Source organism: Trachurus trachurus (genome assembly GCF_905171665.1).
Source record: "Trachurus trachurus genome assembly, chromosome: 24".
In the NCBI taxonomy this organism is placed as follows: Eukaryota; Metazoa; Chordata; class Actinopteri; order Carangiformes; family Carangidae; genus Trachurus; species Trachurus trachurus.
In genome coordinates, this window is record NC_139910.1 from 8,268,069 (window position 1) to 8,387,963 (window position 119,895).

At 39.3% G+C, this 119,895-nt stretch overlaps 2 protein-coding genes across 18 annotated transcripts in view; both read right to left on the reverse strand.

The window, feature by feature from the left end:
* Positions 1–5,504: 5,504 nt before the first annotated feature.
* dnmt3aa (DNA (cytosine-5-)-methyltransferase 3 alpha a) lies at positions 5,505–84,392 on the reverse strand. Of its 12 annotated transcripts, none has more exons than XM_084001307.1 (23): positions 84,236–84,392; positions 76,697–76,969; positions 63,278–63,385; positions 48,463–48,589; positions 48,106–48,143; positions 47,182–47,298; positions 22,445–22,648; positions 20,325–20,483; positions 19,886–19,993; positions 19,254–19,401; positions 17,934–18,080; positions 17,786–17,830; positions 16,962–17,041; positions 15,518–15,630; positions 13,644–13,827; positions 12,485–12,569; positions 11,706–11,851; positions 10,868–10,958; positions 10,621–10,769; positions 9,595–9,680; positions 9,393–9,462; positions 8,798–8,916; positions 5,505–7,420 (listed from the first exon to the last, which is right to left on the reverse strand). In XM_084001307.1, exons 2-23 carry the CDS (start codon positions 76,763–76,765, stop codon positions 7,279–7,281), a joined length of 2,535 nt encoding a protein of 844 aa, XP_083857433.1. In that variant the 5' UTR covers positions 76,766–76,969; positions 84,236–84,392; the 3' UTR covers positions 5,505–7,278. The 12 variants fall into 12 exon arrangements, with proteins under 12 accessions (XP_083857433.1, XP_083857430.1, XP_083857427.1 ...); XM_084001304.1 differs by having other exon boundaries at positions 10,862–10,958; XM_084001301.1 differs by having other exon boundaries at positions 9,393–9,495; positions 10,862–10,958.
* Positions 84,393–93,312: 8,920 nt separating this feature from the next.
* Positions 93,313–119,895, reverse strand: part of dtnba (dystrobrevin, beta a) — a 46,466-nt gene continuing 19,883 nt past the window's right edge. For 2 of the 6 annotated variants that reach the window (XM_084001318.1, XM_084001317.1), the window contains exons 10-23: positions 116,441–116,565; positions 114,184–114,258; positions 111,259–111,336; positions 109,888–109,972; positions 108,742–108,821; positions 107,214–107,327; positions 104,322–104,418; positions 102,081–102,101; positions 101,755–101,914; positions 99,924–100,013; positions 98,497–98,544; positions 98,094–98,134; positions 96,365–96,397; positions 93,313–94,803 (exon numbers count right to left, since the gene is read on the reverse strand). In XM_084001318.1, coding sequence (XP_083857444.1) covers positions 98,124–98,134; positions 98,497–98,544; positions 99,924–100,013; positions 101,755–101,914; positions 102,081–102,101; positions 104,322–104,418; positions 107,214–107,327; positions 108,742–108,821; positions 109,888–109,972; positions 111,259–111,336; positions 114,184–114,258; positions 116,441–116,565 — 984 coding nt within the window. In that variant the 3' untranslated portion in view covers positions 93,313–94,803; positions 96,365–96,397; positions 98,094–98,123. The remainder of the gene's footprint in view (positions 94,804–96,364; positions 96,398–98,093; positions 98,135–98,496; positions 98,545–99,923; positions 100,014–101,754; positions 101,915–102,080; positions 102,102–104,321; positions 104,419–107,213; positions 107,328–108,741; positions 108,822–109,887; positions 109,973–111,258; positions 111,337–114,183; positions 114,259–116,440; positions 116,566–119,895) is intronic. The other 4 variants (XM_084001321.1, XM_084001319.1, XM_084001322.1 and 1 more) reach the window with 4 other exon arrangements.

Here is a 119,895-nt window from a genome sequence, read left to right on the forward strand (position 1 = left end):
TAATTTATTTCTTTTTTTCTTCCCTCTTAGCTTGTTTGTTTTGCACTGCAGCACATTTCCTCCTCAATGGGGTCAATCAAGTACCGCCTCCTCATTAATGACATTTAACAGTTATGATGAAAAACAAGAATATTCTCTCTAATAGCCTATTGAATTTGCACAGATGTAAAGGAATGAAAACACAAGTTATAAACATTTATATTTTCTCTCTCTTTCTCTATCACCTAATAAGTTTGGCTCTGACTCATGTCTAAGATGCACGAAGAAGAAATTATCTCAAGTGGCAGCCTGAGCTGAGCTTGGTTTAATTTCTGACCTGCAACACTTGAATTCAGCAACAAGTGTTTACAAGGAGCACTTGAAAGCAACAATATGGAGCTGAAGAGCCACAGTATGGAGACAGGACTCTCTCCTCCTTGGCAGTATGGCCGACTGCAGCTGTGGTATACGTGCACTGTGTACATCTACAAAAGCAGTGCCCTGTGAAAGATATGACTACTGTTATATAGAAGGTAGAAATACACCCAGAGACTCCCAATATTTAATTACACTTTTTTCTTAATCTCAGATGTTTATATATATATATTATAGTAATATTTTTTTTATATAAGGCAATTCATACCTTGACATAATCCATTAAGACAAAGAAGTACTAAGGCAGGGAGTGCATTGAGACTAATTCTAAAAAATAAAATACGTACATGTATGTACATAAACTGTTGATTTGGAGTCAGTTGGCAAGAATTGGAGCCCTGCAACTCTAAACTTTCCTTGGTACAGTGAAAATCTACAAAACCCCACATGAAGGCAAAGAGAAGCACAGACTCTTGTAGTTTTGTGAGTAAGAGTGAAACAATTTGGTACAAATTTAAAGTAATAATAGTAAGGGTTGGTCGCCAAAAAAGCTGTCACTGTCAAGAGTCTGCTCTGTCATAAGCACGGACGACAAAGGAAAATGTGTCATTGTGTTGATTTGGTGTCAGCAAACTCTGCTGAGCCGCACTGGGAAATGAAGAGGGAAAAAATACGCTGTTGAATAGGAAATAACAGAATCTGAAATTACATTTCCATCCCGTCGCTGATAAACAGTTGGATATCACTGAGCCTTTAGGCTGAATCACAAGAAACAGTCCTTTTTTATTCACGTTTCATTTCTTACATTGTTCAAGTACAAAGTTAAAATGCCTTTTTAATTAGTTCATATTCATACAAGAGTAAAATAATAATAGTGCCTTTTCATTACTACGACAAACTTAAATACAGTCATTGTAAAGACAAACTTGATTTATATTCCTAACAATATATTTTTCTTATTTTCAGATAAAATTTTAGCACCTTTTGAAACACCACCAGGTCCTCCTTTTCCTAAAAGCTCATCTTTCATTTAGTCCATGAGATGAGTGTCTGCATGCGCCACAGCATTGTATTTGTAGGTGTTGTGCATGTATCTCTGCTTTTGAGCGCTGGTTGGCTCTGTGTGTCAATAACAGTGTTTTGTGTGTATTTGTTTTGTGAGTGTATCAGTGTTTAAAACAGCGCATCACTCAGCCTAAAAGCTGTCGATAGGCGAACAGAAACATCATCACCGTGTCACCCATCGTTTAATAACCTCGACTTCTTCCCTCACGCTTCTTTCCCACTTCACTCTCAAACAGGGACACGCTGGAATAACAACCACCTCTGTTGTTAGTGAAAAGAAAAATGAATATATATATATGACCTATGTCAGGAAACTCAACCTCTTACATTCTGTGATATTATTTCGTATTTTTATATACAAAATAAACCTCAATGAGGGAAATCTGATCCTTTCATGTCTTATTTTCCAATGTATTGACTTAGAACAGGTCGATTTTAAAGCGAATTCTGCACAATTTATGTGGAACAAAAGCTATAAATCTCCTTTTATCTTCTCTGTATGTGTGATAACATAGTAATTCACCTTTCAGACAGGTAAAAATGGAGCCATATGAAACCAGTGGTGTGTGATTTGTCTCAATTAGGAGATTTTCTAACCTAAAAACACAAGAAAAATGAATAAAAGTAATAAAAACTAAACTGTTTTCTGAGACAGATTTGTCTCTTTTGTTTTTTTTTTAACCCTTTCATCATCTTGTGACCTTGGCCTGGTTGTAAACCACTGTCGTAGCTTATATAGTGTAATCATTAAGATCTTTTGGGCGTTTTTAAATTATCAGTGTTGTTTGTGCATCTTTTGTTTTGGTTTTAACATGTGCAAATTAACAAAACAAAGCCAAACACTTCAAACTAAAGAGTTTCCCTTTAGCAAATTGCAAAAAAAATCAATTAAATGTTTGGGAGCCAGTGGAAAATTGTGGATTTCGCTTCATTTTATGGGCTGGATTTCTGGTAATCTATAATATCATCCCAGGCTGTTTCACACAACTCTTGACTGAGTGTTATTCCAGCTGGTCTCCTGTTTGAGAGTGTCCTGTAGCTCATCACTTGAACAATTTCTTCTGGCATCCTCGGATACAAAGGAACAAGTCACTATACTAACTGTAATATATGCTTTCTCTAGCCTCTCTCTCTCTCCCCTCTAGGCTGAGACTGAACTGAACTGAGCACCAACCTGGAACAGTACACACACACAATAACAGATTATTATTGTAATATTATTACCATTATTTTTATTATCATTACTCCCTAATCTAACATGGATTTGGAGATTACACTGACTGACTGACATGCAGCACCTGGGTGGGGTGGGGTTAGGCGGTGGGGGTGGGGTGGGGGTTTTGGGAGCACCAAGCGACGCAGGGTGATGATGTCACACCGAGCAGCGCCATGGGAAGCCTGATGGCGACAACAGGCGGCCGGCAAAAACACAGTGTGTATGTTCGTATGCATGTGTGTACAGTATGTGTGTGTGTTAGTGAAGTCTTGTAGCGAAAAGGAGTTTAGAGAAGCATGAAAGTCTGCACCAAGTTTGTGTATATAGTATACTGTATGTATGCATGTGTGTGTGTGTGTGTGTGTGTGCGTGTGTGTGTGTGTGTGTGTGTGTGTTTGAATGACCTGCAAAGAGCACTGTAAAAAAGAGCAGAGTTTAAAAAGCACCTGAAGGTTGGTTGTATAAACGGAGAGTAAACATGATGGAAAAAACACGTTAACCTGCTGGTTTACTGTTGGTTTGGGTAGCTGTTTGTATGACTGCATGTGTGTGTGTGTAAGTGTGTGTATGCATGTGTGTGCATGTGTGTGTGTCCAGTTGTTAGCTGGTATCTGAGGAAGGTCAGGGGGTCGGAAGGCTTCCTGGAAATTGAAGGTCGTCTGAGGACCAAAAGCACCAGACTGCACGAGATGTTAGTTATTTTTTTGTCTCAAAGACGGCCCTGTGTAAACGAAAAAACACACAGTCGACACACGGAGGCGTTTAAATCTCCGATGGCATCCGTTTTCTTCCACCTGGCTATTCCCTTTTTTCTTTGTTTTTCCCCCCAGCATGCATTGGGCATCAAAAGGCAGAATAAAACACCTACATGTAATACGGATGTTGGTGGTGGTAGTCGTGTGAGGACTTGTGTGTGTTTGTGTGCGTCGTCTACACAGGGCGATCCGTTTCAGTCGTAGGAAGTAGAAAACCAGCATAGTGTCTACAGAGCACAGACCTGCCTCTGGTTTCAGTGGGCGTCGCTGCGATATACAAATAAACTGAGGATCCCTATGAAGCAAAGTACCGTACTGCACTGTACTGTACTGTACTGTAATGTACGTTGTAGTAGTAGTAGTAGTAGTAACGTAACCAAGAAGGCAGGTGGACTGTGACTAGTTTAGCTGGTTCACCGGGTTTTTTTAAAACCTCATCACCAGACACAACGCGGCAACACCGGAGCTGAGGCACGAGAGATGTTGTGGTAGTAACTGTAGTAAAGGTTCGGATGGAAAAAAGCTGCTCCAGAGGAAGAGATAATGATCTCACAGGAGGAGGCAAACTTCACTGGACCGAGCCAAAGACTCAAATGATGTGGATTATTTTTTTTAAAGAAATGTTTTATTGCATTTTTAGATTGTTGTCGGATTGTACAAGATGTTATTAGATGTTCATTACTCTATGTTGCCTGTAGGAGAGACTGGGAGCCTGGATGTTTTTGTTGAAGAGCCTGCGCTGCTGGTGGTGACGTCATATTCTGTTTGTTTTTTTTATTCTTACAAAATCAGAAACCAATGAAATACAAAAACAAATGACCCCCTAGCAAATGTTATTAATATACAGCTGGAAAACATTATCATTTTCTCTGGTTTTACTCTTGATAAGTATGTGTTTGAGTACAATGAACATTTTTGTTTTATTTTACATAAACTACTGACAACATTTCCTCCAAATTCGAAATCAAAATATTGTCATTCAGAGCATTTCCCACTCCTTTTGAACATAAATAAGTGTTAAGTCTCTTTGTTGATTTATTTTGCGTCGTGTTCAAATAATAATAATAATATGCATTCATTCATGCATTTATTTGTAGAAAATAATAACAAAAGAAAGTCAGTGTTTTCAGACCTTGAACGATGCAAAGAAAACAAGTTCATATTCATTTTTAAACAACACAACACTAACATTTGAAGACTTTAAGACTTCAGAAATCAATATTGGTGGAATAAATCTCAGTTTTTGTTTGGTTTTTATAGGCTACTCTTCCTTGTTAAACATGATTTGGTGCAGGTTGATCATCTAATCAATGCCTCAATTCAACAGGCACTGGGATGGAAAGGCTGCAATACATGTAGAGATATGGATTAAAGAAAAATTGGTCTCTTAACTTTTTCCAGAGCTGTAGATAATTAGTATTTGTCCAAGCCATTGATAGTAAATAAATGTTGAAGTTACAATCGCTGACCGCACACAATCATAAAAGCCAGAGACGGTGCATGAGGGGAAATTAAAGCTACACTCATGATGGGTAAAAACAAACACAGCCATATGATAAACATGCTACAAAGAAAGGCTACCTCATATTGTCAATTCACAGTAGCTATACAGTAACCGCTCAGCTGGTAACCGTAACATCCAAAGTGACCTGTCAGACTCCTCCTGACTTACAGTATTATCCCAAATGTTGCACCATTAATTCAAGATGAGGCGTACGTACGTCACAGTCGTTAGAGCAAAGAAACCGATGCCACACAACGGCACTTGTACAAAATGTTTCAGACACCACACACACGGACATGTACCCACTGTTTTCATGTTACTAGTGTATCATTATAGAGTATTTCACAGCATATTCCACCAAAGCTAAACTCGATTTACAGTCACTGCTTGAAATATTACTAAGAAGAGATAATCAATCAAAACAGTACAGTTATTAAGGTATTGAGCTAGATAGCGGGATCAGCTCCTGACACATGCAGCGATACGGTGACCTGTCACACACCAACACAACAGTAGGTTTCAACCCAACATGAGTGTGTTACTCCGTCATGCACTCTTTCTGTTTCTGTACGGCTTTTATGTTGTTATCGTTGTCAGATCTGAGTCTCTCCTTGGCTGTGATATAATAAGGCTCGTCTCTTTATCTTTTTCTAGATTGTGTATCAATCAGTCTTTAAAAAAAAACTATTAATAATGTTAGTTTTGATATTTTTCTTCTTGATAATGTTCCGTATATTCGAGTGTATTTATAAACCCCGGCTGCTGCCAACAAATAAAGGTTTTTCCTTCAAACTGGAATAAAGATCTTGATCCCACTAAGGGATTTTATTCTTTATTACAAGGTCAATGGAAAAAAAACATCTTGTGTGATCCTGTTTTTAGTTTTCATGATATTATTCTGCATCCACTTTGATTGGCACTTTGATTTAAATGCTCCGATATTGATAAATATGCATGAGTGTAGCCTATGTAACCAGTTGTTCTTATATTGCAAGTCTGTCTGAAACAGGCCTCTCTTGACGAGAAACCCTTTGTCTCAATGATATTATCTGTATATATAAAGATTATATAAAAACTAAAAACAGCAACAGCAACAGCAGGGATTCATACGTTGCAGATGTTGCATTACAGATGTGAATAAAGACTGAAATGCAGGAATGACTCACTGATAAAAGATGTCTTCCTATAGGGTGAAGGTGAAAGAATAATTTTGGTGTCATTTGGCTCCGCCCACTGAGGTTTAACTCATTTCGTGAGATTTTTTAACTTCCTGAGCAGAATTTACTCCAAGAAACAGAACAAATAACAATCTGATTTAAATCGTATTCACGTTTAAATTACGTCATAATAATCATATCTGCCTTGCGTTTGGGTTTTTCTGTCACACACCCATCCTCCTCTCTCCTCCTCTCTCCTCCTCTCTCCTCCTCTCTTGTGTGTTTATTTTGTGGTGTTGCCTCCACCTGCTTTGTATGATCGATCGGTTTTGATCCGACGGAAAACTGCAGCCGCGACCGCAAACCCACCAGAGACCGTTCAGTCTCGAAGAGCACCAAAAACTGTAAAAGTGTTGTACTAAAGTGGCACCATTTGGACTCTCGCCACTGCCTGACCAGCACCATGAGCATTAACTGGTGTGTTTGAATGTATGTGTGCAATGCATGTGTGTGTCTGTAAGTGTGTATGAAAATGAGTGTGTGTGTGTTCATTGCATTGTTATACACCAGGAGCACTGTCACTATGCATGAGTACATTTAAGTGTTAAACGCTTCAAAGGGAGTCATTGGTGTGTGTGTGTTTGCTTGTGTGTGTGTTGTTGATGCAGTTTGCAAGAGATTTTTTACAAACACAAAGTCAGGGCATCTTTGTCAGTCTAGCGCCCCCCGGAGGTTTGAGCTCCTCCAGCCGCCACGACACAGTAAAGCCAGAGGACATCAGATCAGTTTCAAGGTCGGACAGGAAGTTTGTCTGTGAAGAGTTACAGTACAGAAACGCACCAGTGTGTTGTGTGGTTGTGTGTCTGTGTGTGTGTGTGTGTGTGTGTGTGGTAATCTGCTAGGTAGCACCAGGGGACGATGGTCAGCCAGTGGTCTACATGGGATCTAGGGAAGCAGTCCTTTACAATGTGTGTTTATGTGTGTGTGTGTGTGTGTGTGTGTGTGTGACAGAGAGAGAGAGAGTTGGTGTGTGTCTGTGTGTGTGGTTGTATGTGTGTTTGTGTGTCCAGTCGTCTGTGTCAACCTGCTTCAGCCAACCTTCATGTACGAGCTGTATACTGTGTGTGTGTCTGTCTGTTGTTACATACTGTTTATGTATGTGTGTGTGCATGTGTGTGTGTGTGTGTGTGTGTGTGTGTGTGTGTGTGTGTGTGTGTGTGTGTGTGACTAGTAGCAGGCGAAGTACTCCTTGAGCGGGGCGAAGAGGTGCCTGATGACGGGGACGCTCCAGGAACGTCCCAGAAGCCTTTGCCTGGCGAGACGACTCATGTTGGACACGTCAGTGTAGTGGACGGGGAAACCAAACACCCTGAGGACACACACAGGAGATTATCATTATTATTGATTGATTATTATTATTATTATTACTGATAGATTGATTGATAGATTGATTGACTATCCGGCTTGTTTACGATACTATATGTTTTTTGTTCATGAACTTGCATTGTCCCACCCCAAATAAAATTGAATTGAACTGAATTTATTTGTCTGTCTCAAATAAAAACAGAAATTTGTCTTTAAAATGGCTCAATGAAGCATTAAAACACTATTATTATCATTATTACATTTGGTAACACTTTATAATAAGTACACACTATTAAGCATTAGTTACAGTAAGCATTAATAAATACTGAATTCTTCATTTATAACACATAAATACTCATTAGTTTGTAGTTTATGAATACAGTTAGTGCTCATCAATGATGAGTAAAACATATTTAACTGTGTTTATAAACTACATACTAATGAGTATTCATGTGTTATAAATGATGAATTCAGTATTTAAAGCTTAACTAATGTTTAATACTGTAGTGTGTACTTATTACATTTTACTCTAGATCACTGAAGGACAGAGTGACACAAAGCTCAAATAATGTGTCAGTGAATCAATAGTTGGTTAAATAGCTTTTAAACCAACGTTTAAAAATCAAGTTATCAATCACATGATCAAAAATTATATTCAAAATGATACAATTTAAAACACAATGAAGATATAAAACAGTTCAAGAGAACAGAAATTCAAAATGAGCTTTTAGAATAGAATATCTAAAAGCTAGAATATCTATCTCTTATAGACAAAACAATTGATTTTATTGGTTGAGTAAATGATTGTTAGAGCAGCTTGTTATGATTAGTGGCTGTTCTGTTCTAATCGGACTACTGTAATTTAGTTACAGAGTTTTTGTTTTACCACATGTGCAATATTTTTATAATGCAAGATAAGACAACAGTCACTAACTTGATGCTCACGTTCATCAAGTTATGAATGTTTAAATACGCCAAGATCAATATTTGATTATTTAATTTGGTTATTTTGTTAATGTCACAAATCTATATGTATATATCTATATATAAAGATATAGAGCATATATAGATAATCACTCTTGCGTATGGAGAAGCAACAGATGTAATATACAGTCCATTCAGAAAGTCTTCAGACCCCTTTACTGTTTCCATGTTTTCTTTTCTTTTCTTTCAAAAAAAGAAATATAGTCTTTTTTCTCTCATCAAACTTTATTAAATATCCCAAAGGGACAGTAGATAAAAACAATATGTTGAGTTCAGGCGCCTCCAGTTTCTCTCAAATGCACTGTAGATAGTTAAGAAGCAACAACTGATTTATAGTTGTGGTTATGTTTGTGAATCATTTATTAGTAACACACACACACACACACACACACTGTACCTTTCCATCTCGGTACACCAGAGGATGTCCTCCTTGCTGTCCATGTAGACGGGGAAATGTTCGTCTTTCCCCTGCTTCACAGAGTTGGAGCGTGTCGTTATCGTACGCAACTTCTCAAACTAGAATTAACATCCAGAACCAAACACACACACACACAGACAGACACACACAGACAGACACACACACATCTTTTTTTAATCCCTACAGCTGCCCCCCTTTTGTTCACCAGGTTTCTGTGATACATGCAGATTAAAAAAAAAAAAAAAAAAAAAGTAATACAAAAATGATGATTATCAAATAATTATTTCCTTAAAAACCGGCTGGAAGAAAAAAAAAGTTAAACAGCAACAGCAAGAAATTGAAATAAATATTCATATGATTGATTTCTGAGATATCAGATAATCTCTACACATGATTAAGGAAAGAAAATACAGATTATTTCACCAATTTCCAAACTTTTTTGCCAAAAATGTTCCGGTTTTTATTTTTCCATCAATCAAAAAAAACATTAAAGTAGTTCCTATGTTCAGCTATACTTGACCGCATCTTTGCTTGTTAAAAAAAAAACGTAGATGGCATAATAAATGTCATGTACCTTGGCTGTGCGCCCGTGTTCGAGGCACTCCTGTAGGTCGAGCTTGTCGTTGGCCATCGGTGACAGAGGTCTGCAGGTGGAGGGAGACGTTAGAACATGGAGGCTGTTAATGAAAAGGTTTGTTTTTTTAAATGCACTGATCGAAACAACAACATATTTGTGTGTGTGAATTTGTCTGTGTGTGTGTGTGCATATAAATCACCTGGACATGCCTGGCAGGTTCCCCCAGAAGTAGCGGGCGCGGTGGGCAGCGGAGACTTCCTTGGCGTCGATCATGACCGGATTACTCTGCAGAAAAAGACACACAGGGTCACTCCACTGAACATCAAACAGCTTTTTCACAGACTTCACCAAACGTGTTTTTATCAGCCTGAGAAGTCTTTTTTTTTCTTCTTTTGGAGTTTGTTAAGAGAGTTTTTCAGTATCTGCTGCAGCTGATAATTAATAATTGACAAATGGTAAATTACATATCTAAATGTTAATGTGTAATGTTGTATTCAGGCTTCTGCAGTGACTCAGCAGCTGTGATGGTCGTCTACAGATAAAATCTTATGAGCAGTGCTGGTGCAAAATTACGCACATTTACTCACTTTTCTGGTACTTGCAGTTAACTTTACTATTACTACTTAATATTTATTCACCACTTGATTTCAAAAAGAGAAACATTTATATTATTTTCCTCACTCCTACATAATTACATCAAGTTTCACATTGTAGCATACAGTACTTAAATATTTAACTTGTGAACAGTAAAGTACTATAAAAACATTAGTACATCAATAATAATGAATATTAATGACCAAATAAAATAGTAATATAACACTGACAGCAGCCTGCATAAACAGTTCTATTACAAGTTTTTGCTAATCATACTGTATATAAACTATTGTGATTGTGAGAAAATGAAATTTCTTGCCTTTAATGCCCTATTGATGTCTATATATTTTAATAATTAATTATCTTGTTATATTAAACATTAATGTTTTTATGTTCCTGTTATGTCCTGTTATGGTAGGTACAGTAATACTGTAGCTTGTTTTCTAATTGGATATTAATTAAATATGGAATCAATATATTTACTTCAGTAAATGATAAATGATAACTGTTTCTTTTTCTTCTAGTTATCATTATAAACATTATTATAACATTGATGCATTATTCTATATACACTTTTATATTATTATACTACATCATAAGTATCTGTAGTGGGTGTGTTTGCCGTTTATACCTCTAAAAAGCGAGAGATGTCCCGTTTGTCGCTGACTCCCATGGCAACCACGTTCTCAAACAGCCAGAAAAACGGCCGCTCGTCTCCTGGTTTGGGTCGAGCCTCGTGCAGCAGACGGTAAAACTCGAAAAACAACCGGCCGGTTCCCTCTGCAGGAGAACGGAGAGAGAGAGTTAAACCTCCACACCTGAACTCACTCGAATTAGATTTTAAATTCTTTAAGACTTTTTTAACCACTGACTCTGACCGTAAAGGCCTTTCCGTGCGGGGTTGACTATGGAGAGGTCGTTGCAGGGGCTTCCTCCGATCACCAGGTCAAATGGTCCCCAGTCTTCAATCTGACACACAGAAGACAACAAGAGTTCACTTTTCTGAGTTGAACAATCCAACCAATCAACATGCAAAAGAGAAACAATAGATCTCCTATTATTCCACATTAACACTTAAAGGGATAGTTCAACATTTTGGCAAATTGGCCCATTGCCATAATCCCTATAGTTTTAAGAGTAGGTTTGTTACCTTTAATTGTCGGTGCAAGCTATTTTTAGAATGGCAGAGCAGAGCCGCAAGCTGCTCAGAGCTACGCTACAGATACACAATCCGACAACTCACCACGCTATGAGATAATAACAGAACGTTATGAGACAGAGTTGTTTTTGAGGGAAATACAGAGACTAGTGCTTGCCCAAAAACTGCCCCCGACAGGAACGCGCATCAGTGGTTTTGCATGAATTTACCTTGTCTGGTAACGTTCTGTTATTATCTCATAGCGTGGTGAATGTGCAGGTCACAACTTGTCCACCAGAGCGTTTTGGAGTTGTTGGATTGTGTATTTGATGAGTTTGATGAGGGAAACCAAGAAATCCCATTAGCCTCCGTAGCATAGCTCTGAGCAGCTCACGGCTCTGCACCGACAATTAAAGGTAACGAACCTACTCCTAAAACTATAGGGATTATGGCAATGGGCCAATTTGCCAAAATGTTGAGCTATCCCTTTAAATGCATCGTAAGAGGTCTGACGTGTGGACGTCAACAGATCTCAGAGACGAGGATTCACTCAGAGTGAAGTTGTGAGCGTCACTTACATGTTTGCGGGTGACGTTGCGGACGTCTCCCACGTACATGATGCGTCCTTGGTGTCGCACCATGCCGACGGTGATGGAGTCTTCGCACACCTCCGACGCCACGTACTTGTCCACCTGGATGCCCAAATCCTTCAGCACCAGCAGACCTGAGCGCACACGAACGCAACATTAAAATCATACTGCAACTGCAAAAGCATTCTTCGAGCAACAAACAATAAAAAAATAGAATAAATAAAAAAGATGGAACATTAATCAGCAACAATTACACTTGCTAAAAATAAAACGGTTTCTATTCTGCCTCTTGTTTTTCATTTTTCATCACTGTGAATCGATTTGTTTTGGCTTTTCAATGGCCATAAACAGTTGAAAATGTCTCTTGTGGAGTGGAACAAGAAGGACGGAAATGTTTCTAAACCCTCTCTCTCTCTTTAAATGTACTCAAGTTGTCATTATGATTAATCTTCCCCCTGCTTTTTTTCTCTCGCCCATCTGTGCCTTTTTCTTGTGTTTTTTCTTTTTTTTTCTTCTTTCTTTCTTTGTATATTGTAAAATAAATGACTTTATAAAAATAAAGTTAAAAAAAAAGAAAAGAAAATGTCACTTTGGACTATATTGTTTGACATTTTATAGAGGAAACAAGACTAAGAGTTAACATGCTAGAAGTCACGATATTAAATGGTTGGACCAGTAAAATCACGATGATTCATCCTCTTTGGACCATGAATGTCTGAGCTAAACTTCACACCGGTCCGGTGACTTCCTGCTGATAGAGTACGTACCTGTGGCGATGCCGTCGAACAAAGAGAGCACTCTGATTGGTTGTCTCTTCTCTGCCGAGACTGGAGGATACAACTTGGCTGGCTCCTAAATCAGAGAGAGAGAGAAGCAAACGTCAACATCAATAAATTAATATAAATATGATCTGTTTAACGGTTTAACTGTGTCGTATTTCACCTCTTATTCACAGCAGAGTTATGATGGGGCATCACATTTACTACACAGTACTGTATGTGACTTATAGTGTGAGGCTGTGGTGTGGTGCACTGCCCCACGCAGGCAGACAGCAGCTACTACAGGACGAGTGCAGCTCAGACAATAACAAAAAAAAAGATGTTAAGCCAAAATGTATGACCTCTATGTTGTAAAACTGTAATTTTATGCTCTTTTTAGTGCAAATAATGACAAATACAGCGGGGAAAATAAGTGGGCTATTGAACGCGTCAACATTTTTCTCAAAAAATATATTTCTAATAGAGCTATTTACATGAAATGTTCACCAGATGTTGGCAACAACCCAAGTAATGCACATATAAAAAGAAATCCAAACATTTATGTCCATATATTACGGTAAGTAATGTGTAATAAAGTGAAATGACACAGGGAATAAGTATTGAACACATGAAGAAAAGGTTTGGAAAGCCTATGACTAAGACTCTATGCATGTTCACCGTGCAAGTCTATTGACGCGTTCAATACTTATTTTCCCCGCTGTATATTCATAAACAAGATCCAGTGTGGAGTGCAGTGAGTGCAGTTTGGTTTCTGCAAACTGTATGTTTCTTTTATTTGTGGAAAACCACACATTTCTTCAATATTAAATCATAAATATAAGTGAAATCTAATGTGAAGTCTTGGTGGTTGAGAGGTTAAGATGCAGTTACATAACTCTATTGTTCCTGGTTCACTGGGAAACATTTGAACCTGTTTCTCCTCTTTCTATTCTCCAACAACTGATAAACAATGGAAAAATGCCCAGATGAATAAATATACTTAATGTATGCTAGGCTCATTTAATCAATGTAATGTTACTAAAGTTAATCATTAATCTTTTCCAAGGCGAAAGGTACAAAGTGGATCAATAAATACGATAATTTCATCATCTTTAAATAGAAGAAAAGGTGAAATTGAAAGCGAACGGGGTCGCCGGGGGAGACGTACGAATTCCTGTTCGTGGTTGTTGGCGAAGAAGTGCTGTAGTCTGCAGGGCCAGTCGTCCCGTCGCCGCAGCAACCCGTAGCCGTTCCGGGGGCCGCACATGTAGCAGTTCCAGGGGTCTTCTTTGATGGCCGTCGCCGCCGAGCCGGCGCCCACCAGCAGGTCCACACACTCCACACAGAAACACCTGCACACACACACACACACACAGGGGAGGATTTAACATGAGATCACTGTATTATGGTCTGTATTATCCGTATTACACGGCTAATTAATGTGATTAGACTGCAAGTTTAACCAGGCGTCTTACACTTTTTTACTTTTACTGCATTCCCATTGGCTATTCATTGTCATCTATCTATCTATCTATCTATCTATCTATCTATCTATCTATCTATCTATCTATCTATCTATCTATCTATCCATGTTTCTTTCTTTCGTTCAATCTATCCTTCTTCTATCTATCTATCTATCTATCTATCTATCTATCTATCTATCTATCTATCTATCTATCTATCTATCTATCTATCTATCTATCTATCTATCTATCTATCTATCTATCTATCTATCTATCTATCCTTCTTTCTTTCTTTCTATCTATCCATCCATCCATCCATCCATCCATCCATCCATCCATCCATCCATCTATCTATCTATCTATCTATCTATCTATCTATCTATCTATCTATCTATCTATCCATGTTTCTTTCTTTCGTTCAATCTATCCTTCTTCTATCTATCTATCTATCTATCTATCTATCTATCTATCTATCTATCTATCTATCTATCTATCTATCTATCTATCCATCCACCTATCCATCTATCTATGTTCAGTATTTACTACTGTGCAAAATATGAAAAGACATCCAGTTTGGGTCATTTTTGCTTTTCATTTCCACTTAAACATATAAAATTGAAGTTTATTGGGTCTTTAACCAAAACAAAAATGTCCTTTCGCGTCTTGAGAACATGATTTGTGGGCCAGTGGCGTCTCTGCAGCAACACAACACTTAACTGTGGTTTCACCTTTATCGAGAATAGTGATTGTGTTGTCACTATTATTCACTTGTTAACTCCCTTTTTTTCTTATTAAGGAGCTGCCAAAATAAACACAGGAGGAGCCCAGAAGCAAGCAAAGCGTTTTACATAATAATAGGCTATAGATCATTTATATAGATCTGGAAATGATTCTTTAATAGTTTCAGAGATGGACTTAACGGTGTTTATCTTATCTCCCCTGTCACACATAATACTGTTCCTCTGGCTGCTCGCTTATCAGAGCCTCCTCCTCCATCCACACTAGTGTGTTGAACCAAATCAGACAGACACCTCATGGGTTTCACATCTACCTGAGCCTCTGGTTGAATTATTAATAAGGCTTATTAATGATTAATGGTCATATATAAATGGTTATCTGTTACACAGCGGACTTATCTTTGCCTGCTCCTGTAGCTAAAGCAGATTCTTCTCCGTTTTTTTAAATGGATGAAATATTTTAGTTGGAGGAAAAGGCCTCTTTCCACATTCCTGCGCATCTCAGGGTAGATTTTTTTTTTATTATTATTTTGACTCCCAGACCTCTCTGTCTGTCTCTCTCTCTCTCTGTGAGGAGTGAGGAGTGAGGAGATCAAGGCCCAGATGCCAAAATCAACAGTTTACTCTGCATTGATATAAATGAATCCGGTCCACGTGAGCTGGGGCTGACTCAGTGACCACTCAGGGAGCACATGCATCACGCTTTGACATTTATGGGTAAATTGTTTCTGTTGAGGTGAAATCCAAGACCTCGTCCTGGCCACACACACATAAAAAAAAAAAAAAAAAAAAAAAAAAGAGTCAACTGCAGTCTGCCAGGCGACGGGCGGCGTAGTACTGACCTACAGCAGTTGTTGTTGCCACACATGAGCACTTCCCTGCCTCCACAGCAGATGGTGCAGTAGGACTGGTAGCCGTCGTCGTCGTACTGGTAGGCACACTCCAGGAACGAGTTCTGGTTTTAACGGGAGGGAAACGACACAAAAAAAACACTAATGTCACGCTACTAATAGAGTATAGACACTACTAGTAGAGTATAAACCCAGTCAGAGCTCTGAGATCCACTGACTCAGGTCAGATAGTGGAGCACAGAGCTCAAACCAGACATGGTGAAGCAGCATTTAGCTGTTATGCTGCACACCAGAGTCTGTACTAATAAATGATCTATCTATCTATCTATCTATCTATCTATCTATCTATCTATCTATCTATCTATCTATCTATCTATCTATCTATCTATCTATCTATCTATCTATCTATCTATCTATCTATCTATCTATCTATCTAACTTTTCTATTCTTCTTTGCTCCTGCTTTTAACTGTGTTTTTTGTTTTTATGCTGTGTTATGCTTTTGCTTTTATGCGTTTTGTCTTTATGTAAAGCACATTGCCTTTGTATGAAATGTGCTATATAAATAAAGATGCCTTGCCTGCCTTGCCTTGCCTAATGTCAGAGGATGGATCAGCTCAGCATCTGTTCATGTTCATGTTCGTGTGTCTGTGTAACCATGGTTTCACTCAGGAGAGGAGGGGGCATGCACGCATACGGGTCAAAACCAGATGACAAGGTGAGTGGGCTCCACATGGCGCAGCAGCAGCGTTGTGTGTGATGTCTGCAGAGCCGGAGCTACTGTACTGACTGTTTATATCGTCTGTCAATCACTTTAATACTTCTTTAATTAAATGATTGACAATTTAGTTTGTAAGATGCCGGAAAATATCGAAAAAGAAGTCTGATGTCTTAAAATCACTTGTTTAGTCCGACCAAAATGAAAGAGATTACATTTTAAATAGATAGATTGGACATAATTGTCATTGTACTGACAAAACCATGACTGTATGGTGCATTAAAACCAATATGAACGATATACATGATATATATAAATGATATAAAGTAAAGAAAAGCAAAAAGGCCTAATATCTGAAGAGCTGCATGAAAGAACGTTTATCCTTTTTGCAAGATAAATGATCAAAATCACTGATTATTCATCATTTTAAAGCAACACATACCGATTTTCTCACATACAGCTACTGCAGTACTAGAATAATATGTGTAAGATTGATATCACAATACTGTATCAATGAAGCATCATGTTGTTTCACTGTAAAGCCTCATAATGCATCACACATGTAGACAAAAACCTCAGTAACTCATATTTTTTAGCTTGAAATCATTAATTTTGATCTTATATTATGATGATATGATTCTATTAAAAGCCCATAAACAATAATATTCAGTTTATTAAACACAATGAGAGAAAACAGAGTGTTGTTTGTTGTTCTTACTTTGCAGCCCTGGCACATCGCTCCTACGAAGAGAGGATGCTCCAGAGAGACGTTGAGGCTTCCACAGGAGATACAGATATCTGGGGAGAGGCAGACACACAAACTCAGGCAGATTCACAACAACAACTGAGTTTCACACTTAATAAACTATAATGTGCTTAAGATAAATAATAAGATTGAATCGCAGGACATTTGGCCGGTTGCTTTGTTTTTATTTCACTTTGCAGCTCATCGTCAGGTACAAACTCCTCTCAACCAGTAAATTATTCTGCTCATTGAATAAATCAAAGACTGAAATGCCAAAAATGTAAACTCTAATCTTCATTTAAGTCTGGACCAGAGTTAAACTCGACTTTAAATCTGATATATAGTGTTTGAAACTGGCCCTGACTCACTCTACTGACCCTGCAGACGAATTAACAAGGAATGAAATAATGCATAATGAAACAACGTCAGTAATAACGTGTCAAAATGTGATAAAAAATTACCTCTAAATGATGTTTTGGCTGTGAATGGTTAAGAAAAACCTTTGCATGTAATAGCTCTGTGTGTAATCTAACACATTTATAATATATCAAGCGGAAAAATTACTGTTTTATAAAAAGATAATGAATTTTTTAATGATGGTGTAAATTAAACATTGAAAGGCATGTTTCATTTCTAACCTATTCAAAGAATTATTCCTATTAAAATATGTTATTCACCAGTCATTACACTATTAATTAACACCACAAATACCACACAACACAACACAACACAACACAACACAACACAACACAACACAGTATAAACACATGTAAGAGGAAAGAAATTTGAGCTTTTACCTTCTATATTCCTGGTTTTCTTTTTGATTTCGAGTATGAGTCTCTCTGGAAAACACAACACATTAGAAAACATTATTATTTCACATTAATAAATATGTTTTTTTGTGCTTTTCTCTGCAGGAAATGTTAACGTCGGCGTGAAATTTACCTCTGGTCCCCTCGTCGATCACCTCTCTGATCTTTGCTTTCTCCGCGGCGTGGTTCTTACGTGGTTTCTTTGCAGGTGGAGGCGTGTACGCGGCCTCAGGCTCCGCCCACATCTCTGGGTAAACCTCCTTGTACGGGTTCTGCTCCTCTGTGTGGGTTAGGGTTACATGTGTTACATGTTCTGGACTTAATACAGCTTCTCTGTTGTTTTGCAGAGGCTGGTACCAGGTTGACATTTAGACAGATGAATCAGTTTTTGACCTATGCGATAAAAAAAACTCTTCCATCAGGTCGCCGCTATTTTCCTGAGGCCTGAACAGACGAACGCAGAACTTAAAGGTCTGTTTACCAGGTGACACAGTGGTGAAGAGTCCACAGAAGATGGACTGGTTGAAAGCATGAAGACGATGTAGAAAAACACGTCTGATTCACTGTGTAGCTACGACTTTAAACCAGACTGACGGGATAAGAAGCATCACTGAGCCAAGTCTTTATTTGACTTGAAAATGCTGATCCAATTGATTGATTGATGATTCTCTGGGGACAACATGTTTAAAAATGGGTCTGTTTTGGTGACATAATGGTGTTTTGCTGTAAAATGGTCTCACACTCTCTCTTTCTTGGCTGAAATGAGCATTTATTTCTTAGTATATCGATGCTTTAAAGAGGAACTATGCTACATTTTTACCTTAAAGGGATAGTTCAACATTTTGGCAAATTGGCCCATTGCCATAATCCCTATAGTCATACAGTAGGTTCGTTACCTTTGATTGTCGGTGCAAGCTATTTTTAGAACGGCGGAGCAGAGCCGTGAGCTGCTCAGAGCTACGCTACAGAGGGTAATGGGATTTCTTGGTTTCCCTCATCAAACTCATCAAATACACAATCCAACAACTCCACAACGCTCTGGTGGACAAGTTGTGACCTGCACATTCACCACACTATGAGATAATAACGAAACATTACCAGACAGAGTTGTTTTTGAGGTAAATTCAGAGACTGCTTTCTGCCCCCAATGGGAATGTGCATCAGCTGTTTTGCATGAATTTACCTCTAAAACAACTCTGTCTCGTAATGTTCTGTTATTATCTCATAGTGTGGTGAATGTGCAGGTCACAACTTGAGCGTTTTGGAGTTGTTGGATTGTGTATTTGATGAGTTTGATGAGGGAAACCAAGAAATAGCCTTTCTTCGTCATCTTTGTTTTTAAGAAAAGCATGAAATGACAGAGTAAAGAAACATTTCATCTGGCTTTATTTTGAATTAAAAAAAAACATTACTTCTCATTGTCGATAACAGTAAACATGTCATTAATACGCACCTTCTCCTGGGTCCAGCGACGTAGGGCCGTTGGGTAGGAAGCCGGTCATGGCCCACTCGATCATCTGTCTGGTCTGAATGTCCACGCCCTCTGATTCATCGCTCGCATCACAGGAAGGGACTGGCCTCCCCGCCCGCACACTGGCCACCTAAACAACACGTCAGCAAACGTCAACACAACGTTAATCATCTCTACAATCTGGATTTTCTTTATCTACAAGATCCAGATGCTCATTCACAAGCAAAAATCACACAGTGCACATGTTTATAAGAAGTTGATCTTAACCCAACCGGTGCCACAGAAGGTGTAAATGACTAATTGATCTCAACTGGTTAAAAGAAGAAAAAAATAATGTTAAAAATAGAGAGCATGAACTAATGCACCCACATGTTGCCATCTTATAAATTGTGGATGGAGCCAGATGAGAACGACACCTCCACAAATGCAAAACACCAACGTTACATAAGAGAGGAATGAGTAAAATACGACCTTTAGACATCAGTGCATTTGTATTTTGGTCTCATTGATGCTAACTCCATCCAATAATAATAATAAGTGCAGGCAGCAACAGAAAATACAGAAAACAGTCCCCGACCCTGAGGAGGTTTGAGTTTCGACGGTGTCTTTGTCACCTGCAGAGCCTCGAAGATGGCTTTCCTGTACATGGACTGTTTGTTGTAGGTGGGCTGGTGGAAGGCCGAGGAGAAGGAGCTCAGAGGCATCAACTTCTCCACACACACCTGTAATGAATAAAGAAAAGATAAATCATTCAATGTGAACAATATTTAAAAGAAAAGCTATAGATACAGAGAAAAAAGGTGAATATTTTAAGTTAAAGGTATACAATTCTTGTTTTTTCTCCTCTTGTATCTGTGGCTCCAAAAGAAAATGTGAGTAAAATCAAGGTCTTATTCACATACTGAAGTTTCTGAACCATATAAAAGGATAAAATAAGTGTAAAGACGACCATCTGCTGAACTGAAGTTACTGTAAATTACCTCCTGAACAGAACTGGTAGCAGCTGTTATTATTATTATTATTATATATCCTATTATTATTATTATTACTCACCACAGAGAACTTGCCGTCACCGAACCACATGACCCAGCGAGTGCCATCTGCAGCTCGACTCCGGCCGCTCATCCACCAGGAGACGATCCTGCCGGGCCACCACGAGAAGCCGCGCAGCTTCCCGAACACCAGCGTGCCGATACCGAAGCCCCGGCCATCCTGTCGGGAAGAGGGAGGAGGAAAGAAAAGGATAGAGACGTCAGGACGATCTGGTTATAGGATAAAAACTGGGAAAATCTGCTGGAAAACAAGGTCTATGTTGATAAATATAATGAAAGCTACACTATAAAACACTGTATACTCAATATTATTGAATGGAAGTGAGATATAAAGAGGTTTTCAAAGCCAAACTGCATTTCTGACACCTTGCGAAAGCTAGTTTTGTCTTGGTGAATAAGTAATATGTGCTGTGTCTAATTGGGCATCACCTCTGATAAAAGCTGCTTCCAGCTCAGAGGCCTTTTAAACATTACCAGTCATTCAATTTGCAGGAAGCAGCAGAGAATTAGCACAAGATGTTATTTCCCCAGCTATTTTGCATTGTTATTATCCAGCGAAGGCACAAGTCCTGTGTTGTCTCATTAGCTGCTGCTCTAAACATAAATGATGACTCAGGCTGTTTTCTGCCTTTATTAGATGGACTGTTGACAGGAAATGAGACAGAGAGAGAGAAAGAGAGATGCAGCTAATGTTAGCGTTAGCAGCAGCAGTCCTCGTTTTTTTTTCTCACGGAAAAACTCAGGAAAACATGAAGGATATTTTTCCTGCTCCAGTGTCCTGTTGTTTTCCTGAACCGCATCAACACTCGGAGCTTGGAGCCAAAACAACCTTCACATTATCAGACCATGTTTTTTTTAGACAATGCAGCTTCTATCCTGACTGTCTGTGTCTGGATGGAGCCGCCGCCGCTGCTGCTGCTGCTCTGAAGCCTCCTATCAATCAATCAATCTGTCTGTCAATCAATCAATCAAGCTTTATTTTTATCTCTCACCTTTTATCCACGTCAAAAATGTAATTCAAAGTGATTGGATGAAAAAGAAAAAAGATTAGACTTATTTATAGAGACGGTTATAATATGTGAGTAGCTGAAATGATAAAAGGTGTTAAAAATAAAAATAAATAAAGGGTTTATAATAAAAAGCACTGAAATAATCCTATGAATATAAGTAGTTGAAATAATTAAAGATAGAACGATGAGTCATAAGTAGCTAGTAGCAATAAGAAGGTAAAAGATGAATGATGAAACAATAAAATATAACAAAAATAAGTATAAACGCTAAAAATAATCACATTGTACAACACTACATAGGAGTCAGATTGAAAGATAAGTCTAAATCAATCATATCGAGCAATTATAGATTAGAAAGTAAAAGGAAAAGTATTTTTTTTAACCTCCATATACAGTACATTTATTTTCTCCATTTTCCTACCCTATCGTTAAATTTTTTAATCAATTTTCGATCAGTTGCTTCAGCTTTTAAAGCATAATGTCTATTTATTTATTGGTATTTCATTTATATTCTTATTTTCTCCTCATGTGAAACTCCCTGAGCTGCATTTATTGTTATGAAAGCTGCTAAATAAATAAATAAATGAATAAAACTACCATAATTATAATATCATTACTTTGATTAACGTGTTTACAGTCGATCCTGCGGAACAAGAAGTTTTATCTCAGAGAACTAAGACTAAAAATATGCTCCGGTAAAAATAAGCTGCTGTGAAACCTGTGTGTAGGCAGCAGCAGCAGAGCAGCATTGATTAGGATCCACTTATTGATCATATCATTGATCGATCGTCCTCTGCAGATAAAGTTCCTGTGGAGGTTCGTGTTTTTTTTCAATTTTTTTTTTCAGAGCGACGGTTCATCCTTCCTTCCTTCATGCCGAGGAAGAAGATGGTGTGATACAGTACGACTGAAAGCTCCAGAGCAGCTGCTAATGGACGGTTTCTCCCTGATAAGTTTATCTGCATCCTATTATTGGATAACCAAGAACATCTGTTGCTAACGGTAACGACACACTCCTCCTCCTCCTCCTCCTCCTTGTCACACATTCATGAACAGCTGTGTGTGTGTGTAATGTGGTGTCGTGTGTTGCTTGACTCACTGGATGTTGTACCTGGTACTCGATCTCGTTCGGCGTGGCTTGGTCCCCCCTGGCGACCGGCTCGGGCGTCACGGCGACCGTCGGGGAGGCGGGGTCTGTGTGCTGCTGCGAGGGAGGAGGGGCCGGGCTGGCGGGCTCCTCCTCCTTCTGGAAGTCGGCCTCCGATAGGTCGTCCATCATGCTGATCTCCGCCTCTCTGTACGCTCGCCGCTCGGCCTGCGACGACAGAACAGCAGAAACAGACAGAAACACAATATTTTTTTAGCTTTTTCCACTTGTTAAAATGTTAATTTGTGTCTTTCTGTTGCTCCATAGTGGTCAGACCTGCTCAGAAACATCTTATGATCCATGTTTTGTTTTAATAAATGTGGGAAAAATAAAGTTTGACAGCCCCCGAATGACTGAATACACATATTAAAAGCAGGAAAAGTAATGACACATCGACTCCGACTGGTGTTTTCCCTTTGATTTCAAGCGGTGAATATTTATTCTGCGCTGTGGGAACAGTCTTTTGGCATTTTTTCGACCTTATCTGTGCATAATTACAAGTTACAACTACTTGACTCCTACAGTTGTGTTAGATGTGCCAGCTCCACGTCGGCAGGATTCACCATTTATGGTCGACTTTCTGTCAAAGTTTCCTTTGGGGAAAAACGCCTCCGCACACACAACCTCCTCCACTGGAGCTCATGTGATTAGATAATGGATTACTCATGCAAAATGTTTTATCTCTTTATAAAAAAAAAACACACACACACACACGCATACATACACACACAACATGTACAGTGGCCCAATAATAATAAACAATATCCCAAAAAATGTCATCTTCATAAGTAACACTGCTTCTTCTACAACAGTATCTGAACCATAATAACAACAGTGAGAGCAGGTTTCAACTTGAAATGTTCCTTCTTGTCAAAATTAGTTGTTTTTAGTCTTGTATATGTCTAATTAGATGTTATATTATGCATCTATCTATCTATCTATCTATCTATCTATCTATCTATCTATCTATCTATCTATCTATCTATCTATCTATCTATCTATCTATCCATCTATCCATCCATCCATCCATCCATCCATCCATCCATCCATCCATCCATCCATCCATCCATCCATCCATCCATCCATCCATCCATCCATCCATCCATCTACTGTATCTATCTATCTATCTATCTATCTATCTATCTATCTATCTATCTATCTATCTATCTATCTATCTATCTATCTATCTATCTATCTATCTATCTATCTATCTTATCTATCTATCTATCGATCGTATCTATCTATCTATCTATCTATCTATCTATCTATCTATCTATCTATCTATCTATCTATCTATCTATCTATCTATCTATCTATCTTTCTTCTCCTCCTCCTTAACTCCCCTGTTATGTTTCCTGAAAAGCTGCTCGTCCGTCACAACCTCTCTGTTTCTGTTTGTGCTGCTGGTCTTACATACAAACACAGCCGTCCTTCGAGGAGGTCCTGTGTGTGATTGATGTTTTTTTTGTTTTTTTTCGTTAAACGTAGTTCTCTTTCCAGCTGATGTGGTGGCTGCTCTAGATCAAGGCCTTAGTGCCCCGGGGCTGTAGGAACAATCCTTTAATTGTTCCTCTAAACAGGAAGTAAGAGGGGAGTGGAGCGGTGGGGAGGCGGTTCAATGGGTTCAGCACAGGAAAGAGAGAGAGAGGGAGTGAGAGGGAGAGAGTGAGTAAATAGGATTATATTATAAAACTGAGCAATACAATACAGACGGAGGGAAAGTGGAGCGTGTTTGATGAACGACAGGAGGAAAGAAAAGGAGAGAGAAGAGAGGATACAGGAAGTTAGATTTTCAAACTAAACGTCACTTTTTCTACTTTGTCACTAATTGTTTGACAAATGTAATTGAATCTAATATCAATCAAGATGATGAAGCCACACACTCCAGTCTACAATAGGCTACATGTAGTATAAGTAACAGTAAGCAGGAAGTTTACATTAAAGCAATAGATCGTCTTGTACAGTGTTGCTTCTTTGTTTAGATGAGAAGATCAATACCACTCACTGTATCAATACCATATCCATCAGACGATTAGCTTAGCTTAGCATAAAGACAGTAATCAAGGGGAATCTTTAAAACGCACCACTTCATATGTGATGTTGTGTTTTTTTTAATTCTGTAAAACAGGGAAGTCGTGGTTTAACAGAGATTTTTGTGTGAATAATGATTTTTTCTCGGCCTGGAGCAGAGATTTCACACCAAAAAACCACTTTGTTTCATTTTTTTTCCCCCTTTTGCTTTATCTTGGGATTGAACAAACAAGATAAAGCGAGTTAATAGCTGAGGTTTAGAGATGTGTGTGTAAGCAGATGTTGTTATGATTTGGACAGAGCCTCTGTTTACAGCAGGGGTGTCAAACTCATTTTAGTTCAGGGGCCACAAACAGCGCAATTTGAGCTGAAGTAAAATAATAGCATGATAACCTGTAAATAAAAAGAAACTTTGAATTTTTCGCTTCGTTTTAGTACATTATTAAGATGTTTACAGTTAATGGATAGGCTTTATGCACAGCTCCACTCCACTACTTCCTGAACTTCAACAAGCTCCTTTATTTCCTGTCTTACATTTTTGGACAACAATTGATTAATCCAGGTGTGTCTGACCATTGTTGTTGTGACTACTGAGGTCAGAGTTAGAGACAGGAAATAAAGGAGCTTGTTTAAGTTCAGGAAGTAGAGGAGCTGTGCATAAAGCCTATTATTCCTTTTACAAAACAGATTATGAACAACCTGAATTTTCCTGAGACAAATATGTGCAATTTCAACAATATTATGCCTCTTCTGTCTACTATGTGATATTTACACTTGGCAAATTCATCCTGAGGGACGGATTGGACTCTCTGGACATTTGACACCCCTGGTTTACAGTCTTATTGCTGAGCTAACTTGTGGACACTTTGTGGACACTTTTCCTTTAGACTATAAAGTGTAAAATAACTCATTTGGCAGGAGAGTAATCCCTGTCAGTTTCATATTTTATTACAAGAGTATTATTGCTAATTAAGTCATTATTTTATCTGAAAGAATACATCATATTTTAAATATTTATTGCATGGTTTGTGTGTAAAATCTTGACCTTCAAAGTAAAAACGTTCCCATAGCTGCCTGTGGTATAGTCGTAGTGGAGAAAAAGGAAAGTATTTCCCTATTAAATGTGGAAAAACTAAGTAGAGTGACATTAAAGTGCTTCAGTTTGCCCTCCACATCTTTAAATACATCAGTGATACGAGTCCAAACACGCAAAATTAAAGAAAACTTTATCAAAACTACGAGATGTTCGTGTTCGGGGTGGATCTGACTGACTGACAAGAGATTTTCTGGGAAGTCCGGCGCAGAAACGCTGCTGCTTCAAAAGACCGAAATTAAAAATACTCATCATGACCTCACTCGTTACTACGCTGCATGCGAGAGTCTCACTGTGGCCCAGATGTAAAGTCCCACGACTCCTCCGCAGCGTTTCCATCATGACCTAAAAATACTGCTGCTGCTGCTCCTCTTTTGGGTTTTTTAACACTGGTGAGAACAATTTGGTTTCTGCTGTTTCGGCTGAGGCTGAAACCGTCACGTGATGTCATGACTGTGTGAAACAAGTTGACGAAAGACAGAGAGAGAGAGAAAAAAGAGAAGAAAAAAGCCGCCACTGCTGCCACTGGTGGACAGTAACGGAGTAAATTTACTTGAGTACTGTACTTAAGTACATATCTAGAGGATTTGTACAGTACTTTACTTGAGTATTAGATTTCTTTGGTACTTATTACTCTTACTTGAATTCATTTCCAAGACAAATATTTTTACTTTTACTCGAGTTAATTTCTAGGAAGGCTGAAAAGTACTCGTTACTTTCAGGTCTGCTCTTTTTTTTTTCTTTCTTTTTCTTTTCTAAAATCCTATTGGACACAAGCTGTGTTTGTCAAAGAAGGAAACCCTAACCCCTAAAAGCAGCACATTTCAAAGAGTTAATTCTCAGAAACAAGAGTTAAAAGGTCCTTAAATTCATTTAGAAAAAAATATAGTAATTCATTGATGTGAAAAATAAGAAATTTACTCTTACTCTTTCTTTTACTTAAAGTAAATTTAAAAGCAAGTACTTTTTTACTCTTACTCGAGTAACATGTCGACTGAGCTACTTTTACTTGTAACGGAGTAAATTTTGACCAGTAGCATACTCTGTACTCTGTCCATCTCTGACTGCTGCCACTGCTGCATTCCTCTAGGAAATAAAAAGAAAGGAGGATGTAAAGAGCGAGGAAGAGGAAGAGGAGGAGGAGGAGGAGGGAGGAGGTGGGATGACGACACGACATAAATTCAAGCGGAAGGGGGGAGAGAGACAGTAAAAAGTGAGGGGTGTCGGGTTGTGACAGCTCTCTCCTCAGTTCGACCCCGGGGTGAGGAGGTCGCTCTTCCCCCCGCTCCCGTTCACCTCCGACCTCATAAAATCCTAATCAGCCTGTTACACGGATCGTAGACGGACCACACACGCACATGCACACGTACACGCACATGCACATGCACCGTAAGGGAATCTCCACATGTCGTCACTGGTTTCTGAAAACATCTGGAACGCTTGAACCAAAAAAAAAAAGAAAAGAAAGAAAGAAAGAAAGAAAAACGCCTGGAAAAGTCAAAGTCCGATCATCATCATCATCATCGTCCATGTGACATAACTGCAGAGGTGACGGATGAAGTGTTGATTTCTGAGTGGGCTGATGATGGACGCTATAAAAAAAAAAAAAAAAACAGGAGCTGCTGCTGCTGCTGCTGCTGCTGCTGCTGCTGCTCACAGCTGGAAAATAAATAAAATGAGCAGCGGGTTGTGGTGGAGCAGCTCGGAGAAGATATTGGAAACCAGAAATAAGTATTAAACTCTAATAAAGACAAATTTAAGTGGCAGTGAAATCCAAAAATGGCAGTTTTATTGATTTCCTGTCAATATAAAACGCTTGTGTGCTGATTTTGTTGTATTGTAGAATTGATATTTCATTTTTTTATATTTCAAGTTTTATTCTATTTTTGTACATAACTTTTTATCCTCTTTTGTTTTATATTTGCATACTTTGCTACCTTTACCTTCCTGTTGCTACTGTAACAACCATGTATGAGATGAATAGACAGTCTTATGTCTTATTTCACGTAATATGCTTTAAAATGAGCAATTTATACTTGTTTAAAGTTTTGATGTTAGTGAATTTCCATTTTTGAACTTTTATTTCATGAATATTTATGTAAAAATTGAAGAGAGTTCACAATTTCTGATATTTTGTATTCATTTATGTCTCTGTTTTTTGCCTATATCTTTCTTTTGTGTTAGCGTTTATGTGGAAAATGTTGGCGGCTTGTGTTTATTAAAACATTCACAAAACAGCTGCTTTTGTGCGACTTCATTTCTACAGAGATTTACAACATGTTTCAATACATTTGTTCCCAATGTAGCCCTGTGTTTTAACTTTTACTCCTTTTTTTCTTACTTATGTTTTAGTCGATCATGGTGGCGAGCTGCAGCATACATCCTTATTATAATCTTATTCTCATTCAGTATAAATATTGGCTCTACATTTTAATGACTATACTACAATAAGCTTTATTTAACCCTTAATTCATCATTCATACAGTAAAGCACGTTTTTTATGTGATGCTGAAATGTAACTACTTCCTACACTTAAAGAGCCAATTTTCACACAGAGATAATTTGATTTTCGCCTCATCTCATCTCAACTTTTCTGCTGCTGTGAAGAAACTGTGATAATTTCTGTCGGCATCTGGACCGGATCATCTCATTAGAAGACTTGGACCCGGCTCCATGTTGCTGCTTCTGCTGCTGTAGTTGCTGCTGAGCGGTACCGGGGCCAAAGAAAAACCCTGCTCTCTGCTCGCTGGGATGAAACTGTGTCTGTTGCCTGGCAACGTTACTGTAGCTGATTGAAGAGTCCATCAGAAAAGCTTTCACCGCTCTCTCTCAGAAACCAGGATGAGTCACTGATGACAGACGAGTGTTGTGTCGACTCACGTTTCTGTGAAAGCAGCTGAACTGACATGAAAGAGACGAAGAGGAGTCGACCAATCTAAAGAAATAAGACTCTAACTGTGTTTATAATGACGCAGCTGATTGGTTAACTCTCATAAACGCACACAATACGTATTATTTCCATCGTCCTGCACAGATGAAGTCCGAAAACATCATTTTTTAGAAGATTTTTAGTCTTAAAAATATTGTTTCTATGGTGAATTGTGAGTCATGTTTCTTTTTGGTGTTTGGGATTTTTTTTTTTCATCACATTACCAGAATATGAGGGTGTAGTTTGGGCGGAAAATTGCTACCAGAGTTTCTGCAGCGCAAACAAAAGAAACTCATCAAGGTCTCCTCAACAGCTCGTTACAGGGTTCCTCTGTGGTTCACTAAGATAAAAGTATATAAAACCATATGTGGAATTAAACCACACATTATCACATAATATCCGTAAATGTAACACTATAATAATAAAACATGAAGAGATGTAAATGATATTTAACAGCTACAGTAAGCGCAGCGGTGTCTTTGAATGCACCACTGATGCCCACAGCATCACTACACCAGTCAGTAAGAGTCCAGTAGTAGGAGTTTGATCATCGTACAGTGTGTGGAGCGAGACTTTTTAATTACTCACTCACTAACCTATAAAAAGTTCAGTAATGAGGCCAATTAACAGGAGCACAAACTGGAAGACTTCCACTAGTCTGCAGCGCTGCGTTCAAGGCGCCCGGTCCAGGCAGCCTGTGCTGTGATGCAGAACAATTTTTCTGGGTTAAACAGCTGCAGATTTGAAAAACCAAAAGTTCAACAAACTATAACCATTTAACTATAAATAAGTTTGAGACGGAGGAACTGGAGCTGTCGACCGGTCAGGGTGCGGATAGACTTCTTCTTATATTACAGACTCTTATGTTGATCTATTGCTCCGTGTGCAGGGTGTGTCAGATTTGTGCACATGAAAAAGCTTTAATAAATTAAACAACGGTAAAACTTCCAGTATTATTTATGCCGTTTTCCTGAATCTTTGTGAAAAGTTTCCTCCTGTTTTCAACTGAATCCTCAAATTCTCTCAAAACACTAAAATTTACATGAGCACAGTTAAAACCACAACAGCTTTTAAAACAATTTAGAAGTCTGTACTGTATACTGATCTCCTAAAATGTGCAATATCAGGTTTATATGACACTATGACCTTGTATGATACTAAATACTCTCCTTCACTATCATGACTTAGCATAACATATGCTTAATATTTACATCTTATATACGTAAATGTATTTTTATGTGTATATTTAACTTATTTCAAGCACATATTGTTACTTTTCTTTTGTTATTTTTCCTGTGTGACATAAATTTTAAACAACCAGGCACATTTATTTCACTCAGGATTGATAAAGTTATATCATATCGTAGCTAAACTGGTCTAATAAGCTCTGAAATGCTTTTTAAATTTGCATTTGCAAAAAAAAACACCTCAATTATACATTTAATGTACAGTAATATGCAAAGGCTCTAATGAATTCAGATCAATTCAACAGGTGATACCTTCAGAAAGACCTGATACAATTTGTTTTTACTATTTTTTCTCTTTCCTGAACTCTGTATGACCTTAATAGAGAAATAAAAACCTATTTGTGTCATTATTTTGACGGTATCCTCACTTTGTTTCAGTTCCTATAACGTCTGCACGCTACAGTTTGTGCTATTTGGTTGTCAGGGACGACGACCACGTTGTTACGAAAAGGGATCATGCTTCGTATTGTACCAGATGCTACGAGGCAAAGAAAGAAGAACAAGAGTGTGTTTTCATGGGACAAATAAAAGGTTCGGAGGAGGGCGGAGGAGCAGCGAGAGGCCGTAATGTTGTGAGTTACGTCTCTGAACTTTATCGAACCCCGTGGCCTGGTCAGTGTTTTCACTCTCTTGACCTTTGACCCCTCACCCTCTGACCTAACCAATGAGCCATTTCTTAGGCCACGCCTCCTTTATGAGCGTGACTGACCCTGACCTCCAGATGAACCCAACATTGCTCAAACAGCACACACACACAGAGAGAGATTCACACACTACAATTAAGACAGCGGTTAATAGCCTTTCTCACATAATGTCAATAGGAAACGCACCAAGCAACCGCTCTTCTCTTTCATTAGCATCGATCGCTGCCGTGGGATAAAGTGTGTGAAGTGTGTTAAAGAAGTTTCCTCCTGAGATCTCCTGTAATGAAACGGGCCAAACAACAAACATCTGCCTCATTGCCGACTGTGGCACAATAGCCATTTAGTGACTTCACATTGTTTTCTAATCATAACCTTTCCAGATGTGCTTTAGTAAAACATTATAACAGCGACACACTATTAAGAATGAGTTAAACAAACACTTATAAAGCATTATTCCATGCACTGACACTGATTAGTTGCTAATTATCTCATCTATTATCTATCTAATGATTGGTCTTTTACTGGATTTAGCGTTTGTGAATCAATTTCTGTATTGATTTTAATGTCCATAACATCGTTTATAAGGTGTCAGTAACTGATGAATGAACTATTTAGATAAAAAAAACTGTGATTTAGACATGAGCTGATGGTTAGTGAGTTTGTTAAAAGATGGTTTATAATGTATTGAACAAGCACTAAGAATCTGAATAAACCACGAGTTGCGGTTCAAGTGTTTATAAAACATCTATGAACAAATCAACTGTGTATAAAAATGACATGCTGACTAGTATCAGTGTCAAATAATGCTTTATAGATGATGAATTAAGTATTTTATAATGATTAATAGTGTAAATGATTGAAAACATGACATTTAATGATCAAATTGATCATAATATGTCTGATTGAAGGCCAAAATAAACCAAACCTCATGTTCACCCTGATGCTGAGTTTTACACCTCAGGGACTTGTTTTCTCATCATGAACTTAATCAGTGACCGTTCATTGTTTTGTTTTGTTTTTTCTGAGCGGAAAAGACTCCAAACCATTAATTTGTCTCACGTCTGTTTCAAACAAGGCGGCTGATTTGTCGTCGTTTTAATTGTTAACATGTTTGGGAACCATGTGTGCACAAAAAAAAAAGAAAAGAAAAGAAGAATCTCTAAACTTCAAACATGTAACTTGAAGTAAAACTGACAAAAACATGGCAAAATGGACCAATCTGAATCTGACAGCTGTTAATAATATCAAAGCATACCAGGGCCTGATGTTAACACTTAAAACACAATACTTTAGCGGTCTGGCGTTGGTTTCCAGTCGTTAGGATAATTTGATAACTATTTGCACGTCTTTTTTGGCAGATATAAAAGAAAACTGTGAATCCCAATTTTCTAAAACACAAATAAAAGTAAACCAACATAATGACTTCCTGTTTTTTTTTTTTTTTTAACAAAACTGGTGTTAATCCTGCTTTGTGTTTTCTTTGGCGAGTTTAGTTTTGTTTTCCATTTATTCAAAGTTACACCATGCTCATGTGTACTTTTACACACTACTTTACTTTTTCATTAGTTGTGGCCTTAAAAAAACTTTAGCACAGAGTTATGAAACTTGAAATCACAGCAGATCAAACATAAAAAAAAAAGATTATTGATGCAAAACTACGGCTTAAAAACCAGAAACTGCCCTCAGTGAGACTTTAGTTTTGATACCATATTATTGTGAAGCAGTGTTGGTTCCCAGCCTCGAGGTCAAGACCCCGACTCAGACAAATTTTAAAGGTCTCAAGACGATTAGAAAGAGGGGGAAGCAGAAAAAAGTTATGGTTATTGTTCTACACTTCCCTCTAATCTCTCCTTCCTCCTTTTTTTTTTTTTTTTTTTTGACTTAACTTGCACAATAATGAAAGGGTGAGGCTTTTATTTTGAAATCATCCATTTAGTTTGATTATTAAATCCATTTAATTGAGATTTCTACACCAACTGTGCATGATTTCGTCTTGTTATATGAAGGAATTTGACAAATTTCTATTACATAATATTGTATCAGGTAATAAACGTCAGTAATAAACGACATGTTTGGTGAAGAGGCTACGTGGGAAAAGTGGACTTTAAACAGTTTAAGGGGGCAGAGTGTCTCCAGCTCTCTGCCCCCTTCAACAACACACAAGTAACAGAAAATAAACATGAAGTGACCTCCTTCAGATCTTTTTACTTTACTTGGCATGAAACCACGACCAGCAGCAGCAGCAGCAGCAGCATTAAACACCCGTTTACATCTGCTCAGGAAAATAATAATAACCCCTTTTAGTAAGTATAAAAACAAACTCGCCATGAAATAACTCTCTGGAAGCAGTTACACAACTTGTAACCCTTAGATTATGTTTCTCTCCACAGTCTCACATCATGCACACTCATACTAAAGGAAAAGAAAGAAAAAAAAAAAAAGTTAAATCACTTACAGGCCGGACATGGCAGCTCTGCAACTGCAACCCTTCCTCCCTGGCTCTCTTTCTCTCTGTCATTTTCCTCGTCTGCCTGTCTCTCACCTCCTCCTCCTCCTCCTCCTCTTCTTCTTCTTCCTCTCCTTCCTCCTACACTTTCCTCTCTGTGCGTCTCCTCCTCAGCTTCACTCGACTTCACCCTCTCTAAAGTCTTCTTCTTTACCCCTCTCCCTCTCTGCTGATTGGCCCGGGCAGTGAAGTGTGTGATTTACTGGCTCCTTCACCTAACAGATGTTTAGGTGAACTTCCACCACACACACACAAACACACACACACACACACATGAACACACACACAGTCATGTCTGGTCGCCTCAGGGGTTTAAGGGTGATGACACACACTCACATATGCACACACACATACAAATCTATGCTAGTAGTGTGTATATGAGGTGTGTACATGCACTCTGGTCAAAGGTTAGGTAAGCCTCAGGGTTGACAAGGCAATAGGATGTGTTAGGGTCACGACCTCACATTCACACACACACACACACGTACAAACTGCACTTATACACATGAGCCAGTTTAGAATTACTGAAAGGAAAACAAAATGACGCTGACATAACGTCTGTAAACTGAGTGTTTGGACTCGGAGGAACAACGTCTGTTTTCATGTTGAGCTGTGAGGAACTCGGTCCAGAGCTGCAAAGACGTCACTCCTCCTCGCGGCCACAAGGCGGCAGGAGAACGTCACACCGAGCGGAGCGATGTGGACGAAAGAAAGAAACTTAATCGATTTACAGTTTTAATCCAGTAAACTGGATTTCCCTTCTAGGGGTTTAAAGGGATAGTTCAACATTTTGGCAAATTGGCCCATTGCCATAATCCCTATAGTCATAGCAGTAGGTTCGTCACCTTTAATTGTTGGTGCAAGCTATTTTTAGAACGGCGGAGCAGAGCCGCAAGCTGGTTTCCCTCATCAAACTCATCACATACAGTACACAATCCAGCAACTCCAAAATGCTCTGGTGGACAAGTTGTGACCTGCACATTCACCACGCTATGAGATAATAACAGAACGTTATGAGACAAAGTTCTTTTAGAGGTAAATTCATGCAAAACCACTGATGCGTGTTCCGATCAGGGACAGTTTTGCGGCAAGCAGTCTCTGTATTTGCCTCGAAAACAACTCTGTCTGGTAATGTTCTGTTATTATCTCATAGCGTGGTGAATGTGCAGGTCACAACTTGTCCACCAGAGCGTTTTGGAGTTGTTGGATTGTGTATTTGATGAGTTTGATGAGGGAAACCAAGAAATCCCATTAGCATAGCTCTGAGCAGCTTGCACTGACAATTAAAGGTAACGAACCTGCTGCTAAAACTATAGGGATTATGGCAATGGGCCAATTTGCCGAAATGTTTAACTATCCCTTTAAGTTCAAGCTGTGATTTGGTGTTTCAAAATGCACTGTGTAGTTTCAGGGGTGGGGGAGTTGTTGCTTTCCCAATGGGCTCCATATCTTTACCATTAGTAAATCAGCAACAGTTTTCCATGAGTCTCTGTCTTGTCCTATGTGAAGGCCTCTGATTGAGATATATTGGTCGTGTTGGGGCTTTTGGTAACTACAGACTTTGAACCAAGTTTTTATAGTGGACTGTGGTGTGTTTGAGGTCTGACGCTGCAAAACTGAACCAGTTCCCAAGGACAGCGACTTTCTCTTGGGAACCGGAAGCCACTTTGTTGTCGATGGGAGAGAAGTTAAAGAGAGAATCTATCGTCCTAAATCACAAATATGAAAAATAATCTGTAAAACCAATTTATTGCCAACAATAAGTAGAACAATGCACAACTCTGATATAATACTGCAGCATCAAATCAGTCAGAGCAACTATGGACAACACCAAGTATCGATCTGATACTATGTTTAAAAAAGAAAGTGATCATCTGTATCCTAGCGATGAAGTGTGGATGTGATATGACTGATGGTTGAACACTTTGTAGTATATGAACAAATACATTCAATTTCTTGACTATTTGACTGATTTATTTGTCCAAACACACAGGTGCATGCTGGTCCTAAACCTGGTCTACCTGCATAAACCACCTGATCACTCTAAAACAAACAAAATTGAATGGGAGTCAATGAGAGGAAGGGAGGGAACTGGCTGCACTCAGAGGCTCACAGTTCAAATGTTGTTAGTCTCTCTGCGTTTGTGAGCACATTGTGAGAGACAGGCCAAGCTTGTCTACAAAAGTGGAGAAAATTATGTGTGTAGAGTGTAATTTGTGGCCGTGGCGACAGGTTAGAGAGCAGTGTGTCAGAGGATTTTCAGACCCTCTCTCACGGATGTCACCCACTAGGTCTGAACATTCCGTGCCATTGCTTCCCATTATAAACTTGAAATTTGTCAGAAATGATCATGAACTTTTAAAGGTTACTAATCAATAATGGTAGAAGATATGAAAAAGTTGAATGTAACATGAATACTATGAAGTTTAGTGAACGTTTTAATAGTGGAATGAAGTCTGTAGGTGAAAGTATGATGAAGCAGTTAAAGTTCAAAGAAGAAGAAGATTTGATGAGTTTGAAGACGGTTTCCATTAATTTCAATGGGAAAAAAATTCAAAAAAGTTTGAATATTTTGAACAAACTCTGCCAGAAAAGCAAACAATTCATCTTCATTTCTTATTAATGGCTACATAGATTTCCTGTTTTAGAGCAGAGAAGAAGAACTGACTTCCTGGTGTGAAGCTATAAAAGCTTATAGTCGTCCTTCATGTGACATCACGCGCTCACCTTTATCACAGGTGACCTGCTGAGTTTTCTACACAGCTGTGACTGTTTTGTGTTATGAGCAGGCCCTGTGTGCACACAATCATGCACGAGTGTGTGTGTGTGTGTGTGTGTGTGTGTGTGTGGGTGACGTGATGCCAACGAGTCGTCTAAAATAACACAATGAAGTGTTTTCTTTTCTGACACCTCCGCAGCGGTTAGAAGTAAAAACAAGGTCAAGGCTGAAGTGTGTGCGTGGTGTATGTGACTTGCTAAATTCAATTAGCACAAAATGACATTAAGTCACAGCAGGAGGGAGGAGGGGGGAAAGGAGTGTAATATATATACGGTTCCCTATAGTGTTTATTTTCTCTGCTGTAACTTTAAACGTGAAGGAGAGAGAGAGAGAGAGAGAGAGAGAGAGAAGATGCCAGATGTTTTTATCCTGAAGTGGAAAAGAGTTTTCTGAGTTACCAGGTTTCCTTCAGACAGAGGCAGAGCGATGGGATGTTAACAGCTGGCTGCAGTTCAACCGACCGACAGAGCAAACACACACACACACACACACACACACGTAGAGAGGCAGAAACCTGGAAATGGTTAACCTCTGTCTCCGACACTGATTTCTTCTCGCTCTCTCTTTCGCTGTATGTTTCAAACTTTCTCTGTTTTCCTTTCTCTCCTTTCACTCCATCGCTTTTCTTTCTTTCTTTCTTGCTTTACACCTCAATCCCCTTCCCCTTCCTCTCCCCTTCCTTTATTTTCTTGCTTGCTTTCATTCTTCTCTTTTTGTCCTTACATCCTCTTCTTTATTTGCCTCCACTCTCCTCTTTTTTTAATCTTTGCTTTCTTTCTTTCTTTCTCCTTATTCTGCAGAACTTCTTTTTCTCAGTTCCCTTCTTCTAATAGTGGAAAGCCACCAAGTTCATTCACTCGAGTACTCTGTTCAAGCAAGCAGTATTTACATTTATACTATTACTCACTTGATTGGGGGAACACTGCACTTCTTACTCCACTGGATTCATTCATATTACTCACAAGAGAATAAAATAAAATACAAAATCAAAGATTAAAACCAGTTTTTTTGCCTGATCTGTGTTAAAAGATCTTCCATCAAAGACAGGAAACGTCTAAAATGATTTCAGTCAAATAACTTTTCAAGGTCTGAGGAGGTGGAATTATTCATTATTATTTCACAAAGGAAAAAGGGATAAAGTCCAAACTATAAAAAGAAAAAAGCGAAGACACGTCGGGGCATCAGGGTTCATGGTTGGAGAGAAGACAAAGAGAGAAGCTCTGAGATCAAGCTTCACTCCAACTACAACTGCAGAGTGTTATAACGTCTTAAACATTAATGCATCAGCATGAACAATGTGATGACGAGACTTTTCATTTTGATACTGAACCATGAACTCTGACTCTTGATGCCATTTCTAGCATTGTTCTTTTATTATGTGTTCAAATAAACTTTCATTCATTCATTTATCATTTGTGAGCAACTTTTTTTTTTTTTTTTTACATGTTTGCTATTTTTTGTTCCATATCTTATGTACTTGCTCATGTCTGTACATATTCTATATCTATTATTTATGTATATACATGTAGTTCAAACAAGTGCAGATCGTGTTGTGGTGCCTTTTAGGAAACTTGCTTGTTTTGACTTCAGTTGAACACGACCACGACACAAACATGTGACCTACCCACTAATCAAGACAAAAACGTGAGGAAAACATGGATTTAGGAGGGAAAAAAAAAATTTGGATAGTAAAAAAAAAGCAGTTCCATTCATATTGATGCTTTTTTTCCCATCTAAAATCATTTTTTTACTCCTAAATCCACGTTTTTGTCTTTGTTGATCTGGAAACAGTCCCGAACTTGACAGTCGACTAGTAAGGTCTACCCAGGAAGCTAGAGTAAACAGAGCTACGTGATAAAAACACATGTTAACACTGCTCTCTCATATTAACAGAGTTATGCACACTCAGTGTTGTGTGGTAAGGAACTGGTGGATGTTGAAAGGGTTAGGGTTACATTACATTACTTTTTTTTTTACATGTTTGCTATTTTTTGTTTCATATTTTATGTACTTGCTCATGTCTGTGCATATTCTATATTCATCATTTGTATATACATGTAGTTCAAACAAGTGAAGATCCTGTAGTGGTGCCTTTTAGGAAACTTGCTTTAGTTCAGTTGAACACGACCACGACCCAAACATGTGTCCTACCCACTAATCAAGACAAAAATGTGAGGAAAATATGGATTTAGGAGGAAAAAAAGATTTTGGATGGGGAGAAGCAGTTATATTCATATAGATGCTTTTTTTCCCCATCCAAAATCTTTTTTTCCCTCCTAAATCCATGTTTTCCTCTGGCTTTTGTCTTTGTTGATATGGAAACACTCGACAGTCGACTAGTAAGGTCTACCCAGGAAGCTAGAGTAAACAGAGCTACGTGATAAAAACACATGTTAACACTGCTCTCTCATATTAACAGAGTTATGCACACTCAGTGTTGTGTGGTAAGGAACTGGTGGATGTTGAAAAGCATGTGTACTGTAGTGATATTTTGAGCATTATATAGAGGCCAAAGTCACGGTAAGAAGAACTGCCCCCATTACTTTGCTGGCTAACTGCAGTGTAGCGCCGCTAGCAGGAGGAGAGAGCTAGGTCTGGGCTGCACATATTTTTCTCTGATTTTTTCCTATGGTCGCACTCGGGGACCTAGAGCTGTAGAGCGTTACTTACTGTAGAAAATGACTGGACTTCTCCTTTAAGTTTAAAAAGGAATCATCACACCAATGAATAAAAATCATCCACCACTGGTCCAGGAGCCGTGTCCTCCCCCGTAACAGACTCACTATGACTAAGACTATGTGACCTTCTGCAGTCATCAGTGTACAGGATGTATGAAATGGATGAGAGGACACGGCCCCGGTGGAGAACCAGTGGAGGAAAAACAGGAAGTTGTTACCTTTCAAATGAGATCTGATGGATAACGCCTCTCGCTGTGGTTTGCTGGAGTCCCAAAGCTTTAGAAATGTCGTTTATAACACTTTCTAGTCTGATAGATGTCAGTGATTTAGTTTTTTTCCCCCTTGAATTTCTTTAGATCACAGCATGATGTCAGCCTACTTCACTTTGTCAAACAAGTTTTATTGAAGTGGTTTCTTGATTCTGGCAGTGACCAAGTCTGGGTGCGGATAGTGAAATTAAACTCAACTTTCCAAAAAAAAAAAAAAAAAAAAGGTTTCTCACAGTTAGTTCATGATTTAACAAGCGGGGGAAATTACTTTTTCACACAAAGCCAAGTACTGTACTGTAGGTTTGGATAGATTCTTTCTCTTAATAAATGAAATAATCATTTAAAAACTGCATTTTATACAGTATTTACTTGGATTATCTTCATCTAATATTAACATTTGTTTGATGATCTTAAACATCCAAGTGTGACAAATATGCAAAAAAGTAAGAAATCAGGAAGGGGGGGAAATACTTTTTCACGGCATTGTACCCACATCTTGACCTCACAGTTCTTCCGTTGTAATCTTTACACTCGAATCTGTCAAATAAGTGAGAATAACTTCAAGAGGTCCAGATTCTTAGAGCGTAACATTAATGAATTGGTGTTTTGTATAAATTAAGGAACTGAGCACTTCTTTCACCACTGCTCTGCTCTTTCCTCCTACTTCCTTCCTTTCTTTCTTTCTCTCATGACTCTTTGCTCTTACTTTCATTTCTGCTGAGACTTTTATTCTTTCTTTTCTTTTCTTTATGTCGAATTGATATAAAGTTATGAGAAAAACCTACATTTAAAGTTTCAATTTCTGTCCCGGCGACAGTGAGAGAACAAAAAAAAAGAAAACACAAAGTTGCTTCTGGCTTCAGTAGCTGATGAATCAGTGACAGGAAGTCACACATGCTCTACCTCTCTCTTTCTCTCTCCCTCTTTCTCTCCATCTGTCACAAGCAACAGACTGAAAACAACCTGGTATCAGTGTGAACAACTACAGTTTGTGTGTTTACATTCGCTTTAACACAACTTTATAATTTAATTCATTTAAAGCTCAAACAGATGTTCTTATAGATCGGACTTGTTTACTGTACTTCCACTTTTCTAAATTTAAGATTCATATTTGAGTAAAAAAATAAAAAATGTTGCTCTTTCTGCTCTTCTCAAGCGACTGTCAAGTTGTCAAACACTTTTCCTTCTCACATATTTTTAAAGGTTCGTGTCCATCACACGTCGACAGCAGTAGCAGCAGCAGCAGCAAGTTCAAACAGGAGTGAGAGGAAACTGCAGCCGCACTTTCACACACTCAGTCAATCAGCCTGAATGACTTTCTCTCCCCCTTTCATGACCACACACATCCTGTCTCTTTCAGTCATTCTGTCTTTTCGGTCTTAGGTCTTCCTCTCTTTCTCTCTCTCTCTCTCTCTAACACACATACACTTTCTTGCATCTACAAGCCACTTACTCACACACACACAGAGACACACAACTTCTTGGCAGCAGCACGGCAGCACAGTCTTTTATACTAGAGAGTGAGAGGAAACTGTTGAACACAATACACCTGACCTACAATATTATCACATTTGAAAAGTTGATTACACACGACAAAAACTCAAAATCTTTCCAAGAATATTATATTTGTCTTATTTCTTGTCAAAATGTCTCATTTCTAGTCAAAACTAATCTTTTTCCACTTAAAACAAGACTCATCACCTAAGAATGTACTTGTTTTTAGATCATTTTCACTTGTTTCAAACAAATTTTCACTTGAAATATGTAGAAAAATCTGCCAGTAAAAGCAAGTTTTTTGTGCTTGTAACAAGAAAGAAAAACTTGCTCCACTATCAGATTTTTCTACTCATTTCAAGTGAAAATAGGCTTGAAATAAGTAAAAAATGTCTAAAAACAAGTTACTTTTTTAATGTGATGAGTCTTATTCTAGGTAAAATGAGATTTGTTTTGACATTTTGACTAGAAATAAGACAAATATCCTTGGTAAGAGTTTGAGTTTTTGTCAGTGCACATCCAGTTCGTACTGATTCTTTTGAAGTTGTGGTTTTACGTTGTGGTCATCTGATCTGAATTTTCAAGTCTCTTTTTAATTTCTGTCTTTGGTTGTCGTCGTGTTGTAGTACTCGAGACCAAGACCGGTCTTAAGTTGAGACCACATTTTTTGCGGTCTTGGTCTTGTTTCGGTCTCGGTCGGGCTGCACTAGGGGTTTTTTCTCAAGACCAGTCGAGACCACAGCTGTACATCTTTTTTTTTTTTTTATGACAAGTGTCTCTCTCTGTCACTCGCTCACTTTATGCGATGTAGTTCAGTAACTTTAAGATACGCTTGTGTAACCATCTGTAAACTTGGTTGCACCATGACTCAGCAGTGAGAGGAGACTCTGTGCTGCTGTGTTCTTCTGTTCAATCTAAACTGTGTTTCAATTATAAAAAAATATGGTTTAAATTTTATATAAAATTATCTTTTCTTTTTAGCTGAGGAATAATGTAAATGGGCACTTTTCCACTGCAGGAGTTCAAGTAAAAGTTAGGGGGGTAGGAACTTCTACAGGAACCGTCCTCTCACTGTCTCCACTGCAGACCAGGACCCGCTCTTGGCTCTTGCAGCGACGTGCAACAGTTTCGATCATTGCGCAGCTTTGTTTTGTTTTGTTTTTTTACTGCTCTTGTTGTTGTTGTTTTCCAGCAGTATAGACGCTTTCTAATAAAGCTGGGTTTTTAATTACGATCGTCTCGTAGCCTAATCGCACGATCGCGTATATATCATCTTTTTTTTTTTATTACTATTACTACTTCTCTCATACCTCTTTTACCGGCTTATTCTCTCTTTTTTTCTCTCTGAAGACGCTTTTTTAATATTGCTGGGTTTTAAAAATGCCGCTTATTTCGGGGCTTTCTCTTGGCGTCATATCCCACAAGCCACACCCGGGAGTTCCTGCAGTGGAAATGCACCAATTGACCCTTCGCATAAGCCCCGCCCCCTTGGTTACTGTTGCTACGCCGGGCAAGCTTTCACTCCCAGCCATGCTCCTGGCAGTATTTGGTATCGATTTCAAAGGAAATATCAGTAAATTTCTGGATAAACTGTTCTGAGATAATAGAGAGAAGAAGTCACAAAGATCATTCATAGTTTTCAGTGACGTGACTCGCGCAGGAGGATAAAACATCTGTTCAACGACACGACTGGACATTGTACAGAGCAGCAGTAAGGGCCGGTAATTTTACCGTCTATCAACCCACGAAGACTTAGGTCATCTCACTGGTCATGAAACGATCAAACTGCAAGTTTTTGGGCGATTGTGAACCACATACAGCTTTCGCTGCTGTTTTTTTTCTCCCACCGCTGTATCAGTCAGTGAAAGCAGTCCCTGCCTGGAGTATCCCTCGCCTAGAAGCCCAGGTAAAAGCTGTAAAAGCCCAGGTAAACGCGGTAAAAGTACAGCTGTCATTTCGGAGGTGAACATATGGTTATCCCCATATTTACACTTGCTCAAGTCGAAAAAAAAAGTCTGCTCGTATCTGAACATCTCTATATTGCTGCTGCCGCCGCCGCCGTAGTAGCAGCAGCAACAACAACATCCTTCTCTACAAACAAATGTTTTTCGTCCTAGTCTCAAAATGTGTCCACAAAAGCAAACGTAATGACTCACTGCGGAAAGCTTGCCAGGCCTATAGTTACGGTTGCTAACGTAGGATTGGACAATAGCTGTTTGTGGGAGGAGTTGGCGAAGGGTCAATTGCCAAGCCACATGATTATTATCAGTACTGACACTGAATACAGTAAGTAAGTCTTGCATTGGTTTGACTCGGTCTCGGGGGTTCGATGGTCTTGACTACAAAACTAGTTTTTGGTCTCCACCACCTCCCGACTGCTCCACTATAAAACTGCAGCTGGTTTTTAACTGTGTCCGTGTGTAGTTCAGGGCTCAGCGGGGTCTTTTCTGTGCTATTTATTTATGATTAACGTTTATGTTGTTAACTTTTATTTTCATATACAGAGTCATTTCACTTATTCTCTGATCTTTACATTGTGCCTTCTCATGTTTTTATTGACTCAGTGACATTTTGAATCAGTTTGCGTTCGACTGACTGGTGACCTCTCGGTGAAAGCTAATGATGAGAATCCAAATAAAGAGCGAAGAATAAAGAATATATGCAGCGAGCACTTGTTTTTCCACAAAAAAAAAAAAAAATCAGCTGCAACAAAGTTAATGAGAGCAGTGAGACTGAAGCAAAAACTGTAAAGTTCAGGGCCATAAAACTAAAACAATGATACTATAAAACTCTTTAGAGCCGAGTGGAGCGAGCGATGAATATCTGTGGGTTTGTCACTGCGACTGACCTTTTTTGCACATTGAAGTATTCATTTGATCCATTGTCAGTAAAAAACAAAAAAAAAATCATTATGGTGACTTTAAATAATGATTTAAAAAGTTTGTTCGACCTCTGCAGCACTAGCAGCAGCTGTTGTCAGTGCAGAGGAGAGAGCGCACCGAGGATACGCAAACACTCAAACACCAAGAGTATAGTTCTGCAGGAAGAAAATAAAAAGCTTTAAAAAAACAGATGTGAGGCTGAACATTACCACAACGAGCCAGCTGCACAGGGCAAACCTCAGAGTCTCCTAACAACACCTGTTTAATTTATATCTGTGAAAACCTGTTACCAACAAAAACAGGATTTCAAAAATACTGAGATAATAGAGTTTGCATGTTCTCCAGCTTCTTGAACCTCCTCACACAGTCCGAAGTCATGAACACTACGTTGACCTCTCCTCCTGTTTGTCTCTACAGGATTATTCATATTTCTTTCTATCTATTTGTTTACTTCCTGTTTTATTTTGAAATTATTCAACATGTAAATCCCAAATGGACGACATAGCGACCACACAACTTGGAGGAAAAGATATTTTTGACGAGCTATAACCAGATTATGTCAAAATATATAAAGTATTTAGACAAAAAGTTATTTTTTATCTACATTAATTCCTAAAAGCAGAAGATTTCCCCCTGTAATAGCTCTTTAAAGGGGAACTATGCAAAATCTGGTCGCTTTTCCTCTGTTTTGCTAACCCTCCTCTCGGCCATGTGCATTTGTTTTCAACGAAGCCGGTGGAAAGGCAATTCATGAAGCAGTGGATAATGTTATTTATCATATACGATGTCGGGATGTGTATATTTGTGTAGTCTTATCTGTGATTAACAAGAGATTACGGGTTACAGGGTGCATTTGTGTTGCGGTGCCTGCAAGACGAGATCTGGGACACCAAAGCTGTTTAATTAAGGTAGAAAATGTAGCTTAGTTAAGATCAAAATCCTGCATAGTTCCTCTTTAAGAAGCTCAATAAAGTCTAATCAGAGACTCTTGAACATCAAATCAGCCTTTTAAAACAGCTACGTGTTTTATCTATGAATGTTAACTTTACTTAATGTCATTAAACCAACCACATTCCTAAAAACACGACTATTTATATGAGTGCATCATGACTTCTGTCTGTGTCCTCAGCTTTGCTAAGAAAACATCCAAGTACTATCGGTCAAATGACTGTAACACGAAGCGTCTTGTCACGTCATGTGGTATCGGCACCGACACAAAGCTGAACACACCCACTTAAAAAGAGATCAAAGCTGATTTCAGGATCAGTTTATTCGTAGAGTACCACATTAAAAACAAAGGTTTTGTGTTTTCTCTGCAGTTCAAACAGCCAATCAGAGGGCAAACGCCACGAAGAGGTACTCAGGGACATTTGATGAGGGGTTAGGGTTTTGAAATGTGCTTAAATTTGGGAAATGTGCGTCAAAAAAAAAAAGAAAAAGAAAAATCAACCGACAATCAAAACTCTCAGAGAGAGAGAGACAAATATTTTGCATGAGAGGCCTTGACAGCAGCAGAAAGGGAAAGCACCTTTTTCACTTTCAATGGCACTTCACTGTGTCAAGTGTTGAGTAAATGTCACTAAAAAAGGCCAATCACACAGTTCATCTTCCAGCGGCCAGTTGTGTGTGTGTGTGTGTGTATGTGTGTGTTTGTATGAGAGGGAAGTCCGCTCCCTCCCAGTGTAAATAAACACTGTGCAGCAGCAGCAGCAGCAGCAGCAGCAAAGGAGGAGGAGGAGGAAAGCAGGAAAGGCTGCAGAACAGCAGCGAGCCAACACCGAGCCCATGTTTAACCAAATATGAAGATGAAGTTGGGGGAATTAAAAAAAAAAAAAGCTATATTTTGGGATGATGTTGTGGTTGGTGGGGATGCTACAGTAAATATTTACATTTTGACCCCAAGTCTTCTTGTTAAATAAATAAACCGAAGATGCATTAAAGCACACACATCATCAGCGTCATCGTCTGTCTTCGGCTAAATGGACCAGAACTGAAAGGAAACTTCTAATCAATCTGAGAAATCTCTCCTCTGCCAAAGAAGATAGAAAAAAAGAAAAAGAAACCGTAAAACAAAAGCCCTGGCTCTGAAACTGTTGAGCTGAGCTGCAGGCCACGCCCTCTCTGCCTGGGTGCTTCAGGTCTGGGTGTGACTCCCAGCCCATTTGATTGCACCAGGTGAAGTTGATTGAGTGATCAGAGGAGTCAGAGAAGGCACTCTGAGGATGGTGAGCAGTGTGTGAGGATGTGTGGAGACATGGAAATGGACATGAAGAAGTGACGCAGGACTAAAAGCTTGTTTCAAGCAAGGAAGAAGGAGCCGGTGAGCTTTTGTTTATGTGGATTTTAGTAGTTTAGTGGATCATAGTTAAATTCATGTTAAAATGTGTGTATTTAAAAGTAGTAAATCATGGTATCAAACTCAGGTAAAAGGTCAATTAATAAATCATGTTAAAAATGTCATATATTTGAAATGTAGGTTTAAAAAGAGTTAAAAATGTAATGTATTTTAAAAGACTTTAAAAGGTTAAAAAGTTAAAAGTATGGATTGTGCGTGAAAAAAAGAAAAAAGAAAAAGAAACCGTAAAACAAAAGCTCTGGCTCTGAAACACTCAGCTCAATGTAATGACCTTCTCATTGTTTCATAATGAAGTGCATTAATTCACATTTCTCCAGGGTTCACCAAAGTTTAACACCGTATAGATACAGTTTAATACGCCGCTGCCGACGCTCTGACCTGCCAAAAGAACTGTACCATACAGTAGAAACCCATTAGCGACTTGACAAGGCCCAGAATTATTTACTGTCACATAGTCCCAGCAGTATATAACAATAACTCCTAATGATGTAATCAATTTAGTTATGACGACCTGGATAAGTGGCATAAAAGTGATGAATGGATTAAACCAATTTAAAATGATTCATTTAAGTTCTCTCAAGTGTGTGTGTGTGTGTGTGTGTGTGTGCAGGTCTGACTGAGCAGCACAGTCCAGTCAAAACAAGCCCCCTGTTGGTTTATAAGTGATATAATATTTCCTGTTATCTTGATTATGTGATGTGAAAACACCGCCGAGACTTTTATAAGCAGCATTTAAATCAACGTTTGACACAGTTGTTGAACAGTAAACTGAATGTACAGCATTTTCCAGCAATATAAAAAGGCATTATATCATGATTAACTTTCCATTTAAACACATTCGTTGTTTGCTGCAGGTCTGATTTGGTGCCTGAACTGAAACTGTGACAGTAAAACTGAGAAAGACCGAGCAGCACAGTCCAGTCAAAACAAGCCCACTGATAATATTTAGGTATATAATGTTGTTTCCTGTTATCGGATTATCTGATGTGAAGACAGAAGACTGTGAATTTAGCATTTACAAGCAGCAAAAGCACAAGTCTGCATAATGAAGTTGAAGAGTAAGCGGATATTTCTCAATGTGCAGTATTTTTCCAGCGATTAATACGTATTAGATTGTGATTGACTTTCCATTTAATCTCCATTTTTGAACTCCAGGTGTTGTACTTATCTTGTATCTTCACTTTATAAAGTGTAATTTGCACAAACCTTTGCACGTAACTGCTAGTTAAAAGCACAAACGATGTTCAGAAGTTAATGTTTTGTGACCGCTCCTTCATTTTATTTGAGTGAAAATGGACATTTGAACATAAAATGGCACATATCAAGTTCCCTATAACACATGTGATAGCGTTCACATTATCAGAGTCCGTTGTGAAGGTTGATTAAATTTGTCAAAGGGATTTCCTCTTTGGTCTGAACCTATTTCTTTTAAATGCTTTCCACTTCAAAGCCGTCGTCAGATCTGATGCAGATACTATGTCAGCCTCAGTAACTCTGGCAGAATATGAGACAAATATATCAAACAGTAAAACAATAAAGTCATCCAGAGGAGTGTTTAGGAGAAAGATGACGTCCTGTCTGTCAAAAGTGTTTTAAAAAAAAAGCTGATGTCATCTCCTTTTTTTTTTTACAAACAGGCCTGGTTTAGTCTTGACTGACGTGTTTACTTGCCTTTTTCACAGTTATCAGACTCTGGAAGTTTAAAAAACAAAAAAAAACAAAACTCGAGCCTCCGTGTTTTTGTTCCTCATCTATAAATTCACACAGACACAGAGACTTTGATTCTCTCCCACCTCCATCTTCCAGCGGCTCAGCCACTCTTCCCTCTGCCTCCTGCTGATGTAGTACGGGTCGCCAGCCTGGAAAGTCACTCTGGGGACCGGCCTCCTCCGCAGCCTCCCAGTCTCACCCTGCACACACACACACACATACAGACATAGACACACTTGTTATATGTACTCTTAATAATCAGCATGTACTGGTAAGTTAAAGGGATAGTACAACATTTTTGGAAAATTGTTCCCATTGCCATAATCCCTATAGTCATAGCAGTAGGTTCGTTACCTTTAATTGTCGGTGCAAGCTATTTTTAGAACGGCGGAGCAGAGCCGTGAGCTGCTCAGAGCTACGCTACGGAGGCTCATGGGATTTCTTGGTTTCCCTCATCAAACTCATCAAATACACAATCCAACAACTCCAAAACGCTCTGGTGGACAAGTTGTGACCTGCACATTCACCACGCTATGAGATAATAACAGAACGTTACCAGACAGAGTTGTTTTAGAGGCAAATACAGAGACTGCTTGATGAAATACTGCCTCCAACGGGAACGCGCATCAGCGGTTTTGCATGAATTTACCTCTAAAACAACTCTGTCTGGTAACGTTCTGTTATTATCTCATAGCGTGGTGAATGTGCAGGTCACAACTTGTCCACCAGAGCGTTTTGGAGTTGTTGGATTGTGTATTTGATGAGTTTGATGAGGGAAACCAAGAAATCCCATCAGCCTCCGTAGCGTAGCTCTGAGCAGCTCACGGCTCTGCTCCGCCGTTCTAAAAATAGCTTGCACCGACAATTAAAGGTAACAAACCTACTGCTATGACTACAGGGATTATGGCAATGGGCCAATTTGCCAAAATGTTGAACTATCCCTTTAAGAAAAAAAAAAAAAAAGAGAAGAAACATCACAGATTGAAGGTTACGACTGCTTTTCTCACCTCTCTGGGGGAGTCGCAGTTTCTGTCGTCTGGCTCGTCTGCAGGAAAAGAAAAGTTACAGGAAATGGCCCATTTGTTCAGATTTAACAGGAGAAGTAATGAGGAGGTTAAAGTCATGGTTTTCATCACTTTTCCCCCCGACATACTACATATTATTTATAGTGAAGAATGCCTTGAAACACTGCAGTCTGGAAGTTATTTGGTTGTTATAATATCAGGTAAAACTGACAACAAGTGCCCTTCAAGTCATGTGGGTGAAGTATTTCATCTAAATTACAAACATGGCTTCTGTTTAAACTTCTGTATAAATGACCAAAGTTCTTTAATATGATAAGAAACTCTGCATTAAAGCTTTACCTTTATTCTTCTCTGTTTGCTCGACGAGTTTCCGACGCCCGCGCTTCTTGCGAGGAGACGGGGACGCCTCCGGCTCCTCGGGCGGGGTTGGCGGGGCATTTGCGCAGGGGTCAGAGGTCGCCATCTCCTGGGAAACAAGACAGAGCAGAGAGTCTGGGTCTGAGAAAACGGCTGCTCGCCACCGCCTAGACCCATCAAAGCACTCGACGAACATACACACACACACACATACAGGCCCTACACACACACACAGAAGTACAGGCCCTACACACACACACACATACATACACATACACAAAGCTCATGCATACACACACACACACACATAATCAAAGAGCTACTGCAATATACGCACAAACCTATTAGTCTGGCCTTGTTAATACAACACAGAGCAGGTATGTTCAGCAGAGCGTGTCTGCATAGGCTCAGTAATACACACCCGCACCTCCCATTAACACACACACACCCATGAGAGGGGGAGGAGGGGGCAGGGTGGGGGGGTAAATACTTTAAATACCATTAACAGTGGTAATGATTAATGAGCCTGTTGTTAAATGATGCTAACACTCATAACATTAGCGTAAAATTACATACAATGTTAAAATAACCTCAATGAAAGTCAAAAAAAATCGTAAATTATAGCTCAGACCAGTGGTTTCCGAACTGGGCAGCAGCCTCCAATGGGAGGAGGGGGGAGGGGGGAGGGGGCTGAACCACTGCTGGGGGAGGAGGGGGGAGGGAGTGGATGTCCAGAGGGATAATAATATGGAGTGGAATAAATTTGATTTATAATGTGAAAATAAACAAACAAGAGCTTGCTGATGCTACAGTGCTGATGTTTATTTCCGCCAAATTCAAAATGGATTTTCCAATCGATAAATCATTGATTGATAAAATAAATAAAATAAATAAAAATAAAAAACAACAGTGGGGGAGGGAATACTTGATCAGAGTTGAGTTTAGTACAGTGGTTCTCAAACTTATTCATACGTTTGTTGAAGAAATACCCAAGGCACTCTCTGTCAACAGTTAAAAAGCCTTTATTGCTATGGCTTGGTCGTATTATTAACCTTTAAACAACTAAAGGGAGTCAAAAAAGTTGAGTTGGGTACAGTTGTTCTCAAACTTTTTCATATGTTTGTTGAAGAAATACCCAAGGCACTCTCTGTCAACAGTTAAAAAGCCTTTATTGCTATGGCTTGGTCGTATTATTAACCTTTAAACAACTAAAGGGAGTCAAAAAAGTTGAGTTGAATCCAATTGTTCTCAAACTTATTCATATGTTTGTTGAAGAAATACCCAAGGCACTCTCTGTCAACAGTTAAAAAGCCTTTACTGCTATGGCTTGGTCATATTATTAACCTTTAAACAACTAAAGGTAGTCAAAAAAGTTGAGTTGAGTTACAGTGGTTCTCAAACTTATTCAAGTTTTTTTGTATTTTTGTCTTTCTCCTTTGTTTTTACGAGTGTGTGTCGCTAACAGGCTAACAGATTTTATAGACGAGCAGTTAAAACATGGAGAGCAAGAGGTAAATGTCAAGCTCAAAGGCTACGCTAACACCAGCTAGCGCTAACAAGCCCACAAATGGCTGTAATGAGCAGGTGAGAAGGCCTGTAAAAAAAAAAAGAGGCAGTGAGCACTGAAGGCGAGTGAAAGAGCCCCGGGCCGGGACAGACTCAACACTCAATACTCAATACTGGATCATAAGCCATGAGTCTGATAGAGAAACTCATGAAAAGTAACAAAAACTTCATATTTTTTCATTAATGAGCTCTGTTGCCTCTTTAAAAAATGGTTGGAAACAGCTTATTTCAGAGTTAATGCACAGCTGTGACAATAAAAAATCAAAACTGGTGACTAATTTGATGCAAATAATAATAATTTCTGTGACTATCTGTCATTTCCAGCTTCTCTAATGTGCAAATTCTTATTCCTCTTTGTTTTTAAACGACAGTAATCTGAGTAAATATGTTGATTTTGGGCTGCTAGTCACATAAAAAGACGTTTTAAAACATAGAGGGGATGGGGGGTGGGGTCACTATTTTGTCACATTACACACAAGAATGAATGAATATTACAAATAAATCTGCAATAGCTCTTTATAGATATTAATAATTCAATCATGAGCACAGAGAGGCTGCCTTGGAGTTGGGCCAAATATTATGAAATAAACTCCTCCTAGAATGAAAGTGAACAAGATTTGGAGATATTTCTGTTTTTCTTTTTTCTTACAGACACACCACCACACACACGATATACAGGAAATGTGAAAGACACACAAAAACACGTTCGAACTAAACAAATCAAAGCACAAACTAAATTCAACCACTTTAGAGTCAAGTGGTTGAAATCAGTGTTAAAAAACTTGCTATGTATAAAAAAGCAAACAAACATCAGGCATCAGGTGTTTAGCAGAGGTATAATAACATTCAAATTACTGCAGTAAATTAGCTCGCGTGGAATTATTAAAGCTTGTGCTGCACAAAAACAATCAAAAAACATGGCATGAATTAACCCCGGTGAGAAATAATAACATGTTAAATCAATAGCGAGTGCACCGGCGGCGTCTTATCATGTGCAACATGGAATAAAAAGCACCGTGTGTGCTCCTGGTGAGAACACATGGCCTCTTTCTTTTAGCATTTCTTGTTCTCTAAACCCCCGACATGAAAGTATTATTAAAGCTGCATTAAGCTTCCGTTTGTTGTTGTTATTGCATATAAAAATAAAAAAATAAAAAGATTAGGAGCTAAAAAAGAGATATCAGCTCCTATTCTGCCTTTAACTTTTTCTTTTTTTTTTAAGTTAAAACAACTGCAACTACTTACACATTCAGCAGAAACAGAGGAATCTGGACTCGCAGTCATCTTTTTGGCCACATGTCGAATGTAAAATTCAAATCAGCCCTGGTTTGGTCCACAGACTCTTGAGAAAAAAAAATATATTTGGATGTCTTTTGCTTGCTATATGTTCGATGTCTTCAGTCACTTCGCCCCTCCCCGCCTTTTTTCTTTTTTTTTTACACCACTAAACAGGAAGTGTCCGTGGCCCTGTGTGAGCGCGGATGATACACTTCCTTGTTTGAGAGCAGGTGCATCGACGTTGTTGGTTGGTTTTCACACTTTTAAATAAAAAAATAAAAAAATAATGAGCTTAATGCAGCTTTAAAAGTTATACAGAGAGAATTAAAGTGAAGTCTGAGACATTTTAAGGTCGCTTTACTGTATAAGACACATGAAGTACCTCGTGTAGTTTCGTGTCACCCTGGTGGGTTTTTTCTTTCTTTCTTTTTTTTGTTGTTGTTGCTGTTGTTGAACGACTCCTCGCTGACCTGCACTTCTTCTCTACACACTCTTTTAAAAAATCCAACTTTGATCTCGAGTGACTGACAAGACAGCGTGGAAAGTACCTGACTTTTACTCCACAGCTGAGCTCACACACACTCTCTAAACCTGGGCTGTGTGTGTGTGTGTGTGTGTGTGTGTGCATGAGTAAAGCCTGCCAATGATGAAGTGGAGAGGAGGAGGAGGAGGGTTTTAAGGTTTTCAGGTTGGATGCAGCTTTTTGATGATACCCCAGAGGGGAGGAGGAGGGCAGAAGGAGGGGAGGGGTGGACAGGATGTGGCAACAATAAAACAATAGTGCACCGAAAACATTAATAATACTTTTTTTTCTTTTTTAAAGCAAAGCTAATGCAGCAAATACATGCATGCTAGTTGATTTATATACACACAGCTCTGTAAAAAAAAAAACAAGAGACCACTTTCACAAATGTTTCTTAAAAGCATCTCTACATGTATGACAGTCATTCTTTTCTTTTCTTTTTGAAATACCAACACAAACACAAACTCATTCTACTTAATGAGACACTGATGAGGCGATCGATCACCTGAACCACATCTGGTTTTATAGAGAAGATTATAAAAACCCCTGCTGGGATTAAACATTTATAAACTCTTCCTGAGTTGAAATATTCTTGCTGTGTTGTTTAGGAATACATATGAACATGTTTTCTTTGCATTATTACTATTATTCAAGGTCTGAAAAGACTTGATTTTTTTTGTTATTTAGACATTTTCAGCCAATAAAAGCTCTAAATGACAATATTTTTCAATTTTGGGAGAAATGTTGTCGGTAGTTGAACATTTTTTTTATTTAATTTTACTCAAACACATACCTATAAATAGTAAAACCAGATAAATTGATCATTTTGGAAGTGGTCTCTTAATTTTTTTCCAGAGCTGTACTGTATATCTATTGTTATTTACACTGCAGCCAGCAAACACAACAACCACAGTGTGTAAGTTTGTGTGTGTCCATGATGCTTTGTGTTACTGTAGCTCCTTCCAGTATCAGTGTCAGTATCAGACAGATGAAAATAACACTTAACGGTTGGAAATACATGCAGCAGCAGACGGTTGTTGTTATTATTAATCGTGCACGTCACAGTAGCTGTGAATGTTCATGTCTCATCCTGTGTCAGTCAGAAAAATAACTTCCTCTGCAGAAATAGTGACGATAAGAAACAGCATTTTTCATTACTCATCTTTAAACTCATGTGTTTTTGTCATATTTACTGTCCTTGCTTCAGTTTTTTTTTCTAGCTACGACTCAACACTAGAGATAGCTACTGTGATGTATAGAGGATGTTGTTGGTTAAAAAGGAGCTATCCCTAGTTGATATAGATTAGCTTTTAAAACCTTTAAACTACTGTAACTAACAAAGCTGCTTCCTTAAGCACTTACTTGCAGATTTCTATCTCAAATAACCCCCCCTCCCTCTTTTTTTTTAACCATGCCTTTGTGGAGTCTGCAGAGGTGTGATTATCTTCAAAGAGTAAAAGAGGGAAGTGGGACAGATGTACCAAATTTACACACTCAACTCGACTCAGCTCAACCACATTTACACTCAGCTGGAGGTGTATTAGGTGAACGCAGCAGCTAAAGGCTAATGCCGTCTAATACAACGGTGCTGCTGCCGTTCGCCAAGGTTACAGTCAGTGTCACTGCGTAATCTTACACTGACCATTGTTTCTGTTAAAGCTGCGACTAATTATTAAATAAATATCAATGTAAAAACTCATATTTGATAAAAATAAAACATACTTTTAAATGAGGAATAAGAAGAAATGAAAATGTTAGATCTATATTTATAGGACATGAACAGTGTAATCAGCTGTAGTGGACAAACACCACTGTCGACTTCTTTCTAGCACAGCTGCTTTAAATTAAAACACTAATTAAGAGTCCAATTAGGACCTGCAGCTGCAATAAATACAGAGTTTACATGCAAAGATGTTTAACCTCACTCACTCATTCACTTCATCTACAACAAGTCGGTTTATGACTAAACTAAAAGGTTCAGTCACCTATAAACACAGATGATTATATTTTATATCATAACTTATTTCTCAGTTCAATTAAATAAATGTAAACAACCAGGTTCGTGTTATGAATTAATTATAGTCTTCAGTCTGTTTCCAGTAATACATCCATCTATCTGGCCATAACTAACATAGTAGCTACTAGTACAAATAATATACACAACCACCATCACTATTAGTACTAGTAGTTGCCTACTATTCTGCTACTGCTACTATTGAAACCTCTTCTGCTATTGCAGGGCTCTGGACTAACTTTTTTTTTTTTTGCACACATTTTAGAAGCGCAAGCAGAAAACTACAGGGTGCACATTGTAAATCAACTTGCAAAGCAAATATTCACATTTCCTTTTCATTCATGATCCTCACACACATTAGTGGGGTTTCCATCCACCTATTCTTATTTGCATTTTCACAAAATTCGCTCAAAAATGTCAATACATTTGGATGGAAACCTGACTATTGTCCTGCCACCTGTACTGACGATGATTGACCCGATTCTTTGAGCCCCTTTCACGTTAAAAAAAAAAGAAAAAAAAGAAAGATTTTGCTGGTTGCACATGCAAAACTTTACTTGCATTGTCTCAAATTTTAAGGGTTAGGGTTAGGCAATCTGGAGCCCTGTAGTGGTGCTATAAATACCAGTATTACTCATTTTACTGCTATTGTTATTACTTTCACTGTGGCTGCGACTTTAAGTACTACTTTAACACTGCTCTGACAGCTACTATTCTCCTACTATCAATGCTACCACCACTACTGATGCTTCTACTTCTACTATCATGTTTATATCGCAAATGCACCATGTCTACCTCTTACTATTTGAACCATTTCATTACTGCAGTTACTGTTGCAACTAAAGCCTTTACTATATCTACACCTGCAATACTATTATTACTACTTCTACCTCATATAAAACAACTACTGCTGCTATTAGTTCTGTCATTATAGCACCATTACAGCTAACTATTACTACACCACCAATGCTTTTATACTACAACCACTGCTGCTGTACTACTACCATAAACTTTACTACCTTTTCTGCTCCTTTTACTTGAACTACCTCTAGTACAACTGTTACTTCTACATGGATCAGAAGTTGAACCCATTTAGTTACATATAAAGTAGTTAGTAGTTGTTAGTTTTAACATAAAAGTTTTTTTTTTAATCCAGTTGAAAGTTTTTTTGCTCGACAGCCGCGGCTTTCCCACAATCTCTGTGATCTTTTGTGGCTTCGGGCACGAAATGGAAACCCCAGAAAAAAAAGAAAAGGAAAAAATAAAAAAAATAGAGACTGAAGCTGCATAAGTGACGAGAGCAAACCCAAAATCTCCGGTTGCTAAGACGCGTGAAGTCTAAGTTAAGACCTCGCCGGTTAATAATTATAGTTTAGTGTTTGACTAGATAAAATCTAGTTATTAGTGTGCAGTGCACGTGAAAACTTCCTTTATTCAGACCCGATGACATCACAGCTGACTGTAGCTGCTTGCATGTGTGTGTGTGTGTGTGTGTGTGTGTGTGTGTGTGTGTGTGTGTGTGTGTGTGTGTGTGTGTGTGTGTGTGTGTGTGTGTGTGTGTGTGTGTGTGTGTTTAGGGGGGATTTCATGTAAAAGCCCTGCGTAAATGTTGGGAAATGGGCCAATTTATGTCTTTTCTCCTACTGTACTTCAAACTACTCTGAAGTGTTTAAGCAGAAGCCACAAGCACAACGCACACACACACACACACACACACACACACACACACACACACACACACACACACACACACACACACACACACACACACACACACACACACACACACACACACACACACACACACACACACACACATAAAACTCCCCACCAGCTGCTCCACACATGCTGCCAGTGGCAAAAAAAAGGAAAAAAAAAGAAAGAGAGAGAGTAAAGAGGAGAAACAAGGGGAAAGAGGAAGAGACTTACACCTTTCTTCAAAAAAAAATAAGAAGCATTGAAAGCGTGAAGGTAAAAAAAAAGAAAGAAAATGGAAGCTTGAAATAGTTAAAGGGATAGTTCAACATTTTTGGCAAATTGGCCCATTGCCATAATCCCTATAGTCATAGCAGTAGGTACGTTACCTTTAATTGTCGGTGCAAGCTGTTTTTAGAACGGCGGAGCAGAGCCGCGAGCTGCTCAGAGCTACGCTGCGGAGGCTAATGGGATTTCTTGGTTTCCCTCATCAAACTCATCAAATACACAATCCAACAACTCCAAAACACTCTGGTGGACAAGTTGTGACCTGCACATTCACCACGCTATGAGATAATAACAGAACGTTACCAGACAGAGTTGTTTTAGAGGTAAATTCAGAGACTGAATGCTGAAAAACTGGCCCCGACAGGAACACGCATCAGTGGTTTTGCATGAATTTACCTCTAAAACAACTCTGTCTGGTAACGTTCTGTTATTATCTCATAGCGTGGTGAATGTGCAGGTCACAACTTCTCCACCAGAGCGTTTTGTGGGAGTTGTTGGATTGTGTATTTGATGAGTTTGATGAGGGAAATCAAGAAATCCCATTAGCCTCCGTAGCGTAGCTCTGAGCAGCTCGCGGCTCTGCTCCGCCGTTCTAAAAACAGCTTGCACCGACAATTAAAGGTAACGAACCTACTGCTGCTATGACTACAGGGATTATGGCAATGGGCCAATTTGCCAAAATGTTGAACTATCCCTTTAAAGACCAAGTAGCTAATCTAATTATCCATTAAACCATCATCATTACTCTAATAATGTGTGCGTGGGTGCGTGTGTGTGCAGGCGAGTGAACCGGTGTGTACTTGTACTGTGTGATAGAGGTGAACAAGTGAGCGAAGGGGAGAGAGAGAGAGAGAGAGAGAGAGAGAGAGAGAGAGAGAGAGAGAGAGAGAGGAGGAAAAAGTGAGCCCCCCCCCCCCCCCCCCTCCCTCTCTGTTCTCTATAGTTAGTGTCACTGACGGCTCCACCCTGAGCCGAGCTCCAACAATGGCTCTATTCCTGGACACACTCCACTCTGTGTGTGTGTGTGTGTGTGTGTGTGTGTGTGTGTGTGTGTGTGTGTGTGTGTGTGTGTGTGTGTGTGTGTGTGTGTGTGTGTGTGTGTGTGTGTGTGTGTGTGTGTGTGTGTGTGTGTGTGTGTGTGTGTGTGGTGTGTGTGTGAGAGAGAGGGAGGGAGGGAGGGAGGGAGGGAGGGAGACACAGTAACAGCAGAGTTCTTGTTCACTGGGCGAGAAGCTTCTGCTACATACTGTATGTACAACCTCAGATAGTAATACTGCAAACTGTGTTCATGGTACTACAGCTACATCGTTACCATGCTACTACTACTGTACTACTACTACTACTACTATTACTACAGCCAATACTACTACTATTACTACTACTAGCCTACTACTCGACATATTGCTACAATTATAACTACTAGCCTACTGCTACTTGATGATTTATTCTGTGTTTTGGTGCTTGATGATTTTAACTGCTGTAAAGTGTCCTTGAGTGGCATGAAAGGCGCTTTCTAAATAAAATATATATTATTATTATTATTATTTTTACTACTAATACTACTACTACTAGTACTAGTACTACTACTACTCGACATATTGCTACAACTATAACTACTAGCCTACTGCTACTACACAACAGCACATACTACTTCAACTCCTACTACACTGTAATACTTCTACTGCTACAACACATACTGCTACAATTACAACGACCAGTACTGCTATTTTTATTCTTATTATTTTGTGTTATTTTGTTGTTTGTCATTTATCTAATTCTGTAAGTTATTGTATTATGTTTTTATTGTCGTATATGAGTGTCTGGACCCCAGGAAGAATAGTCCTTACCAAGGTGAGGACTAATGGGGATCCATAATAAAAACTAAAACTAAAAACAACACATACTGCTGGAGTTACTACTATTACTACTACTACTACTACTGCTGCTACAACACATACTACATCAGCTACTACTACCATTACCACTATGACAACACATACTGATGGAGTTAGTACTACTGCTATAACAATACATACTGCTAAAACTACTTCTACTACTGCTCCAACCATACTGTACATACTGTACTGCTACAACTACTACAGCTATAAAACCATTATCACTGCTTTTCCTTTTACTACTACAGCTACTATTCTGCTAACTGTAAGTACTAATCTTGCTTTTTTACTTGTACTACCTACAGTAATACCTGTGTGACTGTACTGTAGTACTGTGGGTGTCGATGCTACTGAAACTGCAGTAGTACTGAAACTGCAGTAGTACTGCTGCGACTGAAGCACAAACATCAGCTGCAGACACACTGAACCTTTTGTCATCGTGCACTTGTGTTTCATGTGCAGCTGTGTGTGTCGGTGTGTCAGTGTGTCAGTGTGTGTGTGTTACATGTGCTTTTGTGTGTATGACAGGACTGTAATAATCGCGCCCGTCTCGCTCCGACATCAAAGCATGATCAGACCTGTACGCACACGCACACACACACACACACACACACACACACACACACACACACACACACACACACACACACACACACACACACACACACACACACAGTGGGGTGGTTGTTTGATCAGCTATATTGACTTGCTGATTCCACTGCACAGAGTTCAGTCAGCACAAAAGGACACGCACACACACACACACACACACAGGGTGAGCGATGAGAGGATGAATGAAGAGAGAGATATGGAAGAAGAGGAGGAGGAGGAGGAGGAGGAGGAGGAGGAGGAGGAGGAGGAGGAGGAGGAGGAGGAGGAGGAGAAGAAAGAGGAGAGGTGCAGCCAAAGCCCCGACCTGTCAAGTCAGAGTGAATAAAGATACTGTACAGTGTCGTTATGGTAATAATACGGCACAGATTATTATTATTATCATTATTATAATCAGCGGCGTCGGCCTAAAGGTGACTGGACGGTTGCCAGTCCAAACCTCCAGAGGAGAAACACACACAGGGAGTTACACAGTCACCTTGTAAAAGTAAAAATTATACAGGTTAACGGGTTAATACAGCTACTACTGAACTGAACTGAACTGGGAGAAATTTGCATATTTTACTCAGGTCTCCTTAGAAACATGCAAACATGCAAAAATAAAAAAGTCCAGCATGAGCACATGTGAGTGTAGATTGCTTTTTATACCTATTATGGCCTAAAATTCACTTTATATCAGTGCTGATTGTTGTTTTAAAAGATTCAGTTTAGTTTAGTTTAGTTAAAGCAGAAGTAAGCGGAATATTTGGGTTAATATAAGTCTTAAATAGTTATATCTTCCGACGGCAATCACTTATATAGAGTGTTTGGTCTGAAACACGGGTCTGTCAGTCCCTCTGCTCTGCTGTAAGCAGAGGAGAAAACTTTCCGAGGGCGGGGACTGCTAACTCCTTCAGCTGACAAGAAGTTAGCCAAAACGACCAGATCGCTTACTTCTGCTTTAATTCGATTAGCAACAAATGAGATTTACTTTAAATATAAACAAAATACAATGAGGGATGAAGCTAATCGAAAAGGTGTAGGCTGAAGCTCGTGCTTACAATGCCTAGTCTTTTTACAAAAAAAGAAAAGAAAAGAAAAGAGAAAAACATATTCAACGAGGCAATTCTAAAACTACATGTTCTGAGTTAGTTACACCATAAGTTTTCAGAACAAGTTACAGTATTAGTTGATAATAAGCAGCTTAAGACAGACAGCTTCATTTGCCTGTTTTGTCCTGTGACAGTTGAGTTTACGTTTCTGGTTTTAATTCTGTTGTCAATATAATGGTGTAAATAATAATAATTCCCACATAAATCAGCTCTACACATAAAAAAAAGACCAATAACGCAACAGACACTTTAAAGAAACAAGAACAAGAGCCAGCTGAAAAACCTGATGTACTGTATGTCTGGACTGTGTGACCAATGGAAAGTAGAAGTTTAAATATTGAATGTGCTAATTAGCATATTGATGATGTCATTGCATTATATTTGCATTCAGCTCAGTGTCAGCTGGTTTCAGTCCTTTATCTCTTTGCTTCTCTCCCACACTCACAGTATTTTAATTCATTATGATTTCATATTTTAATCTCATTTACATGTCTTAGTTTTTTTGTTTTGTCTCTGTTGTCAGAAAACGGAAAATAAGTGTGAAATATTGATGGAAACGCAGCCCATTGTTACACACACAATGTTTTCCTGTCCTGCTGCTACTTAAAACTTGATGGAGAGCGCTGCTGTTTGACAGAACACGAGACAACAAAAGTGTTGTAATCTGATTTATATTACAGTTAGAGGCCGGTTCATTTGTTTATATCAGCTGCTGTGTGATAGTTGTTGAATGAATGAATGAATGAAAAGGCAAAAAGAGAGGTGTGTGTGTATGTGTGTGTGCGGAGGGAAAGCCCGATCTCGCGGCCGCGGGGCAGCGCTGGCATCGCTCTCTCTCTTCTACAGGAAACAGCTACAGGCACATTAGTCACAAGGTGCTTTATGGGAAAAAAATGTATTTCAAGGGCTCTTAAAAAAGTGAGTAAACCTGGTGACAGACAGGTGGGAAACGCCGTCTGCCTGTAAACGCCACCTGATGATGTAATGGAAGCCGTAAACGGGAATTCATTCTGAAAGAGCAGCAGCCAATAGGGAAACTCCGACACTCAGCCTCACGGGCCGAGCAGGTGAATACTGACTATGTACGTATTGTTTTGACATTTTAAATATCAAAGGTTCATTATTATAATTATATATATGTGAAATGTCTTCATATGTTATATTATTCTCTTCTATTTCCATATTTGACGTCCTGTGTTGAAGTCTGGGGAAATGTTTATAAAACAAACACAGATCCTATAATCAATCTTCAAATAAGAGTAATTAGAATAATAAACAAAGTGTGCTACTGTATTGTGAACCTACAGTACCAACCCACTATTTATAAGATCTTATGCTTTACAATTTTCAGATATCGTGTTCCTAAAGACAATGGAAATCCTTTTTCGAGTAAAGAATAACAGCCTTCCAGTTTGTATTCTTCACAGTTATTTAAATTAAGAAAAGGAAACTATAATTTAAGAGGGTTATATTGATTTTCGCAAATGTGTAAAGTGAGAACTAATATAAAATACAAATGTGTTTCAGTCTTGGGAGTTAAAATGTGGAAGAAGCTCAGTGATGAGTTGAAGTCATGTAGTTCTTTATTGAGTTTTAAGAAAGGCTAAACTGTTCACCCAAAATGGTTGATTTTGATATTGGTGTTGTGTTACCGAAATAAACAATTTCATTCATTCATTCATTCATTCATTCATTCATTCATTCATTCATTCATTCATTCATTCATACAATGTAATGTATGTTAGGATATGATGTAGTTTAACTAACTATTCTTCCCATTTTTCAGTGCAGTATAGTAATAATTGTGGATTATAATGATGCCATGTATGGATGTAACGGTTGTCGGTGCCCAGGGACTATAGCTAAATCTGGCACAATTTATGTATCAAGTGTTGTCCCTGTTAAATAGACTAAATAAACTAAACTACAAGATTGTGTTGAAGATTTTGACTGCAACTCCCAGGTTGCATCAACTGCTCTTGGTAATTCAGCTACGGCAAAGCGTTTTCTATTCACACACCAGCTACAAGTCTCATGGGTATTGTACAGTATTAGTTTTTTTGCAATAAAATAAATAACTTTAATATTATTTAGGCCAAGTTTAATAATCTTATCAAATCTATATCAATAATCTGTCTATGTCTGCTAGAATTTAGACTACTTGTAATCACACAGTAGCAGGCCTACTGTAGGTCTCCAGATTCAGAAATGTATGCACATTTTACACTTGTGCCACAACATCGACCATTTAAAGTTAAGTTCATGCTAATAAGATAAGTCAGGATCTTCCATCTGTACAGTTAAACGGGGCATTCTGCCAAGATATTGCAGGATTTAGAGCTCTCCATTAAAAATTAGAGACAAAAATAAGATTATAAAATCATACATGTATTGATATGAGCCCCATGTTTCTGTAGGAAGTAACACTGATGATATAATCCCATTAAAAACATTAAGAAATGTGTTATTTATTTGTGCTTTAAGGACAAAGTCAAGACAGTTTTGTGGCTTGAAGGCAGATGTCAGATCAGTTGTTCCAGTCAGACTGTTTCCCAGCTGTTAGCAGGTGTGTGTGTGTGTGTGTGTGTGTGTGTGTGTCTGTTGAAGGTGTGTGTTTCAAGAAGCTTGTTTACATTTCCAAAATAAAACTGTTCTTGTCATCTAGTTAATTCATCGTCCCTCCTCCTGATCTACTGTAACAAGAAGTGAGAGACAGAGAGACGTGTGGGTGGAGGCCAACAGTCATCTATGGCTCCTCACTCGCTGCTCTGAAACCGACTGACGGCGGCGGTGGTTCAGGTCGGAGGAGGATCTGATTAAAATTCCTCGGATTCGGTTTGAAATCATCATCTCCATCATCGTTGTAAATCGCTGATCGCTTTAGAAGATTCTGCTTTTGACTTTTCAAGCAAAGAGGGCGATAACGGCGTGGAGGAGCGTGGAAAAACGCGGGGGTTTGGAGTCATGTTGATAAGAGTGAGACTGATGATGACAAGGTTGAAAACGACGATGAGGAAATGAAGCTAACGGCTGCTGCTGCTGCTGCTGGAGAGCGCACGTACATGCATCAGGGGGGATGAATTTCTTTTTTACAGTACAAGGTGTATTAGTGTAACATGAAAGCACCAGCTCTGCAAAAACTCAAAACCTTTCCAAGAATATTTGTCTTATTTCTTGTCAAAATGTCTAATTTCTAGTCAAAACTAATCTCTTTCCACTTAAAACAAGACTCGTGACCTAAAAATTTACTTGTTTTTAGAAAATTTTCACTTGTTTCAAACTAATTTTCACTTGAAATAAGTAGAAAAATCTGCCAGTAAAAGGAAGTTTTTTGTGCTTGTACATAATAAGAAAGAAAAACTTGCTCCACTATCAGATTTTTCTACTTATTTCAAGTGAAAATAGGCTTGAAATAAGTAAAAAATGTCTAAAAACAAGCTACTTTTTTATGTGATGAGTCTTATTTTAGGTATAATGAGATTTGTTTCAACTAGAAATGACATTTTGACTAGAAATAAGACAAATATTCTTGGTAAGATTTTGAGTTTTTGCAGTGAGGAGCTGCTGCGAGGAGGTGAGACCTCACACTCAGGTGTGACACTTAATTACTGGAGCGTGTCCTCGGATATCCATTAATATAGACATTAAAAAAAACTGAGCTGAGTGTGATTGACAGCTGCATGAATGTGAGTTAAAGCGCTCCAGTAAAGCAGCAGCGCATGCACACGTCGTCAGGTAGGAATCAATCATTCATTCAATCAATCAGTCAGTCAGTCACTCACTCCACTGTGGGATTTCACAGCATCAAAAGCACTAGTGATAAATTACAAGAACTCACAGGAAGCAGCTGTTTGCGTTTCCTGCCCGGGCGGCCCACTCTGCGCTTGGCGCGGGGGCTCGCTGGCGTCCCCTCCTCCGGACTGTCCTGGTCCGCTCCATCTTCACTCTGAGAGAGAGAAAGAGACAGAAACAGAGAGAGGCCACATCAAAAACACACACAGAGACGATCAAACGACTGTATATGAAGTTATAATTGATGTCAGCAGCAGCAGCAGCGGCGAGGACCCGCATTAAAGCAAACAGGGATCCAAGGCCATGTGGTTTAGAAGTTCTCCCTGGGGGAGGATGGGGGGGAGGAGAGGGGAGGGGGGGGTGAAGACTGGGAAACACAGAGACTCAAATGAACTAAGAGGGAGCAACGTACTGGTGATAGTTTCCAATTGCAGTTTTGAGAAAAAGCCAAATTTCACAGTTTTTTTTTACGACCTTTTCCACCACAGATGAAGATGAAGTTAAACTTGAGACCAATTAAAAAACAAACTACTTTGAAAAGAAACGCCTGAAAAATCCTTAAACAAAAGCAACTTTCCCAAACTTAGAAATGGGCAAAATATGAAAGAGAGAAATAAAAAAACAGTAAATTATGTGTTTACAGATATGAAATCCAGCTGTGTTTAGTAAAACAGACAGGACACATGTTGTAGCAGCAGCAGCAGCAGCAGCAAACCTGAGCCTGCATCTGCAGAACAAAGAGAAACTAAAAATCTGTTTCACTCATTCAACTTAAATGGATAGTTCAACATTTTGGCAAATTGGCCCATTGCCATAATCCCTATAGTCATAGCAGTAGGTTTGTTACCTTTAATTGTTGGTGCAAGCTATTTCTAGAACGGCGGAGCAGAGCCGTGAGCTGCTCAGAACTAAGGAGGCTAATGGGATTTCTTGGTTTCCTTCATCAAACTCATCAAATACACAATCCAACAACTCCAAAACGCTCTGGTGGACAAGTTGTGACCTGCACATTCACCACGCTATGAGATAATAACACAACGTTACCAGACAGAGTTGTTTTAGAGGCAAATGCAGAGTCTGCTTGCTGAAAAGCTGCCCCCGATGGGAACACGCATCAGCGGTTTTGCATGAATTTACCTCTAAAACAACTCTGTCTCGTATCATTCTGTTATTATCTCATAGCGTGGTGAATGTGCAGGTCACAACTTGTCCACCAGAGCGTTTTGGAGTTGTTGGATTGTGTATTTGATGAGTTTGATGTTGGGAAACCAAGAAATCCCATTAGCCTCCGTAGCGTAGCTCTGAGCAGCTTGCGGCTCTGCTCCGCCGTTCTAAAAATAGCTTGCACCGACAATTAAAGGTAACAAACCTACTGCTAAGACTATAGGGATTATGGCAATGGGCCAATTTGCCAAAAATGTTGAACTATCCCTTTAAATAATTCACCAAGGTTATTTTTATGAAAACCTTGATAACATTATGCTCGTCTGTATGTGAAGCTTTGATCTCAGCAGTTTTTTTTTTTTTTTTTTTTTGTAAAAACAGCTTCCTCTGCTCGTCAGAGACAAAGTGGTGTGGGTGCAGCAGCAGCAGCAGCAGCAGCAGCAGCAGCAGCAGCAGGGGAGTGGAAGAACAGCAGTGGTGTAATTTTACAGCGAGATACGGCACCAAAATAGCTCATAGCTGCACCTGTGTGTGGTCAAGATCAATGTAAAAAAAAAAAAAAGAAAGAAAGAAAAGAAAAAACCCTGAGAGGAATCGACTGCCTGATGAGATTTACAGAACGAGCCGAGATAACATCTGCTGCCAACATTTCTGTCTTCCCTCATTTTTAATTTGTGTTCACAGACTTTACTTTTTTTTTATTCCAGACATGTGAAGTTGATCTCAATCGAAAGAGACTTTTTGACTTCAACTTCAACTTTCTGCCTCGTGACTTGTGGGGGATGATTTGATATCCTCCCTCTGGGCAAAACATTTATAATTATGTCATAAAAAGTCTTTCTTTCATTCATTCATTCATTTCCTCTGTGGCGATCTGACAGCAGCCAGTCATGTTAGGGAAAGTTTGACAGACGAAAAAGATGCTGATACCACATTTTACACAATGTTTCTGGATGTAGAAACTCCTCTGAGATAATAAAAAAAGAGTTAACACCATAATAACATGTTGATGCAAATTCCTTTTTTTAAACACACAGTATCTGATTGCAGCCGCCAGTGGTTTGTTAATCAAAACAATAGTGGAAGATGTACAGTATTTTGAATTTAATGATGTTGTGAAAGAGCGCGGCGGGATCGTGGGAGTTGCTCTCTTCATCATCATCATCATCATCATCACCACCGGCCAATAAAAATCGATCTCACTTGGCTGCAGTAATGTTCAGTAAATGTGTTAAACCACAAACACTGTGGCTACTTCTGCTGCAAAGGGGAAGTGATGCAACTGACAGGCGCCCGAAATGGAGACAGCAGCGCTTTAGTGTAATAAAATAAAGGATTTCTGTAGATTTGAAAGTAATTGCAAAATAAATTGGGATATTGCAATGATTGGTCTCTTAATTTATAGACATTTAAATGTGGAAAAGTTACACATTTTAACTTAAACTGTTGTTTTTTGATGCACAGTCTGTTATATTGACATTTGGCCCATACTGTAGTGTGAAACAGTTTGCTGGAAATGAATCAGCTCAGAGTTGCAACCAGTCAGATGGCGCCGCAATGGAGAATGGACTACAACGTCCTGACAGATTGATGTGTCAACAAAACAAGGTTATTTTTACAAGCTGTCGTTATGAAATGAGCTACCAGTGGAATACGTCCTTACTCCTTATTACACAATTGGGTAACATCCCTTTAAAGTAGGGGTGTCAAACTCATTTTACTGTAGTTCAGGGGCCACAAACAGCACAATTTGATCTTAAGTGGGTCGGACCAGTAAAACAATATAGCCTATAAATAAAAATAACTTTTCACTTATACATTATAAATATGTTTACAGTTAATGAACTATCCTTTTACAAAACATATTATGAACAACCTGAAATTTCTTGATTAAAATATGTGCACAAATTTTCACACTTGACGAATTCATCCTGAGGGCCGGATTGGACCCTCGGCCAGGTTCGCACTTTTGACGCCCCTGCTTTTAAGGTACAGTAGAGTAGGAGAATAGTAAGAAAAGTCCTGTAAAAGTGTTTTAACAGGATTGGTGATGCTTTGGTGAAAAAGCATTTAATAAATTGGTTGCAATGGGAGTGTGAAGAGGATTTTAAGCAATAAAGTAAAAAATAATGCTCCAGAAAAAGATCTAGGCTCAGACCATTTTACAACAAATACAAAATAAGTGATTATTTTGTGATTAATCAGCCATTACTGATAAAGTTGTTCTCAGGGCACTGACTCAGAAATTGGAGATTTTTCTCTGACGATCTTCATTCTGAAACTGATACCAACCAAGATAAATTTCCCATCGTATGATATAAATAGAAACTGTGTTAAAATATGTCACATCCTGAAAATGAGGCCTTTTTTACTTCTGATAATTCACTAAACACAAACTTTTAATCGGCCTAAACCAAAAAAAAAGGGATCAAAACGTATATCATGACCTTTTAGTTTTTACAGGTGTGTGAAACAACGACTCTGTTCCTCCTCTGCCTCTGTGTCTGTTGACGGCGACAGTGTTTTGTAGCTTTAATGACATAAGGATAAATAATTAATGTGAGCAAAAAGAGCCACTACATCAATGAAGAGACAGTGGTTTATAAAGGGGGAAGGAGAGGGTGTGAATCATGTTTGGTGCATGATACAAAAAAATCCACTCATTCACACTCAGATTAAATGTGAGTGGTGTTTTTTTTTTTGTTTTTTTTTATTGTGTGCGTGTATTTCTGTGTGAACACTGCAGTGCTGAACTGGAGTAGAAGGTGACTCCACTTGAGTGGTGTTTTTTTGTTTCTACTCTGAGCTGTAAATCTGCTGCACAGTATTATAGTCATAGCCATAATCTCTGCATTGATACAATCCCCCAGTAATGTGAAGGTCTGATCAAAACCCAGATCAGATCCACACTTTTCTATTTTTACATCGACTCTGAGCGATGTTTAAAGAAAGAAGCCAAAGAAAACGATCGACACCTGCTGCTCCTGAGTGAAGACGTCCAGACTTTAACCTCGTTTAATCGTCAGAGATTCGTCCTGTTGCTTTAAGAGCACCGAAGCCGGCTGCAGTGTTTTTTTTCTTTTTTACTCCAGGCCTTTTTATTCATATTTGAACGCTCTTCATGTGCAAGCGTACAGCCTCGGGGCAGAAAATAAATGAATGTCACTGTTAAAAAAAGGAGAAAACATTAAGACTCTTGTGTTGCGGAAGTGAACCGAGCAGCTTTAAAATCACCAGTCAGAGGGAATATTGTTTTTAATTGCTCGAGACGTTAAGAGCTTTAACAGTGGAAAGTGTTGTACTGTACATATACAGGAAGTCTGATGATTTCTACCAGAGAGGAAACAAAAATTGGAAACGAAGGGGTGTGACAAATTTCCCACAATACACCAGAGGCAATAGCAAAGATGGCTGCACAACCAATGACAGAAACACATAAATGTTGGTATTTCGCCATCAATTAGGATTTTAAAATCACTTTATACTGCTTTCAATCTTGTGTCTGTATATTATATTTTCAGTTTTTTAATTACTTTGTATGACATTTGTTTGTCACTGACGTTACACTGTTGTTGCTGATTTGAAATGATTGTGATAATGTGATTTATTCTTGATAGATGAAGTGTATATCTTCTAAAACCTTCCCAACATATACAATTAAACCACACTTAACCTTTACAAACTGTGTATTCAGGCTTAAACACAAACACATTGAGTGGTATTGAACAATATTGAGGGTTTTTGTTTCAAATTTTCAACCTTGGTCAGTTTAACAGAAACACATGTTCGAGGGGATTTCATGCATAAGAGCGTCCAATATATTACTCAGTCACTAATATTAGGTATGGTTGCCTCTGACACGGATCAATGCGTTAAGACACTGTTGCATACTTTCGTTGCACATTGGAAGACATAGAGGTTTTTAACTTGATATCCACTTTTATCTTTATTTTGTATGTTTGTATATAGCCTTGCCTCTTTTGCACACTCTTTTGGGCCGGTGTTGCCCACTGTTTGGCATTTATTGTCTTGCAAATGTCCGTTTCTGTCTCATGTCTGTGGGTATTTTAGGGAGCATTTGAATTGATTGAATAAAGATTTACAAACAATCAAACAAACAAACCAGCATGGATTCATTTCAGCTGGGTAACTGGGACTCAGTATGTGATTATTGCACCTGGTCAAAGGTCAAACGTGATTACTGATGTGTATGAATAGGAATAAAAAGAGGAATGCAGGGTTCGACAATAACGGTTGCCCGATTGCCCGGGGCAAGTAAAAATTACCGGCGGGCAGGTAGAACCTGCGCGGACTTGCCCGGTCGGGCAAGCACCGACTCAGATTTTATTATTTTTTATTTTCGGACTTTTTATGCATTTATTTTGAAAGGACAGCTGGAGAGAGACGGGGGGAGAGGGGGGGTTGACGCGGAGCAAAGGCACTGTCAGGTGGGATCGAACTGGGTCGCTGCAGCGGGTGCTCTACCAGGTGAGATAGGTACGTCGCTCGCGGCTCGCCGTAATCGGCGATTTCACCGAGCATTTCACTGACGGTGAGCGGCCTGACGCTGCTTCACCGCCGCTGTTTCAGACTCGGGGCAGACGCACCGTTTAGTTACCATACCGACGAGCTAACGTGCCCTTTTTAGGTTATAATCCTGTTGTCAATAAACACACGTGGAGACGGCGCTACAACCAGGGGTGTGAAACATGCGGCCCGCGGGCCAAAACCGGCCCAACAGTGGGTCCAATCCGGCCCTCAGCAAGTGTGAAAATTTTAAATTGCACATATTTTTATCAAGAAATTTCAGGTGGTTCATAATATGTTTTGTAAAAGGATAGTTCATTAACTGTAAACATCTTAATAATGTACTAAAACAGAGGAAAAATAGAAATTTTAAAATATATGTATAGGCTATCATGATATTGTTTTACTGGTTAGGCCTACTTGAGATCAAATTGTGCTGTTTGTTACCCCTGAACTAAATTGAGTTTGACACACATGATTGGCTGTTTGCCTGTCACTGTTGTTTCAATGTCCCACATCCTTGAGTTTTACAGGGGCAACTCAATAAACTAGAGTAACATGGAAAAGTCTAGGCTATTTCAAGTCAAATGGCCCCAACCAAGTATTGAGAGCATATAGATGGACATGAACATTTTCATATTCAAAATTATTTTTTAAATTGGTCTTTTCTAATATATATATATATATATATATATATATATATATATATATATATATATATATATATATATATATATATATATATATATATATATATATATATATTTTAGATACTGCATTAATACTGAAGCTAAATTGTCCACTGCAGCATGTGAATGCAATGAAAAGAATAAAATCTGATTGGAGGAGCCAGCTATCTGTTAAAATGTTGTCCAGGTTAATGTTTTAGCCATTAAAAGGCCCTTCAGTTCAAGATTTCAACTGTGATCGGGCATTAAACAGGTGGCTCACCTGTTCAGATAGGGCATGGAGGGTGTAACTGCTACTGGTCAAATAATGTGAAATAGCAGTTAATTTTACATGTCTGCAATGATTGCCATTTAAATGCAATTATAGATAATAATAAATACTGCTTTCTGAAGAAAGAAGTGTTGTGTAGTGTTGTGTATAGTCAACAGGAAGGATTTTAGTAAGATATAAGTCATGAGCGAAAGTATGCACCACACAACCAGAAAAAAAAAACCTAGGCAGGGCAAGTAAGAATTTAGATGGGGCAAGTAGATTTGAAAAGTACTTGCCCGACAGGGCAAGTACGAAAAAACCTTAACGTCGGACCCTGGAATGTGCCTGAAAACCAAATTATTCCTACTTTATGGACGATAGGTGTATTTTCATGACTGATATGGCAGCACACGATGACGATAATGACGTCCAAATGTATCTACAAGTCCAGCAGCAGTGAAATAGTTGAACTTTTTCAACACTTCAGGCCCGTATGACGGCGCATCACAGTGCAGCGGCGGTGGTGGTGTCTCGTTTCGCTGGGGGACAACTGAAGGGGGTCCGACTGAGGAACGGGATTGGGCAACACGTCACGCTTCATTCTTCCTCTTTCACCATCGCATACTTGAAAATATGAAAATATGAAATATGAAAGCTGCGGCTCTCGCTCCTGTGGTCTCTATATTATGGACCGACACAGGGGTTCATTTCTGTGGTTTTTGGCAGCAGCAGCGTGTGTGGTTTCTGAAACTATGCTGTAACCAACGTACAGTAATGTCAGACTGTCACCGTTGAACTTCGTCTACTCACTTTGCTGACTGTAACGTGCTGTGGTTCTGGTGATCACTGCAAAAACTCAAAATCTTACCAAGAATTTTTGTCTTATTTCTAGTCAAAATGTAATTTCTAGTCAAAACTAATCTCATTATACCTAAAATAAGACTCATCACATTAAAAAAGTAGCTTATTTTTAGACATTAACTTATTTCAAGCCTATTTTCACTTGAAATAAGTAGAAAAAATCTGATAGTGGAGCAAGTTTTGTCTTTCTTATTATGTACAAGCACAAAAAATGTCCTTTTACTGGCAGATTTTTCGGTAACGCTTAAGATCCTTGTAATAAGCGTTAGTTAATAGATAATAAGGCCCTTATAAGTCCTAATAAGATCCTTATTAACATTATTCTGCATTTATAAGATAATATAAGTGTTACTAATGCCAGACTATAAGAGATTAATAAGAACGTATGAGAAACTTGTTAACAGTTTGTAGATGCTTAAGAACATTAGCCTCACATTGACTTAACTAACCCACAATTATGTCTTTGTCACGTCTTTATTAATCATATTTTTTACTTATTTCAAGCCTATTTTCAGTTGAAAAAAGTAGAAAAATCTGATAGTGGAGCAAGTTTTTCTTTCTTATTATGTACAAGCACAAAAAAACTTCCTTTTTTTCTGGCAGATTTTTCTACTTATTTCAAGTGAAAATTTGTTTGAAACAAGTGAATCTATCTAAAAACAAGTTCATTTTTAGGTGATGAGTCTTGTTTTTAGTGGAAAGAGATTAGTTTTGACTAGAAATTAGATATTTTGACAAGAAATAAGACAAATGTAATATTCTTGGAAAGATTTTGAGTTTTTGCAGCGTGATGATTACTGCAGAAGCTACGTTCACTGTGTGTTTTGCTGCCTGTTCGATACTGTACATACTAGTGTGTTTGTGTGTGTGTCTCTAAGTGTGTGTGTGTGTGTGTGTGTCTCTAAGTGTGTGTGTGTGTGTGGCCTCCTCTCCTGCGCTCACACAGACAGTCTAACAGGTTTCACATCACACTGACTGAACCCTCTGAGGTTAATAACGAGACCTGCTCCCTCCTCCTCCTCCTCCTCCTCCTCCTCCTCCGCTGTCACAGCCGTGTTTCCATTAATGTCCTCTGTCCTCCTCCCTCTTGTCGCCGTGACAGTGGAGTGGTTACTAAGGTGCAGAAACTGCTTAGCAACTGTCTCCGACTGGGGGCCGACCGACGCTGTGCTGTGCTGACTAAACATTCTGATGTCACTTCCCTGACGATCAGCATAGCAACCAGCCAGAACGGGGACCAGCTAATGGGGCCTGGTGCTTGGTGGTGGTGTGTCGGCCATATGCCCGAGCAGGGTTTCTGCAGGTACCAGCAAATCTAATTTAATGCTTTTTAATGCCCTTTTTAATGCCATTTCAAACATTTTTAATGCCCGTGACTGCAAATACTATACGTGTGCATACATACACTTACCTATATACACATACACACCCAATTACTTGGTTCTGCATGTTTATCACACCAATAGGGGTGCACCGACTGCAATTTTCTGGCCAATCACCGATTTTTAAATAGCCTGACCTGCCGATTCCGATTAATTTAGAAAATTCTCCATTTCTTCAATCTCACTGTATTAATCAATCAATTTTTTAATGCCTTTGAGAATCGGATTTAATGCCTTTTAATGCCATTTAAGGCCTTAATTTTAGCAAAATATATTTAATGACTTTTCATGCTTTTTAATGACCTGCAGAAACCCTGCCGAGTCACGACGACGCACACACATGTTTTCACGCCGTCAACAACTGGGGCTCGGTCATGTGATCAAAGTGCAACAAAAAGGCGCAGAGGAGAGGAGAGAAGAGGAGAGCGCAGCGTGGCGGTGGCCGTGGCGATGATGATGGCGGCGGTGGCGGTGGCGGTGCTGGAAAACCACTCACATCTTTTCAAGAATATGTCAACACACACACACACACACACACACACAGATGCACAGAGAGAGAGAGACACACACACACACACTGGGGCCAATCTGTCCATATATCTTTGGTCTATTTCTGTCTCCCGGCAGGTTATTTTAGGCTGCTGCAGTTGCTAAGCGACCAGACTGCAAACCAGGCGGGCAGAGGAGGATCCCATCATCAGCAGACGGCTTGTCCCCTTTCTTTCTTTCTTTCCCTCTTTCTTTCTTTCCTTCCTTCGTTCCCCCATCCCCTCGTCCTCCTCCTCTTCCTCTCTGTATCTCTCTCCCTCTCTCCTTTCTTCTGCCTCCCTCGTCTCCGGCTTTTTCTCTGAATTTCACTTTGAATCCACCACTCGTCTGATCACGGCTTTATAAAGCTGTCAACAGAATTTTCTTTTAAAAAAAAAAGCCTCTTTTATCTGCATTCGGCCTCCAAACCGACTTTAAACACATCTGTATTACAGCTACAGATGTCTATGTTAATAATCAGTAATCCTCCTCCCTCTTCACCTTCACACACAGTTATACGAGCTGCTCCACACACACACACACACACACACACGCGCGCTCTCCGACATGACGAGGATGTTCTTCAAACTGTCTCAGGCGTTTACGACATTTACTGTACGCAGCATTAATGTTGGCACTTGACAGCCGCGGCCTCAGAGGGGAAAGATGACCTAAGTCCTCAGAGATGGTGCTTCGCTCTGCTTGGCGGCGGTAGTGCTGCTGGTGGTGGTGGTGGTGGTGGTGCGTTAAAAAGGAAAAGGAGCGGCGCTTAAAATAGGATCAATGTTCGAGTTATTAAAAAATGATAGACATGTATGGGCCTAAATAAAGAGGTCAATAAAGCCCCGAGCCCTGTGGCGTGATGTTTCAAAGCCTGCACACATGGAAATTCATGTTACAAATATGAGTTTAGAGCCAAAGGCAAATTATTTTATTCAAATATTCTTAATTTATCCGTCTTGTCTATTTTAGACTTTGAAATTATTTCTGAGCATTGCTTCTTAAAGGGATAGTTCAACATTTTGGCAAATTGACCCATTGCTATAATCCCTATACAGTAGTTTTAGCAGTATGTTCGTTACCTTTAATTGTCGGTGCAAGCTATTTTTAGAACGTCGGAGCAGAGCCGTGAGCTGCTCAGAGCTACGCTACGGAGGCTAATGAGATTTCTTGGTTTCCCTCATCAAACTCATCAAATACACAATCCAACAACTCCAAAACACTCTGGTGGACAAGTTGTGACCTGCACATTCACCACGCTATGAGATAATAACAGAACGTTACGAGACAGAGTTGTTTTAGAGGTAAATTCATGCAAAACAGCTGATGCGCGTTCCCGTCGGGAGCATTTTTTCTGCAAGCAGACTCTGCATTTGCCTCTAAAACAACTCTGTCTCTTAACGTTCCGTTATTATCTCATAGCGTGGTGAATGTGTGCCAAAATGTTGAACTATCCCTTTAAGCTCACACTCAAACCAAAACTGAATAAACCGAACAACAAACAGGGATTTTTCACTTTTTTCATTCTCCTTTCATTTTGTTTGTTTCGCGGGATTAAGACGTTATTTCGACGAGTGGGTGACACCGGTAAAGTGAGCCCACCTTATACCTTTTTTTTTTTTTTTTTAAAACAGCGGCTTCTGTCATATTTATTATGTCATTATAAGTGAAATAAGTCAAAAACCTCCACCTCCACCTTTTATTCTCCTACAGTAACTTGCCATGTCTTTTTTTCAAACACCGTGACTCACTCTGATTTCTTTCTTTGAGAAAAACACAGAAAGAGAGAGAGAAAGAGAGTTAAAGTCTCAGGAAGTTAAAAAATAAAAAGCACAACAAACTCTATATGAGGGAAACGTTGTGCGCTTTGGCCCGTTGCCACCGTGTGAATGTGGAAGTAAGAGAGTAACACGGCTCTTTATATCGCGGGCGGCGGCGGCGGCGCTGACTATAGAATGAACTTCAAACTTCTCGCAGATTTACGAGGGGCTGCCCTGGGGGGGCGGGGGGCAAATGAAAGGAGGCATTTTTCACCTTGTGTACGTCTGACTGTGTGGTAATGTGTGCATTTGTGTGTCTATATGTATGTGTGTGTGTGTGTGTGTGCACGCATGCTCATTTGTGTAAAGTAGACGAGAAAGAAAAAAAAGAAAAACAGTTTGAGAGTGGAAACCCTGCACTCGTCGTCTCACCTGCATGTGGTCGGATGAGTGCGAGGAATGCAGAGCAGCTTGTAGCGAATGTAAATAAATAACTTTAAGTTTAATTATTACAAACACACACACACACAGACACGGGGGTCCGGGTTGCCAGATCTTCTGTGTGTGTGTGTGTGTGTTTGTGTGTGTTTGTTGGCTAAAAACAGCTCTGGAGTGCACGCGGAGAAGCCAAAAGTAGTAGTGGTAATGATAGCCGTAGTAAAAGAGGCAGTGGTGGTGGTTGTAATAATATCTGTGGCTTCAAAAATAACGGTTGTAGTATTTCAATCTGTTAATAATAGAAGCAGCGATCATCACAGGAACAGCAGAGACAGTAGAAGTTGTAGTAGTAGTTGTAGTCGTTGTAGTACTGTAGTTGTAGTAGTGGTGATGCACTCTGTGGTGATACTGGCACTTAAATGTAGCTATTTCCTTTTTATAGGTATTTTCATTTCTACTTATTAAACTATTTACAGAGGGAAATAATGAATGTTTTATGTGAAAACATTTATGCGATGACTGAACTTCCTGCATAACAACCGAGGCTGCCAAAATAGCAGCTTTTGGTATTTCAATATGTTTAATAACTCAAGCAATAACTAATTAATAGCAGTGATAATACAGTACACTATCACTACCTTTTTATGGTTGTTTAAAGTTTAAATCTGCATTATTTACAGTGCCAGAGGGGAAACGTGTGCATGTACGGTATTTAATGACTCTACATCCTGCAAACAAACATTAGCTCCACACGGTAATGACCTCCATAAAACTAATGTTGAACCGTGATTTACACGACGCTGCAGTTCATTCATTAGTTAGTAAGATCTAGTTACTAAGTGCATGTGATGTACAACACTTAAATAGTGCTTATGCATTAATGCACCAGTAACTTAACACTCAAAAAAAAGGGACCAGTCATCAAAATAAGAGCCTGCTGTTATGAGTTGATCTGTTTGTATGGAGTGTAAAGAGTGACAATATGTTATGCCCCCCTTTCTCTGTATTGAATACACTGATATATTGATGAGTTCATTTGCAAAAGCAGATAAACGCCATTTTATTCTTTGCATAGTGTTGTTTTCAATAAAGCTTCTTTTTTTTTTGAGATACTTCTGTTTTGTTACGTCTCATCTCTTTGGTCAAAGCCACTCAACTTTGGTTTGACTTATATGACCTGGTGTAAATGATAATAAAAAAATCTTTGAAAAATCCCTGAAAATTAAAAAAAAAACGAAGTTATCTGCTTTTGAAAATGAACTATTCTATATTATCTTAAATACACCTATGTACTATATTTAACCTCACTTTATTAGTATGAGTTATTTTAATATTTACTTGTTGGAAATTTATCATATTTGGTTTTCAGCCTCTTTTTAATGTCTTCATTTTATCAATCTCGTTTTTTTTACGTGGGTTTTACGTGGGTGGTTTTGATCAAACTTTTTTTTTTACATCTTTCAAAGACACTTAATTGCATATTTTGTATGAAATGCACGCACCAACTTAGATCAAATACTGTATTTGCTAATAAGTCTTTTAATTTATTGTTTCTATTTTTGAACACTTTCATTTTGACACACAGTGTTGTTGATTGGGCACCTTCCTGACTCCATACATGTATCTTTAATCTTATATAGTATTTCCATAACATTTTGATTGCAGGACTTTTATGTATAATTTTTTGTCTCTTTTTCATTGTAACCCAGGAAAGTCTTCACTTTGAGGACGTTTTTCCACTGCTTGTGATATGTATTATTGATTATAGAGGGAGAGGTGTAACCAACAGAAATCATTTGGGTTTTTGATAATAAAAAAATAAAAAAATAAATGCAGTATTAAAAGTGATAATCTCTTTCTCACCACATCATGGGAGGCGTCGTTCTCTGGCGTCTGGGGCGGCTCGGTGGCGGCGGGACTGTTGGACGGCATGGCAAGGAGCGGCTCGGTGAAACCAAGAGTACAAAGTAAAAAAAAAAAAAAGGAAAAAAGGAACAAATCAAAACATGGGAAAGGTCCTCAGAAGCACCAGGTGCGGCTTCATTCAAGCTGTCTGTCTTCTCTGTCTTGTCTGTCTTCTCTGTCGGTTGGTTGGTTGGTCAAACGCTCACTGGTTCACTCTGTCCTCCCCCTCTCCTGGGAGAAAAAAAACACACACACAAACACACACAAACAGACACACAGAGGGACATGAGTGGATATACAGTGAGAGGAAATTCACCAAAGCTTAAGTAAGAAATCATTCACAGCATGAGGCCGACATCTTCCTATTCCCTCTTCCTCCTCCTTACTCCTCAGTCTATCCACTTTCTGCTCAACCTTTCTCTCACACACACACACACAGAAAGCCCCGGGGTCGTGGCTGTACAACAGGTGTGTGTATGTGTGTGTCTCTATGAAGTACAGTTGATGGATGGGATCGCTACATGCAGAGCAGAAAAATATTCAATTTCTGAGCAGTAACAGGTTAACACACACATTTATGCACACACATGAACACACACATGTGCAGGTGTCCTCAAAGGAATCTGCAGGAATCGGGGTTGCTTTCAACATGGCTGTCACACCATGATTGATGTGGCCCGTGTATGTGTGTGTGTGTGTGCATGTGTGTGCGTGCGTGCCCATTTCATTAGACAAAATGGCTGCAGGTTAAAAAAAAACAAAAAAAAAGGGATTTTCTCCCACGAGCATGACACAGACATGTTCGAATCATCATGGTTTAAAGAGGCAACACAAACGTCGCACAGACAGTGAAGCTGAAAATATCACAAATCTCAAAAAAACATCATTCATTCAAAACAGTCCAAGGCTGCATTGGATAATATTTGCAATATTGATTAATTGGGAAATCCCTTGGCATCCTTTTCTAACAATAGAAGGAAAAAGACACATTTAAAAAAAGAAAAGAAAGAATGACGTGCAAAAAAATGTGTTTTCAGGCTCTCAGCAACCAGGACTATGATTATATATAGTTTGTTTTTAAGCACTTATTCAATGTGACATCTTGTTAAACCTACCGGGATCTGATTTACAATCACTTACAGCAATGGAAAACAACAGGAATTCACATTTAAGAAGCTGTAGGAAGCTGTTTCTTTCCCCCCTCCTGCAGCATTAAATGTAACACTGGTGGTTTAGAGAAGCTTGCGATAGTGTAAAACGTCACTACTTTGGAAAAAAAAACACGAAAAAAAAAACGGACGTCTGTTTTGAAGGGCGTTCAGTGCAGAGCGAGGCAGCCATGTGTGACCTTGTGAGTACTTCATCTTGGCTCCCTATATTTGCCTCATCATCTACGGATCGGCTGTGGAAATGAGTTAGAGCGAGAACAAAAGGAAATTTAAAGTGTAATTGTTCTTCAAGAGGGGATGGGAGGAGGGGGAGGGAGGAGAGGGGTCGCAGGGGTCGGATTTAAAGGCTCAAGAACTAGTTTTGACTGTAAAACCGAGATTTCATAAACATTTTGGTTTGAAATGTGCTCTCTTTCTCACACACACACACACACACACACACATCAGTCGTCTCCATTTGTTTTGGCAGATTTTGGGCACTTGAGCACGTTTAAAGGCCGTTTACCAGCAGTTATTGGCAAACAAACTTGAGCAGAATGTGCCCATATCTGTCTATCGGGCTCGTTTCTGTTCACAGTTTAAGTCTTTTAGACACACGAAGGAGCTGATTGATCGTCACACTGGGAAAAAGACTCAGCTCATGTTGGTGGAGACGTAAAAAAACAGTGTGGTGCTGTTTCACTTCTCTCTGTTAAATCCAATGCAGTTGGCTTTGCTTAAACTTTTCTTTTGGGAAAAAAAAAGGCAATACAAGCAGATTGAAAGACAACCAGCCGAGGAAGCACTACCTTGATGATCAATAAAGCAAACGTGGTGTAGAAGATGTCTACATTTTTTCTGTTTTAGCCTCTTAAACCTGAGTGTTGCTGCTTTTCCTGATCATATATTGTGAAGTATCTGTGACTTTGATGTACTGATTAACATCTAACAACACTTTTTTTTTTACTACTTTAACTTGAACTCAGTTTTAGACAGTATATTTGTATTTCCAGCATTTCTCAAATTCTCACATATTAGTTTTGACATTAAACCTGCAATGACCGATTTTCGACCCCTTGGGGGCAGCATAATCAAATCATAGCCTAATCAAATTGTAAAGACACCATTGACAAATCGTGACCTTTTATGATAAAATGGTGACACAGTAATAGAATCTGGAGCTGTGTTTTATCGACCTGGTGAATCTCCCCTATTGACTCAAGGGATGCACGCTAACTATCGGTATAGATAACTATCGGCCCGATATTGGCTGATAATTATCGGCCAAAATACACAGTTTAGTCCGATAATGACTTATTTTTTGTACCGATTACCAGAGTCAATTATAGATGGCCAACAATGCCTAAATTTTAGCTAATTTTCAGTCCTTTGTTGCTCCCTAAGTTGGTTTGAAACAATTACTGTCATAACTGTTGTTGTTATATCATTTGGTTAAGTCAGAGGCAGAGCTATAATGTTAAATTCATCTTTACTCACTACATCTAAGCCTTTCTTAAAGCAGAAGTAAGCGATCCGGTCGTTTTGGCTAATGCTGCGTTCCAGGTAGGCTTTTGAAACCGTAAATTACAGCTTCAAGTCACAACTTACGACTTTGTAGCGTTTCAGGCAACCCACTCGTGTTTTTCCGACCTGTTTTACCGGTGAAAGTCACTATAACGGCCACTCGTAACTTCCGACCCGTGAACTCGTACCAGATCGAACTGGTACCACTTCACAGGTCGGAAAAACACGACTTACGAGTTTCCTTGAACGCACCATAACAGTCCTCGTCCCTACGTCACCACATTCACGGCGTCCCTTGGCTGCACACACAGCCCTGCATGCCGTTCTCTCTCCTCATTGGATAAAAACTGTAGGATACGATAAATGTTTTCTCCTCGGTTCAGAGCAGAGCAGAGGGACTGACAGACCCGTGTTTCAGACCAAACACTCTATGTAAGTGATTGCTGTCGGAAGATATAACTATTTAAGACTTATATTAACACAAAAATATCACTTACTTCTGCTTTAACCACATATTAAAAATGTTAGCGGTTATCGGCATAGGTTATGAGAAGCAGGAAATTATCGGCTATCAGTATCGGTGGAAAAATAGAGTTATCATGCTCCCTAATTGTCTTTTTTTGCTCTATTTTTGGTCTCCACCGTCTCTTCCACTAAACTCCAGAGGTGAACATCTGGCTCTTTACCTGATAAATGCTCCACTGTGTTCACCAGCTAGTTTCTAACTGTCTTTTTGGTGCATATTGTGTATATAACGTTTTTTTTTAGAGCTGCCAGCTGCAAAACTGACTCAACAGGAGCAGTGAGAGTGAAGTTGTGGATAAATAATTAGCTATAAAACTCAAGAGTGAGAAGAAACGCAGGCTCATACATACAATACAATACAATCGTGACTCTGATTGACCTCTTTCAGTCACATTATTTATGTTATTTTAAATTACCGGCTATAAATAGTCAAAACTAATACCACAATTTTTCGAAAACAAGGGTAGTTATTGATGAAACACAAACGAGGTCAACCGAGGTGAAATGCTCTCTCGTTTCTCACAGACTGTTTGGTGGTGAGTGTTATCATCTGGTGATGCAGCATCAAGGCGGAAGCAGTGTGGCTTCGCCGGGCCGATTACGGTTACCCATGAGGCCCTGGGGCAAAAAAAAGTTAGTGTAGCACTGAACACCAGTTCCTCCTCCCACTCTTCCTCCTCTTTGCGTTGTCTACTGTAAGTATCTTGTTACCGCTAAGTACCCATTAGCACAGAACGCACAGCAGCTTCGTTATAGTTTATCGAGAGAGAGCAAGAAACCAAACACGAGCCGGTTTTTCATTCAGGGATTTGCACCGTGCGAGCACCACATCATCATCATCATCTGCAACACTACGTACTACCACCACAGCAACATACAACCTGCCCAAGAGCTCCTTTGGGGGGTTTTAAGCTTGTATTGCCCTTCAGCGGTGCTTTTTTCCCCCCAAACTAATATCCAACCAATCAAATTACATGCAAACTAATTGCCTCACAGTGGTTCTTAGTTCAATACACTTCATAAGCAGATTCAGATCAGTTGTGAAAACTGTTCATCTGCTCTTCATCTTTTAATAACATTGTAATGGATTTTCATTTGTTACCCATATTAAAGATTTTTTTTTGTTTTTTGAGTTTTAGATATGTAAATAAAACCAACTTGATTTATTTTGTGTGTTTGACAGAAGGCTAAACTGCCAGCTAAAGCATACAGTACAGTACACATTGCACAACACACATAATGTTTGTCAAAATAGCCTCCAGTTCATTTATTTACTTCTGCATGAGCACGCCTCTCATAAAGTTTTTGTTCCTTGTATTTTCTTTTTGGTGGAGTGATGTGTTCAGACTGGTGGCAGATACTGATCAACAACAAAATGTAACGTTTGCAAGTTGCACCTAAAACAGAAAAGCTGTGTATCTCATGCAGCAGCAGCAGCAGCAGCAGCAGCAGTGAGAGAGAAGCTGAGGAAGCTGCAGCCAGTGTGTCTGGCTTTGCTCAAGACGTATTGTGTAGCTGCTACAGTACAGTATGTCACTCCTCACGCTGTGGCCTTGCATCACCTACTGTAAAGACAACAGGCAGCCGGCCAGCGTTACCAGCGGAAAAGACAGGGGTGGAAAAAACTTTGCAGAAATGGGTGTACAGTATCCACCAACACCACCACCACCACTACTACCCCCCTAGGGCTCCATGCACGAGCTCCAACCAGGCTTCAGGCCCGGGCTTCAAGTCCTCCAAGTTCTGCATATTTAGGTCACACACACACACACACAGACACAGACACACAGACACACACACACACACCTCACACTCTCAAAGCAAATGTATATACACTGATTTAAATTGTTCCAGTGTTCATGCCAGCAGTGGTTTAAATTAGACCATAGTCAAAGGCCCAAGCAGGGGCCTGCGCTGGTGGGAGGAGAAATGGTTGCGCAGAGAAAAAGCTCCAGAGGTGTGTCAAGGTAGTGAGAGTTGGACAGTGACGAGACAGGGAAGTGGGCGATTTGACTTCACAATAAAAGCATTAAATATATAGATATATATTTTTTTTAATGGTTTCATTGTCTAATTTGATTTATATTATTGGAGTATAGTTGTTCACATGCATTTTGTGCTGCTGTAGCTGTAATGTAAATGGAGTCAGAAGTCTTTTTGTCATAATTTGGACTCGATGATGAGGACTTCATGTTAACGATGGTGCCTGGATAGATAAACGTTTGCATTAATCTAATTCCTAAAGTCTGGATAATTTTATTTTATTAATTTTAGTTATTTTCTAATGGCCTATATTCACAGAAGTGCAAGGTCACCGCTGGATTTTGGAAGCTCTAAGGTCACCTGAGGTCATGGGTCCAAAATCCCTCAACATTTAGGTCGGTAACATATTTTCAGTGTACAGATTTGTCTTGGTTTCGTTACACTATTACTGATTATAAATGGTTTATTTCCCAAGGGCTTGTTTCAAACTGTCTCCACAATGTTGGAGATACTTGGGAGATACTGAATACTTTACTTATTGTTGACTTAAAAATATCTAAATCTTAATAATCTGAGTCTAAATAGATGGGATCAACCAGAAATAGTTGTTTTAAACCAAAATATCAATGGACAAATCACAGTTTCCAGTGACTCTAAAGTCAAAGTTTTTGTGATTTTTACTATTTGTGATTGGGGGTTGGGGTTGCATATTAATAATCATGAATAAATACTCCAAGGAATAATAATGTTTTTTTTTTTTAATTCTAATTAAAGTTTTCATCTCATTAATCATAAAAATAATTGTTGGTTGCAACCTCTCAGGTCTTCAGTGCCGGATTATTACAACCGTTTCCAAATTGTCTCTCTGTGTTAATCACTTCACAGACATAAAATATGAAATAAATAAGAAGAAACGAATGATGTCAATAACAACTAAAGCAATTAAGGCCTCATAACTAGATTTTGAGTTCATCTTGGAGGACAAAGACAGATATTAAACTTCCTTGGTGTGTATTTGTATAATATTTATGACCCAATAAAGCTAATTATGCATAGTCAGATGATGATGATGAGCATTATTTTTGGTCTTTGGGTTTTTCTGGGTGGGGATATTCCAGCCCTGCTCCTTTAATTGCCTCTTTGAAGGCAAATTTAAGGATGTCATTCACAGATTTATCAATAATAATCGACACCCCGACAACATATTCAGTCTACAAGACAAGTTAAATCTTTCTTTAACAGCACATTATTTCAACTCAAGAGATTATGGAGGAAAACTGGAAGATATTTATTAATAACTTCAATACATACATTGCATGAGATCGTGTAATTGTGAGTCGTATAAAGTATTTGATAAGGAAAAAAAGGCCAAAAACAAACGCGAGGAGGCTTTTATTTTTAAAGAGCAGACCGGAAGTGCCCCAGCTGCTCGCACTGACTTGACGGAGAACAGCTTTATGACAATTAATATTGGGAGCGACCTCACGCGGCCTTTACCGGACGGCCTCGTCTCATAAACGGCGTATAATCCCGGTGGGGTGTGTATGTGTGTATGAGTGTGTAGCCTATGTGTGTGTGTGTTTGTGTTGGGGCGGGAGGCCGCGCGGTGAGAGAGAGACACGTGTCCGAGTTGTGTAGCGACGATAAGCTTTACTGGGTCAGGTAAAAAACACACACACACACACACACACACACACACGGAGGAGGAGGAGGGGGGGCGCGTTTCAGACCGAATGCACCCGTTAACCCCGGCGAGGCGAGGCGCGCGCACGTACGCTGCACGGCCGATCGAGGAGGAGGAGGCGCTCGCGCTTTTCGCTTCTCTCTGTTCCGCGCGCTGATGTGTCTGTCTGCATCTGGTGGTTGAAGCGGACGGTGCCGTGCGCTCCGGTTTAACGTTACCTGCTGGTGGTGTCTAGGAGGGGGGGCAGGGGGGGGCAGACTGGGGAGGGGGAGGAGGGGGGGTAAAGGGGGGGTCCGCCGGACAACGTTTAATAACACACAGCCCGTTAAATAATGACGTGCCGCCCGGTTCGCCGTGATTTTCCTCCCACCACCGTTGGAAAAAAAAACAAAAAAAAAACAGAGAAGTCCTCAAGTTCACGTTCACGAACCGCTCCGTCTTCTTCACTTCACGCGCACATCATCTCCTACTAAAACAGAACCAACGGTCTCGGCTGCGGAGCGCGCGAGCCAGCCAGCCAGCCAGCCAGCGCGCGAGCCAGCGCGAGCGATGACTTTAGGAGACAGGAGATGACTGTATAGGACAGTATAGCAGCCGTGCCGCGAGGCCAAAATGTAATGTTTATATATTTACCGTGTCGTCCGTCCCTCAGGCACCCGGACCCTGACGGTCGTCGCTCTCTCTCCTCTCGTTCACTCTCTCACTCTCTCTCTCACTCCCTCTCTCTCTCTCTCTCTCTCCCTCCTCGCTCGCGCTCTACCGGGTCTTCTCTTCTCTCCGCTGCTGGCTCGCGCTCCCCCGCCTGCCCCCCCTCTCTCTCTCTCTCTCTCTCTCTCCTACCGACCTGCTCGCTCTCTCTCTCACGAGCCGCAGCAGAGGCTCTGCCGCACCGGAGAGAAAGTTTCCGCGGGGTCCTAAAGTCTACATCCAAAAAACCCCGTGCGCGCGCATCTACACACACACACAAACACACGCACGGGCCCAAACTAACACTATAACACACACACACACACACACACACACACACACACACACACACTCCAACACAAAAGACAGGTGTAGCGTTAGAAGACATGAACGGATTACCGGCCTGTGGAGCTCCGGCGCCCCGGGGCCTGAGAGAGGGTGGAGGGGCCCCGCAGCAGCAGAGACTGTGTAGCCTAGTGTATAAAGTGACTTCAGATGTGTCACAAAGATGTTAAAAGTTGTTATAAGACACAAAACAGCCTCAAAGACACGTGATAGAAACAACTAAGAGAATCAAATTCACTATAAACAGATGCAAAAACAACTACTATAGAAATGAAAAATGGCAACAAAGATATGAAACAATAGCAAAAAGAGATGGTAAGAAGACACAAAATGATCATTGAAAGACACACAAAAAGACAAAATGACAACAAAAAGAGACCAAATAAGCCACCACAAAGATGCAAACCAACTACGGTAATGAGATTAAAAATGACAACCAAGAAAACCAACGAAAAATTGCCACAAAGAGATGTAAACTTACCAAAGAGACACAAAAAAAGTCACAAAATGACCATGAAAGAGTTGAAAAATTACAACAAAATAATAACGGAGATGCAAAAATATATATAATGTGAAGAAAAATTATGATAAAGATGTAAAAAAGACATGAAAGATTACCATAAAAATTCACAAAATTACCAAAAACACACACAAAATGACCATAAAAACATACAAAATGACCATAAAAAGATGAAAATGTCAACAAAAAGCGACATAATAACCAAATAGTTTGCAAAACAACTACAAAGGGATGAAAAATCACAATCAAGATGTGAAAAAGTACAACAAAGAGATGGAACTGTACCATTTAAAGACACAAACTGACCATAAAAAGACAGAAAATGACCATAAGGAGATGCAGAGTGTCAAAAAAAGGTGACAAAATTATTATTACTATACTGTATTGATTGAACACACCAGCCGAATTGATCAGGATGACTCTGAGATCTTAACGAACCATAGTTGGTGAGTTTTCAGTGACTAGTTTTGAAAAACCTCTGTGACTGGGCTTGTTTAAACCACGATCATCCAGCAAGTGACTGACTATCTTGCAAGCAAAAGAAAACGCCCCGGGCTCATTGTTAACGTTGGCTTGTGGTTTCTGTTGTGTAACTTAGTTGTGATTATAGAGGCCGATCCTGAGGAGGGATTTAAAAACATAAATACATCATTATCAGAGTTAGACCGACCCATATATTGAACAATATTACGTACGTAAATCACCACCATCTGCTGATATATGATTACAACATTTTTTAAAACTCTTATAGTATTGTGTTGTATGAGGCTGTGATCAATAATTCTGACTTTAATGTGAACCTGGGGTCAATGTAATATTAGCGTGTCGGTGTCACAGCTGCTGGTTAATGTGCGGTCATAATAATCATATAATAACTGCAGCGGTGTAAGAGGAGCTTCCTGTAACAATATACAGTATGTTTGATGTCGCCATGTTACAACCTGAGGGGGAAAAATGTCATGTTTGTAAAGGCTTAAAATGAAATAATTAAATATTGACTTGATCCATTTTGGCATTAATGGTATTTAAGCAAACTGGGACGTTCTTCTCAGTTTGTGTTATTTGCACACATGGCGGCGTAGCTGATGTTTTACTGCTGACCCTTTCAATTGAACCATGTCACGACTTGCAAATGTTTAAAACGTGTCTTGTGTTTCTTTTTTCTTCTCTTTGGGGGCGGGGGGGGTTGCACATCCCCAGGTTGGACACCGCTGTGTTAAACAGGTTTTATCTCCAAAATAAAAGCGTGATACCGTTGATGTAGGAAGTGTTTTAGTCACAGTTTATTTGGCTATCTCCTCCCTCTCTACTTTTACCATGTGTGCTCATTTGGCGTGTTAGTTTTTATTCTGGCCTGACTCTTCTTTCTCCCTAACGTTTTTCAAACAGGTGAAGCCGAGGCCTCTCGCAAAACAAGTCGGGACCTGCTGCAGATGTGGTATTCTAAGAAACATGTGGAAGAAAAGCAGAAAATACACTGAAAGCAAACAAGACACAAGGGGTGTTTTCCTTTGGCTCATACTCAGTGGAGGAAGAACTGAGTAAATACCAACATGAGGAGAAAGAAAAGGGGGATGAGAGAAGCACTGTCATGTTAAAGCAGCTTCAGTTTGTCTCTAGTTATTAAAATCTCATAACTCAATCAACTTAATAAACATTATACATTGATTTACGGCTCTGGATTTTATCTCTTATTATTTGTAGCCCACATGTTTATAGTCTGAGAGGACACCTGCAGACAAAACTCAGGGCTGAATGGTGTATGGCCAAAGATAATAATCATTAAAAAAAAATGGAAATACTTAGACATAGAAAGTCATAAACTTGTGAGAGGAAAAAAACACAATGTTGCAGGGAAAAACAGGGAAAAAAGTTGTGTGGAGAAAAAATAAATAAATAAATAGGGCTAGGGTTAGGGGTGAGACAAAAGTTTTTGTTTTTTTTAAAGTCACATTTGCAAGAAAAAATTGAAAATTTCTATGACAAAATTGGAAAATTTTACAAGAATTCACAGATTCTTGAGGAAGAAACTCTACTTTGCATGGGTGGAAAAAAAAGAAAGTGAGACAAAAGTTGAAAATTTACGAATAAAAGAAGAGAAAAATATAAAATTTGCAAGATCATCAATGACAATCTATAACCTTAAGTTGGGACGGTCCTTTCAGAACCATATTTGACATGCAACTTCATTTGAATTGAACATGGGACATTATTATAATGACACAAAGTAGGTTAGGAAAAGAGGATTCTGGAGAACACATGTTATGATTTGTAGATGCAAGATTATATTCGACTATATGTATTTATATAACATATAATGTTATTGGAAATATGTTTTATATGTATTTTTTGTTTTTTTGGCTGAGGGGCCTTTACAACATAACACCCCCCACCCCTGTTTACATATAATAAACCTACTCCCAGGTTGTGATGTCATTGTTATCACAGCTGAAACTAATTATTATTTTTCATCAACTTAGTATTAATCACAGAGTCCATTAAATGTCCTGAAGCTTCTTTTGTCCAAAAATATCCAGGTTACAATGACATAAAGCAGCAAATCCTCACATTTAATTCCAAATATGTGTAGTTTTTCCATCAATATATGACTTAAAAGATTATTGAAACCATCATCTGAGTTAAGCGTTACTTCAACTGTCAGATCAAACAGACTCTCACTGCACGATGACCAGTGGATTTTTTTTTTCTACCTCTAAGGGAGATGGTTAAACTTAGTTTGACCTCAGGGAGGAAGAAAAAAGTGAACTGATCTTTACTACAAAGGGTCATAACTGCTCTGGGGTGGTGTGTGTGTGAGTGTGTGTGTGTGTGTGTGTGAGTGTAGTGTTTATAGCAGTCAGTGAGGTCACCAACACACAGACAACCTCAAAGAGCTTTATTCACGTCTATAGTTCACACCCCCACGACGACGCAGACAACACACACACAGAGTCGTGACCTCCGGGAGGAAGCTCATGGGAAAAGTGAGAACTGCTCATCCATACTAATGAGGCCACTAAATCAGGGACAAAGTTAAAAAGTCCCAAGATGAATGAAGGGGGTAAAAAAAAAAAAAAAATTGGTGTATTTTTAGTGTATGTCCGTGCTGGGTGGGACGGTGGTGGTGGTGGTGGGTATTTATAGAAACTGGGTTAGACAGGAAGATGTGGAAAAAACAAGTGAAGTCACCAGATTTTTGTGACAGTTTTGGATTAAGATGTGATTAAAAACCAAAAAAAAATAAAATACCAGGCTGTTAGTTAGTATTATTATCCTACTCTTGTATTCCCAACATTCCTGGCATGGTTGAAATTTGTAGGCTAGTCATTTAGCAGGCCTAAAAATAGGAGGTGCTTTGTTAAGATGAGGCTGTTTTCCATTACTTAGTACAGCAAGAAGAAGAAGAAGATGGTGGTGGTGGTGGAGGGTGGAGGAAGAATCCAGATGATTAACATGAGAAAGAGAAGCTAAAACAAAACAAACTGTCCTTTCTTTTTACTTCACATTTAGTCATTTAGGAGACTATTTAGAGATTTAGACAAAGTGGCTGCAGCTTCAGTGCAGTAGGAGGCCTTGGTGTGAGTATAAGTAGCTACTAAATCTGGCCGACAAGGCCAAGTGCCAGAAGATCAGGCAAAGACGTGAACCCAAGGTGCAAAGTGAGGTGAAAGGTGAAGAAGGGAGAGTCATTTCAGGAGAGACTTGGAAGATACAGAGGGACGTACAGTACAGTACCTGCTCCGATTGGACCCGATAACGTCAACCTTCAGGGAACCATCGACAAGAACACAAACAAAAGTAGAACAGCAAAAACAAAAAACACAAGGTCTGACCAACATTGAAGCAACAAGAGCTTCACCAGGTCTTTAAAGCAGAAGTAAGCGTTATATTTGTGTTAATATAAGTCTTAAATAGTTATATCTTCCGACGGCAATCACTTCTATAGAGTGTTTGGTCTGAAACACGGGTCTCTCAGTCCCTCTGCTCTGCTGTAAGCCGAGGAGAAAACTTTCCTTGTATCCTACAACCTTTATCCAATGAGGAGAGAGAACAGCATAAAGGGGCGGTCCTCTCTGTGTGTGCAGCCAAGGGATGCGCGTGAGTGTGGTGACGTAGGGACGAGGGCGGGGACTGCTAACTCCATCGGCTGACAAGAAGTTAGCCAAAACCACCGGATCGCTTACTTCTGCTTTAATTGACTTCTCAAAACGATTAATGAAGCCACGACTGAAGAGACTCGATCACTTTTAGTTTTGACAGAAGGCCTTGGTCGGTCGACTGTAGAAATCTCATTGAGGGCAGGGGACGCAAAAAACGCAGAAATATAAAGAGGAACCAGTTTTTTTTAGTGTTTTATACGTAATAAAAAGAAATATAAAAGGTGCCTGGACTGGCTAATATTGGTGCGATGTTTGACCTTTTATTTGGGGAGTCTTGGGTCAACACTGTAGATCAAACATCATGCGTTACCACATTATGGACAAGTCATAAAGAAGTCAAAAAAATACTGTACAACTGTGATTTTACTCACTACAAGAGACGAAATTGATTAAACATTTTCAGTGCACTTCCTGTTTTAACGTCTTAGTCGCATTTGAAGTGATGGCAGCTACGAATGTGGAGGGATGGACGTTTAGATGGTGCAACAGAAACAGACATAAGGACATTGAAAGGAGTGTGGGTTTTCATTATTGGACTTTCTGTTTTTTTTTTCTAATTTCTTTTTGGTTGGACAGATGGAAAAACAACAAATAAACCTAAAAGTGCAGAGTATCAAGGTTTTTGGGACAGATCAAGTTGTTGTTTTTTACTTATTGTTGGTAAATGTCTGTTAAAGGGATAGTTCAACATTTTGGCAAATTGGTCCATTGCTCTGGTGGACAAGTTGTGACCTGCACATTCACCACGCTATGAGATAATAACGTAACGATACGAGACAAGAGTTGTTTTCAAGGTAAATTCATGCAAAACCACTGTTGTCAGGGGCAGTTTTTCAGCAAGCAGTCTCTGCATTTGCTTCGAAAACTCTGTTTACTATCCCTTTAAATGTACTTGTGTATGTGCATACTCCTATATTGCAAGCTGTTGTAAATGATTTATTAAAGACAGTACAACCGCAACTGATTGATCGATTCGGTCCAACCAAACAAACTTAAAAGATCAATAAGCAGTTGGAGGATATGCGGTGAAAAGTAAATATCTTGGAACAGCCGTTGCAGAAAACGAGTCAACAATGAAACATGAAACTCCATGAAACTCTTAAGGATTGTAAGTTTACTGTACTTTGCTTCATTCCACCACCGGTACAGTTGTGGCCTATAGTCGTTGCCATGTAGATTGTTGCATGTATCTCATATTTCTTGTTTATTTTAGCATTCCCAGTTGAGTTCCCAAGTTGAGTGTTGGGAGTTGTTGCGATATCATGGGATTTTAGGAGGTAGAAGCTGTGCGCCAGATGAGGGAAGTCAAGGAATTTTACAAATGGGTCACTTTCCAGGAGTACAGCAGAGTGTGGTTTCCAGCTTGTTTCACAGATTTATCACATTAGATTTTTGAGTTTTGCCAAACTGTAGCGCAGCAGAGCCTGTCGAACGAAAACCAAGAGGGAATTAAATACTGAGCTCATAACGGAGGTATGACATAGCGTAGTGTAGTGTTGTTGTAGTAGTGGTGGTGGAGGTCATGGAAAAATGATTGAATTATACATTACATACCCTTGTTTTTACGTTGCTCCATCCTCAGGTCAACTGTGTTTGTGTCCTGAGGATGGAGATACAAGTCGCAGAGACACACACATACACACACATACACACACTCCAGGGTTTGATGTTAAATATCATTTATTGCAGATTTATTATCCACACACGTTTTCACTCACACCGGCAGCTCCAGCACGTTCAGAGCTGCACGTGTTTACAGTTTCATGTCAGGACGCGTCTGCCCTGTCAGTCTTGATCTCTCTCGCACTCACACACACACACATTTACACACTCACACACACTTACACACACACCGAAACATGAGCTCATTCATTTATTAAATCACTCGTACGACCAGTCAATCATCCAGCAGACTGAAAATGTGATAATCCCAGTCACAGAAAGCGGAAGGTTCGTTAAAGAAGAACAGGAAACGACAGCAACAGCAACAACGACAAACTCTCCAGCTGAAAACTGAAATGTACACGACAGCTTCCTATGAGCACAAAGCTAAAAAAAAAACTGTTGAAAACGATATTGTTGATTAAAAAATACATGAAAATAAAAACTGAACCGACTTGAAACAAGCTCAGTAAGTCACTTTGGGTCATGCTCGATTTGCATAAAGAGTTTTGTTCAACATCTACAATGAAATGCGTTTTACAGAAAGCTTGAAAAAGCAGCAAAGAGCAACAAAGTGGGAGATGATGGGCAGTTTGAGCATTTTCAAGACATTCACGGACAAAACTTTGACTTTGCTTGTTGAATCAAGCGAGTTCAAGATATGAGACACTGCAGAGACCTCAGAGAAGAAGTCAAAGATACAAGTTTCTGTCCATAAAAACAAGAGAAAAGTAAAACTACAACTCCCATGGAGCATTGCTTCAAGGATCCTCCAGTAACAGATCTTTAAAATCCGTCCATGAAGAACAAAACACAACGTTTTCATTAAAGGATCAGTTCACCTCAAACTCCACTCATCTCCACTGTGTTAGAGAAGAAACCTGCATCTTTTAATCAATGACAAATTCACCTCACACCGTCCTTTTTCTCATCTTTTAATAATGAAACACTTGAGTTTGTAAATCCCAGGTTATGATTTCAACTCGAACTGAGCGTCATGGGAAGTCTCCCTCACCTTTGGATTGTAAATAAAAGTTATGTGTGAATTTAAGTCGACTCAAATTAAATATACAGAACAGTATTTTATAAGTAATTCACAATTTTAAATGTATTCCTTTTTTCTTTAGCCACTTCTTGTTTTTTCTGGTCTGGCTGCACAGTGTACTGTAGGTGATGATGACACTCAACCCCCCTCTCTCTTTCTTTTGGCTTTCACCCTGTTTGGTTTTGTTCATCTTCCCGCCTTTTTTCAGCCTTGAGCCAGGTTGTGACATGAAGTGTTGCCGCCTCGTAACAGCTGAGTTGATTATTTTTGTTTCTATCTGGTAAAAAAAAAACGAGTTGTGAGCAAATTCTCAACCAACTATTGTCTCATTTTTTTTCATTGACATTTTTAAAATCCTGTATGAGAAAAATCAGTGAAAAATAAACACAATAACTCTTTTTTCCTTTCTATTCCTTCAATAATCTCATGGTTTTCCTTGAGCTGCACCAGAAACTGAGTGAGGAGTATAAAAAAAAGTGTAATTTTGTGTGAACTGAACCTTTAAAAGAAACGTTTGTAAAATGGGGATAAAAATTAATGAAGCCCACTTCTACACCCACTTTGTTACTCTATTGCTACATCGACCTTGTTAAAGCCAGTGGAGTAAAATTGACTCTCTCTCTCTCTCTCTCTCTCTCTCCTTCACACACACACATACACATACACAAACTCACACACACACACACACAGACACACACACACACACACTTACACACACTCGCAGAGTAATCAGATATCTCCTCTTTAACTGTAGTCCCACTGCAGTACCGGGAATCCACAGAGAGGCATGGACAACCTGAGCTGCTATCATACCAGCATCCATGGCACTAATCTCATCCAGGACTCAGACTCCTGGACCGAGACCAGGACTTCGGCTCTCCACCCTGCATCGCCTCGGCCAGAGCCCAGGGAGGGGTCGGAGGGGGTCGGGGGGTGGGTTTAAAGGGACATTGCGTAACTTCTCCTGTTATCTATTCACGAAAATCGATTATTTTGTTCAAATTAATCAGTAATCCCCCCCATCAACAAACTGAAGTGTTCCTTTCAGCTCTGAATTTGCCGTTCGTATCATTCATATCTCCATGGAGCGGGTAAGCTCGGTGCTGGCTGCCATGTGGTGTCGCCATGTTTTTACGTTCATTGGCAGCGTGACGGTAGGAAACCACGGAAACTCAACCGGAGACACCGGAGCTGTCGGCTCAGGTCGAGGTGGCGTCTGTGAAAAGTCACCGCGGTAACGCAGTGAGGAGGAATGGAGCGTTAAGCCTGAGTTGTGCTTCTGCATTGCATTCGAAGTTCTGCGTCGAGGGAACGTGTTACTTCCGGTCACAGTAAACAATGGCAACTGAAAAACAAACGCTTTTATTGCAAATGTTGAAGCGCAGGCGACGAAGAAGACGTTTGCGGAGGTGGTCTGACCGACCAGTCGAGGCTTCGGGTGAATTAACACACTGACGTTCTGAGCGGACCAATCACAGTCCTTGTGGTTCGCGTCGCAATGCGTCGCAATGCGTCGCAATGCGTCAACACGACGCATAGTCAGGATTTTTTGGAGGTGCACGTCAGGCTACGACGTAGGGTCAGCGTAGGGGTCGGCGTCAACGGCGTAGCTACGCCATCGCCGCGACGCAGAAGCATAAACCATAAACCAGGCTTTACACTGATGCTGCATTCACCTGCAGTCGGGCAGACGGCCGTCGCTAACAAACCAGATGTCATTTTAGTCACAGAATGAGAGAGAAAGCCGGTAAAACTAAGTCAGGTAAACAATATGACATCGCCATGACAACATATTGTCACGTGTATTGTTTTGCCTCGTGCTGACGGACCACTTGTTTACATAGAGGCTTGTTTATGCCGTTACGTGCAGCGGCTGTTGTCCGTCTGCCCAATTTCACGTGAATGCAGCATGAAAAATACGATTGAGTTGCTTGCCATATACAACCGCAATGCTAGATGGGAGTAATTCCTACACAATGTACCTTTAAGGAGTGGGGGGTGGGACTGGGGGTGGGGGGGGTCTGGCCGGGCTCGATGGGAGCAGGAAACGTCCCATTAAAGCTTATAGTCTCAGCAGGGACTGACCTCACTCACGTACACAGAAACACACAAACCTAATGAATAAACGGCACAAAAAAAAAAAAAAATCAAATCAAAGCAATAAATACTAAGCACACAGTGCTGAAACTTAAAACTCTACATCTCACTTCTCCTCTTTTTGACCTTCCTCTGCTTTTATCTTTCTTTCTGTCTTTCTTTCTATTCCCCCTCTGGTTACAGTACGTCCTCAACTCCATCCTGATCCTCAAACTTTCCTCCTGCTTCATTTCATCCTTCACTGATTTCCCTAAAAACACACTTTTCTGTCTCTTTGCGGCGTCTTACTCGACCTTCTTGCGACTCATAAACACAGCGCATACACACACAGACACACACGCACACACACACACACACAACACACACACACATGCTACAGTACAAATCAGTAGGTTTCAGATTCCTCCTTTAGCTAAATCACAACAAAAGTAAAACCACAGTGACAAGACACACACAGAATCACAGCTATACATCAGTAGGGACCCTGAAGGGGGAGGGGAGGGGAGAGGGGAGAGGGGGGAAGGGGAGGGTAGAGGAGGGGGGGGCGGGGTCATTTGGTGTCCAGCATCGTGATTGGTTGATTGGCAGTGGAGTTTTCTAATCCCCCATTGGCTAACGATGAATATAAGATGATACACTTGAATCCCTGTCGGTCTTCTTTGGCCGTGATGAAGCATCACTCTGCCTGAGGAGAGAGAGCAGTGACATTACTTTTATATTCTGTTATATGGGATTAAAGGAATATTTCAACATTTTGGGAATATGTTAATTGACTTAATTGTTGGGAAAACTGATATTAACATTATGTCTGTGCAGTAATAATGAAGCTGGTGGGACACAAAGACTGGAAACAAGAGGAAGCAGCTGATCGGCTTTATCTGAACACAATAAGATCAATGACTGCCTGACAACCTCACGTCCAAGAAATACTCATATAACCTTCATAAAAGCCAAATGTTTGGTTTAAAGGGATAGTTCAACATTTTGGCAAATGTTCTAAAATCTAAAATCGATCTAAAAATATCTTGCACTGACAATTAAAGGTAACGAACCTACTGCTATGACTATAGGGATTATGGCAATGGGCTAATTTGCCAAAATGTTGAACTATCCCTTTAAACTTTGGCTTCATGTGCGGATTAAACAAACAGAATACAACATGTTGTATAATATGTGAGCTTTAGAGTTGGAGTGGGGTCCAATAAATATATATCTTATTAGATAAAACAGATGTTGACCAGTATTTCTTTGCTTTCATTTGGATTTGCACAAAAAGGTAATAAATCATAATGTATCTCAGTATGTTATTGCAATACTCAGGTGTGTAAATAGCGATAATATCATAACATGAATCAAGTTTCATAATAATATCATAATTTGGAAGCCAAACTGGATGTTTCCGGTCTTTATGCCCGGCTAAGCTAAGCTAAGCTAAGATAAGCTAACTGCCAGCTGGGTATAGCTTCATATTTATTGTACAGACAAAACAGTTGCATCAATCTTTTTTTATCATCAAACTCCCGGCAACACTGTGAAATAATTCATTCATGATTCATTTGATTTCAAATAATGTGTAAATATTCCTTAAACACATTCATTTTCACTTGTCTCACCACTTTGAAACTATTTGTGACAGTTATGACACAAAATGCCCTGTGTGTAATAAAGAAATTTAAGCTTTTAGTTCTCAAAACTGTTCAAATATTTAACAAAATAAGTCATTTTGAGTCGTAACTTTGAAATTCTCAGTGATTTTGACTCATTCACTCACTGTTCAGTTGATTTTGATACAAAATAATAAAGTAAATGAAGCTTTTAGTTGTGTTCATGAAGTCATTTTCTGACCCTAACTTTGAAATTCTCATTTCCAGGAAGCTCCAGGAGACTCTGAGTGTCTCTGGTTGATGCTGCTGCAACATTTAGTCTCCTCCTCGCTCTTAAAGCTGACCAGGAGGAAACAAACAGCGAGGCCGTTACAGGAGGCCTGTGCAAACAGGTTCAAACACAAGCTGCTGCTTTGAGTCATCACAGAGTCATCACATCACCACACACACAGACGTTTTGTTCCCAAGCACAAATCACTTTCACTGAATCATACATAATGAGTGGGGAAAAATGTGGAGCAGCGGTTTGATTTAACGCTCAGAAATGAATCTGGGCTGCTGCTTTTGTTGCAACTACGCAAGAAATAATGCTTTTATCATCATAATAAAACAAAAAAAAGGGATTCAACTGAGATAACTTACTGCTTTTCCTTCTCCTCTGGTCATTTTAACCTGCTAAAGAGAGACAGAGTTTGTTAGATGGTGGAGTGTGAAGCTGAAACAAGTGCTACAGGTTTCTGCCAGAAACCGTAATAAGAACCAGACCAGTTCTTTGCATAGAAACATAAAACAAGACTGTACTTGGCAGGTGCTGCAGTGCACAAATTGACTAACTGATGAGGACAAACTGTTGGAGACAGTCTGACACAGTTTATATACGTATGTTCTTCACATATTCAGACTTAACTGTGTTGGACATGCAGGTCGAGCCCTGGCCTCCTGTCTGTCTGGCGGGGGTCGCGGGGGGTCGGAGGGTTAATACAGCAGGTTAGTTTTCTAACGAGAGTTTTTAGTCTGAAGCCGGGGAGCAGACCAGGAAGTAGTTTCATCCACCTCGGCTCTGCAGGCGGTCCTCTCGTAAAGAGGAGGGGCTCCATAAAGCGCGGCTAATGAGATGGCACGTTAATGAAGCTTGCTACAGTAACGACGAGGGAGAGAGAGAGGGAGAGAGGGAGAGAGGGAGAGAGGGAGAGAGGGAGAGCACCTGGAGAACGAGCCGAGTCGAATACAGAGAGAAAGAGAGCACGAGTTTCGGACACGGACACAGAGAGATGTGCAGGAAAGTGTTCAAAGTGTCAAAATGTTAGTAACAAGCAACACGAGGGAAACTAAAAGTCCAGCTGCATCGTCTCCAAAAACCAAACAGATGAGGTCACAAATATTACATGAACTAATATATTCCACCTTCCACTGAAGTTTCTCTGCACCACTCTTCACTATTATTTGACTTTATTGCATATGTTCAATGAAACCTGCAACACCCTTTAGTATGTGGAACAGTGGCAGAAAAGTACATTTAATCAAGTACTGTACTTATATGTAATAATATTGTACAGGAACAATTTACTGACTTTGAGTTTATATGCAAAACAAGTGATTATCTAAAAAAAAAAAAAGATTATTGGTTAACTGCACATTAAAGCTGCAGCATATGAGCCACATTGCAATGATATTATTAGATGATAAAATGTTGCCATGTTGGGATTGGGATTTAAGGGTGAATGGTCACTTTTACTTGTCATTTTTACAAATATTAAATTTGATTATATGACTTTGGTAAAACCTGTTCAGGTCTGAGTGCAAAGTTATTTACGCTCAGGGACTTACTATAAAGGTCCTGATGATAATAAAACCAATGTGCATTTAATATTATCTTTTGCCCTGAACACATCTTTACATCAAGTAAAACATCACAATACTTCCTCCATCGCTGTTGCCTTGAGTTCAAAAAGCAACATCGACTAGTAGGAAACTCAACATTTTACAGTTGTTAGGGGTTTATGTTATTAAAAGGCAAGAAAATCACCTTGACTATATTAATTTTGGCTTCAGGTAATGACATGGTGCATTTTCATTGAGCAATCAATTGATTGTTAAAGGTGATTAAAATGATTATTGTGTGACACTGCCGGAGGTTTTCTGTTGGTTAATTATTTGACAAACACACAAATATCAAAGCGGTTTTATGAAGTACAACAAACAACAAGTCAAGCTGCTTAATGCAGCTGTTGATGTGTGGTCAAACTCAAACCCAAATTTCACTTTTGTAATTATTCAGTGCTCTCTGGTTTTATTGATTCTCCATCAATAATAGTTGCACACGATCATGCAAAACAGATTCAAATCTGATTTTAGTTCTTTAAAAACTCACCAGTTCTCAACACCTGTAATGTGAAAAGTTTCAGAAAAACCCTAAAATAAAAAGGAAGCACGGAGTCAATGAGGTTTTTCCTGCTCGTTTTCATTTTGTTATTTTCATTTATTCCTTTTTTTTTATAGTTTGATGTTGATTTGGCCTGATAAAGATGAATTTGCAAGACTTATTAACATCTGGCTGTAGACGGGTTAATTCAACAATATGGAACCTCAAGAAAGTGAAGTTAGTGAATCATGTGGTTTTATATTGATTATTGTTGTTTCTGCTTCTTCAGGTTGCAAAGAGAGTTAGGAAAGCAAGTAAGAAAGAAAGAGAAAGAGAGAGAGAGAGAAAGCATGAAAGAAAATCAATGCAGCAAGAAAAGGTTGTGAGACGCTTGTATAAGATATTAATGTACCTCTGTCCTTCCCGTTCAGCAACCTCTCCTCTTCCTCCCGACCGTCATCTAGAGAGGAGAGAGAGCAGAAAGTCAGTTTCTGAGTCTGCATCAAATCTAAACACTGCTACTTTCTACAAAGCATCCATTGTTTTTATGAACTTTCTTGCCCAACTAACAGAAACAGGAAGATATTTATGTAACAGTTGATCATTTGGAGGCTAAAAAAACTATTCATGTGTATCAGAGAGTAAGGCCTTTTACTCTCTAGAGCCTCCTTAGCTTCATCCAACATGTTTGCTTTTCTTTTGAGATCCCCGAGATCATCAAGTAAAGGCCTACTCGCTATCCCAAGAATACATTTAAAATCAGCTCATGGTGCTTTCCGTCATTATGGTCCTACTCTTTGGAATTCCCTACCACACGAACTCAGGTCTGCTGCAACAGTATCTTCTTTTAAAAGACTAAAAGACTAAAAACATTTATTTTCTCACAAGCTTTTAGTTTTTAATTGTTTCTGATTTGCAACATTTCCCTCTTTTTGTCTTTTATATGTATTATACTTGTATTCCTTATGTAATGTGTGCTTTGTTTTGTTTTGTGCTTGTTGCATGAAATGTGCTATATAAATAAAATTGTTGTTGTTGAAACTATGTTTGATCTCACGAGTTTCTGTGACATCTCATGTCTGGAGAATCTCCAGTGGGAAATTGTTACTACAAATAGCAGGTGTGTGTGTGTGTGAGTGTGTGTGGTCTCGTGGTCGGGCCAAATCATCTAATTGTGTGTGTTCAGAAGATTATGAAGTTGAAAACTGGTTGAAACTGTCCTTAAAGGGATAGTTCAACATTTTGGCAAATTGGCCCATTGCCATAATCCCTATAGTTTTAGGAGTAGGTTTGTTAACTTTAATTGTCAGTGCAAGCTATTTTTAGAACGGCGGAGCAGAGCCGTGAGCTGCTCAGAGCTACGCTACGGAGGCTAATGGGATTTCTTGGTTTCCCTCATCAAACTCATCAAATACACAATCCAACAACTCCACAACGCTCTGGTGGACAAGTTGTGACCTGCACATTCACCACGCTATGAGATAATAACACAACGTTACCAGACTGAGTTGTTTTAGAGGGAAATTCATGCAAAACTGCTGATGCCTGTTGCCTTCAGGGACAGTTTTTCAGCAAGCAGTCTCTGTATTTACCAAACCAAGAAATCCCATTAGCCTCCGTAGCGTAGCTCTGAGCAGCTCACGGCTCTGCTCCGCCGTTCTAAAAATAGCTTGCACCGACAATTAAAGGTAACGAACCTACTGCTAAAACTATAGGGATTATCGCAATGGGCTGATTCACCAAAATGTTGAACTATCCCTTTAGGTCTGTTGTCTCCACAATTTTCCAAAATTGTCTACTGTGTAGCGTGTGTGTGTCTGTGTCTGTGTGTGTGTGTACCAGAGTGCAGCTCTTTGACCAGCGAGGACACAGTGTTGGTGATGGAGTCGGCCGCCACCAGGAGGTCGTTCCTCAGGTTCCTTCTCGGGCCTGAAGAGAAGAGATGTTTAAAAAAAAAAAGTTAACATTATCATTATCAAGACAAACTTTACATCTACACTCATTTAATTACATTTCAACACTAGTTCTTTGACAACGACCACAGAGCTCTGGTTAAATAAAAGCTTTTATTATGAGAGTAAAGTATTTTTGTAACACTGTTGCAGCTCTCGTGCAGCGGTTTGTGTTACAGTTCAACATGAGCTGTTAATAAGTGGAACTAATGTGAAACACTGTGATGGATGGAAACTACTGTATGTTTGTGTTTGTTGTCTCTGAGTACAGATTCAACAAATACATGTGGTTAACACACACGAGCATTAACATTACAGTGCTTTTTTAAAAATAAATATTACATCATTACGTTACACGGAGCTGTTTTCAGTCACGTCGCCCACTTTCATTAGAATTAAACGTCACATGTCTGTTAATCAAAAAAACATTTCCAACTCATGTGATGTCCTTTTCGTCTTCTACGTCTGTGTATACACAAAAAGATAAAAGTCTTCACAAGGAAATCGTTGAGCTGGTCAGGAAATGTAGAAGAACCATATGTAAACCACATGTTTGGCCAGAACTGAAGAAGTCCTGTGAGGAAAAAAAATATCCTGTTTCCTGTGTGTTGAAGTGGTGAAAAGGTCTGAATGTAGGTGAGAATTAATCATGCAAAAAAACACACTTGGTGCCAAGACATTGAATCTGTTATAAAGCTTTTTTAACACAATGAAACAGAGATATACAGCGGGGAAAATAAGTATTGAACGCATCAATAGACTTGCACGGTGAGCTTGCATAGAGGCCATGGTGGTAAAATGCATTACTCATTGTTTGTTTTTTTTTACAACTGAACCAGCTAATTGCAGGTCTGTCTACAGCTCTGTCAGTGATCCTCGGCTCTTGGGCAACTCTTAGTTTTCTTTTGACTCTGTCAGAAATCTTGCAAGGCCAGTTTATGGTGAAATGTTGTTCTTTTTAGTTCCATATCAACGGCACTAACGGATAACACAGTGCATTCAGACACGCCTGTAACCGATGCATCAGTATCAGTTTCTGAAGGTCTGGAGAAGCTCTTTGCTTTTCCCTGTCATGAGTCGCCTCTTGTGTGACACCTTGGTGATGAGAAACCTTTTTATAGGCGTCGACTGGACTAAACCAGCTGATATTACTTTGCACTGATAGAGGACAGGAAGACTTTTTAAATACTGACAGACTCCAGCTGCTTTCTTTGGTTTCCATTCCTTTTTGCACCTCTTCCTTTTCATCATGTGTTCATACTTATTTCACTGTCACTTTATGACACATTACTTAATTTATGGACATAAATGTTTGGATTTCTTTGTATGTGTGCATTACTTGGGTTGTTGCCGACATCTGGTGAACATTTCATGTCAATAGCTCTATTAGAAATATATTTTCTGATCCCTCTGGACTGAGCTTCAATATCCCTCACTGAGTGACATAACATATAGTAGATGACTCTGGTGGTATATTTATGTGTTTATGTATGTATGTTTGTAAGCTGTGTTACTTGTTGAGTAGCTCATGCTACAGGAAAAATGCATGGTTCTGTGGAAATTATATGTAAAAGGATAATATGTGGTCTGCTTGAACCTTAATAAAAAGAGAGAAAAAAAAAGAAATATATTTTCTGAGATGTTGACGCGTTCGATACTTATTTTCCCCACTTTCTACACACACTCACACACACATACTGTACAATCAGAGATCTGACCTTTACCTTGAGCGAAGGCCTCCTGTACGTCGCCGCCCACGCCTGCGAGCGAGTCCTGAGGCGGGTACATGTGAGCCTGCGGGGACACGGCGCCTACGGAGCGGACGGTGGATGGACTCGGCCGAGAAGGGGAAGTGTGTGAAGAACCAGCTGCCTGCGCCTGAGAGATGGAGACGAGACAGTCGTTTACACATCATTTATATTCATTATATACTTGATTTTTCACTCTTAATAACAGCTGAGCGAAGAAAAAGTTCTGCTTATGTCTTTATAAATACATGAATAATCTAAATCCCACATTGAGAGCAGTGTGAGTTGTAACTTACTGCCTGTCGCTGCTCCTCATCCTACAGTGGAGGTTGAGTTGGAAACAAAGAGGGAAGGAAAAGGACGGAAAGAAGAGGTCAGACACAGTCGGGGCTGGAAGGAGAGGTGAACTTATAAAAGAAGGAAGTGGCAGAGAGGAAAAGTGAAGCTTGTTATTACTGGAACAGAAAAAGAGGAGGAGAAAAAAAAAAGTGGGGAGGAACTTTGCCCTCTACTGGTAACAACACAACACGCTGGAAACAATGGTGAGTCGCTTTTCATACACAAGTGTGATTAGGGCGGAAACGTTGCACCTTTATTCCACCTCACTGGGTTGTATAAAAAAAATACAAAACACAGAATTAACTTATTTATTTGAAGATTTGATTTCAATTCTTTTTAGTTTGTAAATAATAGATGTGTAGTTGTATGTTTAAAGTTGTGTACAAGGGTGTTAATGACCAGGGAAACTATTTACAACCGATGATTTTTGAAGAAGGAGTGGGATTAAATACATTTTCAAACATGTAAAACAAGTTTATGCGTCTCATTGTCTGTAATTATCATTATTATTATTGGCTGTCTGTCCGCTATGGTCTTCGTTTTTGCTGTTTTCATTAAACTATAATTTCTTGTTCATTATAAATTCAAAATCAACGTAAACTGCAATAAGTAAGTAGAGGAGGGAAACACAGAGTTGGATTTGGTGTCTGTATGTTAAAGACAGAACTGGCAGTTAGAGACAGACGACGGACAAACATCACTCATCCTTTTTTGTGATCCATCACTAAATTGAATCTGACAGCAGGAACAAAACATCTGCAAAATGTCGAGTCAGGAGTGCTAGTATATCAAGAGCCCTACTCCATCTATCTATCTATCTATCTATCTATCAATCTACAAGCATGTAAATAGGAAAAGAAATGGAAATTTTGAGTGGCAATTTCGACGCCATTTTAGGTGCAAATACAATCTGGTCTCGGTGCTGGAGACCCATTCGGAGAAACTGCAAGCTCAGATCCATAAAAAGAGTGAAATTTCGGAGGATATTGAGATGGATGACGTGCGTAGCTGCATGCGGTAAGAACATTGTTCTATCTTTCATAACAGGCCTAATACAAATGCTTTTTGGTTTTTTATTCTGTATTCCTGTATTTTAATGTTATACTGTCATGAATTTTAAATTGCGCTAACCATTTTATTGTTAAGCATCTTGTAACTTTGTTCTGAAAGGTGCTCTATAAGTAAAATTATTATTATTATATCCGGGCCTTAATGTCAGTAAAAAAAACTTCACTTATCCCGTGCGAATACACCGCAAGAAACACAGACATGGGGGGTAATTTACAAATTACCAGACGTCCCAGGGTGATACTAATCCCGTGCGAATAGGGCATAAGACAATAAATTACAATTAGTGCTAATGGTTGTAAAATATTAAAGCGAGAAAACATCAAAAAAGTAAAAAAGAATAAGTTGCTTTAAAGCAGATATCAGCTTCACGGCCGTTTCGGCTAATGCTGCGTTCAAGGCAGGCTTTTGAAACCGTAAGTTACAGCTTCAAGTCACAACTACGACTTGGTAGCGTTCCAGGTAACCCGTAGCTCGTGTTTTTACCATCCTGTTGTCTGTGAAAGTTCCCTATAACGGCCACTCGTAACTTCCGACCCGTGAACTCGTACCAGATCGAACTGGTATGACTTCACAGGAAGGAAAAACACAAAGTACGAGTTTCTTTGAACGCACCATGAGTTAGCAGCCCCCGCCCTTGTCAGGCATCAATTGGTCCTCGTGCTACGTCACCACATTCACGCGCATCCCTTGGCTGCACACACAGCCCTTCATGCCGTTCTCTCTCCTCATTGGATAACACTTGTATCCCACAAGGAAAATTTTCTCCTCGGGTTACAGCAGAGCAGAGTGACGGAGAGACTCGTGTTTAGGCTGAAATACTTCATGTAAGTGATTGCTGACGGAAAATAGGACTATTTAGGACTTATATTAACAAAAACATTCCACTGATATCTGCTTTAAGTAGTAGATTGTTCCACACAACTTAACTATAAAATCTCTACATGTGTCCATAAGTCTGTTTATATGAGCAGATAAACATGAGCACCTGAGCTTCTGTATGTGAAGCCTGGATGTTGTGGAAAAGAATCAGACACTGGACCAGTTTAGTGTCAGCTTTGTTTGGTCCAGGTGTGTGTGTGTGTGTCTGTGTGTGTGTGTATGTGGGTTTGTGGGTTTGTGTGTGTCACCTTGAGCAGCTTCATCAGTCCCTCCAGCTGCACCATCAGTTCCCTCCTGCTCTCTTGCAGAGACGACATCCTCTGCTCCAGCTCATCTTTCCTCTGTCTGCAAAACACACACACACACACACACACACACACACACACAAGCTTATCTTCCGACACTGTCACATTACAGAGAGTCAGGGGGGAGACAGGAATAAAATGACCCAAACACAGAAGGTAGAAGCTGCAGCAGCGAGACTGAAACAACCTGCAGATAAAAGGGATGCAGCAAAACAAAAAGGATCTCTCAGGCCTTTAGAGCTGATTCAATATAGAACAAATATAATATATATATATATATATAGAATAATACAGGACACATCTCTCTAAACCCTAAAACTCCTCTTAGTGGAATAAGAGAGTACGTTTTTAAAAACACACTCTCATCGTTGAAATCCTCTGAGGAGAGGAGATGGAGCAGCGGAGGCTTCGGTAGGAGCTTAGCCAGAGGAAAATGAAATCACAGAGCGATTAGACGAAGTCACGGTTTGCTGGAGACTAAAGGACGAGGGAACATCAAGGTTAGAAATCCATAACGTACTCCTGAGCGAGTGAGTGAGTGAGTGTTTGTGTCTGGGGAACTTCATAAAACCTCAAAGACCTTGAGATGTTGGGAGGAGGAGAAAAAAGTAAAGTAATTAAGAATCTTACATGAAACTTTAACATCCAAATGATATAAAGTCGCACTTTTCCCCCCAATCGGCTGGCAGCAGCAGAGACGAGACCGGAGAATCATGAGCATCTGTGGCCAAGATCATACCAGAGCTACAAACACACAGAGGTGTTTACACTCCTTTTTTTCCTCCAATTTCAAACACTGTGTGATCTTCTTGGGACTTAAAAACCAGGAGCATAACTCATCTCTTTCCTGCTTGGCTTAGCTTCACATGGTAGGATAAAAAGAGTAAATAAACAAACTAAAATAAGAGGTCTGAGTCACACAGTCGGTCTAGATTTGACTCATTATGAAGCTGAGGAGAAGCCTCAGCAGGGGAACCGACAGAAAATATTGTTTTATTCGTAATATTTAAGGCTTTTTACACAGGATTTCCATCAGTTATGGTGTTTTCTGCTTATATTAGATGTGTCCGCTCACTTAACTGTGTTTAACTTACAGATATAAGATGGTAATTTTATATTCACATCGTGTGGGATGGAAGGAAGTGATGATGATCATGATTAAAAAATAAAGCCTCCAGATCACTGATAATGACTGTAATTCACACATTAGATGAGTTGGCCAGACGGAGAGCTGAGAGTCGGTCATTTCAGGGCAGAAATTATTCTGCATTTAACGAGGAACCATCAAAGGATGAATCCTTCACCTCATAAGAGACGAGAGCTCTTCAGAAACACAAGAGGGACTCGAGCTGACGACGTCCTGAGAGTCCAATCAGAGGACGGACCCATGATCCACAGCGACATGGATGTGCATTTTTATAAACTGATTAAACTTGATATTGCATATGCAGAAGATTGGCTGAACACTTGTTGAATTATACGCAGGACTAAAAGGGCAGAAGTTGTTTTTTTGTCCATCTTAATGTTGATACGTTGTTACAGAAAAATACTCTTAAATGTGTCTGGAAGTTTAATTAACTGCTGTGGAAACCGTCTCACTGAGCATTTCTCACTCCGTTACTTTCAGTTTTCACTACACCTGAATATAATTTAGTTTGAGATGAGCAAAACTTTAATCTTTCAAAGTAATATAAAACTCTCAGTGTACTCTAAATATTTAATTCAAATCATTTACCACTAAAAAACTATGGTTCAAATTGTTATTTGCAGAATTTAAAGGGGAACTACGCAAGTGTGGTCACTTTTCCGCTGTTTTGCTAACCCTCCTCTCGGCCATGTGCATTTTTTACAGCAGCACTGGCGAGAAATCAATAAATAGAGCGGTAGATAACATAATATATCATATATGATGTTACGATGTGTAAATTTGTGTAGTTTAATCTATCATAAACAAGAGATTACGCGTTACGGGCTTGTTTGTGTCGGCGCCACTGATCTTGCAAAGCTGTTTATCAGCAAATAGACGCTACGCTGAAGGCAGAGAGCCTCCATTCTCCCTGTAACGAGTTACAAGTCATTAATTTAACCATTAGAATTACTCCAAAGCTGTTTAAATAAGGTAAAAATGTAGCATAGTTAAGCTAAAGATCCTGCATAGTTCCTCTTTAAAGCAACGATGTGTCCCATTTGAGAATGTGCAAATCTGGCGCCCCCGAGTGGTAGCACCTGAAAACACGCTGTCAAAACATCATATAAACAATAAAACTAACATCCATAATGAAAAACAACAATTTAAAACATGTTAGGGTTAAATAAAATAGAGATATAGTGGATGTAAAAGTGCTTGGTGTTGCATTTTTAAACACTGGTGTCCCTACATGACTGGAGGATAAACCTGGAGCAGCAGCTCTATATTAATCCCACACAAACACAGTCACTTCCAACTCCGCCTCCCTGGAGTTTTTGTTTTTACCCAAAAAAAGCATAAACAAGTTGGGCGGGGGGGTGACTTTTACATTAGCTTTTAACAAAATCTGCCATCTGTCACTGCCATCTGCCATAAAGCACTCTCCCTCCCTACGTGCCGCAAAGCAACACAGCAGATTTCCCGCCAAATCTGACGCTGCGGTTTGCAATGCAGTTTAAAAAAAGAATAAATAAATAAAATAAAAGTGGCAGTGTCAGGCCGGCCTGAGAGGCTTTTGAAAAGATGAAGTCCAGGCATCATTTCTGCACTAGCCACCATGACTCACAAAAGTTCAAGTCGAAACAAATCATCTTCATCGTGTGTCACAGTCAGAGTTCGGTGCATCTGAAGTGGCGGCGTGTGTTTACCTGAGCAGGCGAAGCTCGGCCAGCAGAGTCGGGTTGGTGCTGCCCTTCTCCGGGCTGGGCTGGCAGGCTGCGTCATGCTCTGTACGGAGATGTTTGATCTCTGCCAAGATCTCTCTGGGAAATGAAAAACATACTGTTCAGTCAGTCAGTCAGTCAGAGCGTTACATGACCGAACAGACCGTGAGAAGACGGAGGCGAGAGGTACAGTAGTAGGCAGACACATACAGACTTTAATGCAGGAATGAATAAAAAAAGTTAGGTGGATTTACAGAGTATGAACATGACAGGAAGAAGACACAAACTGAGGACAAAAGCCTCCAAATGTTCCTCTCCCAACGCCTGACAAGTACTTCCCCCTTCGGTACACCTCTTTACTTGATCTCCAACACAAATTAAATAGATGTCGTACAGTCTTCTGCTGCGCTGAAACCTCAGTGATGACTCTCAGTTGTAAATTACTTTGGATAAAAAGTGTCTGTCAAATGAGAAAATGCAAAAGTAGAGGCCTGGTAGATGAAGTAACTCGTCTTCTCTTGCAGAAATTGATTCAAAAATTAATTGGACTCCCAAGTCCTGCTGTCTATTGAGTTAACTTGGATCTCCACTTCTGATCACAATGAAGGTAGATATGAAAAAAGACAAGAAACCTTATTAAAAACAGACGTGAATGTCAATGCTTGTGCAGAAACAAGGGAAAATACAAAATAAGATCCTAAATTTAAAGCTCAGCTTGGGCCGAAATCATGAAAATAATCCAAATTCATTCATTTTTATTCTAACATTGTCAACACTGTCCATCGCTCCTATTTCTACTACTAGATCGCAATATAATACATCTTTATTATGCACATTGGAGGCTTTTATTGTGAAGGGAAAATCTTCAAGCAGAGAGAACAAAAACATGACATGTTCAAGTGCTTAATTGCAAATGAACAAGATGAGACAACACAGGAAGTGTCAATGAATAAGAGATTACAAGTTACTGATTCCTCTGCCAATCATCTTCTCAATTAATTGATTATTTGTTTGCTTTTGGAAGATGAAAATGCATCTTAACACACTTCAGGAGCTGCATGAATCAAATAATTAACATTCGTGTCTAAGATTAATCAACTGCTGATATCGTTGATGATTCATTCATTTCACTTTCTGTTGCTCAAGTACAGTATCAGTTACTCTGGTCACGTTTGTTCCTGCTTGTCAGTCGTTTTGCGAAGCACTTTGAAATACATTAGCCTGTATGAGTGGGGCTCCACAAATAAGAGTTGGATTAATGGACTCATTAGCTGCAGCTTTAGAGCAGGGCAGTAGAAATTTAGACGCTTCCCGAATGATTAATTAAAAAAAAAAAATGTTAACGTTTAATCGTCGTGTCTGTATAGTTTTATAAACACGACAAGTTACGGATTTTCTCCATGAGACCTGATCCTGGTGCAGTGACGACTCTCACTGCATGTCGACAAACAGACATGATGAGTGAAACTAAACAAGGGAATCTAATGAGAATTAAAATTTTAGTTTTGTTTACCTGTTCTTGCTCTCCAGCTGAGCGATCAGCTCCCTCTTCTGTTTGTTCACGTCAAAGTTGATGCTCCGGTTTGGTATCACCTGTAAAACACACACACACACACACAAAACAAAGTTACAGATAGAACAAAAGTAGGTAGGTTTAACTCTTTACTGTATATAATCTAAATGTGACTGAGGATGAACTTGGTTTCTTGTTTCACTGTCCATTATATGACGAAGCCAGGCAGTTTTTATTTCAGATAAAGTGTGAAAATTAGTTGTTTTGGACTGACGATGAGGTTTAGTTTGAATGGTTCTTCAGCTAAGAGGTCTTTGCTATAGCTACTTTCATAAAAAGTGCTTGGAAATTAAGAAAGAATGAATTATTTGTGTGAATTCTACTTGAAATGTACAATCTACATGGTTTGGTTTGTACTCTGGTGTATGACACAAATTCAATACAGATGGTGTTGTACTGATTGTGGAACGACCATTTATCATTTAACAACTCAAAGAGGAGCTCTAAGAAAGCAGCTTTACTAAACCTATATTGTAGTGGCATTAACAAAAAGTACAGTGTATTTAAATGCCCCTAAACTCGGGAGAAGTCGTAGGTGGGCCACGTTTTGTGCTTGAAAATGAGGAGGGAAATAAATCTGTTTGGCCACGAGTAAAAAATCTGTTAGTAGAAAATGGGAAAAGCTCAGTTCCACCTTCATTGGAAAGATTGGCAAAGAAAAATCCTGGAAATATTCAGGATGGAAAAGTTGACTTTATTCCCTGAGAAGCGAAAATACCGTTCTGTCAAATTTGGAGTGAATCAAATCAAATTTATAATCCCAAACAACTCCAATGTTTAATGTCCTTTTCCTGTTTGTGATTGAAATGATTGAAATGTGGGTTCAAATGTTTACTTTACTTCTTTAAAAGCATATATAGAGACTAAAGTAGGACTGAGCTATGGTGAATAAGCACTGTGATTTTTACACACTGTTTTGCATAATAAAAAATGTCTTTCCAAATGAATACAAACATATTAAAAAAAACAAAAACCAAACATAAGATCTGCTTAAACACACCACCTGTCATCACTTCAGGTGTTACAGTATTTAACAGTTGATTATGTTGAGGAAAGGACAAAAAAAAAGAGGAATTATTGACTCACTCCGGTGCCGTCCGTCTCGGCGAGGCGGGAGGTGTAGCGGGCGATCAGTTTGTGCTCCTCGTCCTGTCGACTGGGACTGTCCACGCTGCTGACACAGGAGAGACAGACAGAGCAGGACAACCATCAATACAGACTGATGGTCACTATGACGACCGGAAATCAACATGAGACTGAGAAGTTTTCTTCCTCCTGCTCTTTTCCATGCAGGGAAATATGAATAATAATCTATTGTCATTTTGTCAGTAATGTATGAATTATATAACAAATAGAAATGAAAATGTTAGTTTAACCCTCCTGTTGTCAATCTATTCCCTTCCTCCATCCTTCCTTATTTCCTTCTTCTTCCTTCCTTGAACGAACCTGTTCCCTCCCTCCATCTTTCCTTCCTTTTTCCATTCTTTCTTTCCACAATCCTTTTTCCCTTCCTTCCTTCCTTGAACAAATCTGTTCCCTTCCTTCCTTCCTTCCTTCCTTCCTTCCTTCCTTCCTTCCTTCCTTCCTTCCTTCCTTCCTTCCTTCCTTCACTCAATTGACCCAATCTGTTCCCTCCCTCCCTCCATCTTTCCTTCCTTTTTCCCTTCCTTTTTTCCACAATCCTTTTTCCCTTTCTTTCTTCCTTCCTTCCTTCCTTCCTTCGTTGAACAAATCTGTTCCCTCCCTTCCTTCTTACTTCTTCCTTCCTTTTTGACCCAATTGGCCCAATCTGTTCCCTCCCTCCATCTATCTTTCATTCCTTTTTCCCTTCCTTCTTTCCTCCCATCTTTCCCTTTGTCCTTCCTTCCTTCCTTCTTTCTTCTTCCTTCCTTGAACGAATCTGTTCCCTCCCTCCCTCCATCTTTCTTTCCTTCCTTTTTCCCTTCCTTCCTTCCTTGAACAAATCTGTTCCCTCCCTCCCTTCCTTCCTCCCCTTCGTCCTTACTTCTTCCTTCCTTTTTGACCCAATATGTTCCCTCCCTCCATCTATCTTTCATTCCTTTTTCCCTTCCTTCTTTCCTCCCATCTTTCCCTTCATCCTTCCTTCCTTCCTTGACCCAGGAGGACAACAGGAGGCTTAAAAAAGAAAACACAGTTCATGGACTATCAAAGTCGAGTGACAGCTGGTCACAGTAATTATTTAAGGTGGTATTAACCTCCTGATAAACTTTAATCTCTGGACAAATGTTTGTTTTTTCATTTCTGCGCTCTGTTCGTCATCCTAATTAAGGTTGAGTTTGACTCCCACTGACTCCGTCGAGGCCTGACTGTGCCGTGCCGCTGCTGCACCTCGTCCTCCTCTCTGCTCCCTCCCCATGTTCCCTTATGTAACCGACCCCCCGCTGTGTCCCCACTCCTCTCTCTCTCTCTCTCTGTCTCTCTCTCTGTCTCTCTCACCGCGGGCTGCTCTGGAGTCGGTTCACATACGCAGCGATCAGAGCGTGCTCCTCGTTCATACGCTGAGCCGCCGCCAAGCTGCATGACAGGAAGAAAAAAAAAACAGACAGACAGGAAATAAACAGATTATGATCCCATGTCAGCAGTGACAACGGCTTTATTTCACTCACTTGCCTCATAGACCTGCTGTTATCTTTCTAAGATTATCATATATTTTAATGGTAACACTTTAGATTAGGGAACATATTCACCATTAACTAGGTGCTTATTAATATGCATATAAGTAGCTTACTAGCTCCTTATTAGTAATCATTAAGCATGTATTGACACCTTATTCTACATAGTCTTATTCTACCTCTATTGCACCATGAATTAAGATTTTTCCTGATATTAACTCCTAATTATCGCTTATTCATTGTAAATTAATGCATTAATGCTATACTAATTCAGAGTGCTACTGCCCCTGTACAAGGCCCCAAAAACCCACTGGTTATTCACATCATTATTCAGAACCAACAATGCATTAATTTACAATGAATAAGCCATAATTAGGAGTTAATGGAAAAATCTTAATTCATGGTGTAATAGAGGTAGAATAAGGCTATGTAGAATAAGGTGTTAATACGTGCTTAATAATTACTAATAAGGAGCTAGTAAGCTACTTATATGCATATTGATAAGCACCTAGTTAATGGCGAATATGTGTTCCCTAATTTAAAGTGTTACCATTTTAATATCTATACATCTAATATTTTAACATATTTTATTTTCTTACACACATTACATCATCGTTTTGCATGTCACAGCACATTGCATAGTTGTTATTTTGTGCAGTCGACGTAACGTCTCAGGAATGTTTGCAGTAAAATGCAGATTTATTTTCTGTCAATCGACTAATCAGTTTCTGCAGAGCTCAGGATAAATCCGCAAAAACTGTAAAGGCGTCAAACACAATGCAGTTTATTACCTGCCTCTCTGTCACTGATCCATATGGCCCATGATTAGTGACCGAGTGTATGAACTTATGGAGATTTATATCACATTTTGTTGCCAGCTGCATAATTTACTGTGATTACATGAGGACTTTCAGGATTTATTCTGACATGTAAAAGCTTTGTGACTGTATCTTGTGTAGATGTGATGTTATTGTGTAATATCTCTACTATGGGTATCCAGCAGAAAATGAGCAAATGAACAGAGATATGGATTAACTGCCTAAAAATATCAAATTAATTCAAGGTGCATTTTGTATTTTACATTAAATCTGACATGTGAAACAGAAATCCAGTGGATTTTCCAGCCTGATTGAATAAAACATTTCATAATTCATTTTTAAAGAAGGTGAAATCAGGAATTTATGACCTACATAACTCGGGATTGGCAGTTCAATTAGAAATCAGCTTCAAAAATTAATTCTTCTGGGTTCACCTGAACACACCTGAGCGACGACTTAGACATGAACACAGATTTTTAAAGGGAAACTATGCAAGTCCAGTCGCCTTTCCACTGTTTTGCCAACCCTCCTCCCACCCATGTGCATTTGTTTCAACGGACCGCGCTACATTTACTCTGTCACATTTACTTGAGTAACTTTTTGGATACACTGTACTTTTAAGAGTAGTTTTAATGCAGCATACTTTTTACTTTTACTGGAGTATATTTGTGAAGAAGAAGCGGTACTTTTACTCTGTTACATTGAGCTACTCATAGACCTCTGTATGCAAGTATATGTAAGTTATTGTGGCTGAATTTGCCTTAATTTATTTCACTTTGTAAAGATTTCATTTATTGTTTTAGTTGTTAAGTGTTGTTCTTTGGTAATATCTGATTTTTTTTGTGTGTTTGATTACATTCATGCGCTGATTATTAAACAAATAAATCAGAGGTTAATTTTTTTTCATCAAGTACTTTCTTGCTCTTACTCAAGTAAATATTTGGATGGCTACTTTTTACTTTTACTTGAGTAATATTATTCTAAAGTAACAATACTCTTACTTGAGGAAATGTTTTGGCTACTCTACCCGCCTCTGTATATCATATGAATGAATAATGGTTTCTGTAATACACTTTGGGTATCGGGTATTGATTAAAAAAGCGCTATATATAATTTTTCTTTAAGATGTTTGATGACGTGTATATTTGTGAAGTCTCATCTGTCATAAACAAGAGATTACAGGTTACGCGGCGCGTTTGTGTCGCGGTGCCGCCGAGACGAGAGCTGGGTCACCGGGTCGGAGGCTCTGATCTTAAAAGGTTGGATTTCAGACACTAGGAGGAAGGCAGAGAGCCTCCATCTTCCCTGTAACAAGTCATTTAACCATCGTAATTAATCAGAAGCTGTTTAATTGATAAATAATTTAAATTTAATAAAAGGTCAATAAAATCTTGCACAGTTCCTCCTAACACCATCCATCCTCATGTGTTAATATGAAGATATGAGCGGACGTGTCCGGGCCTATTAGCCTGTTACAGATTTTTGTTTGGTAAAAAAAAAAGAAAAAACATGAAGCCCCGACTGCAGTCTGATTACAGCGAGTCCAGGCGTGTCACCGACTGATCATTTCAGTGTTTTACACCAGTCTGGTGTGGAGATGTGAGCTCTTGATCCTGGTGGCTCTGATTTAAGTTTTGTTCTTTCTTACATTCTTCAAAATCAACATGATAGTCATGTAGTAACTTTTTGCCTTTTTTCCGGATTTATTAACTTAAAGTGTAATATTTGACATTTTATTTCCATCAAGTCTAATCAGAGAAACGAAACTGGCCATTGGTGTTACTGTAGGTTTGAACTTGACCGGTCCCAGAGGAAATAGTCGTTAACAAAGTAATGAAGCGAGCTATAAAATAAAAATAAAGAAAACCCATTTATGACTCAATCAGAGACAATTGCAAACTTTGAAAATCACAGGACTGATCAGTCTTTACCTCCTGGACGACTCCGGTGCCGTTTGGGACATTAACATGGCCTCGCTGGTGTTGTTGTCCACAGGTCGAGTGGGGCTGCAAACACACACACACACACACAGATGTTGTCAGAGCGCCATATCATCAACAGTACAAACACAAAACAGCGTTAAATCATTCACAAACACAAAAGAACTCACTCACTATCAAAAAACACACATTCTTCTCACTCTCACACTCACACAGTCACACACACACACACTCACTCTCACGTGCTTTCGGGTGCACTCATGCAACAGTGGATTGTACTAGTCTGAACAAACACAGACAGGCCAAAGATCACCAGAGGGAGAGAAGGAAAGAAAGAAAGAAAAAAGAAAGAGAGCGAATCCCACAGATCCAGGAGAAATTAGTTTAAAACATAAAAGTTAAAAAACGAGGAGTAAATCTGGTGCAGCACTGTTGTTGTTGCTGCTGTTGTTGTTGAAAGCATACTCACATCTGCGCTAAGTGCAGCCTGGCCTCAATACAAGTCTAGTCAGTGCTTTCAGGTTAGTAATGACCCAGTCTGCCAGTGTTTGGAGAATCAGAGCGAGCGTGTGGGTCCACCAGGGGAGAGGAGGGTAGGGAGGGGGGCGGAGCCACCACAGAGTCTGGGGAGGTGGGACTTTCAGTTTGCTCATGCTATCTGAAGTTTCTCCGCTCATGTGACTCCATAAAGTCCTTAGTAAGCCGGCAGTAAATGTTTGATGGCGTGTAACATTTCATCTTCTGTCATGAAAACTAACCTGTGTCAGTGTCGTCGTCGTCGCAGCAGCTACTACTAAGTCCTTCAACACAACAGACCTGTGTGCTGTTTCTGTGTCGCGTATTCACTTTCAAGACTTGATGATAACTCAGTATTTAGGGCGTATTCATACCAGGCTTGTTTAGTTCACTTGTTCACCTTTTGGGGAGGTGTGAATACAAACCACCGAACTCTGGTGCAGATCAAACAAGTGAACCGAGACCACCTCTTCAGCTGGGACTCGGTTCACTTGTTTGATCCGCAACTGATGCAGGTGCATTGGCTGGAGTAGGAGTAGGTTCGTTACCTTTAATTGTCGGTGCAAGCTATTTTTAGAACGGCGGAGCAGAGCCGTGAGCTGCTCAGAGCTACGCTACGGAGGCTCATGGGATTTCTTGGTTTCCCTCATCAAACTCATCAAATACACAATCCAACAACTCCACAACGCTCTGGTGGACAAGTTGTGACCTGCACATTCACCACGCTATGAGATAATAATACAACGTTACCAGACAGAGTTGTTTTAGAGGTAAATACATGCAAAACAGCTGAGACGTGTTCCCTACGGCAGCAGTTTTTCTGCAAGCAGTCTCTGCATTTGCCTTGAAAACAACTCTGTCTTGTAACGTTCTGTTATTATCTCATAGCGTGGTGAATGTGCAGGTCACAACTTGTCCACCAGAGCGTTTTGGAGTTGTTGGATTGTGTATTTGATGAGGGAAACCAAGAAATCCCATGAGCCTCCGTAGCGTAGCTCTGAGCAGCTTGCAGCTCTGCTCCGCCGTTCTAAAAATAGCTTGCACCGACAATTAAAGGTAATGAACCTACTCCTAAAACTATAGGGATTATGGCAATGGGACAATTTGCCAAAATGTTGAACTATCCCTTTAAGCAAACTTTTAAGAAAATATGACGTCTCTTTTGTGTTTCTTTTTTATGTTTATCTGCTATGATGCAACAGTTAAACGCAGCTGATTCCAAGGAAGTATCATCACAAACATCTTCTCTATAAAGATTTGCTTTATTATATCATCAAAAACACTGTTGACTTGTTTGTTTTCCTTTGTACAAACTACTGTACAGTGATACTGAACTAATCAACTAGACAAACATCACATTTTCTACATTACCCACAATTCTCCTGTCCTGCCTTATCAACATCATCATCATTACATAAACCAATTACGGGACCAGGAGCAGTAAACTGTGACTGTTTCAGATCTGGAGCAGATGTTGAAACGACTGTTGAACCAACTGAGTCACATCAGTTTATGATATTAGACAAGACATTATAAAGTGTTATGTCACGATCATCAGGTCATTGTGTCAGTCCGCTCCCATTCACTGTGTGTGTGTGTGTGTGTGTGTGTGTGTGTGTGTGTGTGTGTGTGTGTGTGTGTGTGTGTGTGTGTGTGTGTGTGTGTGTGTGTGTGTGTGTGTGTGTGTGTGTGTGTGTGTGTGTGTTGTTGTGTCAGTGCAGTGAGCTCTTACACGATGTTGCTCAGGTTGAGCGTCCTCTCCGGTTCCTCTGAGTAAATGGGGTGGGGGGGCTCTCTGGACGACACGCAGCCCAGAGTCCTGCTCAGGGCTCGGCCCAGCTTCGTCGCCGGCGACTTCTGCAGAAACACACACACACACACACACACACACACACACTTAGTCATAGTAGTAGTAGTTGTAGTTTATTCGATCTTGTGCACAAATTGTTACAGTCAGGCATCAATCAACAATCAATAATGCATCCCTTAATTCAAACTTAATTCATAATGTTACATAGATCGAAAAGGTGCAGGCGGAAGCGATTCAGTTTATAAGTGCCTAACCTTTTCATTCTTCATTTCAGTTAAAGGGATAGTTCAACATTTTGGCAAATTGGCCCATTGCCATAATCCCTATAGTTTTAGGAGTAGGTTCACTACCTTTAATTGTCGGTGCAAGTTATTTTTAGAACGGCGGAGCAGAGCCGTGAGCTGCTCAGAGCTACGCTACGGAGGCTAATGGGATTTCTTGGTTTCGCTCATCAAACTCATCAAATACACAATCCAACAACTCCAAAACGCTCTGGTGGACAAGTTGTGACCTGCACATTCACCACGCTATGAGATAATAACAGAACGTTACCAGACAGAGTTGTTTTAGAGGCAAATTGATGCAAAACCGCTGATGTGTGTTCCTGTCGAGGGCCGTTTTTCAGCAAGCAGACTCTGCATTTGCCTCAAAAACAACTTCGCTTCGTAACGTTCTGTTATTATCTCATAGCGTGGTGAATGTGCAGGTCACAACTTGTCCACCAGAGCGTTTTGGAGTTGTTGGATTGTGTATTAGATGAGTTTGATGAGGGAAATCAAGAAATCCCATGAGCCTCCGTAGCGTAGCTCTGAGCAGCTCACGGCTCTGCTCCGCCGTTCTAAAAACAGCTTGCACCGACAATTAAAGGTAACTAACCTACTGCTATGAATATAGGGATTATGGCAATGGGCCAATCAGTTGAACTATCCCTTTAAACCTTTGGCGCTCTTGATGGTTTCAGTATAACAGACATTTTATAATCAACAGATGGAGCCACAATAAATAAAACAGCATTTAAGTTGCAGTCAAATCCCAAATGATCGATCCTGTTTATAGCTTTCTATCACACTATGTTTTAATTTCTTTTTAAACTGTGTCGTTATGATTTTTGCTTTGTTTGAGAATGAGATCCTCTGGCAGGATAATCCACAGCTTCACCCCAGAGACATCATGCTTTTTATGTAGTACATTTATACTTGGTTGTTTTAAGTTAAGTTCCCCTCTTAGCTCATACTGTATCTCCCCTCGTAGACATTTACGATGATATCCACTGCCAGGACTCGACTCTGTGCACGAAGAGGCTGATAGGAATCTGTAAACTCTTAGTCAAGTGTTATTATTGTGTTGTTTATCTCAGCTGCTCCACACAGATCACAGCATCTGTTGCACACTGGAGGGGAATTCCACTTTAGCTCGGCCAACTCCAGGATACTCCCCTCTCAATTCTTATTTATTCTTCTTTTCTTTTCTTTTTTTTCCTCTACCTCGTTGTCTCTCAAACTTTGGTGGTTTAAAAATATTCAAATGGTTTTCTGAAAAGTTTGATTTTACTCTTATTAATTTCCTTTGTATGTCAAAATACGGCTTTGGAGAAAAACTTTGGGGGTGTTGTGGTTTAATCTCGGTGAGGTTTTCTAGGTTCAATGAGCTTCTAATGTCTATGCAGCAGCTACAACAAATCTTTAAAATAATATTTCACTGGTTAAACATGAGTCTGACCTCGGTACAGTATCTTCTCTTGTGATTGTGATACTGTACAAAGTGGTGCATCTCAAAATAAATTAGAATATCATGGAAAAGTTTATTTATGTCAGTAATTCAATTCAAAAAGTGAAACTAATACATTATATAGATCCATTACAAACAGAATGAAAAATGTCATGTCTTTATTTATTCAATTTCTTACATTTATCTAATGAAGGCCTAAAATTCATTATCTCAAAAAAATGAATATTAAAAAAGTCCAAAAAAGCATTTTTAATATGGAAATCATGGCCTTCTGAAAAGTTTGTCCATCTTTTATGCACTCAATACTTTTCCATGATATTCTAATTTACTGAGATGCACCTGTACATCCAAATATAAAGAGTTGGTTTTGTGGTTAAAATGAATCAATATCATAATGTCTTCGTCGCTTCTGGCTGCAGCTTCAGCTCATTAAAACACACAGGAGAGGTCGATTTAACAGTGTCACTTCAAACTGATGTGGTACGACACTGAGGCGAGGCAGGTAAACCGAGCGCTGCTGGAAAATGAGATGCAAAGTCTGCGGAGGATTATCAGGACCAGTTTTTTTTGCCTGTGATGAAGAGATTTCATTGGACAGGCAGGAGCTGCACAAGTGAAGAGCTTCATTCCTGAAGCCGAAACATTAGCAAGACAAATTATACAAAGCCTCCCTGATGAATAATTCAACAACTGTGTTTCCATCTATTAATATGTAATTTCTACATTGAAAAGCATTTTTTTCCCTTCAGGCTACAGCGGCCTTTCTTTTTTTTTTTTTTTGTAGAAGAACTGTGTCATTTCTATTAAGATTTTTAAATTTTTTACAACACAATTAACAACAGTAGAACGAAGAACATTTTCCTCTGGTGCAAAACTGCATATAAATGTGCAATATATACTAAGACTAAACTAACTCAACTCAACTTTATTTATATAGCACAACCACAGCTGAAAACAAAGTGCTGTACATAACAGACAAAACAACAGAGACGTAAACCAGTTAAAAGCATTAAAATTGATAAAACAGGAATACACAGTAGAATAGTTGTTTCATTGTTTCTAAATATACCAAGTTATGTATACTATGATCTCATTTCTACATAGAAACATATGAAATCATGTCAAGGAGGATACAATTAATTGAGGATTTAAATCCCCTTTACTAAAATAGTAAGAATTGGTCCTGTACAATAGGAAATCATATATAAATAACATATAAAAAGCTCCTATATAAATATTTAACTCTTAGCTAATATTGTTTTTAAATTCCCTCCCACACCAATTGTTGTCAATATTGTTTGTTTAGTTATGGAGGTACATTTGTGTCTTTATTATTCAATCAAATAAAGGTTGATTTAAACAAAAAATCAATAAAATAAAACTTTTCAATCCAAAAAAAAAAGTCTTTGAAAAAGTTTGTTTTGATTGAAAATATCTTTTTTGTTTAAATCAACTTTTCTTTTGATTGAAAAATAAAGACACAAATGTATCTCCATATATAGGTGGCTACAGTTTAAATTGGAAAAGGGCTCTACTTTTGTTTTCTTATTTTGGTTTATTGAATGATTTGATCTTGAATTCTAGTTTAAGTTGTAAAATAAATAAAAAAATAAACTTCTCTTTGGAGGTCAAACACACACACACACACA

Coding starts and splice junctions, on each gene's coding strand:
- dnmt3aa (XM_084001296.1), bottom strand. CDS start 76,765: ATGCCGTCCAACAGTCCCGCCGCCACCGAGCCGCCCCAGACGCCAGAG. Junction 20,484..22,432: donor AGTACCAGGTACAACATCCA/GTGAGTCAAGCA, acceptor TCTTCCCGACAG/GATGGCCGGGGCTTCGGTAT. Junction 19,994..20,324: donor GTGACGGCAAGTTCTCTGTG/GTGAGTAATAAT, acceptor TATTCATTACAG/GTGTGTGTGGAGAAGTTGAT.